Source organism: Orbicella faveolata, unplaced genomic scaffold (assembly GCF_042242905.1).
Source record: "Orbicella faveolata isolate gen_17 unplaced genomic scaffold, um_ofav_v1 contig_1, whole genome shotgun sequence".
In the NCBI taxonomy this organism is placed as follows: Eukaryota; Metazoa; Cnidaria; class Anthozoa; order Scleractinia; family Merulinidae; genus Orbicella; species Orbicella faveolata.
In genome coordinates this window covers 24,108,754-24,227,081 of record NW_028301536.1, presented here as the reverse complement: position 1 = coordinate 24,227,081, position 118,328 = coordinate 24,108,754, and the positions used below count along the sequence as shown (strand labels likewise).

The window sequence follows — 118,328 nt, the reverse complement described above, 5'->3', positions numbered from 1 at the left end:
AGGGTCAACAAAATATCTTTCAGCATTGTCTAGGTCTGGCTGCAAGCTTGAATGTTATGTTTTTTTCTGTCAGGCAAGATTAATCTAAGCGCATATGTATTACAGATTCTGGTCATAACATCAAATAAAACTCCTAAATAGAATCCTTCGGGCGGAAAAGTTATTATTTGAAAGTAATAGCTTGAAAGCTATTATTTAGTAAATAATAATAACTTCAAAGCACAACTTGCAAGATATTTCATTTATAAATAATTGCTTGAAAAATATTATCTACAAATGTTGAATAACTTGCATTCAATACTACTGATTTTTTGAGATGATACCTTTTAAGCTATTGTTGAAAATTTACAAGTAATATGGTAGCATAAAAGGTATAATCATGAAGGCCTGAATAAAGCTTCTATTTAGAAATTCATTTCATGCTGATGGCTGTGAGTTTGTAACTATAGATTCATTTGCCTTCTTATTGTTAACAAAAAGACAGGGCACTAAACTTTTAGCCAAACCTGGACACAACTGAAACAGATTGAGGTGGCCTTGATTTCTGGTGGGACCTGAGAGTAAGTTGGTCAATTGTTGGAATTGAAAATCCTAAATCAATTATAATACTACTGTTTTAAAAATTACTTTTTCAAATTTTATATCAAGTAAGTACTTGATTGTGCAGATAGTAGTAATTGTTTTAGGTGGAAATTGGATCTGAACTTGGAACACTAGAGTTCTTCATGTTAATTTGCTTTTTAAGCTGAGCTTAACTTACCACATAACCCAAAACAGCAACTAATGACTAACATAATATTAATATATACTGAGGGTTTCTGGTGTTCCCTATGTTCAACAAAACCTTGAGATCAGGCAGTATTAGTAAGAGAGAAAACCATATGTAATACTGGTATTTAAATTTGGTCTTAAATTAAAATCTGACTTGAATTAAAATTTACTTGACAATTCAAGTGATATATAAATGATGGTATTCCATCACATGTACGTTCATCTATGGGTAATCATCTGGTGAGGGTAGTCAGAAAAGGGACTGTTGTTGGTATTGAGGTTTGAACAAAGTAGCATGCTAGTGAAGGAAACCCGAGTGGCGATTATGATCAGCGGGTCTCCCCCTCATCCACTTAACCAATCTTGAAACCTAGAACAGGCTAAATCAAGGCTGTGGTTTAAAAAAATTATCAGAAGCCCAAAGGTTCCTAACCATGAAATCCTGGGTGCCAAGCACTAATAAGCTTAGGAGAAAAAAAGTTTTTCTGGTTGCCCAAGGGTAAAAGTTAGTTGCCTGTGGCACCCAGGTGCTTCGAAAGCAGAGCCCTGTAGAAACTAAGACACTGATGATATGATCACATTGATGTTGATGATAATGAATCGTCAACTCAACTTAAAAGAAACAATTTTTGGAGATTCATTAGCTGTAGCATTATAAGCCTTAAAATTAATTTTTTATCAAATGATATTAATTAATCTTTTTAACTAATTCTAGAATTAAAAAAAAGGAAAAGCTGTTGTCTTGATTTGTTTTCTGTGCCCATTGGGGTTAACACAGGGATAACAGGCTCACTTTTTGTCATCAACCTGACAATTATGCCTGGGGGTACTCTGTTGATCTTGGATAGGGGTGTGAAGCTGGCACACTGAAACTATTACCCTATGCTAGCCCATGATCAGCTTGATTTTCCAACCCTATTCTAGACTAGGTACTAAAAACCCCTACCCTATCCCAGACTAGCTATTTACCACACAAACTTTATCACTAGTGTGGTCCAACATATGCTAACTACACCAATATCTTACAATGTCTCTTTCAAGTTTCAATTTCTATAAATTATAGAACTCTGGGTAAAGAACCCTGTTCTAGACTGAACTATTTGTACCCTGGCCATTACATGGCTCTCTCACAAGGACTGGGAACTGCTAAACGCATGAATTTGATTGGCTGAAATCAATATTGACTGCAGTCTAGGGGTGCTCTCCATTATGCCAAAGATTCTGGAAATTTCGGTTAGAAGTCAAACATGGAAAGGTCCACTTTAGTTTCTTCCAACTGGAATATTCAGGATCACCTCTTAAGGTTTGCTGTTCCATTTTTGACAAAACTCATTTCCCTGCTTCTCCTCACTTATGTGGGGAATTCCCTAAAGGAATAAAAAAATAGTACGAGCCATCCCTCTTGGTTGGCCTGGTTTGATTTTGATCGCAAAATGTTCCACTTTCTGGTCTCTGACTGGTTGCTTTGGCATAATGAAAAGCTGCACCCTAGATTTTCCCATTTAGACTGGTTACATATTGTGGTGAAAAGTTGCAAAAAGATAAAAGAATATTGACTATTCTATTTCCTTATCCGTAATTTATGGCAGTGCCAAAAAGCCTAACGAGAAAAAATAAGTTATTAAAGAGGATGAGCTTTTTGCTGTTTGCAGCAAAAGGTCAGCTAGAACAAACCAGTTACATTAAAGACCCAACTAATTAAAATTTTCTTGTTTGCCATGTAATAAACATCTTATTAACTGAGCATAGTCTGTATGGGAGAATCTTGACCTTGGTCTTGTGTTCAGACCTAACTGCATTCGGTCTGTACTCACCACCTTGGTCAAGATTCTCCCATACAGACCTGCTCAGTTGATAGGAGCTAATTCTAGACCAAAACTGTCTGATTTCTACCCTATCCCAGACTGAACTGCCTGAAAATTGTTCCCTTCACAGCAGCACATACCCTATGGCTTATATGTGGGAGTACCCCCTCCCCCCAGATAATTATGGTAACTATGATGATAATTATAGTGAGAAAACAGTATAAATGTGCATTAAAACATGCCTAAAATTATGGTCCTCATAAAGGAGCAAGGATGCAATTTTCAAGTTATGATCTGATAGGACAGGGCTGTCATCAAGGGCGGCCATAGCCTGTAATACCCTTACTGCTCAGAATTTTAATGCTTGATTTTCCCTTGATGCTAGGGGTGAAATTGCCTGTGGTTGATAGAATTCATCCAAAAAGTGACAAGTTTGCCATGCCTGTGGACAACAAGGGTGCAGGTTACTCAACACTTAATTACAGTCCTGCAGGAGGTCTAGGAGGTATAAATTAATTTCCCTTGGAAATCGTTGACATGCTGAAGCGGGGGGAGGTGGGTAGTCTAGAAAGACTAGGACGTATATGCAATAGGCCCTTTCTAACTACCACTGGGAAAAGTTGTACATTGGGCCTTCACTTATGTTTGTCAGCTTTGGTGGCATTAACGTCTTGGTTGACATCTATTCTTGTATTAGTATAGGATTAATACATGCACCTGATTGTGAGCTGTGATCTCAAGTTGCAATTCTTCCCAATTATGGCATGTCAGACTGATAATTTTGGTTCTTACAAGCTTGCAAAAATATCTTTACAGGTATTAATATCAGGTTCCAAACGATTCCTCCCTGTCAAGACAAACGCTCTTGATAATTAGTAAATTTGTGATTGATTATGGTTCTGCCAGTTTTGATCAAACGATCAGAGCTGCTTGCGCCCCCTTCCCTGCCTCTCCATGCTCAACTTTCTAAGGGTCTTTCAAGTTAAAAGTGCTAACTACGCTGTATCTACTAGAAAGGGCAAGGGAGCAAATGGCGTCCTCGGGAAACGGTACTAACTGTAGGGAATAATTTTTTTTGGTATTAACTTTGTACCAACAAGCTAGAACTGTACCTTTAATTAGTGACCACTAGTCTGCTGTAGGCAATATCTTGTAAATTGTATTTGCCCTTTTTTGTTTCCCTTCTTTAGTATGAAGTAGTTGTAAGCATTCTAACATTTTCTTAAACTTGGCTGAAACCAGCAAGAACTCTGTTAGATGGGGAACACGCACGTGAGTAGACTAGGGGAGATTTTAGAAGGAGTTCGTTTAGGGCGACGCTATCACCGAGAGGTGCAATAAACGATACCAGGCAACGCACTTTTGATGACTTTGATGTCATGTATTGATGGATTTTCCCCTCATTTATCGCTCAAAAATCGAGGGTTAACTCACATTCGATTTGATTGTTTCTAAGCTTACGTGTCCACTAGCCTAGTCCCAAATGAGGCGCGTCTCAAGTGTCAAACTGGCGCGCGCAGATTTCGGTGTGACCAGTGTGCACATACAATCCATGTGATCAAGAGAAATCAAAGGAGACCTATGGTCAAACTCGTGGATTAAGTAATCTAGAGATGAAACATGTTGGTGAACTTGCTATTACTGGTGTATTATTTAAGCCTGTTAAAACAAGCCGGGTTCATACCACGGAAGGTAGCACTTATCTCACAAAGTGTAGGCTTAATTTGTTGGTTTTTGTTGCACACATATTTACAAACACATATGCTCAGAATAGCTAGGGTGGCAAAATTGCAGCTGAACATGGAGTGGTAAAGGCTAAGGGTTCTTGGGTCACGGAGGACACTCCTGCCAAAAAATCATAGAGTACACCCCCCTTTCCCCACACCCAGATCATGATGTTGATGTTTGTCTGCCTGGTGGGAAAATGTATTTGTAGTCAAGTCGTAAGAGCTTACAAATGATTTTCATGGCATTTCATTCAAGGCCATAGGTAAGGTTTCTTATGAGACAGCACTTCTTTTCCAGTGTGGAACCGCTTGTCTCTGTATATTATTGCACGTTAAATACATCAAAATAAGTAGCCTCTTTTGCAAGCATTTTTAGTGTTGATCCGAAAAATCTGTTGAGCCATAAATATGTGTTCCAACAAGCTCACATGGGTTTTCTTTCCCGTAGTTATCTCTTCAATCAAGAAGAAAAAGTGTAAACAATAGACAGGGTAAAAATCATTTAAGCTTATCAACATCAAGTATTTGGGAATTTCTTTCCAAGTTTATGTACATTTCACATCCCACTTAGAGTTAAGATCAATGTACTAAAATAAACAAGACAAGCTAGTATAGAGAACACAACTTTAATCAAAACTTAACTCGATGTCGGTTGAACGTGGACAACTCAAAATGAAAAATTCACCACAAATTGCAAAGCTGTGAGCGAAAGTGCTGCTTGAAGGAGCGTTGGATCTCACAGGAGATCTATAATCAGCCAAACTTGAAAAGTAAAGCGATAATAAGTCAAAGACTACTGCAAGGCTGACACATCGTCGTATATTTAAAACAATATTTCCGCTGGCCTCAGGTTTAGATGTTACTAAATTATAGAAATGAAATTACAATATTATATTATGGTGCCGATGTTTGTCCTGTTTTCAGTAGCTGTTTCGTTCATTGAAAATATTTCGCTTCGCTCATATAAGTTCATTAAGGGCGACGAATAAGACACATTCTCATCAAAGCTTACCACATTAGCATGTCAGGTCACTTTCCAGCAAACAAATGCTTATCTCCTGGTCATGTTTAACGAGTCAAAGGCTTATGAAATTCAGCCTTCAAGTTGGCCATAGTAGTAATTCGAACATTCGAACTCCACTTCAATTCAGCGAAACACCTAATGGTCGTGTAAAGCTACAAAATCACCAATTTGGACTGCAAACCTAACGCTGACTACACGGTTACTATTCCAACATGGCTTCAGACTCGGTTACTATTCCAATATGACGTTGCGCTCGGTTACTGTTTGACGTCGGACTCGGGCACTCTCGTCCGGGCCGACTAATTACGAACAGTGTCTACACCTGAGTGAGTGACACATTTGCGTGTCGGCGTCCCCGCAACAAACACGTTCCTACGCGTATCCACGAGTTTAAAAAGGAACAACATGTACAGTTTGCTTTCAAGGAGAGAGAGAGAGGAGGGAGGGGTGAGACAGACTAAACCAGAATCATTATTGCTAGTCTACAAAATCGCTATAACGCCCTGCTGTTCAATTGTTGTTTCCTCTCTCAGCTTGCCAAGGCCTTTCAGATAAGCTTCATCTTTGCGTCCTCTTTCTTCTCGAGAGAGTTGGCGTTTTTCCTTCAACCGTGTACTCTACCCGGGACAGAAATCCACGGCTTTGCAAGGCGTCAACTCATAATAAATTCCTTGAACGCATGACCGCTTTCATTCCTGTCGGGTCAGGGTCGGTAAACGAGACTCACTTACTTTGTTCATTTACAATTTGAACGCTGGCTTCGTGCTATTCTGTGTTCCTGGTATCCTCAGTGACCTGCTGGTTGATACAGCTCTCCGGCTGCATGCTTATATGCTCTAGCAGAGCACGTTTGTTTGCACGATCGTGGACTTCCTATTTGAGTGACGGGCTGCAGATCTAGTAATCTTATACGCTAATTCAAAGGTTTGATGCTAGTTTTGATCTTTTTAAAGCACTCTTGAATGCTTAGTAACTTATGGTGTTAATGTTGTTGTATACATCAGTCGGTATCATGGTTCAGTTGAAGTATATGTTAGTTCAGCTTGGTTTTAACAGACATAACGCGGTTACCATTTCTCCTTCGGCCTTCATTGATACCTGTACTCGCACTGAACTGATTAAAACTACTGTAATTGTCGTCAAGTTCAACAATTTTTGCATGTGTTACTGGCTTACTCTTAATATGTCTGCTCAGACGTTACTTCCCTCGTCTGCCCCAATGAATTCCAAAGATGCCAGTGTTTGAATGTCAGTTTGAATACCCAGTGTTACTTTCGACTGATCTCAAGACATATATACCCCACGTCAAATATCACGTTTACCAAACGAATCAAATCGTTGTGACATATCGAGAAGAATAATTTCCTGTCAAGTTCTTTTCTTTTTTTTTTAACAAAGAATACTACTCTCTTTTGTCGCATGTACTCGCCATGACCGTGTCTTATCACGTCACGCTGCACAGATTAAACTAGTGAGACAATCTCAGATAGTGCAGAGTGTAATTTACGGCTCTGATACAGTAGTCACACAGTCACCCATGCCGTTCTCTCCCTTGGTAGTCAACTAGGCCTTTTCCCCTTTGCAGAATATGAGCGGACAAAAACTTGATAAGACATAATCTTAGCAGTGTGTATGTTTCATGTTTGTGTTTTCTTTCAAGGCCCAAAGAAAACTTACAATTACCGTTTGTCTAGACGGTTTTAAATTTATCGTGGTATGTTATGTTGAGTTTCGTTCATTTTGTAGCAAATGTGACAATTTTACATTTCACGCCAGCGTTTGTAATTTGATACTTTTGTTTTCCTCGCCAATGTATGCAACAAGATACCTTTGTTCAGTTCCGCGAAAATATAAGAAAGATGTCTATTTTTTTTACTCACTGCTGGAGATAAATGAAATATAAAAGTTAAATATCTGCTGAAAAGTCGAAGAGGAACGATTTTGTTTTATTTGAAACGCAAATTTTCATTTCAGCGATAAAACAAAAAGTAATCTAATTATCAAATAGTCACGTCGAGTCACAGAATAGTGCGTTCTAATTCTGTTGACGGCTTTGGTGTTAATAATAAAACCACGTCAAACTAATACACAATGCTATCGAGTAATACAACTGAGGAACGTTTCAACATGAAGTATTGAAGGAAGAGATCTTTACTTGACCGAAATTATATCCCACATCGGTGAGTGAGTCACCTCATCGACTGATAAAATTGGCGGTTTCAGTAACTGCCACGGAATCTGCCGCAATAACAATGAAGTCTCTTTTGTCACAAATTTACTAGTTTTACATGTAACAAACGCGGGAAAGTTTCGGCTGAATATAAACTTTTGGCTCTCTTTCACAGAAGAGGAAACAAACAAGCTGCTAAGGAGAAGCAATATGTTTCCATTCTTTATTTGAACCCTGGCGAACACACAACAGACGACATTGCTTGAATCGAGCTATGGAAGAATCCAGAAGATACGAAGCCACGGTAGCGTTCTTTGCAACAAAAAAGGAGAACTGACGTTACCTGAAATATAGCTGCTATCCCCGGCTAAAACGAGAGTGTGGTATCACTAATTACAAAAAATTAAAAAAACGTGCATCTAAACTCGAGAACGGAGTTTATCACACTAGCAATGCTAGAACGCATGCGTGTTACATGTTATGTTCTACCACAAGGAAAAGAACTCAACGTTCGTGGGTAGTCCCGTATCAAATGTATCTTTCACTTAACATACAGTCGACTTTTGACGCTAACTAATCTGCACGAGGATAGCATGAGATTTGCAAAACCATATATATATTTTTGTCATGTTATCCAAGAAAGTAACGTAAGTGTGACACGTTTTGTGTAATGCACACAGGTACCTTTTAGCTACCCCACCCAGCCCCCCTTCCCACAAGGCTAATTGATTAATTGAAATTAATTAATTAAACAAACATTAAAGTTTACACCTTGTAAAAACGTCGGTATTCAGAATCAATAGGTACAAAGTTCAGTCATCAGGCCACATTATAGACATTATAAGGGGGCTTGCAACTGATAAATTCCAATTCTCAAAGACAAATCAATTTTTGCTACAGAAATCAAAGTCTTGTCTAGACAAAAGCATCTTTCAGTGTTGCATATCATGTGTAATCAATGTATTACCGTATTAGATGTTACTACTTAACATTTGTATAGGTAATCACATGATTTTGAGTGCAATTTGGAATAAATAAGCACGAGTAAATTTTTTAAAGGCTAACAATAGTGCACGAGCCTGAAGGGTGAGTACAATTTGTAGTCTTTGAAACATTTACAAGTGCTTATTTATTCCAAATTACACGAGAATAATCATGTGATTACTTGTTAATAATACACTTGAAAACATATTATTTAACCCGCGTGCACATTGTTTCCTTAGACAGTTTACAATGTGCTTGGTATTCCAATGCCTTCGAACATTTCCGAAAATATTGGCAAACTTCCAAAAATGTTTGAAAGTCTTCGGCGAGCTTCGGGTGATCTTCGGCTTCGGAAATCTTTGAAATCTTCGGAAGGGTTTGGATGATTGTTGGAGGTGTTAGGGTGGCATTCGTTGATCTTCGGAATGGTTCGGATAATCCTCGGAAGTGCTCGAAAAACGACTTATTACCTTCGGCTATCTTCGGATATCTTCGTTATAATATGCACTGGTGTTAAATGAAAACTGCACTCCTTTTTAGCCAATCGGAATCGAGTAATTTTTTCAATATTGTTATTTCAAAAATATATAGGTATACTGTCCATGGCTTGTGCAGCACCAACAGCTTCATCCAGCAAGGAGACGACGAACTTCGCTCGCTTGTGTCGTCTACTGGTTGATGTTGGTACCCAGACCCTCAGAGACACATTAGATGGCATCCATGCACCAGCAACTCTTCACACAGTTTTGGCGAGAAATAGAACGGCGTTACAGTCACTAAGAACGAGGAAAATTATCAATGCAACGCAATGGGGAAAGCTATTTCCTGCTGTCCCTACTTCGGTGTTAACAGCCCATTTTGATACAACTCTTTTGATGGTTCTGTTGCGAAACATATGTGGTTTACCTTCTCCAGCAACTGGCTGGGACGCACTTCCTGCTGTAACAGACGTGAGCCGTGAAGCGGATATCGCTCGTGTTAAATATTTTAGAAACACTGTGTACGCTCATGCCGAGCACGCTTCAGTTGATGACGCAACGTTCAACACATACTGGCAAGACATCCGGGACACTCTGGTAAGACTGGGAGGAGGTACGTACAAAGTAGCTATCGACAATCTTAAAACTGATTGTATGGATCCTGACATTGAAGACCACTACAAAGAACTTCTCAGTCAATGGAAGAAAGATGAAGACAACGTGAAAGATCAGCTGAAGGAAATCACGAGAAAACTGGACGATTTAAAAGCAGCTTGCGATCCTTCTGAAAACACGATGGTTGGTGAAGGTTAGTATTTGTTCCTATTGATTTATCCTTTAAATAATGTTTTAGCTTACACCGACAACAGATGACCGCGCAAATAACCCAAATTTCAAGTTTAAAAGCTATTATTGATAGCGGAGTTCCGGCTGCCCGAAGGGCCGCCAAGCGGAGCCCCATATTCATATAGGAGAGAAAAGGAAACCCATGAGTTGATTTTCTCGTGGTTATCATGGCTAGCGGTATTGCTCGTAGGCGCGTACGCACGACGGCGACGGCGACGACGACGACGGCGACGACGACGACGACGACGACGGAGTCGCGCAACATGGCGGCCATACTCCAAATAATAATACACATGAAAAAATTACTCGATTCTGATTGGCTAAGAGCAGTGCAGTTCAAGTGTAACACCAGTGCAAAAAGTGTAACATCAGTGCAAAAAGTGTAACACCAGTGCAAACTACACATCGAATTTCTGGATTATGATTGACTGAAAGACAATAGGAACTTTTCTAAGAAACTGATATCACGTAAAATGATGACGAAAATTTTGTGATGAAACTTTGAAAAAAGTTTTCTCAAATGAGAAAAAATGGCTTCAACAAAGATCTTCCGGCACTTCTTCCGCGCGAATTATTTCATGTTCATATTATTAATAAGTAATCATACCGTTTTTCTCGTTCAATTTGGAGTTAATTTGCACTTGTAAAATTTTCAAAAAGCTGAAATTGCACTCGCCGAAGCGGCTCGTGCAATTTCAGCTTTTTGAAAAACTCACTTGTGCAAATTAATTCCAAATTGAACTCGAAACCGTATGATTACCTATACTAATAGGCTGACAGAGACATGCAGCCTTGGTTTACCGTGTACTTTTTTGATATTGGGCATCTATGTTACGATCAATTGACACCTGTCAAAACAAGGTATCTGCCGACCAATACCACGTGACCATATCGCGGGCTCAAGTTTACAGCTCATCGAGTTCGCGTGTTTTTTTTTTTAAGTTGACCGCTGACCAAGTGTTGGTTTTCGATTGGATCGCGGGCCCATCTCAGGTTAACTCGTTGAAAACAGGGCAGGATTGTTCGGAAGCCGGTTGACGCAAACCCAGGATTAAAAGTTAACAGAATTATAACTTTTTCTTCTATACAACTGTTTTTTGCTGCTTTGTTTTGTGTATATGGTGATTATTAAAACTCAAAAGAGAAGGCCAAACAATATACAGAAAACCTCACCGCAAAGTTACAAAACTCAAATGAATGAATGAGTGAAGGAAGGAAGGAATAAATGACTGAATGAATGAATGATTGAATGAATGAATGAATGAATGAATGAAAACTTTATTAACTTGTCAAAGAAGTCTAGCAGAGGGTAAAAACCCTCTACTAATAGGGGACACTTAAAATAAATAAAATAAATTATTAAAATTTAAACACCTAAAATTTGACTATTTACCATAAATAAAATGTAACTACCTCATTTACATTACATTAAAAGACTGAAATTTAACCACCTTATTTAATGATCATCATTACGTTATTCGCAAAGAGCGTTCCCGAAACAAGCTTGGTGGTCATGTACTACGTAAGACACAGTTCTCGCATTCGTGTTCTATCTTGCACGAAAAGTTTGTTAAACAGATATGTCTTTTGAAAGATTGCAGAGACGGTAAGTTTTTTAGTTAGTTGAAAGTCGATTCCACAGCATAGGTCCGATATATCTTAGAGAGTGTTTCCCATAGGTGACAGTATTAAATCTGGGAATGTGGAAATCTGCGCCTCTAAGGTTGTAAGTGGAACTTTTAAATGAGAACAAATTTTTTACGCTCGGGGGGAGGGAGGGGGGCACAGATCATGCCTCACTTTGAACACCATACAAGCTATACCCTGTAGCCTTCTTTCATAAAGAGTTTTTAAGTTAGCTTTCTGCAGTAGTTGCTCATATGTAGTTTTACTATCTCTGAAGACTGCTCGCAAACCCCTCTACTGGGTGCGTTCAAGTTTTCTCTTGTCACTTGCTCGGCAGAAATGCGAGGTATAAGACTGCGGTAGGTGAGGTACGGAAGAATTGCAGCCTTAAAAAGGTGTATAGTTTCGCAACGGTGGGCACTAAGTTCTTGAGTCTCAAATCAAAATTGTACCTTTTCCTGGGTTAGCTTAATCGGCCTCTGAACAACCCGGCCCAGGAACTACGCTTTTAGGCTGGCCTAAATCTATATATTAATACTCTCCGACATGAATCTCATTAGTCATTATTATACTACACGATGAATTCACTGTCTTAAATGTTAATTCATAACGGAGCTCCCGCGCGCCGAAGTGTCCTTGAGCGGAGCCCTATTACTTAGGAAATTTGGTAACCGATCGAGCTAAAAAGTCCGTCCGTAAGTACGCTCCCACCATGTAATTCAATGTGAAATGTCACTCTGTATCAACCTCGTTCCCAGGGCTTTTCTCTTAGAGATTTGGAGGGGCGGGCTTACAATGTACATCTTTGATGTTGGGCATCCATGTTATGTTCAATTGACACCTGTTAAAACGAGATTACAGATATTAAAGATTGTAGCTATTACGTACGCAATATATTAGGGACTTTCTAAGAGAAGATTGTGCAAGGAACATGTCGGAAGAAAATAAAAAACGTGCCGAAATTTTGCCTTTGTATCAGGAGCCATAATCGGGGACGGAGACCGTAAGTCTCGGGATTCGCGCGCACCTATGATATGGGACAATTTTTCTATTTTTAGAACAAATTGCGCCATCCTGACGTCATATATCCGCGCGGATTCACGCACATGTCAGGGGCTCTCGCGTGGATGTTGTCACGTTGCGTGATCAAATAGTGAGAGTTGAGAGATTCTCTTGCGTATTTTTCACAGCGATGGCAGGGAATAAGGTAGGGAATACGAACCAGGGCGCTTATATGTAGTTTTATGCTCTGAGCTAACGGAAAAGGTGGGTTTTTCAGGGTCAAAAACAAGACTTCAATCTCGCGCCGGGAATGAATAATAAGATCTGCTCACGCTAGTTGTAAGCTTACGCGTATGCTTTTGCGTTTGTTCTGACTTACGAATATAGCAAGAAAACTCTCTACTCTGGTATCGAGTTAATTTGTGAGTTTCTCAGACAATGGTTAATCATAACCAAAACCTGTTTTGATGGTTTCTTATTGTTTCTGCTTGTTTGGTGAGTTTGCAAAAGTTTTTGAAAGGAAAGTCTGACGCGTACAATTAGCTAATTTGCATCGTGCAGCTCGTGCACTTTCAAGTCCGAGTCGGTGTTTTCAATTGTCAACAAATCTTGACAAAGATTTCTTTCGTTATCTTTTGTGCTGAGATGCTGCAACAAATTTCACGAACGCAAAAAAGGCTACTAACATCATTTGTGTTTCTTCAACATAAGTATAGTGAAGTTTTATACTGCGAAAATGAAAATAGACAAGGAGTTTTGATAACTCGATCAACAAAATCGAAATCGTTATTCGAAGTTGATTAAAGAAAGCGTCATCGTAACTTTGCTGATTCTTTCTGCTTTATTCACATATTTTCAGCTAAGCTTTTAATATGTTCTCAAATATTTATCAATCTTAAACATATTTAAAAACTATAGAGCTATTGTTTGAGTTCGATGTACGCTTTCACACGAAAGTGCGGCGGAAGTACAATTTGTCATGTTTACTGACTGTACAAGACACGCAACGGCGGGCGCTCTCATTCATCGACAACAGAGAATTTATTGGATTTTTACACGAATAAAACTGAGCAGTATCTACGGACGTAAAGTTATTAAGCCTTGATGAAACATCAAGCGTTGCTTACTATTCAAGCGAAACTCAAACTAGCAATTATTTTGTTTTACTTTTCGGTCGCGATAGACTGACAAATTCCTCGCAAGCGTGGGGCAAGAGGAGCTAGGAAACTATTAAGTCCTGAAGCTCTGCTATATCTAAATATATCCAACTAGTTTTTTGCTGTGTAATGGAAAAGCTGTTAATCTTCAACATATGTGAAATTTAAAGTGGAGTAATGTACAGCTCATGTAAACGTAAAAGAAGCATCCGTCGGAACACAACTTGGTCAGCGATATATATAAGCTTACAGCGGAACATACCTAAATTCGACACTGTCTTACTTCACTCAGACTGGAGCAGCCCACGACGAAAATACTTAAGCAAAATTCCAACAGACGTAAACGCGTTGAGTTGTGGGCCAAAAACATGAAAAATTTCGGGAATTTCGGACGCCATTTCCCCCGCGCGACATCCGCAAAAATCCTCGCAGCATGTACGCGCGTGTGCCGCAGGCGATGGCGCAATTTATTCTAAAAATAGAATTATTGTCCCATATCATGGGGACAACCCCAATACTAGAAATGGCGCGCGCTTACGGTCTCCGTCCCCGATTATGGCTCCTGCTTTGTATAAATCCCTCCTTCTCCCCAAAAGTAATAACTTGGCTTGGGCCTGCGATCCAATCGAAAATCAGTACCTGGACAGTGGTCACCTTAAAAGAGGCAACCTCGACGAGCTCTAAACCTGAGCCCGCGATATGGTCACGTGATACTGGTCAGCGGATACCTTGTATTGACAGGTTTTAACAGTGGCAGTTTTCATTGACGATAACATGGATGTCGAATACCAAGAGACCTTCTGCCAATATCAAAGATGTACGCTCTTAATCAAGACTGCATGGTTGCGCCTAAATAATATCGTCCATAAGGACGAAGTACAGTGAAATCCCGCCTTATGGTCACCCAGTTATTCCGGCCAATTATTATATGGCTGTGTCTCATAAGGACTGAGAACTACCGAATTCACGTATTTGATTGGCTGGAATCGATATTGAACGCGGTCTAGATTTTCCCATCTAGACCGGCATCGAGACCAGATATATTTTTTTTGCGGTAAAAAAGTTGCAAACTAAAATACAAAAGTTTTGACTACTTTTTCCTAAAAATATTTATTTCTGGAAGTGCCAGAAAGCCTGATGAGAAAAAAAAGTAAAGAGGACGAGCAAACTTTGACAGATTTAAGTTCAACTCATCGCCGTTCGCAAGCAAAATGTCAGCTAGTACAAACCAGTTACATTAAACGAATTAAATTTTTCTTGTTTGCCATATACAGAAGGAACCTCGATATAAGGGCCAAGGGACTGGTAAAATATGTTTGTCATAACGAGGTTTCGTTGTACAGCGGAACCTCGATCTAACGAACCTCTATATAACGAAGTTCTTGGTAACGAACGATATTTCTCGCCCCAGTAATAGTAAAAGATATGGAAAAGAACCTTGATACAAGTTTTTGTAAATTGACGTTTTAAAAATCATATTTTATAACCTCTCTTTCAAGGCAAACATTCGAGGTTCAAAGAAATGAAGGGTGGAGCCGTCATGTGCCAAGAAACATATCACGAGAATGAAGTAATAGAATATTATTGTAAAGAATGTAATGTTTGTATTTGCCACAAGTGTGGACAAACACGTCATAATCAACATGATAAGATGGACATACAGCATGCTGCTGAAGAACAGAAAATTCTCATGACGAAAAGTGTCGAGAGAGCTAAGGCAAAATTGAACGCTGTTGAAAAAATGATGAAGAAACAAACCGAATTGATGAAGAAGAGCGAGCAAGAAATCTCTACTGCTGAAAAGGACGTAACAGAATGTGTACACAATATTGTTCAACTTTTGAAAGAACATGAAAAGGCCATCAAAACAGAGTTAGCAACGATCAAAGAATCCCAACAGGATTCTTACCAAGATAACATGGAAAACTTTCAGCTGTTTGCTACTCAGCTGAGAAGTTCTTTTGAATATTGCGAGGGAATTGTACAGAGAAACGTCAGCCATGAAATTCTACAAGCAGGGCATGCCGTGTTAGATTGCTGTGAAGAACTTTTGAATACCCAAGAAATTGAACTCTACAAACCACAACATGTTATGTTTCTCGAAACTGATGATGACCCGTCGGGTCAAGTTGTTGTTACCCACACGGATCCGTCACAATCAGTGGCTGAAGGTAAAGGTTTGAGAGAAGCGAAATTGGGCGCAGAAACAAACTTTTCAGTCACTACACGAGATTCAGATGGAATTCAGTTTTATTATGGCAAAGACCAAGTTAGCGTGAAAATCTGTTCTCCAACAAATGAGGACGACGAAAAGGATATTCAGGATTTTGAAGATGGCAACTACACAGTGCGTTACAGGCCAAAGAGTGTTGGCTTACATGACATTTCGGTCGAAGTTAATGGAAAGCCGCTGACTGGTAGTCCATGGAGTGTTCCGGTGACTCCACATCACTACAAGCGTCTCCGTTCATTACGATCAGGTGGGACAAGGCGGGAACAGTTTAACGAACCGTTTAGCGTAGCAGTCAGCAAAAGAACTGGGAACATTGCCATAGTGGATGGAAATGATAAGCGAGTTCATTTGTTTAATTCCGACGAGAAATATCTAAGAACTATAGGAGACAAGTGGACCAGCACTAAAAAAATAAATCAGCCGAGATCAGTGGCGTTTACAGCATCTGATGAAGTCATAGTCATTCATGGAGACACATCAGAGAATTATAAAATGTATGTTTTTACCGAACGTGGTCAGTTTGTTAAACAAATCCACGAGCACCTGTTTGATCCCATTGCAGTGGTTGTTACAAATGATGGGAACATGATTACTTGTGACTTTGGTGACGATACAGTCAATGTCCTCTCCCCGGACGGTGCAGAATTAGTACGGTCCTTTAGTGCCCCAGATTGCGATGATAATGAGTCTCCCTCGTTTGCTGTTTATGATCAAGACAAATTCTTTGTGTCGTACCGGAAGGCACACTGTATCAAAGTTTTCAATAGAGAAGGAGTGTTTCTATATAATATTGGCAGTGAGGGGTCTGGAGACGGACAGTTGAGTTATCCTGAAGATATCGTTATCGACAAATTCAACAATCTGATTGTCTGCGACAAGGGCAACAACAGGCTCCAAGTGTTTGCACTGGATGGAAAATTTCTTGATTCAGTTAACGAAATCAAACTTCCTAATTCTGTCGCTGTTACAAAAGACGGTGATTTACTGGTGTGCACAGGAGGTTGTGTTCAAGTATTCCAATAGCCTGTGAACATCCCTGACATGATAGATGTCCGGCAGGTGTATGGAACCACCGAATTTGCCCTTTCTTCCGCTATTACTGTAACTGATGAGGATTATATCAAAAACATCTTTTGTGTTTTTCATTAAGCTTTGATCACCGCTACCGGCATTACCATTTATAAGTAGCCTCAAGTGTAAAAGACAGTCGGTCTGGATGGAAATGCTGAAATTTTAGTTTTAGGCGATTTCGCAGCGAGCATCGGTGAGTATTTCAGCCCACTTCTCAGCTATCAGCTGACAGTTCAATTTTTGACCAATTCTCAACTGTCGAACTTCACACACACCCTCATGAAAGATTACAAATTGTCACGATTGTTGAATGTGTAGCTTGCGAACGCAGGCGTATTTCCGACAGAGACAACCGACAGCGGGAAATACGTCTGTGTTCGCAGGCTGGGGAGGGGACTCCCATATAAAAAGGACGGGGGGTGCTTGTCGAAAATTTTGAAAAGAACCCCTGGGTCGGGAGGTACCAAGATCCTATTTTGTGGGTGTGGCTTGAAATATTTTTCACCCCTAAGAGTTACTAATTCTAAAACGACACATAATCTCCTGTCATTTTTTCCGTCTCAATACCCTAAAAGGTACCGCAAAAGCTATTGCTGTGGACCTTTCAGGCCGAACACCCTAAGAAGTACCCAGGCCGCGTTTTTAATCCCTAAAAGGTACGACGAGCTACCCCGTCCCCACCCAGGTCGCATGCTACTGTTGCGGTGGCTTGCGTGGCCGCAAGTAAAGGCCAGTAAAGGTTCTAATGAAAACACTGCCTCCCTGAAAGAAAACTCAACTGATTGTGAAATGAATTGTCTGTGTTGGCCCGTTTTTACTTTGTATCTGATGAATTGTTAATTAGAACCAATTTGGACGGTGTAACTTTGATGTGACAAGTTGACGCCAAACCTACGACACGAATTATTTTGCGTATTGTACAACCCAAGGAAAATGAAACATTAACCCTGCAACAATCGTGGCGTCAGAATAGATTCCCTCCCTCGTTCTTTCGCTCGCTCCACAAACCGGAACAGTGCTATAATATCACACGATGCTATAATGTGAAATTGGATTCGATTTCTCATTCGACGTTTCAAGGCTCGCGTCTATGATATAGAGGGAAGCCAAACGTTGGCAAGGCGAGAGCGTTCTCGCAGGGACATCTTCCTTCCCATCATACCGCGTTGGGCTCACTCGGCTCGCTGTTTTTCCCCTCTCTCGTGAAGACGAGAGATAGCATCTGCAGTAGTGTTACGAAAACCCCCACGATAAGTTGGGGTGATATGAAAATTACGTAGCGCGGAGAGCCAAAAAAGACGCGGAGCTTCCGCATGATAACCACATCGTCCACCCTCGGCGAAATGGGAGGCGGCCGCTTAATAGAGGTAAGCTGCTCAATAGGGATTGGCTGCTCAATAGGGGCTCGTCAGGAATAGACAATATTCGTATTCTCGGTATTGGGCTGGAACTAGCTTATAGTGGAGGCTCATGCGGGGGAATATTCTTAAAAAGAGATAAATGCTATTTGCATGTGAAAAGACTTTCCGCATTAGGCTCAGTTACAAGCTAGTTCCAAGTCCAATACCGAGAATACGAATATGTTCTATTAGCTGAGTGGAAACGTCAATTTATTCAAATACAAACAACGCTTGGAGGTTTGTGACTAAAGTTGCGCATAATAAAGCCCTATCACTGTTTTCTTAAATCACCTCCACGATCTTTTTCACCATCAGGTGTAATTGCTCAGTGAACATGGACTCACGTCAAGATGATCATCATAAACGTGTGTTTATTTTTAGCAGTCTTCAGTTTCTATTTCGGACTCTTATCTGTCATCGCTCTTTCCAAAGAAAGCCAAACTACGTGTCATAAATTCTGGGTGGCCGCTTAGTAGGGATAAGGACAATCGAAAATCCTCTTCGGGACGACCAAAAGGTGGTGGCTGGTTCATAGGGGGCTTATTTACAGTATTTTACTGACAACAGTCTCGGGACTTTGATGACTGGCAGCTTAATTAGAAATGGGTGACCAGTTAATAGGTCGCCGCTTGATAGAGGTTCGACTGTATAACCAGAACAAGAGATTAATAATTAACGATAAGTTTTTGCTAATAGCGATATCCTGTTCACTCTTTTCCCCGCTGGAACTGCGGCTCCCATAGCAGTATCTCGTCGAGACAACGCCCGTCAAACTAATCAGTTTTTCAGTTTAGTTCCAGTTTTTTTTATTATTGCACACTGTTTACAGGAAACAACTTAACATAATATAAGATGGTTTAATCCACAGATGTATTTGACAGTAGTTTTAGAAACACGAAGGTTTTCTCATTTTGCATAAGCCATCAAGCGATATTGCGTTTAACAACAGGAGCCCGGTAAGGGTTTGGTAAGCGGGCCACACCGCCCCCCCCCCCACCCAATGTTTCTGGGAGTAGCCCCCAGGGTAACCGCCACCTTCGAAATTGTCGTTGCATCAAGTATCGCATTAAAAAGAAAGCGCAGAGTCGTTCGCACGATAGTTCATTATCTTTCTTGCATGCTCGTTAGCATTTAGTTATGGGAAAGTCACCCCAGACGAGCAAGCTCGCTGGGGAAAACATGAAAGGTGCTAATAGAGTAAGCAGAAGGGGCGGGTGGGTGGGACGATTCCAACTAAAGTTGGGCAAAACTGAGAACTATGAATAATTAAGGCATGCTTATATACTATGTACGAGGGCTAATGAATATTAATAAAGTATGAATAGTTCATTGTCCTTCTTGCATACTCGTTAGCATTTAGTTATGGGAAAGTCACCCCAGACTGCGCCCAGCAATCGCCGTGGAATTCGCTGGCTAATCCAAACAATCATACCAATAATAAGCCCCCATCCTTAACCAAACTAATTTCTCAACCCTCACTAGTATTTCAACATGACTGTCCTAAATGCTATAGAGAAAACCATGCCAAATTATTTCAAACCTTGAACGCATTTCCAAAATTTATTCCACAAAAGCAAAATGAACAAGACAAGACCAAACGAACCTATGAAAACCATGAAAAACTATGCAAGCCAACGAAACTTCTTGTAAACATTCGCTAAAATCTACCTTTATCGAAAACAAGAAAACCAAGTCACAGAATGCTTTGGGAAAACCATACAAGTTTTACATCCTGAAACATTCGCAATATTTATTTCCACAAAACATGAAAAACAAGAGAAGACCAAATGTTTAGAATGCTATAGTAAAGCCATGCAGGTTGTTACACTGCTTGTAAGCTTTCGCTAAATCCACTTCCAAGATGTCCGCCGCCCCACCAAGGCCATGACGTGCCGACTTTGAGGACTTCCAGCCCACGTGATCCATGATCGCATCAAGCTTCGCTCCGGCAATGGCTAGCGAAATTGCACATCCACTCCTTAGACCATGTTAAGTAACGTTCCGCTTAGCAAACGCCGGGATTTGGCGAACATACGTCGAGAGCCGCGCCTGAGCCGCGGCCGACTCAAAAGGTGCTGGCAAAATTTCTCCAGATGGGTTGAGGGGCCTAAACAAAAATTCTTGTCGGATAGAGATCTTCAATAGGTTGCATAAGCTAATGTAAACCTCAACTGCAGTCACTGGGCAAACAGAAGAGTCCGCATGACGCTTGAGAGCAAAAACGTTTGAAGTGCCGTCTCGCAAAGACTTAGTGAGTGTATGGTTAAAGGGTAGAGCCTTTTTTTCCGGAAAATAAAGAATCTCCTTTGTTTTCATTCGACCGAGATCACCGGCGCTATCGCCACCAAAGAATTGTACCTTAAAAAAGGCTTGATCTCTTGCCAGAACAAATAGCTGTGCCGAAGAACGAACGTATACGTTCATGCGCTTAGCAATTTCTGCAGATAAAAACACCAAATCCTGAAGAAAGAATGGTTCAGCCTATCTCTGCATGACTCTTACGACGAGCTGTTCCTCTCTGACAGCCGATAAATAGGCCTTAACCAGTGGTGAAGCTGCGGGGTTGGCGATCCCAGGGAAGAGACTATCAGTTGCGGATCTGCCATACTTGTTAAATATAGCTCTCAATTTGCCAATAATCGAGTCAACGGAGCCGTATGCTAAACGCTTAGGGCAAACACAAGAAGAAACACTCTTCTCACCAAACAAGGGGCAGGTATCAATATGTACCACCGTCTTGCCAAAATTGTCCTTCCAGATCAAGAAGTCAATCACATCGTCAGGTATTGCCGAGTAAATGTCCCTCTTCGAGGTGGATTCTAAGAACTGTGAAAACTCCATCTCTAAAGCACTTCTTTGTTTTTGATAAGGGGTAGCCTGTTGCCTAGCAACCAAAGTTTTCCTTCGCTCTCTTATCGAACACAGGTCGATAGGGGCCTTGAGACTCTTCAAAGTTTGAAGTGACCTTGTCTGGCGCTGATAACCATATCTCTGACAATAGCGAAAATCAAAATCATTGGGTTTGGAACAAACCGGACACGAAACAGATGGCTGGAAAAGTCTGGGTACCAACGGCAAAGACTGCAAAGAGAGAAGGTTTCTCCTGTTAGGTTGTTGACGACATGTTTTTTCCAATCCTAAATGCCAAGAGGCTATACGGAGAGGAGCCAGGTATAAAACCATCCTTTGGAGGGAAGAGGAGGGTATCCGGTGATCCCATCTTGGCCACCAAAACACTATGGCTGGACAAAGCATTTAATAACGGCCACCACCCGGGTAAGGGGTACATCAATGGTACTACTACCGTAACAACTGCATTCACTGAAGCGAGGAAACGCAAAAGAGGCCAATCAGTGAAAATGGTGGGAAAACGTAGGCGTTAACGCGGTTACCATCACAAACAGCATTTCCCCATTTACCTCTGTTAAGACTTCAAGGTGATAGTAGTTTCACGCAGAAGTATTTGCTCGCGTAGCTGAGCAAACTTTATCTTCTTATCTTCAGGAATGCAAAAAGCCTGCACCATAGAATCCACTATCATACCTAAATAACGGATCCTGGTTACAGGAACAAGAACGCATTTGAAGAGGCCCAGAAAATAAATAAGGTTACAAGAACTGAACAAACTATGTACAAAGCCGCCTCCGCAGATTGATAGCTGTATTCCGGCGTCCTCTGCAACAGTGGGCGTGACCAAAACCCTTCGAAGCCAACAGTTCCCCATTCAAACGGTCATCAATATACAGGGAACACGCGACCCCAGCGAAAAGGGAGTGTCGACCATCCACAAGTTTAAAAACTTGGCATCAATGCATAACCTCGGCTTTTGTGGTTCGATCGTCATGGGAAGGACGAAGTGGGGCGGTGCCACTTCACCCACTTTACCCCAAACACGGATCGCTCCTGACTCAATACGTTGCAAAATCGTTTTCGTAACAAACTGCGAAAACTGTTTGCAAGAGTAGTGGTTCTCAAAACCCTAGTCGGGGTTTCCGCGCTCTCATACTTAACACCCATAAATGATCCCTTAAAGGCTTCATGAATTTTTGATATCCATCCCATGCTCCAGCCATTCAAGGACGTCCATTGCAGGTTCGTACCCGTCCAAAATTTTTTCCGAGTCCAATTCGGGTGCGAAGTTGACCAGATTGAAAGGAGTCCGGATCGCGAAACGACAGATCCCGCAGGTTAGGAGTTTCCCCCGCAACAATGCCTTGAACATGGGTTAAACAAGCGTCTTCTGATGTCATTTTCTCCGAACTCGGTTTACCCTCCAGGGATACCCATCGCATTTCCCTACGCCTGCTTTTTTCCTCCGCTTCTAAGGGCATAAAGGTCATGGTATCTCCCTTATGACGTTTCGTTTTAGGCTAAAACAAAAGCACCAAAGAAAAAGCATATGGGTCAAAAAGAGCCGCTGGACGCGCAATCACCATCTGGAGAGTCGACAAAGCAGACTCGATTGTCGATGCATCAATTTTTTTCTTCCACTCATCCAATTCCTTCTTTAGTGCACCGACGGTTGTGGCCGAGACCTAACAGAGGAAAGTAACGCCAAATAACTCCATAATGCCCTTAAATCCAGTCCTTACTTCACACTAGAGCTGTTTTTAACCTCGACCGACATATATTTTTTTCCTTTCACGCCACCCCGTGGTAAAGGGCAAAATTTCGCGACACACTGCTCAATCGGACCTCGACCGCTTTTTTTTCTTTTTTTTACGCCACCTCGTGGCACAAAGCAGAAGTCCCCGACACACTGCTTAATCGGTCCTCGACCGATTTTTTTTTTCACGCCATCTCGTGACACAGAGCAGAAGTCCTCGACACACTGTTCAAACGGTCCACGCCACCATGTGGCCAGACAAACAAAACCAAACACCACTGTCAGACTACACCGGACCTTGACCGAGGCCTCACGTCCCGCGCCCCTCCCAAGGGACAAGCAAGAAAAAAGGTGCAAACAGCGTAAATAATTTCTTCGGTCCCCAACAAAAACAAAACAAAAACAGCTCCCAAATATATAGCAACCCTAATTCATAACAAACAAGCAAAGAAAAGAAAACAAACAAGTGCAACAGCAAAAAAAAAAACATAATATAAACAACAGATTATCGCCTAACATTTAAAAGAACTGCATTATGGCGAGCCCAAAGGAATAAATTACCGACCATGTGTTCCAAGCGCGAAGTTTAAAAACCGGCTCCCGAGTAACGAGAAAAACATAAACGAGGAAATGTAACATTGGGCAACATGAAATGACCAACAAACCCCGGCTAGAATACAAAACTAAAACATTGTAGGTGAATACCTCAAGGTTCACTGTCGAGTTGTTCGACACATTCGTCCTAGCGGCGTTTTCCTGAGAAGAACTTTGGGACGCATTGTCACCGCTCGCTGTTGTTCCTGAAGTTGCACCCGCCTGTGATGAAGACGTGGTTGGCGGAGCAGCATGCTCAAAAGAGCCTTGAAGGGGCTGTAAAATTTGCTGGGCCCTTGCAGGGTCGTTCACTGCGGACGGACTCTCGGACATATTTCAAACGATTCCAACCAAAGTTAGGCAAAACTGACAACTATGAATAATTAAGGCATGCTTATATACTATACACGAGGGCTAATGAATATTAATAAAGTATGAATAGCAACAAATAGATACTAGGAACAATAACTCTCTAGAATTAGATAAGTTGGGATTCAATATCCCGCCACTGAATTGCTGGACATTTTATCACATTGGCAAGTCCCAAACTTCGTCACGACTTGGCAAATCACAAACTGCGTGTAACTGAGTTAACACTGTATACTCCTGATCTGGGACGAAAAATGTATTCTGCTTTTCTCTTATATTTGTTAAACTTGTTCCTCTCTCTTCAAATTGATATCTTTACTCATCACTGTAAGAAAAGAAAGAAACGCAAGTAAATTATGAACGAGAGAATGGGTTGAAAAAACAGTGACATCGAAGCCCAGCGGCAAGCTTGCGTGAGTCACGTGACTTATTCACGCAAACGCGCGAGGCATGGAACCGTTGAGTGCCACCCGTATGACATGTTTGACACAGGATCCTTTTGAAAGGGAAGCAAGGAATATATACTCCATATCAAATGATCTGGTTAAACACAATACTTCAGTTATCTCAGTTCAACGATGGTGCATTTGACAACATTTGCCATCTTTGTTTTCGTCACTTGCGGATTCAATTTATCGTTTGGAAATAAAGACACTGGCGAGGAAAACTACTACGAAAGTAAGTAAGCTAAATCTTCCACACAGTTGCAAGTCCCATCCGGCATCGTAGAGAATTTTCTACACTAGAGGACGCAGATCGAGCGTGAGGTCAAATGAACATCTTTCTTAATCGACAAATGTTTTGTTTTTCTGATGTATGTGCTCTATCAGTAGACTATCAGTGATACTTGCCAATTAGTAAAGTATCTCTTAAAATGTTGTCTTACCATAGACTGACAAATCGAATTATTGTGCATTTAGACACAACGCAACCCAGTCGCGCTGGAGGTCCATTACAAATCGATCGAATGTCAACGAATATTCTTAGTTGTGTTTATTTCTTATCGTGCGGTCATGACCAACAGCGGAAAACAATACCGACAGTTAAAGTAAGCCGGAAAGCTACTTGAACTTTGTCTTGGATGAGATGGAAATAGGATCTCTATTGATATCTAGCACCAAGAAAGTCTAAGAAGTAATAACAACGTTTTTACGCATTAGGGGCCATGCCGATGGAATGATTAGGAACATTTTTCGCCAAGAGGAAATATCTTATATGGCTAACCGGTCTGCCTCCCGCCAGGTTGATATATTTGTTCCTTTCAGTTTAAGTGGCATGCTTGTGAACTAGCTAGGTGTAATTAAGCGCATGAGCCGCAACATTTGAACACTTTTTTTAAACACATTTTTTAATTTTGACACTAGACCCTGAAAAGCTTTAGATCCATTTCTTCGTCAAAGGCCTCGGTTTTAACCTTAACTTTATAGCTTTTACAGTTTAGAGTTAATTTATTTACAATATGCCAAGTTGATCCTCAACTTTGAGGATCGAACTACAAAATTAAACTCCAGGTCTGATTATGTTCTTTCTCTACATCATCAGAGTTTCAAAAAATTCCACCCGCCATTGAAACAGCCAAGAAGCTCTACAAGAACTTCTTCAGTGGTGGAACAAGAAGAATCCATAAACGCCAAATCCTTGGAACTTTTTTCGACGTAATTCTGGTTGTCGATTCTTCGAGTTCTGTCAGTAGTGGAGAATTTGCAAAAGGACTGGGTGCTTTACGAAATCTTGTCGAGAAATCCCGAAACGACACGAACTATGCAGCCATAACCTACGCGACCCGTGCCAAAATTGAGTTTGACTTCACTTCGAGCTTCAACGCAGCTGGAAAATTTCGCGCGCTAAAGCGTTCTGGCGGGAAAACGAACACGCAGGCCGCGCTCAAACTTTGTCAAAGGATGTTTGTTGAGGGGCAGTATGGCGCTCGTCAGGGAAGTTTTCGCAGAATCCTACTTGTTACAGACGGTCAATCCAACATAAAGAAGGCTGAGACTATTCCCAGCGCTGAGCAATTGAAATTGGTAATGGGGGTTGAAGTATTTGTGATCGCAGTGGGAGAGTATTTAGAAGGGATCAAAGAAATGGTGCAAATGGCAAGTTCCACCGATGCTCACATGTACCGAGTGCTGAATATGAGAGGACTGCATGAGGTCATTAAGCTTATCCCTAATGTTGGACAAAAGACGTGGATCGAAGAAACCTTCGGAGAATCCTCGGAAGAGGGCAAAGAGGAGGAAGGTCCCTTAGGAAAACTGTAATTCTCCAAAGAATTTAAAAGGAGTATTACACCGTTATTACATGAACACTACGGGTCTTTTGAAAACCTTATGGATTCGTCATATGCGAATGTGATACAAATTTATGTGCCCTCGAATAAAACTGTGTATTTTTCCGTGAATACTCTGTAGAACATGGAATTAATTAATAGTAAATTAAATTAAGTAAACAGGGAACGCTGCTTAAAGTAACTTCTATTTTGCAAATGTTTCAAAATTTAAACTTGGTAAAAGATACAATCCCTTTGTGCAGTAATTAACTTTCGAAAGTCACTTGAGGTTTCAGTTAAAAAAAGAACAAACTATTAAAATACTAATTCTAGGAAGGATCGTGCGCAAAGTACACTCAAAGAGGAGCCACGAATTGGAACGAATAGAAGCCAGAAGACAGTAGAACCTGTAGTACTACTGCTTGTAAAAGTTTTCCCTTATCGCTCATGTTTAAATTGACATGGTAACGTATTCTGAGCTTGCTTGCTAGTAAATTACAATCAACGCTGCTAGCTACACGTTGACATTTAATATGCCCCCTTTGGCAGAAAAATGTTATACTAGTGGTATAAACATTTCAGAAATTTTGAATCATAGGGGCTACCAATAAAATGACTGCTGAAGTGTTCACTGTTTTTCCCTTCTTTGTTTTAACTCTACTAGAATGCGAAATTAGACACCATTTACTAACGAGATCCCTAGACATTATCTAGGTGTTTTAATAGTTAGTAGAACTGTCGAGCTCATAGATCCTGCTAAATGAATTGATAAACACTTGCCTGGCACTAGGTATGTTAAACTTCAAGCAAGTTGCACTGAACTTTTTAACAATCGACAGCAAAAAAGCCAATAATACTCTTATTGGCTTAGTTTTGACCTTTCTGTACTTTAATTTATAGCTTCTTCAACCATATCAAACAAGCAAACGAATGCGAGCGCCCAACCAACCACCCAACCAATCATTCAGCTAAATTAAATGATTGAATGAGATTGAAACAAGAACCAGCTATACACTGAGTTAGTAGCTGTACCTAAAATCGTCCCAGAATGAATGCCTGTCTCAGTCTCATGATCTCCGCTGCCCAGTCCCGTCTGTAACTCACGGGGGTGATGAGTTTAACGATTTCAACAAGTCCTTGCATGTCCCCGGCTCGGTATAAATGTGCATCTAACGTGGTAGCAAGTTGTGCCAACTCGTCAATTCCATCCACGTATTCTCCTATTCCGATCACAAAGATCTCGGCTCCATTGAGTTTCAGATCCATCGCTTTCCATAGTGTTCTTTCCCGTTTTATGTTCGATTGACCATCGGTGACAATAAGAACACGCCTATAGCTTCCCACGCGGGCTCCTGTGCCGGGATTTTGAAACATCTGTAAGCTTCTCTCCAAGGCCTCTTGCATGTTTGTTTTTCCTCCTGTTCTTTGCAACTCCTCCAGTTTTGCATTGGCCTTTTCACCGGAAGTGAAAGTAAAAGCGGGCTGCGCATGAGTGGCTACTGTGATAGCTGCATGCAGAGTTTCCGGTGCTCCCTTGTCAATCAGCATTTGAATGGCCTTGATTCCCTTACGGAACTCTGCATGGCTGATTGAACTTGAGGAGTCGATGATGTAAATGATGTCGTAATAACCGCGTAGCTGTCTTTTCAAGCGAGAGCTGTCAGTTTGAGTGAAGAAGTGCATCTGAAGTCTGTTGCTTGTGGTCATTGCCGGTGGAATTTGCTGAAACTCTTCAACAAGAAAGTGCTATTTTAGAAATTAGGGTGAGCATTTGCCGCAGACGATTTTGTTGCGCGTTTGGTGAGCATTGAGGGAAAAAAAGGCTGTTGTATTGGAGCCTGATCTCTACTTATTAAGAGTCAAGTCGATTCTAGTTCACTGAAGGACACAAAGGGAACAGCTTGAAGCTTTGTCACCAATTATGAAAAGCTGTGGAAACTGCAAGGGCAGAGGGGTGTAAAAAAGAGGGTATGGTTTGTGAGGAAATCCGATGCGAAATTTTTTAAACATGATTTCTGTCGTCGCAGTCTAAATTTCAGAGATCTAATTGATCTAATTTACTAATTGAATTTAAGGGACGCTAGCTTGACGAGAAACGTGCAAACTTGTAACCATGTTTTCTTTTCGTCTAACCACGCAATTTCGACTTCAATCTTTTAAACACTCATAAACTCCCGCGCAAAAAAAAAAAAAAAAAAAAAAAAAAAATTGAAAACTAAACTAAAATTGAAAACCATGAGTGCGCGTTTTAGACGACGCTGAGCTACAATCCTAAAATATGATCAAAATAATATTTTGCCAAAATCGTTAACTGGGAGCGTTAAAGTCTTAATTCAAGCTCTTTGATTATTCCTGGAGGAGAACTCTTGTCTTTCGCCAGGGTAAGCACAGTTTCACACTGGATAAAGACTGTCTTTGTGTGCTCAGATTAACTGTTAACAGCATTTTCACTAATTTGGTGTAATTTTTCCTTTAATTCAGTGTAGTTAGCAGCTTAATTAGTTCTGGCGTTTTAATCAGGAAATCCTTACCACGGTAGCAGTTGCGCTCATCGTGATAAGACTATTTTCAGAGATTACCGTGGCTGATAACGACACCGTTTGTCTAATTCATAATTTAGCTTGTCGTAGATAATTTACACTTAAATTATTTCGGTTTTGCACGGAAGAACAATTAATTCTTCTAATAAACGGAACATTTTGTCTCTCTAGGGCGGCAACGAGAAACCGTGAAATAATATAAGTTAAACTGCAATTTTGCACGCTATCAGGACCTACTAATCTAAGAGCAGAAGGAAAAAAAAAACAGAATCGATCGATGAACAAAACGAAAAAATGCAAGAAGATCGCGATTTCTGTCGATAGCATCATATCGAGTTTACTGAAATCGAGTCGAGAAAGATATTTTCAGCACATTATGCTTGCAAATGGTAATTATTTAATTTCTGTCAGTATGTTAACCGAGGTTAACCTCCGCTCATGCAAGAATCGTATGTTAGTGAAAGCGAAGTTGTTGTGCAATTGTGAAGCTCCTTAGTCCTCTCTGTTAATCGCATATTCATAAAAAGAGAGCGATTTGAAAATGATGTAAGCTGATTTAATCCGTTTCCCAAACCTGTTCCAACAGGACTTAATGTCAGTCATTTTGTGACTACTATGCCCGAGGGTGGGGAGATTCCAATATAAAAAGGACGGGGGTGCTTGTCGGAAATTTGGAAATGAACCTCTAAAAGGTACCAAGGTCCTATTTTGTGGGCGTTGCTTGAAATATTTTTCACTCCTAAGAGGTAGCAATTCTAAAACAATACGTTAACTGACCCTCATAATGTTAACAGCGATAAAGACGATTATAAACGAGACAAAATTGAACATCAGTTGATTGTTAAACATCTCCTGACATGTCTTTTTGGTTCAATACCCCAAAAAGTACTGCGAAAGCTCCCGCTTTGGACCTTTTGAGGCTGAACACAATAAGAAGTACCAATAGCGCTTAACCCCTAAAAGGTACGACGAGCACCCCCCCCGTCCTTTTTTATAGAAGTTCCCCCGGGCCGCTATGCCTAGTTCGTGATTGAGCACGACATTTGCGTGAGTAGACTTGAAGAGTAGACACAGCTTGTCATTTCGTTTTTTGAGGGTCACGGTAAGAGGTATCAAGTAGCTTCAAGAGAATACTGGATTCTGGAAAAGAAATTTATTTTTGTTTCAAAATGGGTGAAAGGTCGAAGCTGGAAGAAACAAGATAATACTCTATTGTCCTTCGCATTCATGTGCGGTCGGCTTATACCTTTCGGACTTTTAGAAGATAAAAGTGTTTTGTTATTGTTATATAAAGATTGAAATACAAAATAATTAACAAAAAGAAACGCAAATTAATAAACACATAAAGCGTTGGAGCGCATGGAAGCCGAATAAAATATGCGCCATGCTCTGAGATAAGGTGAAAAGCGCTTAGAAACTGGATAAGTCGTACTTTTACAAACATTCACTAATCCTGGATGCTTTGAATCGATGCAGCGCGATAACGAATTTTTTGAACGTTCTTGAAGTCTCGTCATGTCACTCCATAACTTCAGTCTGATACCGTGTTAGGTAGTTCTTTTTTTATTGATTTTAATTTTGAAGTAGTAGGGGTAGTCTGAAGTAGCTGATAATGTCAAAATTAAACTCACTCCTAAAGAGAATCTAGCCTTGGGAAGTAGGGTCAGGAAAAGCGTTCTTATGCCTTCCTACTCATTATAAAGAAACAAACTCTGTTGATTAATTACTGGTTAGTTTAATTATTTCATTAGCGAACTTTTCTTGTAAATAACCTGCCCTGTACTGAGTGATACCTAACCAGCCGTTGCACGCATACACGTACAAAAAAAGAGAAAAAAGGTACTTTATTCCACTTTTTGTCGCCCCTTTCGCAAATGTTCTCTTATCTGATAGAAAACTTATATTTACACGCTTTCGTACATAACGTAGTAATCGAGTGGATCTGACACATAACAGTTATTCTACGAGTGATTTTTCAGTTCAATGGGAAATATATGCATTTTCAACCGTTCACATGTAGTTCAAAGGATAAGTGTTGTTAATTCTAAATTATCTGCTGATGTTTTCGTTTTGCTCTTTTGATCTCTATCCGGAGAATCTCTCAATTTCAGGTCTATGGCTGGTGTTTACATTTTCCACTAAACAACATCTGACGCTCACATCTAGGCCTTAGGCCAAGATCCAGAAACATTCCTCTGATAAGAAAACATGAAACAAACAACTTACTGTTATATTCCTCCAGAAGCCTTTTGTCGTTTTGAAAATCACAGGACACCTGAGGAATAAAAACTTGAAGGCCAACCATCAAAAGATGAAGAAACAGGAGCATTTTCTCTCTTTTGCAAATACCTGTCGTATGTTAGCCAGGTGACCCTGCACGCGAGCAGAAAAAATACCGGAAATATCCCGAGCGCAGTCTTTAACTTTATAAACATCCACTACTGTCACTTCACCTTCTCTCATTTATCTCAGATATGGGTCGTCAAAAGCCGTGTTATGTTTCAAGACTGGAATCTGTTTTACAATTTACTATCACTAATTGTATTCCCAGCTTGTCTTTTCTGTTAGATTAATTAAATTTTCTATGGCTTTTCAACACTGTTATTTCAATTCAGAGCAGTGTGTTTTTATAGTAATTTTCTTTCCTTTATTATTTTGCTGTTTGATGGCGTAATTCTTTTTAGAGATAAGAACACATTTGTCATCCTGTAAAGGCTTTTTAAAAAGAGCTAAAAAATGCCGCCTCGTTTTTGTCTGTCACCGCGGGGAAGAACGACAAGCATGAAGATGAATCTGTCGACTACTCTCAGCTTTGAATACTTTTCCTCTCAAGGTCAAGAATTAAATAGAAAAAGAAATTTGTCCATTCTTGTAAATGATTTATTTTTTTTCCTCATTGTTTCGGTATAGACTCGGTATTGCAAACAAAGAAACAAAAGGAAAGTCCCCAGTAGTGCTGGAAGACTCCTATCTTGTGCCTGTTCCTCCCCGTCGGGGATTTCTATTGAGGGTTAGAGGCCAGTTATTTTCTGATGCTACAGCAAACAAAAACGGGTTAGCGCTATCCATCTAGCACGTCCGTTAAGAATTTAAGCCCATACTGAAATGCTTTGTGTTGAACAAGCAAGGACCTCTTGAATTAGCAAAAAGCAAACTAAATTAAATATTCCTAGAGATATTGTTTATACAGTATTTTACCATTTTAAATTGCAAACAATATGACGTCATCACTGATCTAAATTAAACAAACTTTGAAAAGATGCAAGGCTGATCAAGAGCCGAGAATATTTCTCTTTCTCCTTACAGTTTTTTTTAACACATCTAATATGGATCAGTTTACTTTGGTTATCAGCCAAAACTAATCTAAGTCGGAGGCTGTCACCCTCACCACGCCTTTGATCCTCTCCTGTTATTTAACCTCTCATCTCGCGCGCGTGCACAGAGGTTAAAAAAACCCCAGGAATACTATTAACTCTCTCTAAATGGTAGTCATTTCTGCAAAGAACATGCTTCGTATCTCGAGTCTACAGAATGGTAGTCATTTCCGCAAAGAAAGGAGGCCAAGAGGGCCGGAAGACTGAACTGATGGGGGAGGAGAAAGGCAGGGGATAAAGGAAGAAGGGGGAGGGGTTATATCCTCTATACGCGGCTTTCTTTTCCAGTTCCCCCTCTTCGGCCTTGCTCACCGATATAGTCCTATCTTGCGAACAGACTCCTTTAATAATAATAATAATAATAATAATAATAATAATAATAATAATAATAATAATAATAATAATAATAATAATAACAGAGCTACAGAAGACCGTCCTCCTTGGAACTGCTCACATACTTAGGAGGACTCTATCCATCAAGTAATCCAGCAGACTTTTGACTGCGCTAGGCTCATGGATTGAACTCGGCACCATAAGTTAAAAGCGGCAAGACTTTAATAATAATAATAATAATAAACTAATATTTTAAGAGGAGGTCTCCAATCACCTAGAGGTGGTTTTCAGGAGGGTCCTCGAAAAAAAATAAAAGGATTTTATTTGTGGGATACATTGTAGTTCTAGAATGCCCTCGCCCGTTTTTTTCCCGTCCTTGGCTAATACATCCCAACCTTAAGACCTGTTCACAGGCTTTCTAAACGGACACCTGTCTAACTTGCAGAGAAATGACTCGCTAACGCTCGTTTCACGACTTTCGAGCTACTTTCATACGACTTAGAAAAGGGGTGTAACCCGTGACGAGATATATTTTGTTCTCGGTGGCAATTTCTGATTGTGATGCAGGGTCTTTAATAAATGAACAAACGAACGAACGAACAAACTAATGAATGACTTTATTAACGTGTCATATGCCACGTAACTCAGATGATGAAGCTTTAATGCTTGCCAGGATTCTGACTGCGCACTTTCATTTTATTATGTTTTATTCTAACGTACACCGGCATGTCAGTTTTCACGGAGGAAAATTTTACATTCACGTGTGGTTACATGTATTCCCAACTGTCAGAGCCGCACTCACCCCTCCGACGACTTCTTCAACAAGCGCCATAAAGACAAATCACGCAGAGATTGGGTAGTATTTTCGGAAAACATTTCCATAGTAATTTTACAATCAGAATACGACAAAAAACATTACTGAAAAATAAAATTTAATGATTCAGTTGTAGGTAAATTAAAATATTATGAATGTCTTATAACAGCGGGATAAAGCCATCTAGAGTACTTGAAAAACGTCGCCCACCTAATGTATTTCATAAATGAAATAAAAAATGTTCTATACAAATGAATAATAATAAAAAGAAGAAACAATAAACCCTAGTATTATACAGTGGAACCTCGATTTAACGAACCTCTGTTTAACGAAGTCCTCGATATAACGAACGATATTCTATGTCCCGGCCAAAGTTACAGTAAAATGTATGGAATAGAACCTCGATATAACGAACCTCGAAATAACGAATTCTTCGATATAACGAACATAATCCGGAAGCCCAAACCTTAAATCTACCTCGATATAACGAATTACAATGTTTCCTTGTTTACCTAGACAATTTTCTGTATAACCTCTATGTTGCAACATTTTTTAATCGCTACTCTGAAAGTGTCATTCTTTTGCAAACAAAAGCTGCGCGTCTGCTCAAGAGAGAAAATAATTGATACTGAAAGCCACCATGCATCTCAAAACGCGGCACTTCTGGGTGTCGAAAATTGCATTGAATTGCGTGACAGAAGTCACCTGTGTTACAAATCAATCATTAACTATGACCTCAATATAACGAACATTTTGGTCGTTTCCCCTCAAATTCGTTATATCGAGGTTTTCGATATAACGAACCCTCGATTTAACGAACAAATTTGGCCGGTTCCCGGCGACTTCGTTAAATCGAGGTTCCACTGTATTAGAATACTTGAAGTCCATCATTTTTCTTACAGCTAAAAATCAAGGGACCGTGCGCGCAAATGTTACTAGGAACCATTTGATATGCAAGGCCTTACATCTTTACAAATAGCCTTTCTGGTATATCAGCTGAAGTGTAATTACTCTTGAGATGATTTCTCCAGGAAAAAAAAAAAACTGGAAACCTCCATTTACTTTTGCTGACCAAAGAGCGGTAAAGAAGCGTTTATATTTGAGTGATGAAATGTATGATATGTATGATACCTGCGGTGATGTGTGATGTGTGATACCTGTGATGTGTGATGAGTGAAATAGTGACTGCGCGCGCCGTTACGTGAGGTAAAGGGTTTCATATTTCGTCACGTGACAATAGTGTGTGGAACGCCCTCTATTTACCGATTTACCACCATAACAATGAACATAATAGACGGAAAGATATTCTTAGATACACTTACACAGCGCCAAAACTCCTTCAGGTCAATAACATCTCACACAGTTCGACAGACCCTAGTGATAAAGTCCTTGTCTTACTGAGTGTAAGCAGCCATCGAAATAAGTGACGGTCACTTCTTGTAATTCCTTTTCTTCTCCAAGCGGAAACAATACACAGGATCGCAAGCTAAACGAGTTGCTTGATAGTTTACTCGGGGCAGACAGACAAATGTTATCGGGAAGAAAGAACAAGGTGTTTGCCTCAGCGCCATTATGCTGTGAACCATTAAGCCAAGACTCTTTGTTCCACTTGCATTCCGAGACAACACTCAGCTGAAGATTCTTGTCGAAGGTTTTCTCGACGCCAGTAAAATCCTCGTCTAAGTGTGAAAGGACAAGACCATTTTGTAGCACTGCACTTGATGACCACATTTCATCTTGCGTGTTCAACTTCTTCTCTCGGATTGTCCCGAAAGAGCGAAGTTGCTTTGATTCGTCGTACGAAACAATCACACTGCATCGAAAATCCCCTCGACACAGGAACATCTCGGCAGCAAGCGGCTTTACAACAACATCTTTTATTCTTGTCCAGACACCTCCGCCGTTGGAATGAAGTACAGCTCTTGCTTCTGGAATAGCTGAATGGCAAAATCCACTTTCATCAGTATCTTTCTTGAAAATTTCCCAAGGTCCTTCGTGTCCCGGGCGCGACAGTTTTTCCGTGCCGTCTTCTGTTTCAAACAGATTTTGATGCTTGATTACGGTCTTCGCTTCGTCGAGGGCTATAAACGATCGAACACCACGAAACTTGTATCTAACCTGGCGTGTGTCCGCTTTCCAGAATGTCCACAAACCGGACCATTGGTAAAGAATGTTGGAACAGAAGGTAGCCCACTGAATGTCCGCAATACTGGCCATCACGATCGATCACTGAATTACAGCATAAAGAACCTCAAACACGAATAGGCTAACTACAATAAAGATATCACTGTCACGTAACGTAGAAAGCCGATAATAAGCACCCCTCCCCTCCAAGCGGTACACGTACTTAGTTGTATTAGTTACAGGAGCGAATGAGGCTAAAACTTAGACCCAAAAAAGTTTTAGAGAGGTCTCAAACCTTAAAAATAATTTTCTGTCGGACAGTTTTGGTACCACTTAAAGAACTTCGCACTCTGACTTCAAAAATGATCTTCTCCAAGTCACATACCACAACAGTTAACGAATGAGGTGTTAATTATATATAAACACGATAACGTACTAATCAATGGTTCGAGACAAAAAATCTCCGAAAACAGTGTCCTTGTGAAAATGGGAAAGAGTTTATTTATATTGACTCATATTAACCATGTTGACTGAATAACGGGAAAAATATTTCATAAACTGCAAATTTTAGAGTTGACAACCTAGAAAATTGTGTCCTTTACCAGTCATGAAAATTTGATAACATTCGGTTGAAACCCAATGGAAATATCGTGTTTGAAATATTGATGATCCGTCTATTTGGCCGTTTTGAGAGAAAAGGAGAAAGAGAAAACAAACAGCGGTTACAAACATAACAAACAGGTTTCGCATGGTATATAGAGGAAAATCGTTTCAAAATGTGTTTTGCAAATAGTCAGAGATGTTGAATCTTCATGTTTCGAAAAAATGTCATGTTTTGGAGAAAATTTGTATCTGAAGGTATAAGACCACCTTAATGCAAAAACCAGACCTCCATAAAGTCCAACGGCTTTGAAAGTAATCTGAAAGGCCCCTTTTAGCTCCTTTTTCTCAGTTTGAAATAGCAGCAAGTCTCCTTGTCATTTGTATGTAGTTTAAATTTGTAAATAAAACTGTTACTACTGATATGACTGTCTTCATACCTTTTTTGTCAACTCCCTCAAAAGATGTCCTTATCAAGATATTTCACTCCGTGACCTACCTGCGTATTTTCCTCTGGGGTAAGCCGGCCCTGGGCTAGGGCTTATTTTTGCTCCCAAAAGAGTAAGTTTAACGTCGGAAGAAATTTTGGGCTTCAAAATAGTCGGACTTATATTATTTGGCATATTTTTGTGTGGGATTTCACACACTTTGTCAACGCCAGGGATATTTATTTTATTATTTGTCCACAAGAGCAAAGACTGGGTTCCACTAGCAAAAGGTTGAGTGTTTTTGAGCGGCGGCTATTAGATGTGTGATTACTCTTACAGGGCGTTGTTTTTTTTGGCGAATTTTGACTTGTTTTTGAGATTCGGAGGGAGTCTTAGGCCTCAGGTCTTAGTGTTTTTCAGACACTCGCTGCCGTATTTATTTTTTACGCGCCATTTATTGTAAGGTGGGTAAACATTTGCTTTCTGTGTATGCGCAAAATTCTTGGATGAATAAGGAACAATCAAGCAATCATACAACAATCATACAAAGTTCCAGTTCTCGGACAGAACTTTCTGCGATTACATATTTAAACTATGTCACATTGAAATTCCTTTGATCAGCTGAAAATCCCGACAATTTCTGGGGAAAATGAATTCTAGTAAACATTGTGCATGTCGCGACGCGCAGTCTGCAACCGTCGGAATAAAATTTACACTTGATTGATTTCATTACTTTCAACTCCCGTCTATTGCTAAAATCAATATATTTGTATCAACAACCGAAGTTTTACGGACAGATATAAAATAATGACAAACCCCAGTATCTGTGTATTTATGGTTGGCAAGTTGAGGTCCTCTTGACTGATAAACCATGATTTCTTGATTCGTTGCGTGACGGTGCAGTTTCCGTAGACTCACAAGTTTAAAAGGACTAAATATTTTCACTTGCCTTCAAACTTCACGCTAAACATTTTCACATTGACTGGTCATGTTTAAGCACAAAAGCTAATTTCTAAAAAGTATAATTTACATACAGTTTTCTCAGCTGGAAGCACGAATATTAGCTGACATTTGCAATCGGAGCTGATTTATCGTAAATAAACTCCGTGCAACCAGCGACCGATTCTAATATTTCCGCTGAGGAATAAAAGTAGACAACATTTCTATTGCCGTTCCTTGGTTCAGGCTTACTCTTATGGCTTTAGAGTACTTTTCCGAACAATTTCGACCGGATACAGACTGAATTTTTCATGAAGGGGGGTGGGGGGGGGGGGGGGGAGCATTTGCGTAAGAGCTAAGGCTAACTAGTCTATTTGTCTCCGCTGGAACTAATCAACAAATCCCAGGACAAATGTAGCTAATGAAATAAAGCTGTTCCTACAGTAAACATCCCCAAGCCAACGCGATTCAAAAGTTGTGTTCGGGAACATTAACTGTCCCAGTTGTGTAGCAGGTCATCTGGCATCCCGACGAAACAGGCCATGTTATTGTTGACTGCACGGTCCAGAATCACAACCAAAAACTAAACCGTCTCGTGTGCACTTGCTTTTCGATGATGTCATTTGTTTTCGCCCCTGCTGCGAAAAACAAGCCTAACCTGCAAAATGTGTTTACTTCAATGACTCTTTCAATGAACCCCACCCACCTTGACTTTTGTTTTTTGTCTTTTTTTGTTGTTGTTGCTTTTTTCGCTGGGTTTTAGTATACGTTGTGAAACAACGGTTACACGGGATTTTGCCAAGGTAACAAAAATGGCACATGGAGGAAAACATTTTTCCGTTTCGGTTACATATTAATGACAAACATTGAAACGTGTTTTGCTGAATATCTTAGACATCAAAACACCAATGCAACTGACCACATTAAATGTCAAGGGCACTGCATGTGATCTTTTTGATGTATCCATGGGTATTAACTACGCGAAATTTACCTCCGGAAATATTGGTCATACTCACTGGTAAAAGGTTCATTTACCACGGTAAAGATTTCCGAGTAACTAATCGTTGGGGAGCGAATTTCCTGGAAACTAAAGTCCAAACATGTTTCTCCTGTAACAGGGGATCTTACAATCAGGACTCTACGGTATCTTTACTCAATGTTCATCTCTACAACACGACGAAATGTATATAGATTCACTGTAAAGCTACAATTTTTCTGATTTATCAATAGAGCATCAACTTTTATTTGACTGAAATCCCACACAAGTTCGCATTGCGGACCTATTTTTAAAGGGACTCAGAAGGTCTGAGAAATTTTAAGAATTTACTAATTAGTGGAGAGATTTTGCGTTTAAATCGATTTAATTTGTATTTGGGGAACACTTTTGGGGGTTGACTTAGTTTCAAATAGTTTTTACTTGAAGTATTCGCGCAATGTTCCTTAAACTTGGTCCAAGGTAGAACACCCTGGAAATCGATTCCTCGTGTCTTCTGGCTGCTGGGGACGGAGTGGGGAGGAGCGCGTCGAGCGCGTGCAACAACTGCTTGTGACCTCGAGTCACGCAATCTCGCCAAAGTTGTCCCGGGAGTCGGTGTACGAACGGTCGGATGATATGGCTGCATCTTGAACAACGAATTGGTTGAATCGGGGCTATTTTACTTGAAAACTTTATTTATATCGTATTACACCATTAACCGGTGGTGACTACACGGTGTGACTGTCAGAAAGTTTGAAAACACCTCAAACAATGCTTACAGGTAAGTTTCAGCTTATTCGCATTTCACTGTTGCAATAATTTTAGCTCATGGCTCGTGTGCGACGACCTCCGGCGGAAGTTTTTTACCTGATCATGGATTGCTATGAACAATTTCAAGGACTCATTTAATTAACGTTAAGTCTCTTGTAAAATGGTCTTCAGTTATATTAGAGTGAGAATCGATCGTGACTATGAATGAAAACAAAATGGCGGCATTACTTTCTTTGTAAATTATTCAGTTCATTTTTGTGCAATAAAACAGTAAAAACGTGCCTATTAATTTAAAGGTGCGAGATAAAAGTGAGGTCAGATTCAATAGTAATGAGGTCAATCGTTCTTTAAACTTATCAGCTAAAATGATTTAAAGACGAGAGAAAAACATGAGGTTAGATTCAATAGTAATGAGGTCAATCGATCTGTAAACTTATCAGCTAAAATGGACCATTGACACTTGATCTCTCTGGATTCGTTACCAAGCAACTTGGGTAAACTGAATTTACCGAACTCTTGACTATTCTGTCTATTTGTCAAGTTAATCTATGACTTTGAAGCACAAGCTTCGTTAGCATTAATTTGCAATATTTTTCATGATTCCTGTTTCTGTTGATTGTACAAAATTGTAGGATTGTACAAAATTGTAGGCAAAAAAAACCCTGAATGCAGACACAAGACATGCATGATCAAAACAACACAGAAATTTTATGTTTCATGAATGATCACTATGTTGGCACAAAAAGATGCATGGCTGATCTGTCTCTGACAAAAGTCAAAAAAACAGTGGAAACAGGAAATGTATTATAACAACAAGCTCAAGTACATTAATGAGGTCTGAAAAATATCATGGATCCGTTGCCAGCACAGGGATCGAACAAAACTTGAATTCCAGCTTGCGCTTGGGACAAGTAGTTCTCAAATTTTGCTTGTCCTGGGCAACTCTTAGTTTGCTCTTTTAATGAACAAAACTTGAATTCCAGCTTGCGCTTGGGACAAGTAGTTGTCAAATTTTGCTTGTCCTGGGCAAGTCTTAGTTTGCTCTTTTAATGAACAAAACTTGAATTCCAGCTTGCCCTTGGGACAAGTAGTTCTCAAATTTTGCTTGTCCTGGGCAACTCTTAGTTTGCTCTTTTAATGCTTTAGATGGTAGATGACTTGCCTGATGCCCATCGGGCATATGAAAATGAAAAGCCACTTACCCAGTAGGACAGTCTACTTGTCCCGGATGACTAGACGACACTTATTTTGAGCCCTGCGGGATTGATCATGATAAAATTGAATATAGCGTTCTCTGGTAAAAATTATGAAAAAACATAAGCTTTTGACAGGCAGTCTACTGTCTTTGACGAATAAAAATTTGTGATAAAATGCAAAGTTAAAAATTTTTTTTTGTCAAAGACAGTAGACTGGTGGTCAAAAGCTCATGCTTTTTAATATTTTTACCAGAGAATGCTATATTCAATTTTATAATGAGGTCTTACTTAACAGGAGGCAAGACAACAGCTTTTTGCTGTGAAATATAAAAGAAAGAATTTAGTGAAGTGAAGTGGACTAGGGAAAAACCCCTTAGGTTCATTTTTGAGTCTGTTATATGCTGTGAGATTATGGAAATAGCATTCCAGAGATTCTAGATTTTTTAATTATCCAGGGATTATAACTACTGTGTACCAAATGCTATGGTCCTCTGTTTCTGAATTTCTTTAAAGTAGTGCCTCATATACCCCTCCATACTTTTGCAACCTTATAGACCCGGCCTTTCGGAATGACCTTCTTATCATTTAATCATCAGACCCTGTGATTTAACCTTGTTCAATGTACAATGGGATGTGGAGCTTCAGTATCTCAATCTAATACCATCAATACCATTCATCCAAACCAGGTAACTAGTATAATACTGTTTGCATATGGGTTGGGTTTGGTGTGCAGTCCTTGTAGTCCTTGTTTATTCCTGCGATTGTGAATGTGAAAAGGTTGGAATGGATAAGAAGGGCTTTAGTGAAAGGTGTGTGCCACACCCTTATCTAACCTTTGTCTCAACCCATTCTCTTCTTGTCTTAAAACCCTCACCCTGTCTCTCTTCCTGATTTCCAAGAGAAAAACAGACTGCAAGCAGTCTGGTATTGCTGCTATTTAATATATGTAGTAAGTTAGAATTCTAGTCAATCTCCTGACCTTGTATTGAGGGTTATTAAGTCTTACTTGGCACTCAAACTGTCCCTCCACTAGTAAAATTGTACAGTATTTTGATGTTAGACATGACAAATGCTGATGCATAATGGAAATAATGAAAATGATAATACAAGGAATGTGTTATGGTTCAAGAGATTTAAACACAGTTAAATCATATTGTGCCATGATAAAATATATCTATCTGTCTGCACACAGTGCAGACCTATTAATCATTCTTTTTGTTTTGTGTGACAGCCTGCTCCATTTCTAAGCAAAACATTAAGGTTGGCTGATAATGAAATTGTTGAAGAGGAAGATGATTTCGATGAAAGTGACAGTGAGACTTCATTGGCAAGTGAGGCAGATGATAATGAGCCATCAAGGGACCTAAGTTATGAAGGGCCAAAACAAGACCACCTGGTGCCCGTTGATTTGCAGATGGGACGTAAGATTCCTGAGAAAGACCCTGTGGTGTACAGTTTGCCAGCAAGAAAGCTTTTGATTGGGGATATCACTGATGATATTCCAGAGAATGTGAAAGTTGTGAGAATTTTTACAAGCTCAACATTTACAGGTATTTTAATTAAGAATAATATTTGGGTTAATAATTCCTCAAGTAAACACCTGTAGGTTGAGACGTACAGGTACTGAAGTGTGAAAGCCTAAAGGTGCCAAAACCTCATTTTCTGGTTGTGGCTTGAATTCATTTTCCAATTTTAAAAAGCTATTAAATACTAAGCCATCTGGTTACTGTGGTGTTTTTGCAGTACTAAATACCTGAACCAAAATGTTGATCACTAAGAGATACCCAGGGGAGGGGGGAGGGATTCCTATATAAAAATGACGGGGCTAATTTTGAAAAGAACCCCTAAGAGGTACCAAGATTCTGTTTTGTGTGTATGGCTTGAAATTGTTTTCTCCCTTGAGATGTACCACTTCTTACATAACACATTATCTCCTGTCATATTTTTTGGCTTAACACCCTAAAAGGTACCACAAAAGCTCCTGCTGTGAACCTTTTGAGGCTTAACACCCTAAGAGGTACTTAAACCGCATTTTTAACCCCTAAACATTACGACAAGCACTCCCATCATTTTTATATGGGAGTTCCCCCCCCCTCCACTCCCTGGGAGAGATACTACGATCATTCCCATCAGGTAAATGTAGGAGTCCCTCCCCAAGATGAATACTGGAGTCATGCATTGGCAGTGTGCAAGCTTTGAGCCATGTTTCATACTTACATTGCTGACCTCCCATCAGCCTACCTTGACCGTGTGTTCAGACAGTTACGACGCCTGTACATACAGTATGCACCTAATGTCACCCTTGATGGCACTGGCCAATTGTTTAACTATTGTTTGTTTCAGACACGTCAGTTGAGCGAAACACTCTTATGGAACAGGTTTATCCCAAACTGAAGTCTTTCTGCCAGGAGCGAGGCTATGATTTCCAAGTGGTGGACATGAGGTGGGGAATCAGGGAGGAAGCCACAGATGATCATATGATGACAGAGTTATGTATGAGAGAATTGACCACCTGTCAAAAGCTGTCAACCGGTCCTAACTTTGTAGTAAGTACCACTTGCATGATAATGAGGTGATAAAGATGAAAATTGATCAAACTCGAATTCTGCCAACTATGAACTAGAAACCTATGAAAACCAGCGTGGTTGTTTTGCTGCGCCCGCGATCCTCTCCTTCCACGGTGGAGAGGATCGTGGGCGCGCCGAAACACCCATGGCTGGAGACTTAGCCTAAGGTCTAGCAGACAGGTTAGGGCTACAAATTCAGTCCCATTTTTGATACAAGATAGAAATCTGAATTTGTTTTGTCATGCAAGACAAGTTAAGTTAAAGAAGAGATGAAAAATAGTGATCCACACACGTTTCAAGTAGTATGTTTCTTTATTTTGTTTATAGACTTTTATGGGACAGAAATACGGTTATCGTCCACTTCAGCCTCGTGTTGCAGCCAGCGAATTTGAACGTCTTATGAAAGCAGTGGAAAGCATTGAAGACTGTGATCTTTTGAAGCACTGGTATTGGCGGGACGACAACAGTGTTCCACCAGTCTACGTCCTACAACCCATCTCGTCACGCCTGCCTCACTACAATGACTTGCGTGACCTTGAACTGAGGAACGAGGCAAGAGGAAAGTGGTGGGCGGCGTATGAAAGACTTCATGTTATAATGAGGCGTGCGGCGGACAAGGTTTTAACGAAGGACGAAAGAAGAAAGTTCTACATGTCGGGTGAGGCAGTATAATCGCTTTATTGTTAACTCTTTATTTTTCAAGGCTGATTAACATTGTATTTCTCCTTGCAACATGTATTCAATGTAAACCTGGGAGCAGACAGGTGAACTACTTCAAAAGACATGGAAACAAACAAAAACAATAGAAATTTGCGGTGTAGCTCAGGAGTTACTCGAGTTTTCCCACGGTTCCCTTCGATCGCGGCCTTTCCACTCTGTTCCTTTCCGTGAGTTCTGTTCACATGCTGGTGTATTAAGGGAGTACAGTCAGGCTAAGCCGTTTCTTTTTTTTTTTTTTTTTCGAGTCAGCAAGCATAATTAGTTTTTGCAACCTGGCACTTTTCCACTGAGTAACTGTATAAGAAGTGAGTTCTCTTTATTGAAATGTTTCGATCGAAGAAAATGGTATCTTTCACTTTGCACATTGTGCATTTAAGCTTAATGCTTGGAACTAAGTAGGGGCAAAACTTGAAAGAAAGTAACCTGGCCGTGATCGACAAAAGTCACTCCCGGTTGTATGAATTTTGAAACAAATCAATTCTCAGCTTAGCAAAATAGAAACTCGTTGAGCTAAAACTGTTGTTCGTTTCCTTCAGTGACAGAAGAAGAAATTCGACGTGGCATTATCAATTCCCCGTCACCTACAAAACACTGCTTTTGGTTTAAAAGAGTCATCACGGATTTAAGAAAGAACACTCATAAACCTAAGGCGTCCAAATTTATCGATAAAACACAGGATGCTTCAAATATTGACGAGACCGCGCAAGAGCTTTTAAACTCGTTACAAGACGAGGAGATACCTCAAGTGTTGCCTAGCAACAATGTCATTCAGTACGACATCTCATGGACCGACAACGGTGTCGACCCAGTCTCTACTCGAGAGCATAAAGAATACATAGAAAACCTATGCAACAGGTTTTACTTAACTCTTTGTGGAATGATCCAGGAAGGAATGGAAGAGAGTGATACGCTGCAGATCAATGACCCGTTAACGAAAGAAGTTTTGGATCACGCATCTTTTTGTCTGCGAAAGTGTAAGTCATTTTACGGAAGGGAAGACTTTTTGGGGACAATTCGCGACGGTTTCATAAACAGCAATGGGGAGAGAGTTGTTGTGATTTATGGTGAATCGGGTTGCGGCAAGACTTCCATCTTGGCAAAGATGGCCAAAGACGTGAAACGTTGGCTGGAAAATCAGAACTGCTTTGCTGTGTTTAGGTTTCTTGGAACGTCTCCAGACTCGTCTAGTGCCAGGCTTCTGCTACGAAGCATCTGTCAACAGCTGTGCAAATTAACGGGACAGAACACTGCTAATATCCCGGATGTGAGTAAAGCACCTTCGCAAACTTTGTATTGTGATGTCTCTTCCTAAGATTACTGCTCAGACGATTCTTAATTGCTTAGATAACTTAGATAACCTGCTCCCCTTCACACATTACCCCTTTACCTTCACACATTACTGATTATTTTTTCTTTGAGCTCAGTGCTCCGGGGCCCGGGAGCATGGCCATCACAATTTTTTCCTTTTCAGTTATGAGTGACTGTTCTACGGAGATTCCACATCCTCTTTTGCATTAATGTATCGTATTTAGCTACTGTGTATTATTTTTTAAAGTCTTCATGAAAATTACTCTTTACCTTATCTCTTCTCCACACATTTCTCACAACGTGATTTGGAAAATTGAATTTTGTAATTTTCACGATTTCATCACCAATCTCCGCGGTAGATCTTCACCTAACGCTTCCCTCTACACTCACTAACGGACGTAATTATTTGCTTGAAGGACATGAAGTCGTTATCAGAGTTCTTTCCAACGTGCCTTGAAAAGGCTTGTGCTGAAATGCGGGTTGTGCTCATTCTAGACTCGCTTGATCAACTGTCTACAGAGGATGGTGGAAGACGGCTGGAGTGGTGGCCTCGAAATTTACCTGAAAATGTGTCGGTCATCATGTCTACACTGCCAGGAGAGGAATTTGAAACTTTTCCTAACTTAAAGGTGAGTTCGATTCAGAAATACCCGTTTACAGGAGGTGTTGCAATAATTAGACATTTCAAAAGCTAATGTATTTAAAACGGTGAGATATTTAGTGGCAAGTTCACGATCTTCGTGGGTCACCGATCCTTCTAACTTAGGAGGATTTATGTGGCTAAGCTCAACAGACATACCATTCTCGTTATAATATTGCTTTCGCTACACTCCAGCACGACCACCCGGCCTTGGTCGTCTCCTTCTTCACCGTCCTTCTGCATGCTGTCTTGGCCCTCCCTGTCTAATGTTCACCGTAACACTACTACCTAATCCCCACCCTCTTTCCTGAGTACGCTTCCTGACTCCTTCCTAACAAGTCCCTCCCCCCTCCTCTGTCGTACCTCTCTGCTTGCATCATTATCCCTCCTCCACCAACTCTAGAGATTGTTTTTCACTGAACGAAGGTAAACGTGGCTTAAAAGGCATTGATATAAGCCGCCATTTATGTCTACATAAATGGCAGAATCAATTGTTGCCTTGGTAGCCTGTTATCAACTACACGTTAATATCCCTGCCGTGAAAGCAACAAATAGAATTGTTTGAATTTTGAAACGTTTTTTTTTTGTTCGTGCTTTGTTAAGACCATGTTTCCCGAGAAGTGTTTCCTGGAAGTTCCTCAGATGGCGACTTCAGAGGCTGATCTGATCTTAAGCAGCTGGCTCAAGTCAACAAATCGTGCACTTCAGCAACCACAGAAGGATGTTATCCTCCGCGCGTTCCAGAATTGCCAGTTACCGCTGTACTTAAAGTTGGCTTTCGACGAAGCTTGCCGGTGGAAGTCGTACACGCCAATCAGCGAAAAGCGAGTGGAATCCACTATCAAAGAAATCATCAGTGCTTTGTTTGACCGCCTTGAAAGATTGCATGGTAAAATCCTGGTGAGTCACGCACTCGGTTACATCACGGCATCCAAGACGGGCGTGACAGAGCCAGAGCTGGAGGATCTTCTGTCTCTAGATGACACTGTGTTGAATGACGTCTATCAGTTTTGGACTCCTCCCATAAGGAGGATGTTGCCTACCCTGTGGTTCCGGATTCATGCTGACATCGGGGATTATCTGATTCAGCGTGGTGCAAATGGGTTACCTGTGGTATACTGGTATCACAGACAATTTATTGAGGTGAGTTCTGACTACTTTCCAGAATTTGACAATAACTGACAGCTAAATCATCAGAGGACCAATCAGAACGAAACATTATTCTCAGCCATTCAGGTTCCAAAGCACTTCCCCGCGCTATCTCCTTAATTAATGGCTAATTATGCGATGGTCATTGCTAGTGCTCAGCGATCACATGGTTTTTTTCCTTTGTTATATATCGCTTATATTAAAATGATATACGTTGTTGCTGTTTTCATCTCTCAGGTGGCGAGGGATCGCTATCTCAAAGGCAAGCAGGGTGAAATCATTCACTACAACATGAGCGAGTATTTTCTTGGAACTTGGGCTGACGGAAACAAGAAACCGTTTGTCAACAAGGACAACGAGACAATCTACATGGACAGACTTGTGGCCAAACAGCCTCTCATGTACGAAACAAACGAGGAGCGAAACGTTTTCAACTTCCGAAAGTTGAACGAACTGCCTCACCACCTGTTGAAATCCATCCAGCTGGAACAGCTCAAGAAAGAGGCACTTTGCAACTTTGAATTCTTACTCGCGAAACTCAGAGCAACCTCTTTAGATGTTGTATTGGAGGATTTTTCTGCAGCGCGCAATTGGTACGGAGACGACGATGAAATCGAAATTGTTGAAAAATTCATGCGGTTATCATCAATGGCTTTAATGAAAGATCCGCGACAGTTGGCCCCTCAGCTTATTGGAAGGTTACAGAGCTTTAATAACAGCGGACGACATCCATCTGTCGGCAAGCTTGTGAAAGACGCCTATAACTCTAGTGTGCCTTGTTTCGTTCCCAGTTCCCAGTGTCTCACTTCGCCTGGAGGTCCCTTGATGTCATCCACCGAGGTTGGTGATCAGAATGCAGTTTGCGAATTCAGTTGCGATGGAAAGACAGCTTTTGTCGGTTATCCAACCAAAGATGGCGTCGAGATTAAAGTTCTTGATGTCCGTACTGGAAACTTGATCCGCCGTGTTATCTTTCGTTGGGAGAACGAAAGAGCTTTCAAGTGGTTCCTTAGATCAAGTGAACATCACAAAGACAGGCTTCTGTTAGCCGGGTCTAAAACAGTCTTTCTTGTAGACTTACAAACACGGCAAGTTCTTCAAACTTACGACGCCCTCAGCGAAGCGTTTTACAATTTCCACTACTCAGTCTCCTTTGGTAGCAACGAAGACGTAGTCGCAGCTCTGACTGACACGGGTCTTAAGATCTGGAACACTGCAGACGGAAACTTGTTGCATGCACTGGCTCTTGGACAGTTAGAACGTGAAACTGCCAGAACTATGGACGCGAAAGGAAAGTTCTTGGTGTACAGTCTGCACGGGCAAGGCCTTCATGTTCTGGATGTTTCAACTTGCGAGGAATTAACGATGATTGATGTTGGCGAGAAAGTTAAAGAAGTCAGAATATCTGCCTTGAACCAAATTGTTGTTCTCCCAGCCTCCCGCAAAAGCGTCTTTCTTTACGATTTGAACACCAGAGTTTTGGTCAAGAACATTCCTGAATACGAAGCCTACTTTGGTTTACATCGTCTCCAGCTAACCCAAGATGGGACAAAAGCTATCAGTTATAACGACGCGTTCGTTCTTGTCACAAATTTGCAAAGCGGCGAGGTACAAAAAACACCGAAGAGCCGTCTCTTGGGAAGTCGAGTCGATTGTGCCAATCTTTTTACAAGAGATGGTAGACAGGTGTTGGCTGTTTGTTTTGACAAGATTCTTCGCATTTGCAAATATCCGCCCAAAGAGGAGACTTGCGCAGAAAGCGATCTGTTCGCCAACGAGAAGATTAGCGGTGTCTATCCTGGCGTTGATGACCGCCACCTTGTAACAACATCGATGGGCTCCGACGGGCAGACGCTTTCGGTATGGAATGTACCTTTGTCAAAAGTTGTTCGACGCCTGCGATGCTCAGATATTGGAGTTAACGAGGTTAGAATGCTGAATTCTACACAAGCAGTGGCAAAGATTTACATCGAAGAACGCAAAGAGTTCGCCTTTGCCTTTGTGGACCTCAAAGACGGCAGCGTGTTACGGTGGATGGATGGCAACGCTGGTCATTCCTGGGCCATGGGCTTCGTGAAGGAGGCGCATTTTCTGGCCTTTTCGAGAGTTCAACGACAGCTGGAGACTTGGGATGTTTCTACAGGGCGGCTCGTTCAACAACGTGGCTTTGGCAGAAAGTTTCGCCTGGCGGATGCCATGCTCAGTAACAGTGGTGACGTCATAGTGTGTTCCCTGGTGCAGAGGATGAAGAAGCCGAACAAGTCTCTCCCGCTCATCGTACTGCATACAGACACAGACGAGCATCAGCTACTGAAGGTTAAAGGGAAGCAACTTACACTGCGTGCAGCTTCCGTCGACGATAAAGGTAGGTATCTTCTCTGCTCAGCTGACGATCACACTGCTCTTATTTGGGATGTCAGAAATCCCGCAAAGCTTTTGCACACCTTGAAAGTGAAAGAAGTCGTTGCTTCAGGTTTATCCACGGAATTGCAGCCACTCGCTGTCACGTCCCATCGAGACGGAACTTTGCTTGTAGTTAACGTTCTTACGGGGCAAATACTACACAAGCACAGAAGCGAGCCCGCGCACAAGATACTCATCTCAAGCAACGCAGTAGCGTATACTTTTCATCGAAACCACTTCTACGCGTGGGATCTTCAAAAAGGTAGGGGTATCGCTACATTCACTGCTGATTGGGAACCCACGTCCAGACACGTTTACGTTATTGGTAGTCACGTTACCATGTGTCTGCCTGACCAGTCGCGCGAGATAAATCTTAGACTTCGAATTCCGGCGTTTAAAGAAGAAGACCTCTCGGGGCAGTCTCCATACGAGGGAGAGCCCCTAGAGGGACATTTATCGGTGTTGATCTAATTGGATTTTGGACCCTATAATATTTGCAATAATGTCGTCTCTTTGTGTTGCCTGTGCCTGTTCTCTTGGTGAAGTCACGTGCAATACTTTTTCAAGATGAGCGTCCTTTATGAACTTAATGGAGATAGTTGTAAATAATATGAAATGAAATGTTCTTCGTTCTCTCAAAAAGATATTTAAAGAAGTTAGTCATCGGACTTACCGCTCCCGACGTCTTTCATACTTAATTTAATACTGTACATCGAATTTTTCTATGCACAAAAATCCGCTGCTTAATTGCAGAGAAAAGCTTTGTAAACAGAAGATTTAGAGAAACGCGAAGGGTAACAAGGATTTCAAAACTAAACTCCTTTTTTGTCAGTGTTACTATCTTATAGAAATTTAAATCATGAAATACATAGCAACTAGATTAATCGTTTAACAGCCATTTAAGGGTCACCGTATTTTAGATAATTCTGTTTATTTTCGGTAAATACGACATCTAAACTTCAAATTGTCAGAGCAGGAGCATAAGTCTTTTGGCCAAATCACAGCCACAAAACAAACGAGGATGATTTCAGACCGTTATAAATAACACTAATTCAAGTTCAGATACACGTGAATGAAGCCCAATGCAACCCATTTTGATCTTCTCCAATTGTTCCCGTTCATTCCTCTTGAAAGATAAGCTGTATATGGCAAGTGATGAACAGGAAGAAACGCCACTGAGCGTTTAAAGTGTAAGGATTTGTTCTACTACTCTGTGTTGGCCTTGGTTCATTGTCATTAAAAATCTCAAATTAATAGCTCTGTCTTTGTGTACGGGTGTGCATGGAATAACGTTTGTAATTCCTTTGTTTAGGAGTCATTTTATTTTCTCAGCTTTTTATTTTGTTTATTACGTTTTTTTGTCCCTTTGGAGTACGGGAGGACAGAAGTAAACTAATTGTTCAAGAAACAACAGCAAGACAACTTTTGATGTGGAATGTAAACAATTGATGGTCGTTAATTATCGTTTGTTGTTAGCTGTAAAATAAAGTTAGCTGCGGTAAAAGTTCCATTTCATCATTGGACAGTGCTATTGTGAACCAGGCCCGTGCAAGAAGCCAATCAGAATCGAGAAATTGTTATTGAGCAACAGAGTGATTTCGCAAACCCCGATTCTTATATGCTTATTAGAATCCTCCAATGCTAATGAGTGTGTACAAAAAGAGAAAACTTCCGCACGTGCGCCTACAACAGGCAAATAAACACGGTGTTTTTAAACTCTTACGTTCTAATTCGCTTCGCTCAAACGAACGTAAATCATTTTACCCTTGAATTCCCGTAATACAAACAAATCACACGAGAAATATGGTAGGATGCGCAAGCGGATCCAAAACAGTTTATTATAAGATAGTTACTAATACAGAGTGGACTGCAAAAAAAAGAAATTACAAAGTTGTTGTTGTTGTTGTTTGTTTTTTTTTTTTACAATTTTTTTTTTTTTACACACTACTGCATGGAGAAATTAATATACGGTCGATAACGCATTACAAACCTAAATACTTAGTTACTTGTAACCTGTTTTCAAGGCTTTCTTCAACATACATATCCTTGACAGGATCAGATTTCCATCTACCATGTATTTTAAGAAGTCTTTCTGGAATCGAGTTACTACTATTACGTACCGCAGATGTAATACCACCGGATCTTAAACTATGAAGACCATAATCACTAGGGTTGAGGCCCAGCTGACTTAAGGTATCCCTTAAGATATCTCTACAAGTAGTATAAGAAATCTTTCCACTTTTCAGGGTATAGCTAGAACTACTACGGTGAAAAACAAGCGGTCTAAATAAAGGGAGAGAACTACATAAGTCAATACCAGATAAATCTAAATACCGTTGTAAAACACCAACAGGACAGTACTTAGACCTGGATGCACTAATAAAGACGAAATGCCCTTCCCTATAAACATCTGTCTTACTACGAGGTATAAAGATTCTCATATAATCGCTGTGAAATTCAATATGCTTAGGAACAATATTGCATAATTCGTCGTAACGAAAAAATCCTGCAAAAGCTAAAGAGCATAACGCAGCGATACGAAGATTCTTCAAATTAGCATCTTTCTTGTTATGAGTATCTAAAATACTCCTTATGATGTCTGTGGTAATAGGCTTCTTTTTCATAACTGGCTGTGATTTCTGGCGTTTAGCAGATTCGATAATATTCCTGCAAAATTCACTATCCAAAGGATTACGATCCAAACTAGGGACAAAAGAATGTAACCATTTAAGGGCAGCATGGGCTAAAATTACTGAGGAACTAGAGATGCAAGACTGCTGAACTTCAAATAAATATAGAGAAACAACACTAAGGGGAAAAGGTAACTGCATGTTGAAATGTCTACTTTTAGACCACTCCAAGAACTTTCTAATAACGCGAACGTAGGCTTTAGTAGTTGTATCCGCCCTGGACTTCAACATAACTTCTAAAACCTCATAAACGTTGATTGAAGAAAATTGTTGAAAGCCTTTCCAGGAATTACTTGATAAGATTACCTGGAAAGACAAGAACAAAACATATATAATAAAAGAACAGACAAGAGCCGTATAAAAATCGATCATTGTTGGGGCCAGTGCCACGTAAGACGATAGACTATTGAATGGACCAGTGCCCCGTAAATCAAAAACCATTGATTGGGCCAGCGCCACATAAATCAACTATACACTGTTTAAGACAGCGCCACATGAAATGACAGACTATTAATTAGGCCAGTGCCACATAGATAAACAACATATTGCTTTGGCCAGCGCCACCAAATGTAAATAATCATTAGGCTAATGGACACACCGTCCAATAAATTACTCAGTAAATTTCAATCTAAAGGCAATAATATTTCCTGTGAAAAGACCAGACCCTAAGAGCGAATTAAGGTTTCTTCCGCGGGTTAGAACCTCACTCCCGATATGAATACTGTGAGCCACAAGATAACTACTATACTTGTGTGTAATTAAAGGTCAAAAATGAGCCGAGGGCCAAAGAGGTACAACGAGCGTAGCAACGGCCCGCTGAGATTTCAAATAATGCAATACGCGTGGGACGATACCAACTGGAGGGACTACTAGGCAATTTTCTCCTCGAAGAGACTGAAAGAAAAAATCAACACCCGAAGTATTGGGGTTCCAAAACCTCGAAAAATATTTGGGGAGCTTGTGATTATAATAATTGGCAAAACAATCAACACTATGCGGGCCCCACCGGCCATCAAGAAAAAGAAAAAATTCTCAGTAATTTGCCAATCATCAGTATCAATTAAACGACTTATATAATCAGCTTGCTGATTCGAAGTGCGAGGGATCCATTGCACTTCTAAATGAATCCCCCGATCGAATACAATTATCAAAAATCCTTCGGGCCATCTCATGCAAACCTAATTTCATGTTGCCCACTTCAACAATCTTAGCAGCTGCTTGGCTATCAGTAAACCACTTAACGTGTGATCCTTCCAACACTGAGGCAAATGATTGCAATGAAAACTCAATAACAGACAACTCCCTCCACGTTGAACTTTGAACTCTCTCGTTCTCTGACCACATTTTGTGACACACAAAATCATTGTTAAAGTCAATAATTGCTCCACCTCCGGTAGCACTGGCATCCGAATATACAAAACAACTAGGATCTTTACTTACAAAGCAATACCTAGAGTTGATATTAACCATATTTTCCTTCCAAAAATACAGTTCTTCTTTGCAGTAATCGTCGAGACGGAATATAGAATCCCAGTTATCTTTGCACAAGGTGGACAAGACACAATGTCTGGTCATTATCCTGCCAATGTTACCAACTACAGGCCCGGTGGAAATAATTTGACCTGTGAAGGAGGCCAACTCTCTGGCAGACACTTTGAAATCGGCTTCAATAATATGATCAATTGTATTGATGACCTTAAGAATTCTTCTTTCTACAATTTTTAAAGTACCCAGTGCCGAATTCCAGGTTATACCCAACCAGTCCAATACTTGGGTGGGTTCCCATACCGATTTGTCTTCGTTAACGACAAAACCCGCGTTATACAAATCCCCCGTTACAGCTAGGGCCTTAGTGCGACAACTTTCTCTATCCTGAACAATCGCCCAACCATCGTCCAAGAAGATGGCTATACAAAGACCCTGTATTCTCCAATACTTTTCTAAAGGCTTCAAAACCTTTGTGAAAACGTAGGGGGCAGAGGAAAGACCGAACGGGAGCACAGTGAAAACATAAAATACTTCATTAATGGAATCAGACGCCCGCCAAGAAAACCCCAGAAAAGTTTGGTGCTCTTGCGCAATGTCGATATGGTGATAACCGCTTTTTAAATCAAAGGAAAACATGTACGCGTCTTTCGCAAAATAAGCCATAGCAATTTTCCAGTCCTCGTACTTAACGCTTTGCTTAATTAATGACTTATTGACATGACGCAAATCAAGAATTAACCTCTTTTTACCGCATGGCTGTATAGAAACTGACAAGGGATTTACAACAAAGGCTGTTCATTAACCATACGCACCCGACCAGAGTTAACAAGCTCAAGAACAGCTTGGTCCACAAAATCAGCATGAAGTCGAGCTGACTTATTATTTCTTAGCTTTACGGCCAACGGAAAACTGATGAACGGCAGCCTGTAGACCAGAAAGATGAATAAACTGTATGGAACCGCGAGCGTGAATGGTACTCAAGAGACAGCGGAGAGTATAAATACTAATAACTGGCCAATCAGGACATCCATGCAAAACAGAATGCACAATAGTGGGTGCGGCAGGTGTGAGACGAAAACAACTGCGACTAATTACTTGGAATAACAGCGGAAAATACATTTTCATTGAACAGATCTACAAGCAATTTGTGTTCACATTCCAGATGCCGCTTGGAAACGTTCATAAAGCGTAGCTTCAACAACTGCAATATGTATGTTATTCGATGACAAGAAGAAATAACTCGGATGATTACGTGCACACGCTAAAACGTGCCTAAACAAGAACTAATTTCGTTTTGGCATTCAAAATTACTGTGCGTCTATAGGCAGTTCAGTACGTAAATAGAACGCGCGCGCATTTGTGGACATTTGTGGAGAACTGTTGAAGTTACGTTTCGCCGTATCTTCTAGACTGTTTTGAAGAGTCTCACCCTTCTTTCAGATAAAAGGGCAACTAACTTCACGCACACAGGCATGAGCCAGCGTGGGTGCCACCAAATCTGGCCTATTGCTTTGTAGGCTTTTATTTCCTTAAAAACGTGTTCTGTTTTTACCCTCCTCTTAGACAGAAGCTTGTTTTACCTTCGCGCTCGCCTTCTGTCCCTGTTATTTAATAAAGGCATCCGGTTAGCTCTTACGGGTGTCAGTAGTGACCCACCATCTGGATACGCCTTATCAGCCAGAAGGTTTGCATTGGGTGGTAGATCCAAGTTACGCCCTCTGGACCAATATGTTCCATCAGTCGAAAGGAAACCGCATCGTGCGTGCTCCCGGCCCTAGGAATCCAGCCTGAGCAAAGCGGATATGTTCTTCATTGTCCATCACTAGTTGAGTATTCATACGGTGATAGTGCTGATATTAAAAGCAACAAAAATGCCAAAATATCAAACACCACCGCTTGGATCTCTTGTAGGTCCATTTTTATTTACAACAGTGATTCCACGAATTTGCATATTTTGCACGTGTGCAAAATTTTTTTTATAAAACATCATTTTGCGCTGGCAGTCATCCTTTTAGGAAGTCCCAAGCAGGGTTTTTCTCAAAATGTCAAATTTATGGCGCCCATGGGACGCAGAAATCGAAGAAGAGTCGGTGCGCTCTGAAAACAACCAGGATAAAGCATAGTTGGTAGATAACTATGGATAAAGGTAAAAGCTTCAGTAAAAGTATTCCACGCTGATGACTCCATGTCAACGAAAAGCGGAAGCTGTTGAAAGAACACTTGACAATGAATTGGTCGCTTCATCATTGGATCGTTCGGAAGAAGAGAATGGTAGGTACGAGGAGAAGAAGCGAAAGATTGATCGCGCAAAAGAAGCACAACTTGCCCATCAAAAAATGTGACAGAAAGCCATGGACACCTTGAACAATGTGAACGACTTGCTCACAAAAGTAAATACCTATTTAGATAAGGCCAAGAAATAAGGAAGAAAAAAGCCAGGTTTTTGCTCAATATTTGTTCTAGTCAGTTCTCAGCTATTTAACTGCACTGTATAATATAAGGTTTGTTTAACACATTTTGACCTCTAAAATGTAGTTTCTGTTTGAGCCTGTTTTGCTCGGTGCACATAGCCAGTAAACTTTCTAAGGGCCTGATTACATGGCGAATTCCATCCCGGGCTGAAATCTCAGCCCGGCTTGGGGGGCTGAAATTTTGTTGCGATTACATAACGAATTTCAGTCCGGGCTGAAATATTAGCCTCGGTGCCAAATATGAAATTGTGTGCGAAAAGTCTCCAGAGAATCAAAATGGCGCCGAGAACACGAATCGTGAAAATAGGCGCATTGCTTCTCTCGTAGTTTGACCTTTTGTCGGCGCTCAATTTTTAACTTTTTGGGATAGTAACACCCTACAATGATGATGGAACTGAAACGAAACCTGTCTCTTAGCCAGAAAGACGTACTTGCATATAAAGAAAATATGTCCTCAAGCTTGCCAAGTTCATGGCCTCCCTGACAGCTTCGTGCTGTTTAACCTTGTCTCGATGTTCTTATATTCCATCTGAGCTTTAAAATTAGAGGGATTCTCTATTTTATCGCCTTTATTCCACTGAGATAGCTTCTACTTCGTAGCGGCAGCCATCTTATTTCCTGCTTTTCAGCCCGGGATGAAATTCCGTTTCGATTACATGGGATTTTTTCAGACTTTTTAGCCCGTTTGCCCGGGCTGAAAATCCTAGCCCGGTTTTTCAAACCAGGCTAGTATTTTCAGCCCGGGCTGAATTGCGGCCCGGGATGAATCCTTCTCCATGTAATCGCCAATTTGATTTCATGAGAATTTGTTTCAGAAGCCGGGCTGAAATTCGCCATGTAATCAGGCCCTAAATCGGTTCAAGTTTCAAGCGAGACCTAGATTGTAATGAGATCGAGATCGATTCTGCTCGATAAACAGAGATTAAAACATTGGAAGCTTTGTTGCTCGTGTTTGCGAGAAACCATCTGGAAACAAGAAGATCTGTTAGATCTTATAACCGCGCTTTTAAAATTTAACTGTTTGCTTAACACTACCGTCGGAAGGCAGTGCACATTCCAAAGCAGTCATTGATGATTCTTTTCTTACTGTAGACATCACATCACTTGATCAACACAAACTGTATTATTGCACCTTCAGTGGTAGCCATTGACAAATCTCCGATGACGTAATGGTCTTAATCTTTGTAGAACTTTCTTCGGGATATGTATGGGCATGAACGATATAAATGACACGATAATAACACTATTAACAACAGCTTTCTTTCTTAAAAGTCATGATTAAATTTAATTGGTGTTTTCCACGAGTAAAGGGCTAGCAAATTAGTCACACAAGTCATATAATTTAATAATAAAACTCTATCCCGACCGATGTATCGATTTTTGGTCACTCCAGTGACCACAGATTGAAAACGTGACAGAAAATTGGCGTTAGTTTCGATTCTCACCAAATTTGGACAGTGGGATGAACTCATCATTAGCCAATTACAGGCCATTTTTCAGCTCTTTTCGTCATATGCCCCCCACGGGAGTATTTTGTCAAGTTAGCTAATTTAGTATGCAAGCCACCGTAATGGCGGTCACCGTCGACGAAATGTTTATTTGCTCAAAATTGGGGCAAAATCTTTCGGAGATGGAAGTCAGGACATTTGTAAGGAAACAGAAAGTAATTTGGGACCGGTTGCTGGCTTCTAAGGCTGAATTTATCCAGAAGTAAGCTGTATTTTCGTTTTCGTGCCGAAAGCCACGCGATGAAATATTATCGGCTTGTTCTGCTGTCTTGTTCTGTTTTTTCTCTTGGTATTTTTTGTAGCCCGTCGAGGCCAGTTTTTCGTCTAAATCAGTTGAAAAAAGTTCGAAAAAGATGTTCCCATTCAAGTTTAAGCTCTCAGGCGATAATTCTGGAGATTTTTGGCCGAAACGTCGGCATTGTTATGTTCGTGTTTCTCGGTTGCTATGGGCGACCGTTGCTTCCTTTGTTAGGTCAAGTCTGGGGAGTGAGGTCACAAAAAAATTCCAATTAATTCTGGTTTTGTTCGATTTCGCTGAAATTTTAACACGATAAAGCTGGATTGTTAAGGAATAGATTTACCGTCTGCCGATGTGTGGTGGCTATTAACGCTGAAGTGTTATATCGCTTCGAAGTCAGGGTTTTGAAGAGATTTTTTTTTTGCAACGTGTGGGTTCGGTGTGATTTTGTAATCGGAGGTTTTGGTTGACCCCGAAGGAAAAAATATCCGGAAAAGGTCATTTCATCGACGATTCAAAGGAATATAAATATGTATATGTTCCGAGCTAAATTTCTGGTGAAAAAATATAATTTTTGACCAGCGCTGGGTTTTTAATTTTTTCCCGCGAAAGATGAGATTTATTAATGTTTCAACAGCTTTTGGCGAGTAAACATCACAGGTTGCGTGACTCAAAATTTGGCCGAGTGGAAGCTTGGGTCTGGTCGCAGACAAATCTGCGAAAAAAAAAAACCACAGGTAAACCATGAACCGCGCTCGGCCCATGGCCGCGCGGTTAATTAGAACGGTGTACTTTAGAACGTGCTGGCTCTATTGTTCTTGCACAATAGCATTTAAGGATTCCAATTACCATACAAGAATCGAGGTTTGTGAAGTCATTCTAATACTGTACCTTGCTGTTGTTATGTGTTCGTGGTCAGTCTTGTGAACCACTGGAAAGGTTTTATGAAGGGTTGAATGGCACAGTCACAGGACCTTGCGGGGTAAGTATTGATTGAAAAGTTTCATTGAGAGTATTTCGTCACAGGGATTTAAGCGTAATCACATTCGTTACTAAGCCTTACCAGCGTTATCATAGGTTATGCTCAATTTAGAAAACTATCCGTAATATTGCTTCACGAGACAAATAACTCATCCTTGCTTTGTCTACTTAGTTATACATGTATTCCAAAAGCGTAGACAACAAAATGTAATATTTCTTAGCAGTTTACTGTTCGGTAAAGATTGTGCGCGGAGGCCAAGGAGCGTAGGAAATTAATCTAAAATTTGTCTAAGAGTCAGGGGTTTCCTGTTGTTTTGCTAACTTTGACGGTTGTCTTGGACCATTTTAAGACTTGAACGTTATGCAAATGTGTGCAGCTAAGAATTGTTTCTTATACCCACCGGAGCCCCCACTATCAATCTCCCTGTATGGGAACGAGACGGCTGCGATGGTGAGAGGAAGCGAGAGATCCAGTAAGTTGCGTAGGAGGCCATCATTGCGAGAAGGAAAGAGGGTCTTTGTTCGAGGGGCTTTTGAACCGAAGAGAAAGTTGCGTGTCAATTTCACGGTTCAAAAATTATGCTTATGCATTCTAGTCATTGAGGTCCATTGACAGTAGTGCATTCCTCCGTGATGCAAATACGAAATACCATAGCACGCTCGATTACAACACAATGTATTCGTCACTGTTGGATTACACTGATTCCAGAAAAAAAAACCGGAAGTTGCACCGAAACGAGGCTTAATAGCCCTCGCGGTAAATATTCAAAGCAAAATGGCGAACGAAGAAGAAAAGTCAATCTCTCTTCTGATGATATTCCTGGCGTCAGTTTGAGTGAAGAACAGATTGAAAAATTGACACTCATCCAATTGAAATTCTGGCTTAAAAGTCGTCGTATAAATTAAAGTGGCAAAATAAAGGAACTTTTTGAAAGATATATTTGCCATCCTTCGATTGTCTCGATCTCTAATATGCAAAAAAAACAAAAAGAAACAACCTTTTCTCAACATTTTTATTGCCTAAAAGAACTTTATTTATGGTCGGTTTAGGAAAAAGAATCTGAATGAAATGAAAATTTCACAAAATCTAGGACCCTGACCCAAAGAATAGCTTTAATAAAGCTAAAGTAGCTTAAAGTAGCAAAACTGATGAAGCAAGAGCTCGAAAGAACATACGGAAGTAAATTTAAAAATTGTTTCGGATATCGGGAATATTGCAACCAAAACATCCAAGCGTAAACAAATTTCTACGGCTAATTCATTTTTCGCTGACGACTTCAGTCTTCAGTCAAGTTAATTAGAGAACATCCGATCTCTCTTCATGAATTAACAATCGGTGCGAGACAATAAGACAAATCCCTCAGTTCAAAAGATGCTAATCAGAGTATCAAACAAGACCACGATCTATTCGCCAAGAATGGTACAAACAAAGGTTCGGTACAGTGAGAGCATCAGTGCGTTACAGGGTAGGACGCAATCACAAAGCTGATTCATTAGTGAAATCACCAATAGAATTATCAAAGAAGTGTACCGCAGTGTAACAGACACTATCAGCCACATGCCATGAAAGATGGCCTAGAATATTAGCAACTAGTAATGGACAAGTACATTGAAATAATGCATCAACAGGGATAGACGAAGGTGCAAGTAACAAAACGCGTTTTTTTGTACAAGAGAAAAGAGAAATTTTGGGGCCTCTCCAGCTGAGCTGGTTACAGACCGAAGTAAGAGCAATCTCCACGAAATCATTGAAGCCAAGAATGTCATTGTTGTGGATGGTGAGACCTGAAAGATTGCCTTATAAAATCAGTATGCAAAATGTTTGATATTGGTTTAAAAGTAAACAAGAGTCATATTTACATCAGTTTATGAAGTGCAATGCACAACAACTACTCTTTGTTGTGAACAGACTTTGGAATGTCCTGGCCATAAATTGGAAGTAACTGAGAATTTTTAATGAGCAAATTGCCCTGGGCATAGAATGGTGGAAGGAGATGCTACAGAACATCGAACAATTTATGATACATACATATATATATGAACTGGCTTACCTAATGCTTAGAGGTGGCCTTACAAGATGTGATTATCGCTAAGCCAGAATAAATAATGTATATCAAAGTTCCAATAAGTTTGTCCAGCATCTAATATGAGAGAATTCAGCTACTTCTAGTTTTTCTCTGGTAATGTTGCATTGAGTGAATATTTCAAAATAGTTCAAAACAATTGGGAATCTATAAGATCATACAATGTGGGAAATTCTCAATGAGGTCAAATTCAATTGCACTTTCATGTTATTAGCAAATTATACACCAGACCATGTGTCCTTCTATGTTACACCCTGTGCTAGAAAATAGAACATCAAGCCAGATAATGCACACATTCAATATGGTGGAAATCACCAAATATTTAATTGCCACTGATGAACAATATCATGTACTATGTTTACATTCACTACCAAATGACAAATTAAACATTAAGTTACATTAGGTGTCAGGAATTATTAGATAACTAACTTTTCTGCCAGTTTACGAGCAAATAGCTCACTATCCAGGGTTGATTAACACAATCTTAGTGGAATTACATCATCAAATATATGCCATCCACTTATTCTCCTAATAGCCATGTCAGCTTGTATTCTTACATTTGCAGTTCTGGTTCATGGTTGAAAAACAGTCCTCCTTAGAAAGTTAGTAAAATTATCGTCAGCTCTGATTTACTTGGTCGCATATAAGGGATGAAGATTATAACCTTCTTGCTTGCCAGTAAATGCTGTCTATCAAGTCCCTGACATTATGGAAATTCCTACGAAGCCTTAAAATGTGTTGTCAGACTTTTATTAGTTCACTCTGCTTCTCCAGGTCTTGGGTGTCCGACCTTTTATCTCTCTGCAGTCTATTCTGCACTTTATGTTTTCAAATTCGGCCTAAAAAACTTCAGGTAAATAAATAATGGGCAGGCTCCCAACATCGAATACAGGAAATTGGCCCATGCAATAATTTATCTGACACTACTAGTTCTGAAAATTAAACCTAAAAGCCAGATCTTGCTGAAATATTAAGCGAGTAAAAAAAGATTAATGGCTGTATTTAAATCACTAATGTCCTTCCACATTCAACACTGTTTTTGGGAAACTTTTTTGTTTACCTCAGAGGCATGAAAGCTGATTAATTCCTAAGTTGATTGAAGCTGATGGGTATTCACTTCTTCTTTGCCAGACTCAGGTGCCTCGCATCTTGGCGCTCTACACAGAGATTCCTCATCAACTTTTGTGTAGGGGAAAACCGGTACGGCTCCCAGTTTCAATAAGTGTACTCAGTTTAAAATCACTTGACAAGAAGTGCTCGGAACAACAGAAGTTATTTCCTACCGAGGTAAAATAGGCATCTCCCCTTTTCAGAAGTATTTCCAACTTTTTCCTTCTTTGTTTATTTGGCTTGTCCGAAAGAAACTCAGTCGTGGAAATGATAAATCAGGTCGGTTTTTGCTTCGATTTTTAGAGTTTGCAGCCGCACAACACTTGTGTCCTACTCTTTTCCTTTTCCTTACCACATTTGCTCCAGAAAAATAGCTCTAACATACATACATTCGAATTTTTTCGTTCTTCCCCAACATTTCGTCCATGCAACTTCCGGACTTCTCTGCAATCGGTGTATTGACGTTGATTTGAACATTTTAATAGTAAATTTGTAACGCCACTTTTTCGTGGGTTTAAGGTGCCTTTAAAATCTTCCTCCAAGCCTTATTTATTTGGAGCAAAGCCGTCAAAATAGTTTTTATCTGCCGGCCGTTTACAATTATTGTTCAAAAGTATGATTTGAAATGTTTTTGCGACTTATTCGAAATCAACCATCCGGGTTTTTTATATTCTTATCAAGATCACATTCTCTTGTTCTTGTACATCCTGCTTGCCATACACCATAGTTTGAGATGATGACACTTTAACTGATGAAACGTGACATATACTCTATAAATGACCTAAAGCTAAAGAATCCACACGAAAATGCACACGACTTGTAGTTTCTGATTTAGAATTGTTGTCAAGAATCACAGGTCTGTTAATCGATAATTTTTGTTGCGATGAGCGATAAAATTAACTTTTACTCATTGACCGAATTTATTTTAGGGACGAATCATCCGTCTGAGACGAATTAGCTGTCCGGAACAGGTATTTCGACTGCCTGAGACGGATAAATCGTCCAGGTATGAATCCGGTTTTTAGTCGAATTATGTGGCCAAATTCGTCTTTCGCTAATTTGTCTGTCAGCACATCTTCAAGAAGTGCTGACAGACGAAACAGCTGAAGACGAATTTGGCCACATAATTCGTCTAAACACATTTATTCCTAAACGAGTTATCATTCTCAAAAGGAAAAATCTTCTCAGATGGATAAACCGTCTCAGACTGATAAATCGTCTCCTAATTCAAATTCGGCGTCGGATAATTCGTCTCTAGTATAAACTCGGCCAATGATTTATCTCGAATTGTCTTTTTCTTAGTACTGATTTAGGCGAAGAAATGGAGCTTCAGCCTATAACACCAACAACCCTTGCCAGGAGTCGTGAGGACGAGGAATGTCGCCAACTTGATCGGCCAGTCGACGACGAGCCGAGAGAGATTAAGCTGTCTGTAGCCCGACCACGTGATATGCCACGAGAGGTAATGCAACGTGTTCGCCCGCCGAGCATTTCGGGTAATTCAGACCATCCGCCGATTATCTCTCCAGAAGAAGTCTCTCTGGATCCTTGTACGGTTGGCAAAGAGACCCCTTTGGAAGAGGGGAGCTTTCCTCTCGCGTTTGGTAAGCGTTTGATTAAATTTTCAAGAGTGTTACTGACTTTTATGGATTCCTGATCTCAGTACAGGCCCATTAAAATTGGATTGGGACGCATTTTGCGACGATGTCTCTTACTGTTTCAGTCATGTGCTTGGTTGTATAATTAAGCTTGTTTTCAACGAGCAATTTAAGTGTTATCGCCCGTCCACCCCACATCCTGATTGGCTTGCCTTGAGCATGCGCATACATGTTATCCTGGACTCTCTTTTCCTTTTTCTCATGCAGATCCGGAGGATGAACATCCAGGAATTGATACGGCAAACGAAGAATCTAAAGCTGTAGGTGAGAGAAGAGGAAGTATGAACGTAGCTCATTGTTTAGTATTCTTATTGTCGAGTGGTGATATTTGTGTGTTATTAGTATGAGTAGACGAACGATTGGAAACGATAAATACTTGTTTTAGGGACTACAAAAATTCGAGTTCATGTCTGAGACGCTTATTAAACTTTGGTAACAAAAGGGAGGGAGCTTTTTAGAGACAGGGTGAGCAAACAACATGTCGTGACCAAGATTAAACCAACCCTAAACTTATACTGCAAGTAGCTCTCGAATCAAACCTAATCTTAGCTCGGTACTAGTAAATTGGGATATGGGCTCTTATTGTTAAGTCCACTTATCGGTGTAGGAGGTTTTAATTCCAACTGTGTGCGTTAATCAAGAGTCTTTCAGACAACGGGCCTCACTAAAGGGGGGGGGGGGGGGGGAGGGGAAGGTCTACTGTTTATGACTGACCTTCATGCTGTCCAGTCCAAATCCAAGTGAAAAATCGACCTTAGCAAGTTTTATCATCACAACCCATTTTAAAATCAATTTCGGCAATGGAAAGCCTGCTTTGTGGAAAACAAGTTTTGCAGTTATAAAAAGAAAGAGTTGAAGAAGTATAGACGTGTTAACACTGATGGTTTGATCTGTTTCACTTTCAGATGTTGAAAAGAAACTTGACGACACTCTGAAGAAAGGCGATTTTGATGTCATTGTAGAACAATTAACTCCGAAAATCCTTACAAGCTGTAGGACAAACGCGTTACTTAAAGCGTTGGAGGTGAGTGGCGCATAATCTTGATTTTGATCCTTGTAAAGGAAATGTTCTTGCAAAAGAAGTCAAACTTTCGCTAAGGGAAGGCACACTTAGTCTTGGTCCAGCCCATACAGCCACTACATTTTTAACCGGTCACCTCGGTCACCGCGTACGGGAAGGCTTCGATGTTTTGGTAACAAGTACCACTAAACGGGCAGATAGGAAGGTTCGCGTGCAGCCAGGCAGGTAAGGTGACAGATGGACAGACAGACACATAGAGAGACAGACAGACAAATAGACAAAGAAAGACAGACAGATACATAAATAGATAGAGACACACAGTCATACAGACAGACAGGCAGACAGACAGACAGACAGACCGAGAAGTAAGTAAGCAAGCAGGCAGTCCAATACAGGCGAACGGGCAAACAAATGGACCTTTTCGTGGATATGGCGGCTATTTGGAATTCTATTGTCTCAGATAGCTATTATAGGTTGTATAGGGAGCAGCTACATACTAATTTGCCCGCTGAGCAAAATGGCCGCCGTATCGCCGAGAAGGTCCATTGATAGACAGTCGGGCAGGCAGACAACTACGATTGCCTTTTTCAGTCACACTTATTTTTTGTATTTTTTCCTGTTTTCTCCGTAGGTGAGAAAAATACTCAAAGATTCAGCAAACAGTGTAAACCCCGAGAAAGACGAAATTGAAACGTTAGTGAATTCTGTGGATGAATTTACGTCAGCTTTGATAAACCCGTTAAAATCCGACAACGATACCAGGAACACATTTCAAAGTTGCTTCGATCATGTGGTGGACAAGGCCATCAATACCGAGCAGAAGAAGGTATTAGATCAATAGAGAATCATTTGTAATAGTACGCTATACTAACGAACCCTTGCCGTGTTATTAACTTTGAGTTGTTAAGGAACTTGACTTTCAGTTAACGAGGTACCACGAGGTACCACGAGGTACTATGAGGTGTCACGAGATACCACTGTGTAACAAAAGGTACCACGAGGTACCACAAGGTGCGACGAGGTGCTACGAGGTACTACGTGGTGTCATGAGATGCCATGAGATATCACGAGGTGCCACGAGGTGCCACGAGGTACCACCGTGTATCACAAGGTACCACGAAGTACCACAATGTGCGACGAGGTGCTACAAGGTGCCACGAGGACGCGAGTAAATCCCGAAATCGCTACGGATCACGCTGTCAAGTGTCCACGGACACCGTGTTAGGTACACGTGTAGTCAGGAACAGAGCCGTTCAAAGTTTCAAATGACCGGTGAAGACTTACTCGCACGATTTTACTCCATGTAAACGAGCAGATTTGGGATCATACGGTCGTGTAGACTATTGTTTGTCTTGTCTCTAAACCCTCTCCCCCAGGCTGTAAGGGTGTTGGAACAGAGAACGCTACCCTGCTCACCCTTGACCACAAGGAACCACGAGGTACCACGAGGTACCACGAGGTACCATGAGGTACCACGAGGTACCACGAGGTACCACGAGGTGCCACGAGGCGACACAAGGTGCCACGAGATATCACGAGGTACCACTTGGCACTTGTTACCACGAGATAAACGAGCACTGCCGTTTGCTTTTAATGACAGATCCAGGCTAACCAGTCACATGTCTGTCTTGTCGTTTTCACAGTTTCTGTCCCATCCACTGGTGTATAACTGGCTTAATTCAAGATGGTACCGTTCCTTTGCCTCAGTAAGGAAGGAACCATGGACGAGTCCCAACCGCTGGGGATACTTTTTCCTTAACCTCTGGCCCGTGCTTGATGTTTTCCTATTTCCTGTTGTCTTCGCTTGTTTCTTCATTGTTCATTTGATCAAGCGGCTCTGGAGGAAGACCAGAGGTTGGTAACAACGCTTCCTAACTTAAGGGTTATGTTTCTAATACCGGTCAAGATAGAACCAAACGTAAAACGTGTTTCACTCTATTAAAACATCAGTGCTCATCTTTTACTCCGGTTTCACGAGGTACAAAAGGACCAGGAGTATTGCTAAGCACCCTGTTTGGAATGCTCATTTATTATGGGTCCCCTGCACTTTGTCAATTGCCTCAAGAAATCACCGAACATTAAGCTTTTTTATCGATTGGTTAGTTAACTTGTTAAAGCTTAATGAGCGAAGAACAGAAAGTTGTTCTGTAAATAAAGGGCATTTGAAAAACTAAAACAAGTTTGGGTTTTACAGTTTCATCTCTGCTTTGATTCCCGTTTTGGAACAAAAATCCTGCAACTAAAAGATCGCCGAACCGTTTGTGTCGGGTGGTTTGGGTTCTACAGTATCATCAGTACGTAAATGTCCTGTGATGCCACCGAAGAGACAATGGTCAATTTCCTCTATGAGACGCGCCTGCAGGGAATCATGGGAGGTGTATGCATTAAAACAAATATCCAGTCCAAGATGATTAATACAACTACCATGATTCCTTGCAGGCATGTCTAGTAGAGGAAATGGGCCATTCATTCCATTTGCTTTGACAAAATTGTCGTCACCCAAAAAATCACCCAAATTTCTCTTTCACAACATTGTCAGTACCGTAATATTGTTTGTGATTATTTTGTAGAGACTGAGGTGTGTTTTGTTGTGACGCTGTCCAGGGATGTAACAGAAAAGGCATTTGCCCTGATAAAGAGAACAGTCAGTTACCTCATTTATAAATACGGCTATTTCTCTGTGAATTACTGTTTGGTTTTACGTGACGAGGACAACTCGCCTGGTAACATCAACTTTGAAGATGTTTGCGTAGACATAACTACATTGCTGAAGAGAGTAGAGGTATTGCAGAAGTCTAACTCGTCTCCACGGCTCTTTGACGACCTATGTGCGGCTCGTGATGCATTCAAGAGTCCAAAAGTTCGAAAAGAAGCCAAAAAGGTGAGGCAGCACTTCTGTGGTGCAACTTGTAAAAAAGGGCTTCGATGTTACTGCCACCTGCCACATAGTCTAGTCCCGGAACTCTTCCTTTTCCGCTCTATACACTCCGCAAGGGTTGAACCTAGGCGGGGGAGGAGACAGTCTCTCTCACTCTTCTGCCGCCTGTGTTCAACCACCCAACGGGGAAGCTAGAGTGGCGGGAATGGACCACCTGCTGCATTGCAATTGCACACTGGCCACGCTCTTCACAATAAATGACTCTAACCACTGGCGGTACCCCAGTTTTTTGTATTTAAACAACACATTACTGACGTATTTATGTTTTCCTTTAGGTACTCGTGGTATTTGTCAATGACACGCTCAACATGGTTAGCGCTCGAGGTAAACCGCTAGAACCTTTGCTCGACGAGCTCAAAGAGTTAGGTGTTAAACTTGTTCCTGTTGGTGTTGGAGAACACGCCAAACTATCAGAACTAAACAAGATAGCAAGCGACGATGTTACTGCCCTTCACTATGGAGAATATGAATCACCGAGGACTTTAGGGACAGCTGTTATACAAGGTAACTTGTGTTCTGTCGCGAAAAAGATAGTTGTAAAATAGTGTCCTTTGTCTAATTTCTCAATACGCCATTGATTCTTCCTGCTGCGTGTGCTCGTGTTTCGTGACTCTCAAGTGATGAAAACGCCTAACTCTTTGCAGAGTGAGCTTTGCCTTGGTCGCCTCCAACCTTGTTCCCAGAGGCCGCGATCCTTTTGGTCAGCATCAACGTGAATTTGATGCGCGCTCTGGGAAGGAATGTCCAATGTTACATAGCCTGACCTCGGGCTGTCTGAAAATCAAGCAAAACTTGTAAGTCCTAGGCAATTTCAAAATTATGAGTTAGTTTTTCAATTTTAATAGACTTGGCGGTTTTTTTTTATTTTCTGTAACAGATTTGGAAGGAAAGGACATCTATGGTAAGAATACCTGAAGCATTAAGTAATTAGTCTATGCTCTTCCTTGGCCTTTACGACAATCTTGGCTGAAAAACAGTTTAGGCTCCGTATTGTACTTTTAATGGTTCTCTTTTACTGTGGTTGTAAGTCGATATCTCCATTTCGTATACGAGTTCTGTTTCGCCAGTCACTTTGTCGGAGAGATAAATATGGAGTCTACGAAAAATAAACCGCGGTAGAATAGTACTAGAAACTATTAGAAACACGTATGTAAATGTACGCAACTTCGACGTTAGACGACTTATTGAACACGCATGAAATTATAATCCCCCCTCTTTGCCAACACTACCATGGCGGCTGGTGAAACGGGAAAAAAGCAAGCAAACTCAAGCGATAGATTTGATATCAAACTGGTTTTCTTAGCCAGGATTCCATTTAATAATAAAAGTAAAATACGAGTGCCATTCAAAAGAAAATAATCGATTATCATGTGCGATAGTCCGGGTGTGAGTAACCTTGGTATAACTGCTGTTGAACAGGTTCATTGCACAGCTTTTCGAAGCCTCCTTTCTTTCTTAATCTGTAATCGTACTTTATATTACACTTATCTTTTTTCACAGAGAGGTACCTTGACTACTTCACGACTCCTTATTTCATCTTTTTCCGCGATACTCTAAGCTACCTCACCCTTCTTGGCTTTCACTTCGCCATTTGTCTCTCGCCTTCAACTCTTGCCTTCAGTCGACTAGAATGGGTCGTTTTAGTTTTTTTCCTTGGGCGTATTGTGACCGAGTTTGACCAGTTCATGGGCAATACAAAGGCCGGGAGAAAAGAAAGACAAAGCCGCCAAAGATCGCTTCAGGGATCGAACTACCAAAAGTGTACACTCGTTGATCAACAGAGTGCACCGACATCAGATGAAAATGTTGGCTTAAAGCGGTTTGCTAATTACTTCAGGTACGTGTGGCGGCTTGCTTCGGCCTATAAATGTTGGTTTAACGTTCAATTGTTGTTTTCTTGTGGTCATAAGACTTCTAACAGACCGACTTAACAATACATGGACCAAAAACCGACCAATTTGACTAACAATAGACGGATCGAAACCCACCAATGACTGATGACAAACTTTACATGAGTCTTTCAGCCAATACCATCATGGCTAAACTGACAAACACTATTCACTTGACTCTGAAGATGACTTCCGCTCAGGTTGTCGAAATGTCAGTCACCAGCAACATTTCTTTTCAGAACTACCCTCACGCGGACGATCACACTATACGAACTATTATCACACTTTATAGTGTCATGCCTGACTATGGACCCCACGCGATTCCAAAGGGCAGGGTTGTTCATGTAGTCATATCTACCTTCCCTAACCCGCCTAATCAAGTCGGTTTGAGAATGATATGTCGTCATGAGTATTTGTATGGGCCAATTGTTGAGGTCAATGGCCGTTAAGATGGCGGATTTATATATTGACTGATTCATTGATCAATTGCCGTTCAAGATGGTGAGTGTGTTCTCAAAGGACGAGCTAGGCCCGAAGTGTTTCACCCAGTTTTCATTAGCGTTACCATTTCAGTAACAAGGTAGGGGGCAAAGTCTGTGTTCAAGCCAAGTAGCCCATCACGCCGGCGCTTATCGCCGGCTTCCGTCGCAGGATTGAAAAGCAATTAAGAGTATTTATACTCCGCCCCGGATGGGATGCGAGTCGATTGCAGTGTTACCCACATCATTCAATTCGCCAGTACCCATTTATAAACCTGGGTGTAGAGAGGCACTGTTAGAGGAAAAAGTCTTGCTCAAGAAGAAAGCCAGTGCCAGGGCCAGTCAGGGTTCGAACACGGACGACTGTGAAACCGCTCCTCCCACAACCGCGAAATGGTGGGCGATGAATTGATATTTCAATATAAAATGTATAATTGAAGACCAGCGAGGTGAAATAAATCTGTCATTTTCTTTCAGTGATCGCTGGAATATGCTCGACTTCATAATTCTCGTTTTCTACGTAATCACCTTCACTCTGCGCATGATCACATGGAGGAAATCCACTGCAGTGACTGACAACAGACCCTTGGCTGTGGCTGGCTATTTTTACGGCTTCATCGCCATGTTTCTGACACTGCGAGCCTTTGGTCACGTGATGGAGTGCGTGCGAGGAATGGGCGCCATACAGATCGCTCTGTTTTTCATCATGTGGGATGTACTAGCAATATTTTGGCAGTTCTTGGCAACGATCCTGGCATTTTCACTAGCCATGACAAAGATCTATGTTGCTGAGAAGTCTTTCTCTTCAACGACATCAGGGAAAGACTTGTGAGTATAGCATTCCTGCGGGTCTTGTCTCATTTTACAAATCTATGCATGAAAAACAGTGAATTGTATAGTACTTGGTGGATTGTTACTATGTTTGCGTTAGCTGAACTGCTATTCGCTTGTTTTACGTATCACTTGGCTAGAAATATTCTTCAAAGTTTTCAACAGTCAAAAAAACACAAAACAAAAAAATAATAACTAAGAGATCGCTGGTTTTGTTTCAGGGTCTGCCAGGTTTCTAACCAACTTTTAAATCATTTTCAGGGCATGTAATGACGACGGCTTTACCTGGTAAGTTTAATTTTTTTATAGTGTCATAACTTCACATTCTCACTGTTATCTTGTCTAAACGTTATTTTCTTTCCCAACAACTCTTCGTTACGTTTAAATAACAACACAAGTATCGGCCTGTGACATAGATCTAGAGTACCAGTCATTAAACACAGCACAATGGTTAAATGCGTATAAAATCAGTTTTTTAGCGTTTTTTGTTTTCTACTCACGTTGCTAACGAATTGCAAGTTGTGAATAGGAGTTTCTTGGTCTTCGTTTTGGCGACACAGAGGTAACACTGCTATACAGGTACAAGAGATTCCCACGGGGCTTCTGATTACATCAGGTGTGTGATTGTATTTGCAGTTGGTGGACTATGGCAAAGCACCTGGCGTGGTCTTTACTGGGTTTAGCGGACCTGGACTCCTTGAATTCCGTCGATCATCCGTCGGTTAGCCTGACTCAGTTGCTGTACATTCTGTTTCTAATCATGGGAGTTGTCCTTCTTGTTAACATGATGATTGCGTTGCTCTCCAACACCTATCAACAGGTTCAGGTAACGATTAATTTTCTCTGAAATCTTTCGGTCGAATAATACTTATTTATGCTTCTAAGAGTTAACACTATATTTGATGTCTTATTTAACAATTATTTCCCGAGCGCGCGTTGGATATGAGATGGAAGATAGCCAACGAGGCACGCTGGATATGAGGTTGTTTATAATCATCTCATATCTAACAAGTACGAGTGGAATAATTCTTTTACTAAAAACGTCCCCAAAATATAGAAAACTAGACTAAAATAAAAATAAAAACGCCCCCAAAAATCACATGTATGCTTGCCATATTTGTAGATCATGGTATAATGGCTCATAACCCATGATGGCTAAGCCAATGGAAACTCTCGAATTGCATTATTCAGTGATCCAGTTTTTGCTGCTCAACTCTCTCGTAGGCAGTCTATTAATCAGATTTCTCCTTTTATACCTAGCAATTACTGTTAGTTGTGCTAGCTTGGGCTAGCTCACCTCAGTTTATGAAGCCTTGATCACGTCTCTGTTCAATTTTAGGATAATTCTCTCAGGGAGTGGTCCTTCAAAAAGGCAATTACTATCAGGACTTACAGTTCGTATCATCCAGTACCAGTCCCTTTCAACCTCCTGTCTATCCCGTTACTTGCAATATGTCGACAGTGTCAAAAGTGTATCTGTAGAAGATTTCATGAATCTTCTCTGGATGAGAGCGGACGGGTAAGTTACAATTTTACGATGCGCGTTAGCTGTGGAGAGCTGATGAAACACAAGACATTGACAACAACAACAACAACAGCAAGAACTACGGTGTTAATTAACCAACCAATCAACAAACCAAAAAACAAGCAAAAAATACAAAGCCAACATCAACAACACATCTACAATAATAGCAACAGCAACAACAATAACAATAACAAATACAGTGCACTTCCCCTTGTTTTATTTTCAACAGCTTATTTTTTTCCTTTTTTCCATCATCTCTGATTCTCGAACAACCGTATACAAGTGTATTACGTTGTGTTTTAGACTAATCACGTTTAAACAAGTCCTCTGCGTAGTTAAACAAATCACGTGAAAAGTTATAGCAAATCACGTGAAAGGCTAAGGGAGCCACATGAAAAGTCAAATCAATCACGTGCAAAGATAAACCAACCACATGACAGGCTGAAGCAGTCACAAGAAAAGTTTAACCAGTTACATGCAATGTTTAACCAATCACTAGAAAAGTCAAAACCATTGACATGAAAGTTGATCCGTACCAATCACGAATTTACTAACTCTGCTTACGTTTCACGCATTAGTTCTTCCAATTTCAACAGAAAATAGCGCTGGATAAACTGGTGAAGAAACTAGAAACGACTTATTTTGAAACATATGGTTATTCTTTTCCGCTAACAGGTGAGAGAACAAACAATCTTCATTTAATTACAATTCTAGTTTGCCAACCACTGAAGAAGGAGAAGTTAAGGTTCTTTCATCTTGGTACCTGTACGATTAATCTGAACTTCATGTATTTTTAATTTGTTATCTTCAGAGGGGAGAAAGATGGATCACTTACTTCACGAAACTGATGGAGGTCGACGAATGGCCAATCAGATTGTCCGACAGGTTTTCCGAGAGCCAAGCAGCAAACAGGAGAAATTAATCACGGGTGCAAAAGTAAGGTTTCCTCATCTGTTTAGATTCTTGATAAACAAGCATACAAAAACTATATCGTTTTCATATGACGTCACGGCAGCCATATTAGTGTCCCAAAACAATGAAACGGCCGCCATGTTGGTGTACCAAACCAATCCTGCGGGAATTCAACTCTTTTCTTATGTCAACGCTAATAAATTTGTATGTGTGCCGGCCACGTGATTGAAAACGCTCTTTTAAGTAAGCAAACCAGCAAGCAAACAAATAAACAAACCAACAAACAAACAAACAAACCAACAAACCAACCAACCAACAAACAAAACTGAGTTGTTGTCCCTTTTCCTTTACAGATTAACTATTACAGATTCATTATTTTCAGTTAAGTTTAGGGGGATATTGACAGAAACGGTTTATGCAAAAGCACTGAAGGAAATTGAGAGCAAAATGGACAATGGGCCTTGCGTTTTTTACCTGGCTGTGTTAAAATTCGCTTGAGGCTTCTTTTATTAGAAAGTTGGAGGAACATGCAAATGACGAGTACTGTTGACAAAAAAACAAAAACAGTGCTTGCGAACTTGTCATCACCGGGTTTTTGTTCCTTATACTACTTTAGGCATGGAAGTCATTAGGTATTGGTATTGACGGCTGCCTTTTGACATACAAAGGACCTGACTACTGCGACGTCTGCAAGGAAAACGAACCTAGAGGTATTCATAGCGCTAGGTACTTGATGCCATTCACACCAGAGAAACCGCGGATTGAGGTAAGATCTATATGAATTAAAAATTCCCCTTCAAAGATAAACGTGGTGCACTTAATGACCCGTGGAGTTCCAAATTTCTTGCAACGTGATCTAAGTGAAAGGAACGTTGCGTTTTCGAAATCTTTCCATCGTCAACCACCTCGTTTGTCTTCTTAATCTCGTCATTGGTAAAATTTTGAGGACAGTGCTATTAGTTTGTTCTAACCTTGGCTTGTCTTCTCTCAATTTGTTGAACTCAAATTACCGCAATGTTCTCTCTAACGTACTGGTAGCTCTCCCTCGTTTCTTCCTACTCTGCAGTTACCAGTAACGAAAACCGATGTTAAATGTCGCCATTTAGCACATGACAAGAAAACAACCTCTCTGTGACCGATCCATTAGAGTTTTGACGATAACTGCAGAAATCCTCACGCACTCATTGGTTGATTTTTATTGTCAATAAGCGAACTGACACATGATTTTATAATTTATGCGATGCGTCAACGAGCGAGAGCGGACAATTTGACAATTTGTTATCGTCAAAACCAAATTAACGTCAGTTTTTCACGCGTCTGTCCTGTTATTGACAATGATCCACTCAGCTATCGTCTCGTGGATCCAAGCTACTTTGACAGTGTTATGACGAAATTCATAATCAATAATAGGACAGACGCATGAAAAGCTGACGTCAATTTGTTAAAATTAAACATACGCGAAATCATGAAATAAACACCCTTGAAAGTCGCGGGGATAACCACTTACCTTGCTTAAAACACAACCGCGTTGTTTTTCAGGTGCTTATCCAGGAGAGTGGTGAGAGGCGTGTTATAGCCGTGGGGACTGTGTTTGAAAACTACAACTGTCACATGATGCCTGGCTGGCTTGATGGAACAGTCGGCTATCACGTTGACGATGGGAAAATATTTGCACGTGGCTGCGAAGACCTGGGGAGAGAAGTGGAAGGTAACACTTAAGCTATAAAAACATTTTTCCGTATTTCTATCAAGTTTTAGTGGAAATCTACTAGCGTTCTATCACGAATTCCTTTCTCTGATTGGCAACGCTACTCACTATCTATTCTGTGATAGATAGTGAGTAGCAGTGTGCTCTTGTTAACAAAATGACGGCCGCTTGTTGGCGTTTTCGAAGTGTCTGTGAAGAGGATTTAGATTAAGTTTTGAACGACTAGTAGATTTGTACTAACTAAAACAATTTTGGGAGAACTCAAAAACGCTGTGGAAACACTCGCCTGTCGGCTCGTGTTCCCACGGCATTTCTCTTCCTCCCAAACTTTCACGCGTGTGTCTATTAAGCAATTAGATTATTCGCTCTCGATTTCTATCGCGCGATGGTTGACTCGGGCTGCGCCCTCGTCAACTATCGCGTGCCTGAAATCTCGAGCTCATAATCTAATTGCTTAATAGACACACGCGTGAAAGTTTGGGAGGACGAGAAATGCCGTGGGAACACGAGCCAACAGGCGAGTGTTTCCACAGCGTTTTTGAGTACACCCAAAACAATCAGAGCTCGTACTTTCTCTGGGCCATTTTCTACATCAGATCGAAGCTGGTTTTGTTTCAAAATAGTGCTTAATTTTAACTGTTTTAAACCGCTTCCATGGATGTTAGTATTGATTTGGGTTTATTATCATTATCATATCAGGGTTTGAGACTCCTGTGGAAACGAACTAGCTAAGTGAAACGACGCACGCGGTCCAAAGAAAATGTTCTGCTCACTGGGAAAAAGAAAATTGACTAAATGCTCTAATGAAATGCTCTTGTAAACGGTGAATGTGATTTACAAGCTACACATGTGGAAAATTATCGGTAGTCCTGCCGGGTAACAGTTCTTTGTATTTTGTAGTTTGATAGCAATATTTTTTATGTTGTAGGTGCCATGGCGCACCGTGGTGATCTTATTGCCTGTCATGTGGATTTTGATAACCGCAAAAACAGCTCTATACCCATTTTGTTCTCCTTGAACGGCAAAGAAGTCGCGCGTACTCTAATGAAGTATACCGCAGGACAAACCAAATTGTATCCCTTTATTTCACTGGGATACGAAGGAATTCGTGTGCTTGCCAAGGTATGTCAGTCTCGTATTATGCTCTTTTCGGACGAAACTTGCTTCGCTAGTTTAAATGACATAACAAAATCTCGCCCTGCATACGTTTCGAAGCAAATCCTAACCAATTTCGCGCGCTCATTGGTTAATTTTCATTGTCAATAAGCAGACAGACACATGCTTTTCTAGTTTATACAATGTTGTTATTGTAAAAAGCAAATTGACGTCAGTTTTTCATGAATCGGTCGTGTTATTGGCAATTCATGATCAGTAACACGACAGACGCGTGACTGAGAAACTGACGTCAATTTGTTAAATCTTCATCGCTTAGATGTGCCCGCGTGAGAGCAGCCGCATTTCCCAGTGTTCGTCGGACACTGAGCAGAGGTCTATCAGGGATTCTGGGACAGAACACGAGTTGTTGGACCACGTGCGAGAACAGTATCTCTCACTGAGAGAAGACATGGCAGCAAAGGAACAGGTCAGGATTGTGCAGGCACGGAAATTCGAAGAACAGCTTGAAGATCAGAGGAAGATGTTGACGGAAATTAGAAAGTTAGTGCTGCATTTAGATGAAGAAAGACAGAAAGATGAACGAGCTGATGAAAATGTGTAAATTTCTTGAAAACCTCTCTGGGGTAGCATGTTTGAATTTGTTTGAAGCAGATCAGTGTGATTACTATAATAAACGCAATGAATACTCTGTTGAACAGTTTTTGGGGTGAAAACGTTTGAAATTAATGGAGCTCTATTATTACATATCAAGCAATCTTTTGTGCAAAGTTGCCTTCTAAACGGGCTAACATCAAAATAAAAATTAACCAAGGTGAAAAATCACTACAGAGATAAAAGAAGAATCAAGGATTGTTAAGAACAGGGACGATTACTAAGACTGATTCTAGCAAATGAGAGGCTTGCTCTATCCATGACATAGCTTATATCAACGAGGATTTTTTAGAAAAAAAAAGAAACAAAAGAAATAACATCGAGATTGAAGAGTGATTGAAGGAATGAGGAATAATTTCTTAATTTCTATTGGAGCAATGTTAAAATGTTAAATATTTCGAAAATGGCCTTTTGAATACTTAGATTAGAGAACATTTTGAGTAATACAGTTGCTTTTTGAGCACGAACATTCTGCTGTAATATTTTTGCGAAGCTTTCTATTTAGTGTCATGTAAATTAATGGTGCTAAAAGTGTTTTACGTTCCATTATCTCTTGTTAACTCCAGCTATATATGGCTTTAATTATCTCTATATTTACCTTCACTAATCAACGCCATCATTTAGTACACTATCTATTTGTTGTAAAACTTTTATTGTCTTCAACTTTCTAAGTTGAAATATTAAAAAAAAGGTAAAAGCGAGGCGTTGTTGACAGCAAAAACCCTTAAAGAAAAGAAGCAAACACGCAAATAAACATACAGACTGACAAGTACAGTACCGATCAAGCTGGTGGCCAGCCGCGAGTAAAAAAGACATTTAATATACACCATCTTTGTAAAAATAAAGCAGTTCCGATTGGCTGAAGTTTTAATTTGCCTTACCAGCTGTTCTTGTCGTTTTAATGCATATAACTCGGCGCGCGTTTATCTGTAGGCAGGATGTGTTAAACGTTTGTTCATGATCTTGGCTGAAGGACGTTGGTGTTTTTTGATCTTGTTATAAGGGTAAGAATTTATGGAAACTTAAATTTAGTCTGGCAACTGGATATGATCACTATGAGCAGCACATTTTCAATATTTAATGAGAAATACTGTCTTCCACATACAGCGGAGGTGTTAAGTCTGTAAGGCAGCGTGGTGAACACACCGTGTCTGCTAATCTTGCCTCTTTTGGATGCCCGTTTTGAGCAGGCTTTTCCATAGAACAACTAAATGTTGATCAAATGTTACTTTATTTTAACAACAATAATACTAATAATCACTTTCACGGGTAAATTACTCGAAGGGTGGCCACTGAACGATGACGACAGAAGAGATCGCGCTTTTATCAAGTTATCGTTTGGGAATTATTGAGGCGGCCTTTGAGTTTAACTCCCAGTGTGTACCAACATGCTTTTTTCCCCTCTTTTTGTAATTCGATTCTTGTGAAATAATAATAAAAAAAGAACAGTCTGCATACAGTATAGATGGTGCATTTCAAAAGTAATTGTTATATATTTATATTTTATTTTTAATTGCGCATCACTTAGCAGCCAAAGCTGTCAACGGGTTTATCGTTGCTATTAGCACTTACAGTAGACCAGCAAACGTTGAGGTGGCGACAAACACGAACTGAAGATTAGAACGCAAGGGTATCAGTTTCGGAAAACTACCACAGTTAAAAGATTGGATGATAGGACGTAACCGATGATGTCATTTATGCAAACGTAGTTACTTAGTCAGTCAGAGAGGCAAATTTAAGGTGAGACTGGTCTTTAAGTGTGGTACGTAACACTTGATTAACAACAATGTCAGTGTTGACTGTGTACTTGCAATAGTAATATCGAGGGACGAGTTAAAACCGGCGGGGAATGAAAACTTTCTCACTGGGAATTTAACAATAACTATTCCGACTAGGTTTATTTTCAAAAGTTTCGACAATTATGGCTTTTCTCAGCTGAACGGACCGCATCGACTTCCTGTTTCTGAATACGAATAAATTAAGTCCACAGAACCGCTTGTTCCTTTACATTCATTTGAAAATAATAATAATAATGTCCATAGCGAGATCAACAGACTGTTGGCAAGATGTTGGTTTGGAATTAAGTTTTGTTTAAATTCTTGTTTGTTGTGTTAAAGTGTTACAAATCTTGTTTGCGTACGCACGTCCAGAGACCTATGAGCACCTCGTCACGCCCTTTATTTTAACATAGGAATAAATTTTGTAAGAATATCGAGGTTGAAATTTGCGAAATTTTAAGAATTAATATTTTAAGAATAAACGTAAGGCTGAGATTTTGAAAAGAACATTATTTTGTGTGTTGAAAATTTGTAAATACAATGTATGTTTTCGACTTAACCGCAAAACGGCAAAACTAGCCAAAAAACAACAAAAACAGCACTAGCCGTGTGTGTTCGATGCTCACAACATTTCTGCAAGAAGTTATGTGTGTCATATGATCAGGTTTTATTGCCTACAATCTGTCTCCAAAATTACTTCAGCGCCATCGGCATAGCCCGCACTTTGTATTCCTATAATCAAAGAATATTCACAAGAATATTTTCAGCCTAAAATTGGCAGAAAAGTAAGAATATTCACTGTGGGCCGGAAAAAAAACCAATATTCTGATATAAAAAAAGAGCATAAAAGCACCTGATCCATCACTATTCACTTTGTTAATTATCAAAAAAAGAAAAAGAAAAAGAAAAAAACAGGAAGTTTTCCCCAAGTTTGGAGAATAAAGATAGGTTAAACACTATAAAATAAAATACAAGTATAAAATCGAAAAGATTAATAAATGTTTTACAACGCAAAGTTCCTCTTCTCATTACTTCTCTTCCTCTCTGTAGATTTTAAATAACAATAAGGAAAATACTGTAAATTAAAAACACTTAGAATATATGTTTAGATTTGTCAAAAAAATGTAACCATTGCTAGTGTTATTGTAATTACTTACGCTATCGTCGGTATTTTTGTTTTAATACAAGTTAATTGCACGTAAAGTATTACACAAATGTTAGTAGGACAGTTTTAATGAAAGTTAAGTGTTTGTAAAGTTTTTTTTTGTGTGAGTGTGTGCAAAAGCAATAAAAATGTGGGAAAAAAAAAGAAAAAAAAGTTAGGTTTTGCAACTCCGGAGACTTTCACATTATCAAGCCAACTGATATCTTTTGTCGGTCTTCCTTTGCGACTCACGTTAGTCGTGAAATATTGCGGTCCGGCCGAAGTTTTAAACAATTCATTTCTGTGCCTGTTCGAAGAATTTATTGATGAACCATCGCCAGTTCGGTAAAACAAAATTTTCAGAAAATCAGGAAGCGTTTTCTTGCTATGTAAGTTAAAATTGCTTTTCGAGCGTTTTTTGCTTTAGCGTCGAAAAGGCTTTGGTTTTGCATCGTTACGCCTCATAATTGGTATTGAACACTCGCGCCACTTTTTCATCCAATCAGAAGTAAAACAAAAACCACACGCACGCACACGTTTTCCCGCGCTTGTATTTACTTCAGGTTTTGATTGGTCAGCATTGTATTGTCTGTGTCGTTTGTCACTGGCCAGAGGGATTATTACGACACTGTGCTAGTAAGTCTTACGAAGGTGAAACTTGACCTCTGTGTTCCCGTGCGTTGTGCCAATTTGCTACAAATCTGCAAACGGATCATTCCATTGCAATAGGCCCGTTTGCTATCCTGGTTTTCCAGTAACCTGTCTACGATTGCGATGAGCGTAGTTTCGGTAAAGAAATTCTTTCTGAATCCAGAATAAAATCTCAATTTAACTGAGTTACTGTCCTTGAGAAAAACATAGAGTGTTTAATGCAGAAAAGATAAGATATAAGGCGATAGTTATTTTTCTCGCTTTGGATCCATCCTTATTATGTGCAAAGGGATTACTTTGGCTTTTTTCCATTTCGACGGAGCTTAGTGGGACAGAGATCGAGAGACGGTTGGAGCGGTAATTTTCAGCAAAAGGATGCAAATTCCATCAGTGCCTGTTGCTTTGTGTGATGATATGGTTTCTATCAGGAGCCAGTAAGGAGTGATATAGATAACTTAGTATTCAGGTGTTTTCAGCGATCATGGATTTGGAAAAGGGCGTGAGTGGATATTTTATGCACAAAACAAGTCTATAATGACGGTATATGTAGACAAGAAAAGCTCACAATGTTAAGCCCAGGCATCAAACATCGATCTCCCTTATTTCTAGTTCTTAACTTCTTATCTTCGTTTGTTTATTTGTTTATTTTTTCCTTCAAGGTGACGATGGCACAAGGTGCACTAAACGACATGTAAGCGTAAACTTCCTAATTCATAAATCTACAAAGTTCGTTATATTGAAATGCTGATTTCTCGCACCCTTAATTTGGTGAACCTCTCGATGTCTCAAACTAAAAGTCATTTCCTGCCGGGAGTTGCTCTAATCGAACACTGTAATCTTACCTCCCCCCTACCCGCCCCTCGCTCGAACTACGTTTTCGTCTCCCTCGGAGATCGAGATTGCACTCTATAATCTCCCAAGGTACAAAAATAGCGTTATAGTTTAAAATCTTTAGCTTCTACTCAAGACTTCTTTGAGGTTTTCTGGAAATTTTAGTCGAAATTTTTTTGTCAACCCTCTGATGTTTACATTTAACTTCTCAGGGAAATTTTATAATCACTCGTGGACAATATTTCGGAATCTTTGGAACTTTTCGGAATTCTTCGGGACTCCGAAAAGTTTATCAGAGACCCTTGACCCCTGCTTCTTTCCAACTGTCTAGAGACAACTAGGCTAACTTTGAAGTGTATCTAGCGTAACAAGCGCGCGTAATTCCCTTTCTCCACTTGTCACGCAGGCTGTTATAGTGTCACATAGCGGCCTTGTGCAGTATCACACCATTTTGAATTATGGATCTTTGATTTCACCTACAGCCTCCTAAGGGATGGACCATTATTTTTTGAGGAGGGGAGGGTTTGGGCAATTATCAAAGATTCCTGTACAACAAAAACTGCTGAAAGAAAAAAAAAAAAAAAAAAAAAAAAATCATGTATGGGAGGTATTGGAAAAAAATCGAGCAAGTGCTTTCTACTATCCAGCTCCCGTTTTTTGATGTTAAAAAATATTCTTGCACAAGCTATTGCCCACCCAAAAAATTGTGCGCAACTAAAAGGTGAGAAAAAAATTTCATGCCCCAGAAAATTGCCCAACCCCCTCCAAAAAATAATGGTCCATCCCGAAACAGACATTTTTTTGCGTCAAGCAATCATTTCCCTCTTTGTTTGGTTGGGAGGTAAGATTTTTTTTGAAAAAATTATTTGCCAAAAAATGAAGAAAAGAAATGAAACTAAAGAAAAGGTACGGTGCCACTAAAAAAGTTGATTATGTGAGGAAGGATTAGGGGACGAATCACTCCTCGTGTGGGTATGAGGTTTATAACAGTTATGAGCTGAACAGTTCACTGAATGTGAAAAAGGCAATCTCTTCAAAACACACAGGAATCAAATGGAAAGTAACGTTTTGCTATGGGAGGACCAGGAAATGATCACCCCCACTCAGAAAAACGATGACGTCATGGTGGCCTGCCCAAGTGACATGATGTTCCTCCATGAACTGCAACTACTCAATAATGTAACAGAAAATGAAGGAGGTGCTCCAACATGTACAAACGATCTAAATCCTCAGTGGTGTAAGTGACCAGTATTGTAAGTACCGTAAGTAAGTTATGTAATTAGCCGTCTGTGAAAGAAAGATGGAGTGTTTAATTAACCGTTGAAAAGAAAAAAAGAAAGAAAAAAAATTTAAATCCTCCCCTGGCCGAAAAAGACCTGTTTGTCAAAGATCAGCTACATATGCTTAGCGACAAATCTCGACTTGAGACTGGAAATTTTCAACAAGATGTTGGTAAGTACTGTCAGTAAAGACTTGGTAGTGCAGAAAACCCGACGCGTTGCGGTCCAACTCACCGAGAGTAAGTTTTATTTTCTGTATTGTTATTGGTGTTTTTAACAATCATGGGATGAAGCACCCTGACCATCCTTTTCACACTCATTGCGTTATGAGCCGGGGCTAGTACGAGTAGCAACTCCCATTGGCTCCTTTGTTACCAACTTAGCCTTGGTCGGTTGCCAACTTCCGGTTACTTTCAAGACCTCGAAATCGGAGGATTACAGGAACGATAAACATGAGGTACAATTTAGTTTCTAGACGTGCTATCAGTGATGCAGCTTTCTAGTTTAATCACCGTTATTATATCTCTCAGTTAGTACGCGCGCTGTGATTGGTCAATGTAGGGGGCCGTATTCTACTGTACGGCCAGCTAAAATTTAATGCTGATTTTGTTGGCAAAATGTTTCGCGATTTATCGCCAAGTGTTCTTAACTTTTTTAGCAAGTAAAAGTTTATAACTTTCTTTTACTTCTGAAATTGTGTATTAAAACCTGCTAACGACTTAAGAGTCACTTAACAACGATTTCAAATTGACTCGTTTCACTTTAGAGGTGCTCAGAAATTTGAAGTCATTCCGCTTGAATTAAAATCGTCCCCGAACGCATCAGACACAGCGAGATATAATAAATACCTTACTAACCTCGTTTTCTCGGTCCGTACTGTAAGTTACGGATCCTCGTTTTTCCCCTTCGATTTATGGCCCGCGCGCTTCGCGCTTAGGCCACAAATCGATGGGGAAAAAAGACTCGGTCCGTAACTTTCAGTTCGGCCCTCGAGTTCGGTTAGTAAGAGGTATGTATTTGTTTTCTTATTGTTCTCCATACAAACGTGTCCGTGGATTAAAGTAACTTTCAAAGAAGAGGAGCGGATGGGTAAGTGGACTTTACTTTCAGCTGTTTGTCCTCCATAAACTCGAGAAGAAAATAACATTTTAGAATTATCATCTTCGCTCACTTCTTTTGGTTTTTAGTTACAGAGAGAAGACTCGACGAAGCTTTGAGTGGGAAACACTTTGACCTGATTCAAGAATACGTAACTCCTAAAATTCTAACAAACTGCAAGACCAATGCGCTACTCAAAGCATTTGAGGTAAGATGTGTTCTTTAATCAATGGTTTGGCCAAAGCGCTAATAAGCTCTTACAATCGTCGTAAAAGTTTGGCTTTCTACACCCGCTTTACACAAATAGTGTGAAGAGGGTAAAATCGTTGGAAGCATTTGGTTTATCAGAAACTGAGGCGCTTGCGGCAATTGTTGTGGTAAATGTTTGTGGCGCTCCTTCTCTACCCCAGAGCCTTCGTCTGTTTTGGTTAGCATATTATTAACGAGTAGCACTGGGCAACAGTTTTGGCGGGAACTGCATGCGCGTGCGTCTTGTTGCCGGCCGCCATTAGCGGCCGTCATTTTATTTTGTTTCGAGGTTGAAGTACAGACGTTTCCTGTTGAAATCTCTTCACTCTGTCGACGTGTAAAGACCTTATGTCCACATTGGAGACAAGACACAATAAATACCAGAAGTCTTTTTTTCTGAGTCATTCCTGAAGACGACATCGATCAAGACATGAATTGTTTGAGGGGAGAAAATTCTTCTCTTGATGAGCTTATTTGCAGACCTTTTACCGCCAGAAAATTAGAATGTAAGTCATGCTTACTTGAGTTCACTATTGGCTGAAACTTTAATAGACCATTTTACAGTTCTTTGCTCGGTGACCTGGCCTTTAAATGGCAGCGAGGCTGCAGGCAAGGGAGCAGCAACCAACATTGGGGATCAACATTGTTTACATGTAACTTGGATTTTTATATAAATTACAAGATTTATTTAAGCTCAAAAATTGTTGTATCAGGCCGTTTAAATTTTCCATTGATATGACATAACACTTAAATTAATAAGCTTACTGTTACAACTTCATCAGTTTTTAAAGGTGAGCTATGTGCCTTTGTTTCACCATTATTATTTATGTTATCAAAACTGAGAAAATTAATATGCTATTCAGCTTTGCAAAGAGAGGTCAGATATTGATAACTTGGAGATTATAGTGTTTTAACACATTTAACCCTTAAAAGCCCTGATAGTGCCATATGGCACAAAATGTTATAATAAGCTTAATATTTGGCCAATTCATTTCAAATTTGGACCCTAAAAGGATCTTTGAGAGATCTTCACATTGGAAGGATAAAATCGTACCCCTTCCTGAATCAGACTTGATTAACCACCCCTCAAGTTTTTGAAACTTTTACGCTTTACAATTTTATGGTGAAGTGAATATCTGACAAAAATCTGCACACCCAGAGCCCGGGGGGTGGTGGGGGGGGGGGGGGCACTGTCATATATGGGCTATATAGGTATGTGCCGCTGTGAAGGGTATGGTTTTCAAGCAGTTTACTCCAGGATAGGGTATATAAATCAGAGTGTTTGGGTCTAGAATAGGGTATAATTTTTCACAAAACTGACTAGTTGGTTGAAGATTTTATCTAGACTAAGGAAACCAGGAATTGCCACTCAATAATATAAAAAAATCAAATTGGCAAGTTTAAATTTACGCAAATCAGCATCAACAGTGTCGATAGATGGGGGATTTGGGGAGTTTACTTTAGTATGAGGTAGCAAAATTCAGCTGAACTAGCTCTGGTATAGGCTAAGGGTTCCAGGGTCGCAGCAGCACATCCCCACCCAGAGCTGCAAATTAAGCTATTGTTTAGGGGTATACCCAATATATACAAGGAATAAGGTATTCTTGAGTGTTTTCATTTTTTGACTTTGCAGACTCCTCAATTTAATTTGTGAATTCTTGTATGTCTGTTGTGGTGATTTAGGACATACCCCAAACAATACCTTTCAACTGGTATATTACTTGTGGTTTTTCAATCTACTGTAATCATTTTAGAAAAATAAAGTTTTTCTCTGGGGCTTAGCACTACATTTAGTAAGAAAATAAAATAATGTGGACTCATATATGATCACAGGTTTACATGTTCATGGAGGGTTGCACAGGGGTCTTCTTGTTTTATTTTCTGTGAAAGGAGAATTTAAGAAATTATTCTTTGTGTTCCATGACTTGAAGGTTTTGCATGAACCGTGAAGAATTTTACCACTCTATTCTATGTGATTTTGAGATGTGAGTCCTCCGAAAGAGTACAAATGGTTAGAGTCGTCTATCGAGAGTGATTTAGGTGTGCAATTTGCAATATGGAGCCTTAATTTAGTCTTTCATGATTTTGCTTTCTTTAAACTCTTTTTCTAGCGTAAGAGCAGGTTATTAAAAAGAGTACCTTTCTTACTTATGTTCGTGATTCGGGAAAATGAAATTTTGATATCTGTGATCTGTGATTTGCTATTTTTCCATTCGTGAACCATGCCAGAGACTCCCCTGTACAACCCTGTTCATGTGTTAGTGCATATATGTAAAATCTTCATGTTGGCTGTATGTTGCTGATGCTTAGTACATAATTTCTTTCTTTAACACATATTTAATTTGTTTCTGTTTAAATAATTATGTTGATGCAGGTGAAGAAAAAACTCAAAGATCTACCAGACAGTGGTGGGGCTGAGAGAAATGAACTTGAATCATTGGTCAATTCATTGGATGAATTCTCTGCTGCATTAATTCACCCATTAAAGTCAGACCATGATTCCAGGGGCATATTCAGAAGTTGCTTGGATGGCATTATGGAGAAAGCCATTGATACAGAGCATAAAAAGGTACTTGAACTTGGTAAAAATAATATTATAAATGAAGTCTGCTTCATCAAGTGTTTGCAGTGTTAGCATGACCAGTGGGACGCAGGAGGGTTAATTGTTGGGCAATTTGCGAAATAAGAGCTTCTCTAAATACACAAACCAATTTTTCTCACATTGTCTTGTTCCAGAATATATCCATATCTATAAAGCAGTCACCCTCTGGAAATAGCCAGGTGACCGCTTAATTCAGGTCGACTGTTTAAAAGAGGTGATCAAAATTTAGCTCAGTATGGGGCAAAACATTGAACAAGAAAACAAAAGTAACCGTGCAAACTACATTTATTGTTTGTAACAACTGTGAGGCAAAATTATCTAAGTAGCTAGAAATCCACGCAATTATCAACAGATTTTACACTAATGTTGTTCGTGAGGCAGGCGTTGAGCATTTTGCCTTAAAGCAGATTATTGACAGTTTTAGTGTCACATTTAACATGAAGAGAAAAAATCAGTTGTCGTTGTGTGTGATTATTGTGGTTGCATGACTTAATTTAGTGGAGTATGTCACTGACTTTGTTCAGTGCCATTGAGAGTTCCTTGTGAGTGTAAAATTGTGCTCCATTTGGCCACCTAATAAAACAAGGTGACCATTTAACAGAGTTGAATTACAATAAAATTAGCCAATTGGGAAGTCCAAACGGTGACTGCGTCCGCTTAATAGAGGTCAAATATACAGTAAATATGTGAAGCAAATTTCGTAAATTTGAATAGTGACCTCTTCATAGAGAGTGACTGCTTAACAGAGGGCTCCTTAACAGAGGTTTGACTGTCTACAAAGTTCCATGAAAACACGAACATATGGGACTCCAAACTTGCCAACTTTTACTAAGAAATGTATGCCAGGTGGTGACACTTGCCCCCTGGCATATATTTTTAGTAAAAATTGATCTATGGAAGTTTTTTTGTTATTTGAAACACAATAAAATTGTTTATATTGTGTAGCATCAGTTAAAGGTCCAGTGAGTGGTACATTGTCGTTGGCGTTGGCTCGTGTCCGAGCATTCATTTCTTCTAACAGTACGGTCTCCTCTTCTTTGATGGCCTTGGAGGTGGGTTAACAGGCCAATCCTTTCATAGGATTGGCCTGCATCACACATCAGGCCTCTTAAACCATGCAAAAATGTTTTTCTTGAAACCAACTAGTATTAAAAGCCCTATTAGTCTGCCATCTTCAGGTGTGTTTCTTGTTATGTTCCCATTTTGCTTGCACATGATTGGTCTAAATGGTCTCATTTGATTGAATATGTCCCATGAGGTATCTGTAAAAATGTAAATGAGGTTTGCAGTTGCATGTATTTACTGTGGTTGATGTCTATTGTTTAACAGGATTTTCCAAATTTTATGCATGTATTGCTGTTTTTTTGTCTTTAGTTTATCTCTCATCCTGTGATGTACAACTTACTTGAATCCAAATGGTATGGTTCCTTTGCCTCCATCAGAAAAGGATCTTGGACAAGCTCTAGCTACTGGAAATATATCTTTCTTAATGTCTTGGCTGTATTTGATTTCATTTTATTCCCTTTCCTTTTGGCATTTTTCTTCATCATCCGTCAAATAAAAATTCATGGAAGGAAGAAAACAGGTGTGCCATTAGAAATTATGTTTGTGGTTTGCGATCTTGTTTAAGTATCAATTTTGTGAAGTATAACAAGTACAATCATCATTTATTGATGATTGTTCATTCACGAGTTACAAAAATGAAAATATCTGTCAACATTTTGTCAACAAAGACATACCATGTAATGAGTAATAGTTCCCCTTTCCACAAATCCTCTGTTACATGCACCTGACCCTAATTTTTTTACATGTTGGCCATTTTTTTTTTAATTTTTACATCACACATCAGGCCACTAACCATGCAAAATGTTTTTCTTAAAACCAACTAGCATTGAAAGCCCTATTAGTCTGCCATCTTCAAGTGTATTTCTTGTTATGTTCCCTCAAATATTTTTGCTCACACATGATTGGTCTAAATGGGTCATTTGATTGATTATGTTCTGGCTAAAACTGGGGAATATCCAGGCAAGTGATATTCCCCAATTTTAAACTGCATGTGTTGCGAAAAATATTTGAAGGATAATAAACACAATAGCCTCCATTTTGTGGGAAAATATGCTCGGATATTTCTCCTTGGACATTAGCTGTTCCTTGAAGCTCACAGTTTTCTTCGAGCTATGCTCTTGGAAAACTTCTTGCTTCACGGAACAGATAATGTCCACAGACAAATATCCAAGCATATTTTTGTGCCAAATGGAGGCTGTTGTTTATATTTTCTCATCAATTTCACAGAAAGGGAGGTGTGTTTTGTTCTGTCATTGTCCAAAGCTGTCAAAGAAGAAGTATTTTCTCTGATTAAGAGGACAATCAGTTACACAGTCCATCAATATGGCTGCAACTCTGCCAACTACTGTGTCATTCTGTGTCAAGGCAATGGAGAACACAATACTTCTATGAGCATCACCTTTGAAGAGGATTGTCTAAGTGAGACTGAAACGATTGAAAGAATAAATGGATTTAAAAAGTCCAGTTCAACATCCTCGCAGCTTCATGATGACCTTCGTGTTGCTTGTAATGCTTTCAAAAACTCCTGTGTACGCATTGAAAGCAAGAAGGTAAGTAATAAGTGATGGATCTTTTTAAGCCACATGCACATGAATCCCCACTCACAAGTGATTTTAAAAATCCTTATTTCTAGGTGTACATGTAATAGACTATTCTTTTACCAATTGCAAAGAAGTCAGGTTAACAATAATGGAAAACCTGATCATCCAAGGTACCTAGTATAAAACCTATAAGTATGAAAACATTTCTTCCCTCCCTCCCTCCTTCAATAGTTCCTTTCTTCCTTCTTTCCATCAGTCCACATGCATGTCTGTTTGTCTTTCCATCTGTCCGTCCATCCTGTCTGCTTCCTTAAAAATGAAGATAAACATCTAAATATGCACAATGTGTAATTCAATGTATAATTCCACTTTAGGCACTTATAGTGTTTGTTGATGACCTGACTAATGTGCCTGGAGTTTGTGAACAAGTGAAGGAGATCAAGGAAATGGGTGTTAAAGTTGTCACTGTTGGTTTTGGTGAAAAAGCGAAACAGTCACAACTGGAAGAGATTATGGAGGAAAATGCCCTTCATTTTGAAGAATTTGAGCTTGCAAGGACAGTGGGAACAGCCATTATACAAGGTACATTTACAAACATCTAATCACACAGCTTAACTTGAAATTCACAAGGCTTGATGACTCACTCTTTTGTTTGTTTATATGTTTATATTATAGGCTTGGAGGGAAAAGACATATATGGTAAGAAATGTTGGAATTCTTAAATATAAAATAAGGCAAGCAAGTTTGGGTACCAGTCTACCACTACTACTTATTAATCTTTAAAACACAATTCAAATGTACTGGATTCTCCTGTGTCAATGGAGGCAGAAGGGTAATGGTTTGGACCGTGTCACTTGTAAATTTGAAGGTGGCTAAACCTTTTTGAGTTTCTGACTGGTGGAATAATATTTTGTAAATGATTTAATTGTTGTGCTTTAGATAGTGCACCTGTGGGCTGAATATCGTTTAATACTTTTGAGTGTTAGTTGACATATTGGCCGATACTCAATGGACATGCCGAATGACAACTGGCCAGTATGTCAATCAATTCAGACTGATATGCTGGTTGACATCGGTTACCTCTTGACACTTAGTCAATAATCCACAGACTCTTGGCCGATACTCTGTTGACACTTTGCTGATACCCTAGCGTTACTTGGTCCATTTCTTGTGCCATTAATTTATGTCAAAGTTGCAAAATATTTATTGCCTCCTCAGTGTTGGTTCAGACCTCATGTTGCCTTGTCATGTTGCTTAATTTAGATACGTATTCAAAATAATGGCCATTTCAGATTTGAAAAACAGACTAAAGTGCAAGCTGTACCCTTACAAGTTCTATCCTCATATGGGCACAGGTGAGAGAGACTTTTCTTTCTCTGCCTCTGTGGGTTAGGGGAGGAGATGGCTGACATTTAAGACTATTTCAGCAAAACCAATGGTTAACAATACACAATATATTGTTGAAAGTCAAGTGATATACAGTACCACCAGTTGACCAAAATGCAGGTGAGAGTTGATCATAATGTAATGGTCAATGTGTCAGCTAGTGTCAACTGACATAATGAACAAGCGTTGAGGATAGTGGCAGCCAATAGTCTACCATTTGAAGAACAAGGCAGCCGATGCTCGGCTGAGTGTCAATTGACATATTGGCTGAGAGTCGGTGAAACCTGATGACCTGTGTAATACAAGAGCACTACATGCACTTGTAATGTTGTTGGGAGCATTGTTTAATATCAGTAGCCTAATTGAGATTGGAGCAGTACTGTACAGCTGTCTGTTTACAAATCAATCCATCACTGAAGCCCTTGCTCCTTCCTGTTGCTGAACGGTAGAAGCAGAGAACTTGTGGCAAGGAAATTGCATGGCTTTTGAATAGTGGTGCTCCTTGTTATGCACTTAGTCCTAAGGGTTTTTTCTTGTTTCATAACTGTGAAAATTGTGTTTATTTGCATTCTTAAGTTGTTCACAGGGCTGCAGGCAAGCATTATATGTTATGAAATATTATTTCACTTGTGGAGCCTCCTCAAGTTGTCATCCTTTGTATTCCATCATTTTATCACTGCCACAGTGTACCTGAAGAATTGTTCACAATATTGTTAAGAAGCTTTACTTGAAGCCAAATTTTTAGATGTAAACTAAGTTCCCAATTTCTTCTACAGAGCTTTATATGGACTACTTCACAACTCCGTACTTCCTGTTTTTTCGTGAGACACTGAGTTCTGTTGTCCTTCTTGGCCTTCTCTTTGTCATTTGCCTCATGCCTTCAACTCTAACCATTAGTGAACTAGAATGCGTCATACTGCTGTTTTTTCTTGGACGCGTTGTACTGGAGGTTGACAAGGTTATGGTTGCTGTAAAGGCTGGGAGAAGAGCAACAAGAAGGTGCAGCAGATTACTCCTCAGCGCTACCCATGAAGAGGGTTTATATATCAAGCAGGATGCAGACTCATCAGGCCAAACTGTCCTGCTAAGAAAATTTGCCAACTACCTCAGGTACATTGTGCACCTCGTAAAAGTTAATTCTGAAATGAATGGCAGCGATTGGAATTGCGATATGATGAAAAAGGGCTGAAACTTTTTAATGATGTAGCACTTCCCTTAATCTTCCCTTTTGTGAATCATTGATGAAAGGCAGACACCTCCAGTCATCCTAAGACTTTTTTTTTCCTCAGACAAGTTTTTTGACTTGTTTCTGGTTACATGATCCATGAGGAGAAAGAGAGACTGCAGAGATTGTCTGTCATTCAACCAAGCTATTGAAAATCTTAATGCCTTATTTTCTGATAAAGGTACTTGTGGTCTGATTCTGTAAGATTTACTTGTGTCACCAACTGATTTAAGGTTGTTGGCAACAGTCATTATATGAGTCATTATAACCACTCTTTATCAATGAATATTACAATCTTGGTATAAAAAAACTGCCCAATTGCTGGTGGACACATTGCTATCATTTTTGCAACACAACAGGTTAACATAGCGCAACATGGAAACCCTCCTGAAAACCACCTCTATGTGATTGGAAGCCTTCTCTTAAAAAATTAATTTATTATTATGTGTTATTAGTATGACCTGTAAAATACCCTCAATTTTACTAAGCTTAAAGTGCTGTTAAGGTGGCTCCCTATAGTTTTATGATCACATGCGCGCTTAGGATGAAAGCTCAAGTAATCTGCGCGCTTTCAAAGGAAAACATCTGTTTTTCAATATGTTATGACGTCTACTCGAGCACAAAAAGCAAAACTGACAGTGAATTCTCGCGTTTCCTTTGTGGAATTCCGTAAAAATTGGCAGACGGGAAAGAAATACTTTACTTAAGCTGGACCTCGTTTTTCAGGGAAGTCTACCTGACCAGTTTTTCCGCAGTGCTAAAAGACATAAATTTGCAAAAATCTAAAAAACTTCCTTTACAAACGCTACTTTTTTGTGTTTAAAATTTGTATCCCGCAGGGTGTACTGTAAAAAATTTGGAAAATTTCTCTAAAGAAAATTCGAGATAATTACAAATAAAGCCAAAAAATGGTAAAAAAACGCATTTGTTTGGGCATTAATAATTCAAGATTAAAAGCCAAGATTTTAACAGAGATGACAGTAAATCAATATATCATCATTGCTTAATACAATTAATAAGTTTGAGAGGACTGGGTGTTAAAACGAATGCAAAAACATGACACTAGCATGTGAAAGGCGATAAATCATTGCGCTATTTAGCCACCTTAACACTAGAACAAGTTTGGTGAACCGGTTTTTTTTAGTTTCAATTATGATAATTTTAACGGGTTGTACTGTTGCTATGGTAACCTATTATGCCATGAAAATTGACATAATATTTCGCCAATGGCTGGGCATTTATGGTATTGTAGCATTATTTGATAAACAGTGGTAGTATTCATCCTTTAAAGTATTGACGTCGGAAAAGTGGTGGAGTGTTGCCAAGCACTTAAGTATACCATCTCCCGTAACCTTGTTTAGTTAAGTTTAAATTCAGTGTTGTAGGATCCTATGCTGTATCTACTTCTAGGATGGAGGGGAAGGGCGGGAGTAGAAATACTTCCAGTTTCTTAATGCTACAGGAACCATTGATAAGCCACTTAGCGCAATGCTGACTTTATCTTTCAGTGATTGCTGGAATATGTTGGACTTGATCATTGTCTCTATCTATGTCATCACATTCATTCTGCACATGATCACATGGGTTGTATCTACGTCAGTGTCTGGCAACAGATCCTTGGCTGTGGCTGGCTATTTGTACGGTTTTATCGCCCTGCTTCTGACACTCCGAGCCTTTGGTCGTGTGATGGAAGTTGCTAGAGGAATGGGTACCATACAAATTGCTGTTTTTGAGATTTTGAGAGATTTGAGGGCAATATTTTGGTTGTTTATCTCAACTATTCTGGGTTTCTCGCTGGCAATGACAAAGATTTATGTTGTGGAAGCATCATACAGTTCCTATAATGGCTCCCACAAGCATCTGTAAGTACTGTCAAGCTTTTTATAAACCACTCTTATTTTCAAGTTCATCAAGCTTACATGTATCTGTTGTCAAGTATGTTTCCTTTTCACTTACATATATGAAAGATGTCTTGATAATTGTTGAATATTAATACCATTAATATGAATCTAGACATGACAACCACTCATTAGTTTCACAGCTGGGTTCAGGCAAAGGTCACAGCCTAATTTTAGTCGATTGAGCAACTTTATAGCAAAGTCATGAGACTATAGCAAGCCAGTAAAATTCCACCACGTACTTTAGAGTAAAATAACTGTAGTATTGCTCAATACCTAGTATGTAACCTAGTTTCAGATCTAGCGTGCATCAGTATCATTCTAGCAATAGTGCAATAGCTATCTATTTAATTCGTGCTTTTCAAGTTAATAGCATTAGCTTTCCCGCCCACCCACTTCCATGGGCAGTAATGATTTTCGTTGTGTTATAATCTTTGTAATTTATTTATTTATTTATAATTATCTTGTACAGGCTCTTGATGGGCTTCTAGTTTTATTGTAGTTTATTTGAAGATTGTAATTAGCAGAATCATTTTCTGTGTTGCTTGTATGTGTAGGATTAAAATAAACTGCCTGATCCCAATCACGTAGTTCAAGAGTGAGTTTCCGTGTTTTAGGTTGAATTTTAGTGTGCAAATGCATGAAAGAGAGAGTGGAATCTATGAAAGTTAAAATATAGTCTAGTTGAAAGTTTTTTCCATTATTCCTACATCATTAGGTTCAATAAGAGAGGATGAAGGTGAGAGAGTCGGTAACCTATATAAGCTTTATTCTCAAGGTAGTCTCTCTTGATTACAAGTTATTTTTAGAAATGTAATCCAGTCCTCCGGTGGATGTGTTTGGTGGATGCTGAAAATGTCCGAAAAGTCGCTTGCCCTGCCCAGGCGAGTAAAATTCACATCACAGGCTAGGCTATTTGTAGACCCTCCTTGGATGTCTGAAGCCCAGAGTGATCTAACAGTAACCTGAGAGGGACTACCTTGGAAATAAAGCCTGTAGCAGCTCCCAGCTTTAATTTTCCATGACTCTGAACACTCATGGAGTGAAGTTACAGAACATCTAGCTTATCCTCCTGGCCAGTGCAAGTTGGCGACCAACTCTTGGGGACTTAGTTTATTCACAGGAGGGTAACTGGACCACAATATTCTTGTGCAATGTTCTTAATAGTGTTTAAAAATCCTTTCTTACAGAAAATGTGATGCTAGTAACAGTTTTGCATGGTAAGTTTTTTTAAATGAGTGTTAACAGAATCTGTTTGTTGAGAATTGAGAAATTGAGCAACCACTTCAGCTACTCAGAAAAGAAGAAGTTGAATAGCAATAGTTATTAGTAGTCGCAATTTCTCTGTTTCCAACTTCCTGGTTGTATTTAGTGAACTATTTGTTCATGTATGTTCTGTTCCTTCGCTTAGGAACAATTTGAAGACCTGATTAATCATCTCAGTTATATACACAGCAGCTGGTCCTGTTCAAGCCTGAATTTTTTTCAGGTTTTGATTTAACAGCTGCTCAAGTGTTGTGTATAACTGCGATGATCAATTAGGCCTTCATATCTTTCTCCACAGTTCAACTATATGATCTTTCATATATTCACGTGTGTTAGGACACATTATGGGAATAAGTGATCAACAGTGGAGTTTTCGTTAGCTTCTTGTGCCATGCCTCTCATTTGCTAATTGGCCATATTTGCTATTCTTGGGATTTGACTGGAACTAGCTTGCAGTGTAGACTCTTGTGGAAGAATATCATTAGAAAGAAATTAATGTCATTTGCATTTGAAAAGCCTCCTTGTATTAGCCTCAATTCCATGCTAGTTCCAATCCAGTGCCAGGAATATGAATATGGCCTGTTAATTTGTTACGGTTGGTGATAAAAGATTTGCGATTTTGGAATTGTATGTGGCCTTAACATTAACAGATAAAAGGCTTACGTGTGTATCGGTGAGCTAAATTGCAATATTTAGAGTGGAAACCACATCAGCCTCAGCTGGTTTTCATGCAGGTGCACTATATTGGTCGAATTTGAATTTGGAACGTTGGTAAAGTGGAGAACCTGGAAAACCAATGACAAACTCAACCCACATATGGCACCGGGCCAGAATTGAACCTGGGCCAAACTGGTGGGAGGTGAGTGCTTTGACTGCACTGTGCCATCCTTTTTTTTTTTTTTGCAATACTACACTTTATTACTTATTACAAAAACTTAGGTTACTCACATCACTATCACTACTTACAAATTACCAATTACAGTACCAGTCAACATTGGTTACAACACTAACAATATAACAACCTTTTTAACAGGAGTTAATCCAAAATAACAACGATATTACTAATAGGGACAAAAAATAAATAAATAAATAAATAAATAAATAAATAAATAAATAAATAATAATAATAATAATAATAATAATACAACTAACAGATACAATACTACTGCTGCTACTAATACACTATTCTAACAACTAACGAAAGTAAAGATGAGCGAAAAAATATAGGGCCATGAAATACTAAGTTAAAGCTGTTCAAATGAAAAGGAGAACCTAAATATTATTCAATTAAACTGCCTCTTTAAACAAACGTTCAAAGGAGAGAACAGGGAGTTACAATGATTGGAGTATTTTGTGCCACTTCTGTTGGAATGCGTTTTGCGTTCCCGTAGTAATTGAGACATGCTTTTCTATTTTTAAATTGCATCTAACCTGATTAATGCACATGTATTCTATTGAGGATGGTCGAACATTTTTGTACTTACAAGAGTAAACGTAAAATCTACCAAGTAGTAAACAATAATTGAATAAGAAGGCGCTTTTCTCTCCTTTGAGACCTAAACATTGGCATAAAGTTAAAACTTGTGAGGCTGGTATTAAATCAACAGAGATGAAATTGTTGAACGCTATTCCAAAAGGCTTCTGTGATTGGGCTTTCCCAGAAGAGATGAAGCAACCTTTCTTGTGCTGTTTGACGAAGGCAACAAAGATTTGATTCCGAGAATTTAATTTTAAGTAGAAAAGAGTTTGTAGCTATTCTCCTGTGGAGAAATTTGAACTGGAAGTTCCTTAATTTCGTGCTTAATGAACGTATCCTAGGTAGTAGATAAATTGACTCCCAGTCCAAATTTTCAACATTGACGAGTTCACAGTCTCTAATCCATTTCTTTTGGCTTTTCTCTGGGCGAGTGCACTTTTTGTTGATAAGGATTTTGTAAGCTGCTTGACTTGGCTTGTTGGATGAGTTTAACTTAAAAACAGTACATTTTCTAGAATTTTTTCACCTGGTAATGTCAATTTCAGAGATCTCGTAGCACTCCTGATAGCCGAAAATACTCCACAAAATTCGAGAAACGAAACTGGAAAACAAAACTTATCTTTGAAACAACTGTAAGATATTATTCTTGAATCACTTGTCATGAGATCGTTCATTTTCATCACCCCTACATTATAGCCCAATGTTTATAAAATATGATCTTGCTTGCGATTCTGATCATCGAGTTATTCCAAATATGTCCAACACTGAACTTAGCTTGAGAGGCAAAGGAATCCCTATAATTTAAGTCCGTCCACAGTTCAATAAGTTCTTGGATAAAATCATCTTTATACAAAGTTTTCTGGCATCTTTTGGTGCCAAATTACCAAGAAAAACTAATTTTCCGCCTACCTTAAATAAATGAAAATCGAAAAAGCACTTCCATTTAGATTTGCAGTCGTTTGTATCCATGAAAATTTCAAGGCCTTATTAAATTCTATTACTGTATCATCCTTGCTTCCCCAAAACTCTTTTTTTCCTTGCAGTTGGTGGAGAATAGCGGAACATCTTGCGTGGTCTTTGCTTGGAATGACCAGTCGGAAGTTCTTCAGTTCAGATGATAGTTTGTCTAACACCCTTGGTTGTTTGTTGTACGTTTTGTTCTTGGTCATGGGGGTTATTCTTCTTACTAACATATTGATCGCTCTGCTGACCAACACCTATCAACAGGTCCAGGTAACACGCCGTCACTCTGTTTTTCTGGGATCGTTCTTTTAAGAAATAGACTACATTTTACTTTGGCCTACATTCTATATATCATAGAGATGACGTCAAAAGATATTCAAAACTCATGTGAGGTTTCAATGCAAAGTTTTGGACATTACTGATTTAAGAAATAGAAACCATGCACCGTGTTTCTATCGAGTTTTAGTATAAATCTACCAGCGTTCTATCACGAATTCCGTTCTCTGATTGGCTACGCTACTCACCATCTATTCTGTGCAGATAGTGGGTATTTGGTCCCCTCGCCACCGGGGGATTTCGCCACCAACGAACTCGCCACCAAGAGAAGTCTCCTCGCCACCAAACACCAATAGAAAATTAAACTAGAGTAAAGTAGTGAGGTATATTAGGTGTTCGAGCGACTACAATGTCAATCGACTCGTAAGTTTGTTAGCTTGTCTGTTTGCAAATTTCGATGTCAACATGTTGTCGGTGACGTGATACGAGATGTGCTCCGTTGTCTAGCGAGAAACCATAGCTTTCTAGAATTCAACTACATGTACATGTCTTTGAGAACTGACTGTGCTGTTATTGCTCAGGTGCTTCTCTGTTGCGTTTACACCTAAGTTTACATAAGTGTTTCATAAAAGGCTTCGGCTAAGCTATCAAACAACTTCAACCTTACATGGGCTGTTTGATCCTCCAGAAGTCGTCGAGTGGATTGTGGGCCCTAAATAAAAATCGCACGTGTCAGTGAATACTGTTCACATCCACTTCGGTGAATAATTACCAAATAATCGTTAACTATCTATCCTGTGGCTAGTTATCTACTAAATGTACCTTTCTTGTTTTGTGACAGGATAATTCCTTAAGAGAGTGGTCGTTTAAGAAGGCAACAGCAATCAACACTTACAGTGCATGCCATCCGGTGCCAGTCCCTTTCAACCTTATAAGCATGCCACTTGTCGCTCTATCCAAACTGTGTCAGCGGTGTTTCTTTAAAAGGAAGTTCTTCGAAAAACCTGGAGTTGATGTTGAACGAAGGGTATGCTCGCTTCTTTTTGTCTTAAGACGCATGGCGCAAAATTTGCCGGGTCCTTACGGGATCATTGTTGTCAGGCCAAAAATCTTGTGTTAAGTGTTTTTGGACTTTGCTGTGCTTAGAAAGTCAACAACTTCAATGAGTTTTTTCCGAATTCAAGGAGTGCTTCAAACACGATCGCGAAAGAACCATTCGTTTGGGGCGTAGATTTCGTTGGACTCTTACTATAAGCTTCATGAAAGAGACAAAACAATATTTGTCTTTCGCATAGGCACTTCCACAGACCTCGTTAGCAGCTTCAACTTCCCGACCTTTTACTCCAAGTCAATTCTCGTCCCAACCTCAGCTAGCTTGAGTGTGAGATCTTCTTAAACGGACTGCAAACGTCTCGTCCACAGCCTACCGGACTACTCTTGAAATTGGCGATGAATGATCCAGTCTGAACTGTTCTATAAGGACTAATTGTTGATCGAAACTTGTTTCTGATTTGGTTCTCTTGTTTACAGGATGCAGCGTTAGATCAAGTGGTGATGAAACTTACGAGAACTTACTTCGCAACTTTTGGTTATTCATTTCCGCTTACAGGTTGGTAAAGACAGTAACATTACAAGGGTGTGTAATCGAGAGGTGTAACGTAGCATGCGAATAAGTCTTCTTGACAGCTCTTGCAGGCTGTTTAATATGTGCGTCATAGGACTAGGTATGACGTGAAAGCTAGAAAGAGCTCGCCAGAAGGCGATAAGTTGAATATTTCTGCTTAAAGTGAGGACTTCTCGGATGCGTTACAGCTGCAACAGGATGATTTTCACATTGGTCTGTCGACGGGAGATTTTTTTTGAAAGAATACTTGCCTGGTTCATTCTGGGAGTAACCTTTGAATACCGATTTAAGGACTCAAAGGGTTTCCTATCGATGTTGCTTAGCAACGTAAACCGCAGGCTTCATCAACATTTGTTGGGGATGATAGGATATCTCCCTGAACTGGCAGCAACCTCGTTCCCAGGGTCTCTCTCTTCCCGCCCCCTTTTCTCTCGCCCAGGAGAGAGAGACCCTGGAACGAGATTGAACTGGTAGTTAGTCTCTCGTAAATCAGGCTCTCGAGGTCTTTCCAACTTGGCAAATATCGAGAGTTGAAGTTTCGCGTGTCAACTCAGCTCTTCGTTCTAAAGACAGGATTTTATTGTGTTACTGATCGAAAAAACTTAGAGGGGAAACCAACTGTGGACTAGGGGGAGTAGTGAAGGGGAGTGGCCATGCTCGTAGTAGGTTCTTGTTATGGAAGCGCTCGAGGACAGACTTAACTTTTTACTCTTTCATTTATCTTTGCCTTTAGACGAGCGAAGGATGGATCAGCTGCTACACGAAACGGACAAAAATCGGCAGATGGCCAATCAGATCATTCGACAGCTGTTCCGACACCAAGACTGTGAACAGAGAACATTCAACGCCAAAGCTTGCGTGAGTTGAAACCACCATACATTATTGATCTACTCGTCCTCTTGAGAGATCGTTTCTTTAGCAAGGTCTGAATGTTCAGGGAAATGCCACTGTAAAAGTGGATTTTCGTTTGTTTTGGAGAACATTTCCGCAGAAAAGTATGTATTTGCTCCTCGGGAAGTGATTTGTCATCCTTTAGGAAAAACCTTTTTTCTCTCTATTTTCAGACGTATATCATAGCGTTTTCTCGCGTTTATTTCAGAGTCGATGTTTTAAGAGGAGCAATCGTCAACAATAACCACAACAATAACAACAACTTTAATCACTCGCACATTTATAGTTTTACAAAAATACATGTAGATAAAAGGACAGAAAAAAATGTACAATTTGAGTCTGGAGACTGAAGTAACCCGAAAGTTTTCTAGTCAGTCTCCAGTTATTGTAAGGTTTCTATAGATAGTTAAGGGAGTACACAACGTTTTAAGAGAAGACATGTGAACATGGTATAATAGAATGGAGAAAAAGTTTTAGTTGTTTAGAGAAGTCGAGGAATACATTGAGTAATTTGGAACTTCTCGCGTTCTTGATAACTGCTAGTGTTGATTCAGCCTCGTTACAAAGCATTTTAGTTTCCTTACACTGTGTTATGTTTGTTGTTGCAGGCATGGCAGTCGCTTGGAATTGGGATCGAAAATTGCCTGTTGACCTACGAGGGTCCTGTTTCCTGTACTCTTTGTGATACTTCAAAAACTCCCACGGAATATCATGGTGCCCGGTGTCTGACACCCTTTACACGTGAAAATCCCAGGTTGGAGGTGAGATATTTAACAGGAACTGTTGTGAATGGCATGGTTAGCTCAGTTGGTACTAAATCGCCAGACTTCTGTGCGGGAGGTCGAGGGTTCGTGCACCAGACCGGACCAACACTCAGGGTCTTAAAATAACTGAGGAGAATGTGCTGCCTTTGTAGTTACATCTGCAAAGGGTTAGACGTTCAAGTCTTCTCGGATAAGGACTATGAACCGTAGGCCCGTCTCTTGCATTTTCAGAGTTACATGGTAAGCAGGGGACTTTTAAGAACCCACACACTTATCGAAAAGAGTAGGGCACGCAGTTCCCAGTGTTGTGGTCTCTCCTTGTCTTCCGGGTTGGTGCTTTACATAAGGTTAACCTCATTGTACCTTTCCCCATTGGACAGAAATGTCTAAGAAAAATTGAAATATTGCTATGATTATGAGTATGACTATAACTGGACACTACCCACTATGTGACTTAATTAAATGCGGACAGCGGATTGCGAAGTGAGTTTGATTTGGAATGAGTGCCTATATATGTTTGCTCGGTTGAGCCACCTAAAAGCGTGACCAGGAACTTACATCCTATTCATCTTGTAAATGACAGGATGACTGGTAACTGATGACTGGAGTGCTCATTAGCCTTTGCCGACCTTTTTACGAAAAAACATCGTTAAATGGGCCAAGTCTAACGTTTCGGCTTTGATGTCTCTACTGCCAGCTCATCATTACAATTATTGAAGCAACTAACTTGAGCATTACTGTGGTTTTTGTGTTTCTTGGTGTCTTCAAGAGCTAACTGTAAGAGCGTCATGTAGCCGTTAGCCCGCATCTCTTTCCGCACTGTTTCTCAAAGCGAAATTGGCGAAGAAACTACGTGTACTTTTTGAGCTCCAACTCGACAGCAAGTGGATTTCGGAACTTGGTAAATAGTCCTCAACCAAGAGGCTTTCGTAAACGGCTTGATAGGGTCTACTGATACAGCTATTGTCAACAGACACATACTGTAGGCGAACGCCTCTCGTAATCAGACAGTCAGCTCTGTCCCTAGACACACATAAACACTACAGTTTTAACCCCCCACATATGGACGCCTCTACCATGTGGACACGTTTTTCAGATGCCAAGGGTGCCCACACACGCGAGGTTAGACTGTACCTTGAAAGGTTAAAGAAGTTTGTTCGTAGACGAACTCAGTAAAAACAAGCGTGCTTCAGGAATCCTTGATGCACGCTCATGGCGTGAGCAAAGCTAACTTCGCTTCGCCATTTCCATTGGCTATGTCAAAACAAATAATTCGTACTTAAGCTGTGCATCGTTGAGTTGTGATGCACTTGCCGGCGAAGTTTGGAGAGCCCTCAAGAAGCTTAAGTTCTTGGTTGCGCCTCGAGCAGCTCTTACGTTTCTTTCGTGTTCTTCGAACTCTCCGCTTGCATAACTCGGTGATGCACGCTAAAGCCGGCACGAATCAATTGTTAAATTAACGACCCTTTGGTGACCCTTTGTCATTCAGGTTCTAATTCAGGAGAGTGGTGAAAGGCGAATTGTGGGGGTGGGTGTTGTGTACCAAGGCTACAACTGTCATTACATGCCCGGGTGGATTGATGGAACAGTCGGTTATCATGCTGATGATGGTAAAATATTTGAAGCACGCTGTGGCGATAACCTGGGTAGAGAAGTTGCAGGTAACCTAATGATTCGTCTCACTGTGAATAGTTTTCCTACTTTTACAATGCGATTTAATTTTGAGTTCATTTTGGCGGCTAGGTTTTTGATGAGTTCTTTCATCTTTCGTGGTTTTGCTCGTTTCGACTTTCTCTTCTCGTTTCTCCGGGCCGACTAACAGACTTACTCAAAGGCTTGGTTTTGTTTTTCAACCTCGTTACCGGGTTCTTTCTCCCTCTCTGTTGTTGGGACATAGAGACACCGTGGGAACGAGGTTGCTTTGTATTCAGTACATCTTTCGTTTCTATAAGATTTGAATTTCTTAGTGCATTTTAAATTTTATTCACATAGAATTAATTTTATTGTATTTTATTGTTGTTTGTTGCATATTGCACTGAAAAGCCCCTTGGGAACGTGGAATAAACGTATGTATGTATGCATATGTATACATACAGGCGTGACGTGAGCATATACTGGGAATTTTTCTCAGTGCTCTTTAGTACTCTTTTCTAAGCAATGTTTTTCTTTTCTTTCAGACGCAATGGCGTACCGTGGTGATCTCATGGCTTGTGAAGTTGATTTCGATGGGGCAAAAAATGGCGTAATTCCCATTGTCTTTTTCAAGAACAGCCATGTGGTAGGACGTACTTCAATGGAGTACATCTCTGGACGAACGGAACTTTTCCCTTACGTCGCAATGGGCTACAAAGGAATTCGTGTCCTTGCAAAGGTACCTTACTTATGACCCATGTGTTGAGATTTAGGTTTAGTTTATCCGAAATGAAGTCTTACGAGAGTCTGATGGCTTATGAGATTTCAAATTCTTAAAACCACAATCTTTATTGTTGTTATAAAGATAAACGACAGCATGAGGCGACTTGGAGTATATTAATGGTTCACGGGTTGGTAGCCCTGAATGTTTTCAGGTTTCCGTGACAGTTCGCCAGTTTCTTATTTTACACCCGTGTGGAGAGAGGTACTGGGAGAGTTAAGTGTCTTGCCCAAGAACACAACACAATAGTGACATTTAGCACCAAGTTTTTCAGAGGAAACCTCAAACGGCAAACCGCTAGGAGTCACGTGACCAAGGGTTGCGCTCCGAGAAGCAGGTTTTCACGTAAGTGATTTACCTGAACGTTTTTTTCAATCCTGAATTTCTGTTTATGCGACGTGCTCAGTAAGAAAATCGGTAAACTAGTCTTTTTAGTACAAGTTTAGATAAAATTTTTAGCCAATGAGCGAAAACAGAACTTTTTGTTGCCTTTTGAAAATCCAAAAAACTCTGTTGTTGTCTGGAAATTCAATATGGCGGCCTCTTCAAGTGAAATAATTCTTTCATGTTTTCGTAGCTAAACCAATAGAGGTCACAAACATCCAACGCCAAACACTTAACCTGAAACTGCCGTCTGCGGTTTTCCGTTGACCTGAAAACGCTGTTGCTAAACGTGTCGACCACTGACGGACCCGAGTCCAAACCCCTCGATCTGAACTAGTCACTGCACCAGTTGTTAGCTACTGCACCTCCCCAAGTCAGAGAAAATATGAACTTAGAGAAAGAAACATAAGCATGAAAGTGAAAAGGTAATAGTTACCAGTTTTTAAACTTATTAAAATAAGCCTGAATAATTAATAATCTCAATTCAGATGTGCCCACGTGCGAGCAGCGAGGCCCAGTCTTCGGCAGCCGTCCAGCACATCACAAGGGACCCGGATGTGTATGAAAAACTCAATGCATTGAGAGATGAAATGATGGCCATGGAAAACAAGAGAAGAGAAGAGGCAAAAGAATTCCAGGAGACTCTCCTGAATGAGATCGAAAAGTTAGGACGCGCGATTCGCAGAGGAAAAAATGGGAAATGTGTTTAAATTGAACTAGTGATCGTGGACTGATCCAGTGACTTTTTTCATTTTCATTTTTTTTTTTGTGCCGATTATAGTGTCATTTTCCTGAGGAAAATATTTATGTAAGAAAATACCACTTTGTGTTAAACCAATTTTTTTTAGTTCGTCTCAAACGGCAACGGAAGCATGTAATCTTTGATTTTCAAAACGTCCTGCTGGTACATAGACAACATAGGTGAGCTAAAACATTTCTTGAGACTATGCTTAGGAAGGCAAACCTCTGTAAAGTTGAGAAATAGTCATTTAACGCATGGAGTTAAATTCAGAGTCAAGACTTAAACCGCAATGAATCGAATGAATTTAAAATACAATTAAATTGAATAAAGGAGTCAGTAAGTTTACATAAAATTCATAATTGCAGTAAATTAGCAGTTGGTCTCATCATTTTGATATGTAATTTATAATAATTTGAAATCATCCCATCTTTTATTGTCATCCCTGCCGGATCGACCACAAGTCTCCTGTTGGCAGACAATATGTCGAGTCTTTTAACAGATCAGGGTATAAATCAACCACTAATGGGGTCACCGAGACACTCTTTAAAGATGTAATTCCTTTAACACTTTAAGCTCAACCAAATTAACACTACATTGCACGAAACACTAAAGCCTCTAAGCAGGCATACATGTATTTTATTCATATAGGTAGTCAAATGATTTCGAGCCAGGAGCCATAATGGCTCCTGTTTCGAGCGCAATAACGAAGCGCGCGAATTCTAAAAATAGAATGCAAATTATTGGAACCCCGCGAGAGTCAGACAACATAAGCGTGTTCTGAGAGAAATAGAAGGCAAATGAACCCCAAATTTTCGTTTTAAATATTGTTTTCGGAACACTTGTTTACGCGCTTGAAAGAGCTTTAAATCTTCCACCATTCCGTTTTGTTTGTCTGAATTTGTCTGAGTTATAACGTCACTTGCGCGCTTCGCTATTTAGAATAAATAAGTACAAGTAAATATTTCTAAGACTACTATTTACTTGACAGCGATAGCTGATCGGGCGTTCTTTTATAATCCGCCATGTGGCACTATTTACTAGCTTTAGTTAAAATAATTAAGAATAAAAATTAGCGATAATAATGTTGAATGACGTTTCGATGACCCGTTCATCATTTTCAAATCTGACTCAATCAAAGCAAAACTACTTAGTACCTAATTAACACCCTACATTCCACATTGTAGAATTCTTAATCACATGCCACGAGACTTTAACACGCATTCTTAGTATATAAAGGACTCACGAGAATCTGACTTTTAGTTTTACGAATTTCAGAATGATGAACGAGTCATCAAAACGTCATTCAAAATTATAATCGCTAATTGTTATTCTTAATTGTTTATCCAAAGCCTCCGTTATCAGTTGAAATAATTTGCTTTTTGAGAAAGAGACTTTTCCCAAAACTTCTCCAGCTCATTAATGATTCATCAAGTTTAAATAAAGGAAATCATGACCGTGACGGTGTTTGGATATCTGATCTTAATTAGCATAGATTTTTACGATTTTATTTCTCCATTTTCTCCTTCGTTTTAGTTGCGATTGAGAAGATATATCTACCACTCAAAACAATGTTTGACCACATTACCAAACACCTCGAAGTTTGTCAAAAATACTCTGTTACGCGTCGTATTTTCAACTCTCTTCTCGGTGTTTGGAAATGTGGTCAAACACCGTCTTTCGTGTTTGATATATTACAACATGTTTAACAGTGGTAAAAATAGGTCCGTAATATGTACATGCGGCTAATGTTACGATGGCAACCTACTCCTGTATTGAAAGAGCAAATTTGGATGAAAATATAAAGCAAACCACTGAAAGATTTGACAGGTTTGGTGTTATTTTTAATATTTTATTTGTTAAAGAGTGAAGTGTCTGGCCCAAGACGCCCGTCAGGGTTCGGAAACCGAACATGCGATATAGAGTTCAGCGCAGTAACCATTGGACTACTGCGCCTTCCGGTCCTACTGAGAAATTAAGGTATCAGTAAGGGGAAAATTTGCAATTTTGCATAATTTTACTTTTTTAAGCGGTTGGATAAATCTTAAAGTAATCTTTAAGATAAAAAAAAACTCCACGAAAAAATATTTTATCTGCCGCTAGTTATTGCGCGAGAAAGATTATTTTGCATATTAATAACTTAATTGAGAGTTGACAAGTTCTGTCAAATGAATTAATTATCGAGGCAAGAAGTCACATGACATCAAGATCATGCTGAGTTGACACGCGATTCGCGTGCCATAATCAGTGGCGGATGTCTTCGAAGAAAACAGAGCGATCTTGCCCGTTTTCATCGGCTAAAGGAAGGCCAAAGAAGGCGAAAAACACTTTCAACAAAGAGTGGGCCGCTAAATTAGCGGAAAGCGACAAAGGGTTCGTTTTACAATCAAGAAAAATTGCTGGATGAACGCGACAACGATCGCGATCACGAAGCCAGCGAGCAAGCCGAAATGAGCGCAAGCCGCGCTAAAATACTGTTGCAAGAAACTGTCGAAGCAGAGGAGATTGACGAAGAGAAGTGGACGAAATTGAAAGGCAGATCGATTGTACAAAATTAGAATCAGCAGTGCAACATTTTTTTTTCTTACCCAGCTATTGTCATTTCTTCCAGTATCTTTGCCTTTGCATCGACATCAGTCGATGTAGTTCCGTTTACGACGTCCTCGCCAGCGTATCCCTTTGTGCGCTTGCATTTTCTCGGGAACTTTCTACTGGCCTTCGGCATGTTAACAGTGACATGCTCATAATTTTGAAGATTAGTCAACCGATACGTAAAATTTCGAACGCTAATATAGTAAATCAAAAGATAATTTCACGTTTACTAACTTTGGAATTCTGACTTCACACATGAAAAAGCGGTTTATTCACCGGTGAATAATTTTCCGCGCGCCGTCGCGGAAATTTGTACCTGTTCCATGTTAACTGTCACAGTCCTATTGTTATACAGAAAGTTGATTCCTCTGCGGTGTCTCCCTTGGTGTGATAATCTCATAACACTTGGATGCCGCCGAATTTTATTTTTTCTCTGTTTCTCGAAAGTAAAAAATAGGGGAGTTGTACGTGCATTTCGAGTTCCAGGTCGGCAGCCCCTGGACCAAATTGGCTGAAATTCGGAGAGAATGTTGTCAGAACGATCGCCGACAAAACCGTGTCTGCGAATTCTGATTACTCTTTTCATTAAAAAGTTATGCCTTTTTTTCGCGGGCAGTCCTATTTTTTTCCCTTTTGTAACTTTATCCTCTTGTAAAATAATAACAAACGCATGTGCCAAAAATCTGAGACACGGTTTTTGAGGTTAATGTGTGAAGAAACGGATGCCATGTTAATCGTTTTCTCCGACCTAAATTTAGCGGGCGTATACCTTGATTTATGGGTTCGTGAAGCTTTGTAAATATATTCACATTTTCGAAACACGGTAAATTTTTACCGTTTTAAACAGGTCAGGTCATAATCTGTAGTTATTAAGCTTCCAGTAAATATACGGTTTATATGGGTTTCTGTTAAAGCCACGAACGCTAGAGCGGGCCGCGCGCGGATGGTCAAATGGGTTATACTGATACCTTAATTGATGCATATCAAGACAATAGACCAATCATAATAGACCAATTTCGATATATTAAAATTCAGCCTAAAACAATAGACCTCAGTACGAGGCTCAGGGGAATAAATACAGAGTTTGTGGGGTTTATTCCCCAGAGCCTCGTTCTGACGTCTATTGTGTTAGGCTGAATTTTAATATATCGAAATTGGTCTATTATGATCGGTCTGAGTAAACAAGCGTCGCAATGCCTCTCTTCTGGCGCTCAATTCAACAACGGTACAATATAACAAAGACTAAAAAGAGCGTCACCCTTCAGTTTTAAGTGCAAACTAGAAAAAGACGGAAGAATCCAAACCTTAATTTGCGGCACCTTATTGTGTTCGGGAGAACGCAGTTCTAATCGGGTAATGGAGAAACAATCGAGTCTTTGTGTATCTATCTTTCTATGGACACCAACCCCAAACAATTCTTCAGGGGCGAATGACGTCATCTAGATGTTCGTCCATACGCGTTCTTTCGAGTGTTGCAATATTTCGGACTTTCGAGTGTCGAGGCCGCTTGTGGACTGTAGCGGATAAGTTGTTTATTGGAAGTTTAAAGTTAGTGTTAATGGCATTTAAATACCTTGAAGACATGTCTTGACGAAATGTGTACGACTTTTCGTATGGACAGAAAGCTGTAGTTTGGCTGCGTTTTGTGTACCCTCTTCTCTTCGATCAAAACCAACGCTGCTTTCTGCTGAGTAAATCAAAGGAGGAAATGTGTAGTTTCACTTCGCTAGCCTAGATTTTTGTGCGCAAAATATATAACATAAACCCAACGAAAGTGTTTACATAGAAAAAGAGTTCAACTCCCACAAGATTACTTTGGTACGTACACCAACATGTCGTCCGTTTCATTGTTTCAGAAGTGAAAATGATCAATAGCTGGTCCCCCAAAGCCAAGGCGATTCAAAGTCACGTTCATAAACAGGAATTTGAGAACATTTGGCTCTATTGCATTTTTCTCATGTTCTCAAATTCCCGTCTTGTTTTCTCATAGTGTAATACATGCTTCTTAATTATATTTTTATAACCTTTTCCGTACACTTCGGATGAGGAGTTAACTAGTATACTAGATCCGCTTGAAATATTTTGTCTTGTTTCTGGTAGGAAAAGATTATCAGAGAAAACGCTTACACATTCATCTAACCTTTTTGTATGACCTATCAGATAAAAAAGTGTCACGATTTGTCAGGAGACAGTTGTGTCAAAATATTTCAGCCTTTCCCAACTCTCAGAGAAATCCCGTTCATAAGGTTTGAGCAAATGGTACATAGAGACCGTGCGGTTATAAAGAGAGGGAATTCCATTGGAAGAGAAAGTAAATGAGACGAAAATTGAGATTTTAGAACTTTCGCTGACTCCCTTTCAATAGTTTCCTAGCTTCCCAAAATCATCCCTGACAGTTTTTGAATAGCTGTCCACGTGGCTCGCTTTCGTTTCTATTAGAAAGTCAGCTAGTCCTGACAATTCTACTTTTTCATTTCCACTTGATGCACCAAATGAGCACCAAATTTCTCTAAGCTTTGGAATAACTTCGCAGGCGTAATGACAAATCTTTCAGTTCCTGACAACCAAACATTAAATTTTCTATGTCCTGTCAGCTATTAGCTATGCTCTCAGGCACTTTTTCTCTCTCTCTTACCCGCACCTCCCCTCCCTTCCCGTTTTGTTGTGCTATTTCCCACTAATCTTTGCGAGTGTAATATTCGTCTCCGCCATTGTGCACGCGTGCGAGAAAAACGTAAACAGAAAAAAATTGAGCGCGTGTTTCTCTCACAGGTTTGTTATTCATCAGCGTAACCCAGCGATATTTTCTGAAGGTGAAACATTGTTAACTTGCCTTACCTTTTTTTGGCATGTCGCAGCCAGGAGGCGGGATGAGGACGCGTTTTGTTTGTTGACGGCCTCGACCTGCAGTCGTCCAGAATAAGGTAAAGCTCGTAAATTGCATTTACAGTTTGATTGCCTAGCAGTTTAACCAGAAGCATATCACCTAGGTGATATGCTTCTGGTTTAACTTAATAATTACCATAAGCTTACCAGTTAATGAGAAAGGAAATGTTCGTTGCATGTGTGTACATTAAGAGTAACGTTACGTGTTTACCTGCAGTGTTGGGGTAGGGGAACCTTAGGAAATAGGTGGTAGGGGGGAATGCTCATTCAAAATTAATCGTTTTACAATAAACTTAAGCTTAAGTTAACCTTAGGCTTACCGATAAAATAAAAGTCGTTCAGTGATAAATATATGTTGTACAAACTCAAATATACATGTTTTCTGATATTTGGATTGAGGAGAATATGTCGTGGGTCAAAACTCTCCAACTCCTTAGGGAAACAGCAATTTAAGGGCCCATTAACTGATTTATGCGCGCGCCCGTGCGCGTTGTTAAGGAGGTGAAATTTCACTTCCGGTTACTTACATCGGCCTGAGCGTGGAAAATAAAAACAACTCAATAACTTCCAAATTTGCCAACATTTCAGATGTTTTTCTTTGTGTTTCACAAACTGCAAAGTAAAAAAAGTACAAGCAGAGACAAAATAAGAATAAGACAGGAAAACAAGAACAATAGAAGGTCAAAACTAACTCTGTGTGGCTTTGTTTGATCTTACCGAAGTGCGTTGATAGTGTAAATTGCGCACGCGCTGATAGGGTAACTTCCAATATATATTGGGCGCACTTCCAGTTTCTTTAAATGTTAAAGGAAACACGTTTTTTCATTAAATCCAGCCTTTTTCGACGAATTTCGACCAAAGCCAGCGTTGGAAAGATAGCTATGCATTCCTTTTTCAAAATCATGCTTTTTTTAGAAAATTACGCATTTCTTAATATTTTGAAATGCTCTCAAAATCTGACCTTTTAGAAATGAAACAAATGTTAACAAGACATCAGCACTGTTTTGATTAAATCTCTTTTATTGAATTGAGTGTTTAGTAGATGGTAATAAGTGAACTTGTAAGTTAAGCCTGTCACTGAGAGTAATCTTGCTTCTCTCAGGTCAGATGCCAACAATGACAGTGGATCGCAGCCTCATGCAGCAGTAAAACTGTTCTATTTTGCAATTCAGCCCTTGGGGGAGCCAGGTAAATAGCTCTTGAATAAGCCAAGTTCTGGGATTTGTTGACTTCAGACATGCAATCTATTCTACCTTGGTCTATTTGCACAATGAATAACAAGGGCTCTCAAACAACACCCTTTGAACAATGCATTTTTCAAATCAATAGGAAATGAGATTGTTTTCCTTTTTAACTATTCTTCAGCCAAATTCAAACTTTGCATTCAATATGGTTTGAATTTTTACTTTGGAAGAAATAAAATTCGTGAACTTGATGGTCTGGATTCGCTAATTGGACTACTGTAACGATTGACTGGTTGATTCACTTAGAGGCTGATCTTTTGACCAAGTGATTCTCTGTATGTATATGTCAGACAGACAAAACTATTATTTGCCTGATATTTACATGATTTGTTGCACAATGGACATATTGACAAGTTGATTGAATACTAAACTGATTGATGAACCAAATGAAAGACAGTCTACATCTGTAGCTGAATTTAATAATTTATTATTACTCAAAAGCTGACGGGTGCATCACGATTTTAAAATAAATTTTCAGATTGAGTGCATCAAATTAAGTGATTGACAGGATATTGATTGTGATTAATTGGTGCCTCACTGACTGGAAGCTGATGGACTGAATGACTAGTGATTGATTGATTGATTATCTGATTGGTTAATGGTTTTATTGAGAAACTGGCAAAGAAGCAATTGTAGAGATTGAATCGATAAATTTCACGCAGACAGACAGACAAACATATATAGACCAACAGAACCATCAACCGATCAACAAACAAACAGAGTACTGATTAGCAAACTGACTCAAAGTAGGTAGACAGATATACTGGCTGACCGTTTTACCAGTTCATTAGTTCATGAGTTGGTCCCTGATTGACAGACTGACAGACATCCACAAACCAATGAACCAACAAACGGACCAGTCATCGGTAAACTGACTCGAAAAGTAGATAGACAGATATACTGGCCAACCATTTAATAACCAGTTCATTAATTGATGAGTTGGTTGTCTGATTGACCGACTGACAGAGACAGACCGACCCAGCAAACGATCGACCAACAGACAGTCTAGTGATTGGTAAACTGACTCACAAACTAGATATGGACAGACATACTGGCCAACTGTTTGACCCGTTCCGTGGTTGCTGAGTTGGACCTGATTGACGCGTTGCTAAGGAGGTGAAATTTCACTTCTGGTCACTTACGTCAGCCAGAGCACGGAAAATAAAAACAACTAAAAAACTTGGAAATTCGCATACATTTTAGATGTTTTTCTTTGTGTTTCGCAAAACGTAAAGCAAAAAAAGTACAAGCAAAGACAAAATAAGAGAAAGACAGAAAAACAAGAGCAATAGAAAGAGAAAAACTAACTCCGTGTGGCTTTGTTTGATCTTACCGAAGTGCGCTGGTAGTGTAAATTGCGCACGCGCTTATAGTGTAACTTCCAATAGATATCGGGCGCACTTCCGGTTTCTTTAAATGCTAAAGGAAACGCGGTTTTTCATTAAATCCAGCCTTTTTCGACGAATTTCGATTAAGGCCAACGTTGGCAACATAGCTATGCATTCCTTTTTGAAATCATGCTTTTTTCAGAAAATTATAAATTTTCCAATATTTTGAAATGCTCTCAAAATCTGACCTTTTAGAAATGAAACAAAATTGGTGCATACTGTAATGAGGATTTAAATTAAAATATTAAATCAATGAAAAAAATCCCGAGAAAGTAATTTGCCTGGGAGCCTTTGCATTTTTTCTGTTTTAGTCACATGACCATGGGCGTGGCCTGATGACGTCATCACTAGTGTTACTGGTCATGAAAAAGTTGAAACACATGAAATAACTTTGAACTAACTAAAAATGAGGTTAGATGAGACTAAATTTTCCTTAGCAACGGCTCGAAAAGATCGGTTAATGGGCCCTTAAGGTGGCTCCCTATAGTTGTACGATCGCACGAGCGCTGAGGAAGTAATCTGCGCGCGCTCAAAGGAAAACGTCAGCGTTTTTCGATATTTTGTTACGTCAACATGAGCACAAAAAGCAAAACTGACGGTGAATTTTCTCGCGTTTCCTTCGGTGAAATTCTGTAAAATTGGCAGATTGGTAGTAAATGTTTTACTTTAGTCGGAGCTTGTTTTTCAGGGAAATCTATAAGACCAGGTTTTTCGCAGCGGTAAAAGACAAATTTGAAAATATCGAAAAAACTGCCTTTGCAAACCCTACTTTTTTCGTGTTTAAAATTCGTATCCCGCTGAAAGCGATTTGATGTAACAATTTTGGAAGATTTCACCGAATGAAATTCATGAAAATCACAAATAAAGCCATAAAAACAGTAAAAAACACATTTGTTGTGGCATTTATAATTTAAGACTAAATCCCAAAATTTTAACAGAGATGATAGCAAAACACTATTTAATCATTGCTTATTACATGTAATAAGTTTGAGAGGACTAGGTGTGAAAGCGAATGCAAAAACAGCATCGAAAAGATAACACTTACGCGCGCAACGCCATAAATGATTACCCTATGGAGCCACCTTAAGGACGGTGCCTACTTTTGTTAGTGCGCACACGTTCTGCTCATCACGCAAGGCATGGTTCAGGGCGCTTATATGGTTTAAGCACCACGCGCGCGCTGAAGTTGAAATTGACGCAATCAACTACGCTACCAAGTACACGACTACAATGGAAGCAAAATTTTTCTACTGTGACCAAATCAAGTTTAATGAACCTATACTAAAACCAGGAATACCGGAATACCAGGATATCGCTAACCACTAACTGTTAACGTCTTCCAGCTGAAAAACTATCTGTTATCTGTCTAAAATTATACTGAAATCCAACTGTCAACATGCACCTGCAGATGGCGTAGTGCGCGCGCAAAACAAGTGCGAGATGCGCAAATGTTTTACTTACTGGGGAGGTGACAGGCAAAAATGTAACGGGCACCGTAAAAGTTTGCAAAAAAAAATCAATAACTTTAAAAAACGCGTGGTTACCCCTACATTTTATGTTATGAAATGGAAGTGGCAAGCCTCTTCAACACGTCATTAGTTTTTGGTTGTGAGCAAAATATATTTAGACTGTATTTTAGCTGAACCAGAGGAAGGCTGTCAGAGACACTAAAAGCGCTGTTCCAACGATTTTGTTATTAAAAACATACCAAAATGCTTTTTATGTTACCATTTACCATGCAGTTTTAAGATCGTTATAAATGTGCTTGCTTTTCTGTATGTAAAGACGAATTCTATGGAAATCTGTGAAGAAATATCCTTTCCTTCTTTTTTCAAAAAAATGCTGATGTCAGCATTTTTAATGAGATTCAAGGCTAATTATCCCGCCAAAATGCGTGGCTACCCCAACTTTTCTTTGTGGATTCCAATAGCCCTTGGAGAGATCTACTTTTTCCGCGTGGTCCTAACCTGGCGCAAAAACCTTTGTATTTAGTAGGCACCGTCCTTAAAAGAGAGCCTCTGTCTATTCACGTGCTGATGGGCTGTACTGTGCGGGGCTGTTTACAGCTCCTACAAATGGTGTGATTTTGATACAGAACATTGCATGTCTGAGTTATTTAATGCAGTTGAACCTCCCTTAGTGACCACCTTCTGAAAAGAAGCGATCTCGAGTCTCTTATACGACTATGTTTTAAAGTTCCCAAAATTGTCTTGCTCAGCCCAGTTACTAACTTTTTATAAGTAGTAAAGTGGTGATGCAAAATTCATAGGTGGTCTCCTATGGGTGATTCAGTTGTATCTTCCATTTATTTACTGTAAACCTTATGGGTACATTTTCCTTACCTCTCCTCCACTGAGTCGAATGTTATTTCAATCTTGAAGAACGCACATTTAATTTTTCGTGTTGTCGAAATTTTTTACTATTGCATCAAGTTCTTGGAAAAAGAAAGAAAAAAAAAACGTTACTAGATGTAATTTGACTAAATTACTACTTCATCAAGCAACTGGGGAAGATATGAGGAAAGATTGCATTTTGTAGATATTATTTGTGCAAGCCTTTTTGGCAGAAAAATAACTTTAAAGAAATTAACGTTTGTTTTTAGTTGATTTCGGGTGTTTTATAACCGCTGATAAACGGCCTTTTCAACAATTGTTTTGATCTATTGAACTGTATAAAGAATTACACGGTGCGTGCAAATAGCAAGCAGAAATTTGCATGACCTACGTTTTGTTTTTTGGTTTGACTACAGTTTTGCTGTGATCTGGAATGTTTTTTTCATGTCAAGTAGTTCGAAAATTTGGGAATTGAAATTTCACTCCAGAAATCTGAGCGTTAAAGTGAAAGGTTGGTTATCACACAGTTGCTGGAATTGTTTCATTCTGAACGTTTGATTTATCGTGCGCACAAATTTATTTCGGACCGTTTTCTCTTTGATTTATGAGCGAACATAAGCAGGAAAAAGACTCAAAAATGTTCATTTCGTATCCGGCTTTAAATTTTCTCGAATTTACCGGCGATTCTTTGGAAACCGGCTTTTAAAAGGAAGCCCAGTGGAGAGGTATTGGAAAACGTTCTCAAACCAGTTCCAAGAGGGATGAACATTTTATTTCTCCTTTCCGTGTCAATATATTTCCAAGTGGACGAATGATAAGAGTACTTGCAATATTGTCTTGATGTACAACCAAATTCTCATAACATCAGAAAAACGTCGGGAATTATCAAGGAGAAATAATGTGTCCAGCTTGGGACATATATAGGTGTTTACAGTAAATGTTGAGGTCTCGGTAAAACTTAGCGGTGCGCTTGTAGACTGGTTTTAGTAAACGGTTTGTTTTTGTTCCAATGTACTCCACAGATATGTCTAAAATTTAATTTCGAATTTTAAACAACTCGGTACGCGGCTTTTCTAAGGGTCGTCACTCAACCAGACGCGACACCATGTTACGCTTTTTCCTTTGCGTGACGACTTCAAAAAGGGTTGTATGTGAAGAAAAAACTGAAAGAGTCAGCAAGAAATGCTAAAAAGACGTATCTGTGCCGTACTTTGACATGAGAAACGAACTGTTTACTGAAACTAAGTGCCAATCGTACTGCAAAGTTTTCTCAAGACCTCTCTAGAACTTGGCTTATTCCAGAGAGTTTATCTGGCTCACTCAAACGGTTGGATTGCAAAATAAAACAACATGGAGGGACGATAACAATATTTTATTGAAATAAAAATTGTTTCTGTTGTCCATTACTTTTATTAAAAAATAACAGAAATAATAATAATAAAAAATAATCTAGCCAATCTTGTCCCTGCTCTTTGGGTTGCTTCCACTCTGCCTCCGTTAGTTGGTGTTGTTTCGTTAGTCCTCATTTAATATTCCAACTTTAAAATCCTGGCTGTTTTATCTGATTCCTTCATCCAAGCCGGGCACAGTTGAACACTTGAAAGAGTTGACCGTTTGCTCCCAAGTGGAGTGGACAGAGTAAAGCAAAGTGAGAGTTTGCTCCCCATGGCTCCGGGGTCTCAGTCTTAATTTGTCACAATGCCACGCTCGAGTAATTTTGGAATTAATATGCCAAATTCGAAAATTGATTCAAGATGCTAATTCGCAAGTCAATGCATCGAAAAAATGATTTGCTCGAATGCCAAAATATTAAATAAGCTTGCCCTCCCAGAATATTTTGGATGAAAACCTATTTCAAATTGGAAATTTCCGCATCCTGGACAAGAAAAACCGAAGCGCTAAAGTATGGCGCTCAATTTCAGTGCATCACCGTTGAAATCAAGGAAAGAATTGAACACAGAATCCACCAGTCTGACCTCCCGACCAAACCACCTCCCGACCGTCATTCCACAAACTTCACCAAAGAGCACAAGTCACTAAAAGTCTCTCACCTGTGAAGCTACTGATGTCGGGTTTCTCTCTTTAAATTTGGATGAAAGAAAACGACCGCAATTTATGATAAAGGGGAAAAAGTTGTAATGCTGTATGTTTAATAAATAAATATAGTGCGAGGGTTTTATTTAACTTATTTTATTCAGTTTGTTTGTTTGTTGTCCAATTGCAGATCATGTGATGTGACCCTAGAGAGTTGTTTTTGTCAAATGCAGATCATTCCCGTGCGAATGAATAAATAAATTTCAGAAAGACAAAAGGGCAATTCTCCAGAGAACATCCGTGATCTGAAACCGGCAATTAACATACAAAGCTGAACGGGTCTTGTTACAAAATAAATAAAACAAGTTTAAGAGTATGCCGAATAGACCTTTTTCGACTGGGCGTTTTGTGGCCCCATTTCAGACCATGTGATGATACTCTTGAGAATTCTTCCTTTCACATTTTCAAATAGTCGTGTGTATATGAATAAATAATTTTTAGACGGATAAAAGAACAACTCTCTAGAGAATATCACGTGGTCTGTAATGGGAAAACAAACCGCCCAAGCGAAAAGGGTCTATTGCTGCTGAGAGCATTTGGCAGTCAGTAAAAGTCTAAAGTTATGCGCGCAATATATTTTTAAAGGCTGAAAAATAGAATTTTTTTGATTAATTTTGCTGTGGATGTATTTTTAATTAGCTGAAATTTCGATTTAACAGGGTAAAAAAATCCAGCTGACTATTATTTTATTGTAGTGCGAAAGGAAGCTAACAATACGTTATTTTAGTTTATAATACTTATAATATTTATATTTACAAAATTCCCATTTTAAGAAAATGTAGCGTCCTACGCAGCCGTGACTTGCGTTGTCACGCACCTTCTCTGCTGAAAAATGCGTGACTATCCAAAAAACTGCCAAAAAGTGGTCTGAATTTAAGTGATTTTAGTGAATTTTATTCAAGAGGAAAGAAACCCATGGAAAAAATGTAATCTGGCTAAAAAGGAAATTCATGATTGCGAATTTTAATTGTTACTGAAAGAGTAAATTTAAGTATTAAGGAACGCTATATAAGTTTAATTTAGGCTTAAATAAGTTATAATTTTCGTCTAAAATTCAAAGGCAACAATGTTGAAGAAAGTAAATCAAAGTGCTTAAAATAATAATCAATGCCAGATGTTTCAGAATCACCCTTCAACAATAGCTTGATTAACCGTTACATGAGATGGTACCGTTGTATTTGACAGTCAACTAGGCTACCAATGAAGGGTTGTTCCTCAAACAACTATTATCGATATATCCGTTTCTTAAAACTAGTTGATTGCCAAAAAAAAAAGAACAATTTATTCAATATTCTAGAAGCTTTAGGGAGACTGGACTCCAGCTTCGAGAACTAAGGTTTCTGGGACTGTCTTGGTAACCAACGTGAGCTATGATTCGTTGATGATCACCAAGACAACCATTGACCAATCACAGCTCATGTCTGGTTACTAACACAATTCCAGAAACCTTAGTACCCAAAGCTGTATCCCTAAAAGATATAGAGTGGCGAACAAATGAATATTATTCTTGAAGAATTAAAAATGAGTAAGTTATATATTACGTTAAGTGAAAGTCAAAGTGAATATACAGCTTCAAAATAATTTTTAAGTTCCGTGAAATGTTTTAATAAACAAGAAAATTTCAAAATGAAGAGAAAACTTAATGAGAAAATGTGTTTTTTTTTCTGTCAAAAAGATTTGATTTGTTTATAATTAGGCCTATAGGATTTATGATTTCAGCATTTAATTTTTTAAAGTTTTAATTTTAACTAAGAAAAGAAAGAAAACCTAACCCAGTAGCAACCCACTCAGAGAGACTCCTAGTGACCATTAGCTCAATTTGATGTCATTTGTGAAAATCCAATCAGGTCAGACCGATAAAATTCAGCACCCTCCTCTGTCCATGCTTTCTCAAGAGATGTACCTTCCTTGAGCCCCACTATTCAGCACTCCT

At 39.7% G+C, this 118,328-nt stretch overlaps 7 protein-coding genes, 2 long non-coding RNA genes and 1 pseudogene across 14 annotated transcripts in view; 6 read left to right on the top strand and 4 right to left on the bottom strand.

Moving 5' to 3' along the window:
- The first annotated feature begins 6,016 nt into the window (after positions 1 to 6,016).
- LOC110066478 (uncharacterized) lies at positions 6,017 to 19,629 on the top strand. Its single transcript, XM_089271882.1, has 3 exons — positions 6,017 to 6,251; positions 9,073 to 9,768; positions 15,091 to 19,629. Exons 2-3 carry the CDS (start codon positions 9,084 to 9,086, stop codon positions 16,845 to 16,847), a joined length of 2,442 nt encoding a protein of 813 aa, XP_089128008.1. The 5' UTR covers positions 6,017 to 6,251; positions 9,073 to 9,083; the 3' UTR covers positions 16,848 to 19,629.
- A 4,696-nt stretch (positions 19,630 to 24,325) lies between these two features.
- On the top strand, positions 24,326 to 26,764 carry LOC110066485 (integrin alpha-X-like). Its single transcript, XM_020773717.2, has 2 exons — positions 24,326 to 24,542; positions 25,407 to 26,764. Exons 1-2 carry the CDS (start codon positions 24,443 to 24,445, stop codon positions 26,123 to 26,125), a joined length of 819 nt encoding a protein of 272 aa, XP_020629376.2. The 5' UTR covers positions 24,326 to 24,442; the 3' UTR covers positions 26,126 to 26,764.
- Positions 26,322 to 31,094, bottom strand: LOC110066486 (collagen alpha-1(XXII) chain-like). Its single transcript, XM_020773718.2, has 2 exons — positions 30,900 to 31,094; positions 26,322 to 27,863 (listed from the first exon to the last, which is right to left on the bottom strand). The coding sequence occupies exons 1-2, from the start codon at positions 31,000 to 31,002 to the stop codon at positions 27,166 to 27,168; spliced, it is 801 nt and encodes a 266-aa protein (XP_020629377.2). The 5' UTR covers positions 31,003 to 31,094; the 3' UTR covers positions 26,322 to 27,165.
- Positions 31,095 to 38,597: 7,503 nt separating this feature from the next.
- LOC110066451 (NACHT domain- and WD repeat-containing protein 1-like) lies at positions 38,598 to 50,519 on the top strand. Its single transcript, XM_089270662.1, has 9 exons — positions 38,598 to 39,042; positions 40,825 to 40,914; positions 41,460 to 41,778; positions 42,572 to 42,774; positions 43,123 to 43,453; positions 44,052 to 44,779; positions 45,240 to 45,452; positions 46,067 to 46,606; positions 46,850 to 50,519. The coding sequence occupies exons 2-9, from the start codon at positions 40,855 to 40,857 to the stop codon at positions 49,484 to 49,486; spliced, it is 5,031 nt and encodes a 1,676-aa protein (XP_089126788.1). The 5' UTR covers positions 38,598 to 39,042; positions 40,825 to 40,854; the 3' UTR covers positions 49,487 to 50,519.
- A 478-nt stretch (positions 50,520 to 50,997) lies between these two features.
- LOC149118482 (uncharacterized) lies at positions 50,998 to 52,026 on the bottom strand. Its single transcript, XM_089287093.1, has one exon. It carries the CDS (start codon positions 51,934 to 51,936, stop codon positions 50,998 to 51,000), a length of 939 nt encoding a protein of 312 aa, XP_089143219.1. The 5' UTR covers positions 51,937 to 52,026.
- Positions 52,027 to 52,041: 15 nt separating this feature from the next.
- Positions 52,042 to 53,894, bottom strand: LOC149118481 (uncharacterized; annotated as a pseudogene).
- Positions 53,895 to 57,204: 3,310 nt separating this feature from the next.
- On the top strand, positions 57,205 to 79,385 carry LOC110066502 (uncharacterized). Of its 3 annotated transcripts, XM_089270959.1 has the most exons (21): positions 57,335 to 57,374; positions 58,330 to 58,392; positions 62,888 to 63,189; positions 63,451 to 63,507; positions 64,149 to 64,267; positions 64,896 to 65,090; positions 65,908 to 66,118; positions 66,835 to 67,145; positions 67,478 to 67,706; positions 68,080 to 68,103; positions 68,703 to 69,039; positions 70,048 to 70,398; positions 70,663 to 70,689; positions 71,038 to 71,227; positions 71,741 to 71,920; positions 72,523 to 72,601; positions 72,738 to 72,862; positions 73,455 to 73,604; positions 74,378 to 74,546; positions 75,475 to 75,668; positions 75,979 to 79,385. In XM_089270959.1, exons 2-21 carry the CDS (start codon positions 58,367 to 58,369, stop codon positions 76,261 to 76,263), a joined length of 3,561 nt encoding a protein of 1,186 aa, XP_089127085.1. In that variant the 5' UTR covers positions 57,335 to 57,374; positions 58,330 to 58,366; the 3' UTR covers positions 76,264 to 79,385. The 3 variants fall into 3 exon arrangements, with proteins under 3 accessions (XP_089126975.1, XP_089127028.1, XP_089127085.1); XM_089270849.1 differs by lacking the exon at positions 58,330 to 58,392 and having other exon boundaries at positions 57,205 to 57,374; XM_089270902.1 differs by having other exon boundaries at positions 57,205 to 58,392.
- A 4,163-nt stretch (positions 79,386 to 83,548) lies between these two features.
- Positions 83,549 to 105,680, top strand: LOC110066501 (uncharacterized). Of its 3 annotated transcripts, none has more exons than XM_089271122.1 (18): positions 83,549 to 83,850; positions 85,719 to 85,913; positions 87,321 to 87,531; positions 88,239 to 88,561; positions 88,927 to 89,134; positions 89,228 to 89,251; positions 89,845 to 89,907; positions 90,715 to 91,048; positions 92,672 to 93,025; positions 94,252 to 94,281; positions 96,848 to 97,037; positions 97,885 to 98,070; positions 98,574 to 98,652; positions 99,401 to 99,525; positions 100,167 to 100,319; positions 101,812 to 101,983; positions 102,500 to 102,693; positions 103,608 to 105,680. In XM_089271122.1, the coding sequence occupies exons 2-18, from the start codon at positions 85,881 to 85,883 to the stop codon at positions 103,827 to 103,829; spliced, it is 2,901 nt and encodes a 966-aa protein (XP_089127248.1). In that variant the 5' UTR covers positions 83,549 to 83,850; positions 85,719 to 85,880; the 3' UTR covers positions 103,830 to 105,680. The 3 variants fall into 3 exon arrangements, with proteins under 3 accessions (XP_089127248.1, XP_089127293.1, XP_089127203.1); XM_089271167.1 differs by lacking the exon at positions 83,549 to 83,850 and adding an exon at positions 83,915 to 84,135; XM_089271077.1 differs by lacking the exon at positions 83,549 to 83,850 and having other exon boundaries at positions 85,707 to 85,913.
- A 3,187-nt stretch (positions 105,681 to 108,867) lies between these two features.
- LOC149118480 (uncharacterized) lies at positions 108,868 to 110,768 on the top strand. Its single transcript, XR_016202784.1, has 2 exons — positions 108,868 to 109,374; positions 110,439 to 110,768. It is a non-coding gene; the product is annotated as an uncharacterized LOC149118480 (long non-coding RNA).
- Positions 110,769 to 115,658: 4,890 nt separating this feature from the next.
- The window catches only part of LOC110066479 (uncharacterized), a 23,480-nt gene continuing 20,810 nt past the window's right edge, over positions 115,659 to 118,328 (bottom strand). For both annotated transcript variants that reach the window (XR_016202588.1, XR_016202592.1), the window contains one exon: positions 115,659 to 118,328. This exon is cut by the window's right edge and continues 4,897 nt beyond it. This is a non-coding gene — a long non-coding RNA (uncharacterized LOC110066479).

What these genes read in the sequence shown, in the direction of transcription:
- LOC110066451 (XM_089270662.1), top strand. Translation starts at nt 40,855, where the DNA reads ATGGGATGTGGAGCTTCAGTATCTCAATCTAATACCATCAATACCATT. An exon ending in ATACCATTCATCCAAACCAG is followed by an intron (nt 40,915 to 41,459) that starts GTAACTAGTATA and finishes TTTGTGTGACAG; the next exon opens with CCTGCTCCATTTCTAAGCAA. An exon ending in ATCACAGACAATTTATTGAG is followed by an intron (nt 46,607 to 46,849) that starts GTGAGTTCTGAC and finishes TTCATCTCTCAG; the next exon opens with GTGGCGAGGGATCGCTATCT.
- LOC110066486 (XM_020773718.2), bottom strand. Translation starts at nt 31,002, where the DNA reads ATGCTCCTGTTTCTTCATCTTTTGATGGTTGGCCTTCAAGTTTTTATT. An exon ending in GCTTCTGGAGGAATATAACA is followed by an intron (nt 27,864 to 30,899) that starts GTAAGTTGTTTG and finishes TTCTTGTTGAAG; the next exon opens with AGTTTCAGCAAATTCCACCG.
- LOC110066485 (XM_020773717.2), top strand. Translation starts at nt 24,443, where the DNA reads ATGGTGCATTTGACAACATTTGCCATCTTTGTTTTCGTCACTTGCGGA. An exon ending in CGAGGAAAACTACTACGAAA is followed by an intron (nt 24,543 to 25,406) that starts GTAAGTAAGCTA and finishes CTACATCATCAG; the next exon opens with AGTTTCAAAAAATTCCACCC.
- LOC110066501 (XM_089271077.1), top strand. Translation starts at nt 85,707, where the DNA reads ATGTTGATGCAGGTGAAGAAAAAACTCAAAGATCTACCAGACAGTGGT. An exon ending in CATTCAACGCCAAAGCTTGC is followed by an intron (nt 99,526 to 100,166) that starts GTGAGTTGAAAC and finishes TTGTTGTTGCAG; the next exon opens with GCATGGCAGTCGCTTGGAAT. An exon ending in GAATTCGTGTCCTTGCAAAG is followed by an intron (nt 102,694 to 103,607) that starts GTACCTTACTTA and finishes ATCTCAATTCAG; the next exon opens with ATGTGCCCACGTGCGAGCAG.
- LOC110066478 (XM_089271882.1), top strand. Translation starts at nt 9,084, where the DNA reads ATGGCTTGTGCAGCACCAACAGCTTCATCCAGCAAGGAGACGACGAAC. An exon ending in AAACACGATGGTTGGTGAAG is followed by an intron (nt 9,769 to 15,090) that starts GTTAGTATTTGT and finishes CTCTCTTTCAAG; the next exon opens with GCAAACATTCGAGGTTCAAA.
- LOC110066502 (XM_089270849.1), top strand. Translation starts at nt 57,220, where the DNA reads ATGCAAGCCACCGTAATGGCGGTCACCGTCGACGAAATGTTTATTTGC. An exon ending in GCTCTGGAGGAAGACCAGAG is followed by an intron (nt 66,119 to 66,834) that starts GTTGGTAACAAC and finishes ATTATTTTGTAG; the next exon opens with AGACTGAGGTGTGTTTTGTT. An exon ending in CAGAGAAACCGCGGATTGAG is followed by an intron (nt 73,605 to 74,377) that starts GTAAGATCTATA and finishes GTTGTTTTTCAG; the next exon opens with GTGCTTATCCAGGAGAGTGG.
- LOC149118482 (XM_089287093.1), bottom strand. Translation starts at nt 51,936, where the DNA reads ATGTTGAAGTCCAGGGCGGATACAACTACTAAAGCCTACGTTCGCGTT.